The sequence below is a fragment of the Eulemur rufifrons genome, chromosome 21, assembly GCF_041146395.1.
Source record: "Eulemur rufifrons isolate Redbay chromosome 21, OSU_ERuf_1, whole genome shotgun sequence".
Lineage (NCBI taxonomy): Eukaryota > Metazoa > Chordata > Mammalia > Primates > Lemuridae > Eulemur > Eulemur rufifrons.
The window spans coordinates 16,251,020-16,384,747 of NC_091003.1; the positions used below are offsets into that span (position 1 = coordinate 16,251,020).

The 133,728-nt window shown below is 46.5% G+C and overlaps 3 protein-coding genes across 4 annotated transcripts; 1 reads left to right on the plus strand and 2 right to left on the minus strand.

The window, feature by feature from the left end:
• The first annotated feature begins 6,528 nt into the window (after window positions 1-6,528).
• Window positions 6,529-17,963, plus strand: PIK3IP1 (phosphoinositide-3-kinase interacting protein 1). The gene is made up of 6 exons (XM_069496934.1): window positions 6,529-6,701; window positions 7,647-7,763; window positions 7,852-7,971; window positions 8,835-9,035; window positions 9,134-9,212; window positions 16,347-17,963. Exons 1-6 carry the CDS (start codon window positions 6,632-6,634, stop codon window positions 16,549-16,551), a joined length of 792 nt encoding a protein of 263 aa, XP_069353035.1. The 5' UTR covers window positions 6,529-6,631; the 3' UTR covers window positions 16,552-17,963.
• Window positions 17,964-19,205: 1,242 nt separating this feature from the next.
• Window positions 19,206-79,398, minus strand: LIMK2 (LIM domain kinase 2). Of its 2 annotated transcripts, XM_069497010.1 has the most exons (16): window positions 79,311-79,398; window positions 65,842-65,941; window positions 38,293-38,428; window positions 37,496-37,605; window positions 36,650-36,838; window positions 35,307-35,412; window positions 34,747-34,943; window positions 32,843-33,029; window positions 31,935-32,021; window positions 31,084-31,215; window positions 30,813-30,869; window positions 29,266-29,331; window positions 25,493-25,667; window positions 24,719-24,774; window positions 23,184-23,341; window positions 19,206-21,038 (listed from the first exon to the last, which is right to left on the minus strand). In XM_069497010.1, exons 1-16 carry the CDS (start codon window positions 79,324-79,326, stop codon window positions 20,894-20,896), a joined length of 1,917 nt encoding a protein of 638 aa, XP_069353111.1. In that variant the 5' UTR covers window positions 79,327-79,398; the 3' UTR covers window positions 19,206-20,893. The 2 variants fall into 2 exon arrangements, with proteins under 2 accessions (XP_069353111.1, XP_069353112.1); XM_069497011.1 differs by lacking the exons at window positions 65,842-65,941; window positions 79,311-79,398 and adding an exon at window positions 48,574-49,019.
• A 5,037-nt stretch (window positions 79,399-84,435) lies between these two features.
• RNF185 (ring finger protein 185) lies at window positions 84,436-118,620 on the minus strand. The gene is made up of 7 exons (XM_069497461.1): window positions 118,544-118,620; window positions 100,372-100,595; window positions 97,408-97,426; window positions 94,865-94,977; window positions 93,392-93,446; window positions 89,202-89,319; window positions 84,436-86,946 (listed from the first exon to the last, which is right to left on the minus strand). The coding sequence occupies exons 2-7, from the start codon at window positions 100,545-100,547 to the stop codon at window positions 86,849-86,851; spliced, it is 579 nt and encodes a 192-aa protein (XP_069353562.1). The 5' UTR covers window positions 100,548-100,595; window positions 118,544-118,620; the 3' UTR covers window positions 84,436-86,848.
• Between the last annotated feature and the right edge of the window lie 15,108 nt (window positions 118,621-133,728).

A 133,728-nucleotide genomic window follows, 5' to 3' on the forward strand; every position in this document is an offset into this window, starting at 1 on the left:
TTTCTACATGCATACCTGTCCTTATGTCAAGTTCAAAATCATTAAGACCAAACCCATTATATGTCCCTGTATCTGCTTCTCTTCTTAACCTCCCTGGCCTGGCTACTGAGCAATTAGAATGGAAGTGCAGCCACTCAGAATGCCACAGGCAGTAGGCCAAATCAGTGTATTGGGTCCAGTGTCTGCCCTGTCCGCAATCCCAGGCAGCTAAACTTGAAGGAGTTGTCTGTTCCTATAGTAACCCTTCATCATCTCCTCTTCCTTCCACAATCCACGTATTTTTAGTCCCTCCTGCCCCGCCTCCACCAAAATTCCTCCCGACAAGGACACCAATGGCCTTTTTGTTACTAAAACCAATGGATTCTTTTTAGCTTTGATTTCACTTGACCTTCCAGGCAGCATTTAACAATGCTGACCACTCCCTCATCCCTGGAGCACTCTCCTTAGCTTCTCTGACACTGAAATCTTCTGGTTGCAATCCAGCCACCTCTGGCTACACCTTCTCAGCATTCCCCAAACCTGCTTTTCCTGCTGTTTCTTATCTCAGTGAATGGCACCACCATCTACTAAGCTCCCAAACCAGAAACCAAATTCCTTAGTTCCTCCTATTGGCTCCTAACATCCCTTCAGTTATCTTATTCTTCTTCCTAGCTTGCCTCTCTCCAGCTTCATTGCCCACATTTTTAGAGCACTTAACTATGTGCCAGGCAGGTGTGTTCTATGTGATTTAATCCTCACAACAAGCCTATAAAGTAAATTCTATTATTATTTCTTATTTTTAGATTAGGAAACAGAGGCAAAGAGTGGTTAAATAACTTGCATAAGGTCATGCAGTTGCAAAGTGGCAAAGCAGGATTCAAACCCAGGTGGCCTGACTCAAATCTGGGTCTAGGTCACTATTCTCTCGCAAGAGGGCACTGCAACAGCCTCCTTGTTGGCCTTCTGGCCTTTTGTCATAGCTTCCTCTAATCCTCCACCCTGTGGCCAGAGTGCTCTTTGCTAAAACATCAGTCTGACTCTTGTCACTCTTCTGTGTAAAACTCTTTACTGGCTTCTTAGTGCCTTCAGGATAAAGTCTACCCTCCACATGGCATTCAGGAACCTCCATAACCTGGCTAGCAAGCCGTTATCTCTTTGGCTCAAGTTTTTGGTTCTTTATAAAATGTTCTTTGTAAGCTATGAAGTCTGGACTTGAGGCCTGGTTTCTTACCCCTACTTTGAGACCCATTTCCCACCCTGAGTTCACACATCCTCAATATGCTCATAAATTTTTTCGCTTCACTTTAACCACAACCCTGAGATACCAGCCACAATGATAGCTTACACTTCCAGGCTTTTGCACATTGTTTGATGTGCCAAGAACACTAACTCCTTCCCACCTTCAGATTTTACTTCCTCTGATAAGCCTTTTCTGACCTCCTAAGACTAAGCTATGTGCATCTTCTATGAGCTCTCACAGCACCCAGTACTACTTATATAATGCCCTATATTGTTTTTATTTTCCTATGTGTTAGCCTGATCTTTCTAACCACATTGTAAGTTTCTTGAAGATGGTAAATATACTCAGTACTTCTAAGTTAGGGGTTACTCACACAAATTCCTAATAATAACAGCTAACATTTATTCAGGGCTCAATGAATGTCCAAAATCCAATTATGTTGGTAATACTTTTCTCTCTCCCTCCATATGAGGAAACTGAGTCAGAGGGAGTTTAGTAGTGTGCCTAAGATAACATAGCTAGGAACCAAGAGAGGTGGGATTTGAATCCTGATATTGGAGCCTGTACTCTTTACCACTATAAAAGGCTAAGAAACTTAGAATTACAGATGGTAAGTAACTTACCTAAGATAACTGTGCAGTGCTGAGACTAGAACTCAGGTCTTTCCAAAGCCTACACTCATAAATTATTTGATATACTGTTTCCCCTACTTTAAAAGGCAGTGCTATACTCATACTGGGTGTTGATAAATTTTGAAAACTGAAAATCTGTTTTTTTTTTTACTGAAATTGGAGAATATCAGATCCCCTTCCAAGAGAGCCATAATTGTTGCTTATTGGGTTAATTTACCTTTTATAATATATCAACAGTCTAGTCTTACTAACCAATTAAGTTTATAGTCTTTAGTGTTCTCCCTGTGACACTGAAGACTGTTTTCATCAGTGGGAAAGCCATATTCTCTAAGGCTGGCCTCTAAATCAAAATATACTCCCATTCAGGAATTCATTCTTTCTTTTATTTCTCAAAACCAGCGATGTGCTGTTTCCAAGTTCTCTGTTTTGTGGTTCCTCAGTTTCCAATGCGGAATGCCTTATTTCTGAAAGTAACCTGTGATCAACAAAACTTCTTGGCTGTATTTTCGTTTACCCTTAAGAAATTTTTGTTCTCTTTTTCCTTACATGGTACTCTGATTTTCTCCTTTCAAACATTTATTAAAAACTTAACTATGTACCAAGCACACACAAAATGGATGTAACCTAACTCACTGAAGCCCAGACTTTCAAAGAAATGGCCTTGGGGTTTAGATAATTATTTCCTTAACAAGCTTCTTAAAACCATCCATCCTCTGCTCAGTTTGCAATTATACACCAAAATATCCTTCAGTGCAATCTCAGTGGCTACTTCTACAGCACGTCATATGAAAACTAGCTATAGCCAACTCATTAGGACTTACTCTAAGGATTTTAACCAACACCTTGGCCCTCTTTTGCTTACAAAAAAAGCTTCTTAAGCCTTTTAACAGCACTCTGACTTCCTTATTAGAGCTCCCCCACAAACATATCCTGTTATCAAATGAACTGCCCAACCTTCTTGGGAAACGCTCTGAAGGCTATTTCCTGATTTCATGCTTGGCTTTGTCTCTGGATTAGTACTCATTTAATATGAAACCGAGGGTCAACTATCCCTAGAATATTTAGTAAAATATGAGTATTATATTTCACAACGTCATCTTTGGGAATATAAACAATCCAAAATAAGTATTTGAGTAGTACTGTATCACATAATTATTGCAGTAATATTTTCAGAAGAAATCTGAAGTTTAGAGTAACTACGGGCCATAAAATATGGCCCTATCGAACCAATCAATACATGAAGCAAAGTTCAAATCTGGATCATCAGAAAAAGATGACAGGCACATCTCTGAACTAAATTGATTTCCTTGAGGAAGGAAGGTACTAGACATATTAGAATATGTTTTTGGAGGACTGAGAAGCAAATCCTTCATTCCCGAAAAAAAATCAAATCATGCTAATAAATGTCTTAGTTACAGGGGAGAAAAAAACAGAGATGACTAACCTGAAAAAAATCTCTTTCTGGTCTGTCTTATATCTTTTCTAGGCAGTCCTGTTCCTGATAAGGCACATGGCACAAAATATGGTTTTGCTCTATAGCAAGGTATGTAAGTTCGGGAATACAGCAGTCTTTAAATAGAAGAATTAGCTGATAATAGTCACAGGGAAGCCTTGAGCTTCTGAGAAAGAAATACTGGCATGCCTACGTGGGCACAGCATATAATCTGAAAATGGTACAAGTACTGGCCTGTTACAGCCTGTCTCTGTTGTAATCAGAAGGAAAAGTATTATAATCCAGCAGAAGTAGCCCTTCAGAGTCTAAGGAGGAGCGTTTTATGAGACGGCGATAACTGAACACTCACTGCATACAAAGGCAATAGATTAGGTGCTAAGGGATCAACCTCAACTCTTCACTACTCTGAAATTTAAAAACTGTACTCTTGGCCAGGTGTGGTGGCTCACGCCTGTAAACCTAACACTCTGGCAGGCCAAGGCAGGTGGATCGTTTGAGCTCAGGAGTTCAAGACCAGCCTGAGCAAGAGTGAGACCCTGTCTCTACTAAAAATAGAAAGAAATTATACGGACAGCTAAAAATATATAGAAAAAATTAGCCAGGCATGGTGGCACATGCCTGTAGTCCCAGCTACTCAGGAAGCTGAGGCAGGAGAATTGCTTGAGGCCAGGAGTTTGAGGTTGCTGTGAGTTAGGCTGACACCACGGCACTCTAGCCTGGGCAACAGAGTGAGACTCTGTCTCAAAAAAAATAAATAAATAAAATAAAATAAATGGGAGGCCGAGGCGGGTGGATCGCTCGAGGTCAGGAGTTCGAGACCAGCCTGAGCAAGAGTGAGACCCCGTCTCTACTAAAAATAGAAAGACATTATATGGACAACTAAAAATCTATATAGAAAAAATTAGCCGGGCATAGTGGCGCATGCCTGTAGTCCCAGCTACTCGGGAGGCTGAGGCAGTAGGATCGCTTAAGCCGAGGAGTCTGAGGTTGCTGTGAGCTAAGCTGACGCCACGGCACTCACTCTAGCCTGGGCAACAAAGTGAGACTCTGTCTCAACAACAACAACAACAAAAAAAAAAATAAAATAAAATAAAAACTGTACTCTCATTTCCTCAAGTCTATATATTATATGCAATGTAACAAAATGCACATATTATCTCTTGCAGCAGTGTTAAACACAGGACTCATGAGAAAAATTGCGCAAAGAACCCTTCTCCTTCAGCCTTTTGCTTATAGAAATATCCAACTGGTTCCCTGAAAATAGTATAAGCTTTCTTTAGCAAGTTGAATTATCACCCTGTTGCTCTTCCTTTACTCTGTTTCATTTTTTTTTTTAATAATACTTATGACTACCTGATATTTTACATATTTATCATCTGTCTCTCCCTACTGGAGAGGCTTCCATGAGAGCAGAGATTTCAAACATTTTGTTCACGGATGTATTCCTAGTATCTAGAACTATATCTAACATGTAGTAGGTTATCAAAAATATTTATAAAAATAAAATAAAAACATTCCTATTGTGTTAGAATTATAAAATTCTAAAAATGTGGCATATTTGTGTATGTGTGTATATGTCAGTAAATTTACAGACTCTGTGGTGTATGTAATTCCCAGTGTAGACCAAGTCAGCAGTCAGAGGATGAAAAGTTTGTATGGGGAGATAGGAGAATGATTGCAAAAACAAAGCAATATATCTTATTAAATGAACTGAAGGGATCAAACACTATTAGCAAACTGTTTTATTTTTTTTTTTTTTTTGAGACAGAGTTTCGCTCTGTTGCCCGGGCTAGAGTGAGTGCCGTGGCGTCAGTTTAGCTCACAGCAACCTCAAACTCCTGGGCTTAAGCGATCCTACTGCCTCAGCCTCCCGAGTAGCTGGGACTACAGGCATGCACCACCATGCCCGGCTAATTTTTTCTATATATATTTTTAGCTGTCCATATAATTTCTTTCTATTTTTAGTAGAGATGGGGTCTCGCTCTTGCTCAGGCTGGTCTCGAACTCCTGAGCTCAAATGATCCGCCCACCTCGGCCTCCCAGAGTGCTAGGATTACAGGCGTGAGCCACCGCGCCCGGCCAGCAAACTGTTTTAAAGGGTGAACTAAATGTACCTCTCTGTTCTTTCCATGTCTGTATCTGATTGCAGTGAATTCAAATTCACCTCAGATTAGTTGGATTTACTAGCTTTCTTCACTGATAAAGCTTTTAAAATTTGTTGAGTAAAGTTTTTTCTTTTTCCTCCCTAAATTACTGCCTGCAGGATTGAAAGAGTCTCCCATTTCTATTTTTGAGATTTGCCTGAGTCACAAGGTAGTCTTGGCGAATCACTGTGCTCTCTCTCTCAGTTTACTGAGGCTGCCTGGGAACTTGAATTGTCAGCCAAACAGGAAGAGGGCCCTTCTTCCTAACTCCAAAAGGCCTAAGTCATATGGATGTGGGGAGATTTAATGATGGAAATAAATCACAGCAAATGGATTTCCCACAGGGTGGGGGGAAAAAGCAAACATTTTACTTAACTTCCTCTATACAAATTCAGGGCTGGTAGAAAGGGCAGACTATTACAATATAACTGAGCAAATTTTCCAATGTTTGAATAAAAGTATTTTCAACTAAAGATACCCTTTCTGTATTCCTACTGTATATGAATGACACCCCAAACCTCAAATATAAGAAATGTAACTCATCTGACCCCGGCAAAGTTACAGTTTTGTTTTTGTTTTTTTTTAAATCGTCAGTGTTCACAAACATGTATAACTCCAAAGGCCCTTTTTCTTTTTCAAGGATGGGTATAAAGTGTCCCTTCCACCCAGATACTCTTATTTGTGCCCCCTATGTGGTCTTGAATTCCTCCTGGTTGTGCAGCTAGCTGCTTCTCCCTAAATTGTTCTGTGCCTTGGCACTTATAATTTCCCCCACCATGCCTCTTGACAGAATTATTCTTTCTCTACTCACATAAATGAAAACAGAAGAGATGAGAAGCCCTCGGGATGCAGCTGTGCAGGTGTCAAACTAAATCCGCTGCTAAGAACGACCTGAACCTCTCTGCTTCTCTTCCCTTGGCTGAGTTCCTCTCTTGGCTCAGGGCTAGTGATCTTGCATGGCATAGGAGGCTTAGGACCCAGGGGGCGCCTTTCAGCTGAAAAACACCTCTCGCTGCAGCAAGCTAGCTGGGAAGCTCCCAGTTCTAAAGAGAGGCTGTTTACCAGAAGAGCATAACAAGGGCAGGTCTGACTGCGAAGCTGGGGCTGGGAGGCAGAGCCGCCGCCAAGGGGACCCTGGTTGGACACTGGTTGTTCGATCGCCTGCAGGAGGAAGGCGGCGAGGATGCTGTTGGCCTGGGTACAAACACTGCTCTTCAGCAACATGCTTCTAGCAGAAGCCTATGGATCTGGAGGTGAGATTACGATCTTTCCTTTCTGCAGCAACTTAATGAAGCAGAATAGTGAAGCCCCCTATTTCCCAAACATGACCAGGATGACAGGAGACAAAGCTCTTAGCTGGTTTTTGGGTCCTTTGAAAGCCTTTTTCTCCCCTCCTTTCCTTGCCAGGGGCTTGCAGCTCCATCTTTGCCATTAAGAACAAAGGCAAGAAGCCACTTTCTCTTTCCCTTTTCTTGCTCATGAGTGGACAGAACTTGAGGGTTCATCTTCTCTACTTCCCAAATCTTGTTCTTTTCAAGACCTTGGCGCCCAGGCCCTCCTTCCCCGGCCTCCTGCTGTGGCTCTCCTGCTGAGGGTAGTGGGAGTTTAACTGCAGTCACATCCAGGGAGCGGTGAGGCAGGTTCCTCCTTTTGAGGCTCTCTTGAATCTTTTGCCTGACTGAATCAAGGCTTTTGTAGAATTCTCCTGGGAGTGTTGCCTGTTAAACTGACAGAAGGTAGCTGTATCTGCGGAGGAGGGAAAACCAGAGTTTATATAACATGGGCATTACAACACAGGGATAAACTTCAGGTCTGGCCACCCACTGACCCCAAACTTCCAACATCTCCACAAAAGGACCCTAAGCCAGGCCTCGGCCCCCCCAACTCTCCCTCCAGTGTGCCCACAAGTTCAACAGTAACAACACTCTGCACATCTACAGCGCTTTCCGGCTTTCAAGAAAAACAGCTAACGCTGGGCGCTGACTGAGGGCCAGGCACTGGCTAGAGGCTTTACGGGCACTTTCTTTTCCTTCTCTTTCGGGCCTCACAACATCGGGGGTAGATGGGTGGGGGTGTTTCCACGAGAGGACAGGGAAGCCCAACAGGGCCCAGGGTCCTCCAGCCTGGCAGGGGCACGGCGGCGGCCGGCTCGGCTGTCCTGCCCGCCACTCAGTGTCGGAGGCTCCTCTCCTTCACAGGCTGCTTCTGGGACAACGGCCACCTGTACCGGGCGGACCAGCCCTCGCCTGCGCCGGGCCTCCGCTGCCTCAACTGGCCGGACGCGCAGAGCGGCCTGGCGTCGGCCCCCGACTCGGGTGAGTGTCCGCCGGGAACAGCGGCGGGGCTGGCGGGCGGCGGCCGCGGTCCCGGCGCCGGCCCATGGCTCCCTCTCTCCCCTCTCAGGCGCCGGCAACCACAACTATTGCCGAAACCCTGACCGGGACCCGCGCGGGCCCTGGTGCTACGTCAGTAGCGAGGATGGCGTCCCTGAGAAGCGGCCTTGCGAGGACCTGCGCTGCCCAGGTACTCGCCCGGGACCCCGGGAACCCGGCGGCCGGGGGCTGACTGGGAGCGGCCGTTCCACCCGCTGCGCACGTGCGGCCGCGCGAAGCGGGCCGGCCCCGCCCCGCCCCCGCGCCGTCCGATTGGCCAGGGCTGTCTCCAGGCCGCGGGGCCCAAAGCCCATTGGCCGCCGCGGCCGCGCGGAGTGAGCTCATCCTCCGCGAGCGCTTGTAAACAACTGTGGTGGGCGAGGCGGGATCTCTCCGCCGCGCACCCTAGGCGTGGCTCTTGTTGAGCCCCTCCGCGTTTATTGACCCTCTTGGGGAGCGTCTGCACTGTGCTGGACACACTGCTCACAGCTACCCTGGGAAGAAGCTCTTTGGAGGATCTGAGCCTCAGAAAAGTTCAGCAGTTTACCAGAAGCAGTGGTAGGGTCCAGATTTGAGTCCAAGTTTCGTAGACTCCAGAGAGCAGGCTTGTTCTCGAGGTATCCAGACAGTTCTCCTGGCTTCAATGGGATAATCAGGGTAAAGCACTTCACACAGAGAGTGGCGCAAAGCGTGCACTCAGTAAATGTGAGCTGCTCAGAGCAGCCATGGATTGTCTCCTGGCGTGGAGGTGGGGGACCCCCAGGAGAAGATGGCAACCAGATAGCAAGGATTTGAAGAGGTGGGAGGCAGGAGAGATGCCCTTTCCTGCGGCCTTCCCCTCATATTTGCCTTGTCCCAGCGATGGTGCAGACCTCTCAGGCCGGATCTTGCCCCTCGGGTAGGGTTTGATTTCTAAGATGACTCGCCTCTGTCTCCCCTACTAGTGGGGCCAGGTCCAGCTGTGGAATTCACTCAGGACAGTCTTATGAGAGCTGTTTTCCACCTCACCTCTAGAGACCACTTCCCAGGCCCCGCCAGCCTCCACAGTAGAAACTGAGGAGGTACCCGAAGTGCCAGGTGAAGATGAGGTGCAGGTGTTCGCCCCAGCCAACGCCCTGCCCGCCCGGAGTGAGGCGGCAGCTGTGCAGCCAGTGATTGGGATCAGCCAGCGGGTACGGATGAATGCCAAGGAGAAAAAGGACCTGGGAACTCTGGGTATGATGGCTTCACCCCCGCCCTTGTTGGGATTCAAGAGACCGTTTGCTGATTGTCCGGGGTGTGGCTAATGGGACCTTGTGTCCTGTCCTTGGCAGGCTATGTGCTGGGCATTACCATGATGGTGATCATCATTGCCATCGGAGCTGGCATCATCTTGGGCTACACCTACAAGAGGTCAGTAGCTTCTCTTCTGGGCCCTCTTGAGAGAAGGGGAGGAAGGTACACAAAGTCAAATCAAACTTTGTGGCTTTCTTACCCCAAAGGAAGCAAGGTGTTGAAAGAAGGAAAATCAACTCACGTAGTGGAGACTTGGTTCTATTCTTTACCAGGTGACCTTGGACAAACCCTTTCCTTTGTTGCCTTTACTCCTCACCCAAAAACCGGTGAGGTAGGGGTTCTTGTTCCCCATTTTACAGATGAGGAAGCCTCTGTCAGTGGTGAAGTGACTTGCCCGAGATCACACTGCCTGGGAATGGCAGAATCTGGATTCAGACTCGGCTCTTGTGGTACCAGATTCATTGCTGTCTAATCCAACACCCCTGGCATGGAAGGGAGCGGCACTGCAGAAATCAGGCTGGACGTTCATTGTAGGGACTGGGAGACAGTTATTTCTGTGGATTATAACATTTTGCTATTAGAAAAGGTTCACAGCCACTGTTTTGGCAGTTGGGGCTTAAATTTCTTGAGCCGTGCGTGAGCAGTAGGATCTCCTCTGATAGGAAGAAAAAAGTGAGTTGGAGCACAGAAAGTCTGTTTGCCACTCCTCACCGTGTGTGAGAAATTCAAAGAGGCTACCTGTGAAACTCAAGAGACAGGACCTGGGGCTGGGACAGCGGGAGGAGGAATGCTTATTTTGAAATGTCCCATGAGATGCCATGTGGAGAAGATTCTCAAAGTCAGTGATGGGTGCATGATGATAAGCCAGAGTCCCATTCATTTTTACAGCACTGGCTGACTCTGGAAAATTACTTGCCATTCTTGGACAAAATCAGAGGATTCGACTTCTAGCCCTGAGTGTCTGTGATATTTCTCCTCTGCACTCTAAGAAGTCTTCCTGTAAGGGAAGTGACACAGTGGCCTACATTTTCCAGTAGTAAGGGCCATGTTTGAGCCCACAGCCCCAGCGGATCCACCAGCATTGTATAGTATAAACCTCGAGTGTCCTCAGAGGTATTTCAGTCAACCTCCTCATTACAGATGAAAAAGGGGAAGTGTTGCGTAATAATGGCAGTAGCGAATGTTTACTGTATGCCAGACACTGCTTCAAGTACTTTGCATGCTTTAACTCAATTCTCACAATCGCCCTTATGAGGTAAATGCTGCTATTATCTCCAGTTTACAGGTGAGGAAACTGAGGCAAGAGAGGATATGTTCCTTGCCTGAGGTTACACACCCAGCATTTGGTGGAGAGAAGTCCTAGCCCTGCCACTAACTAGCTATCTTTGTGACTTAGGGAAAGTTCCTTCTATTTCCTACTCCAGAGCATTGCTGTGGGGCTAAGGCATGTGACTGCTTAGCTCAGTGTGTGGCATACAGTAAGTGGTCAGTAATGAGAGCTGTTTTTCTCTTCTATAAAACGTGGGTATTGGACTAGTGCTCCCCAAGCTCCATTCCTTCTCTGATTTTCTGTGGTTCAGGAAGCAGAGCTCCAGGGAGGGAGAGTATTGACCTGAGAGGGCATCCTGACTCCCAGTCTGCGGTGGTTGCCCTCAGCGGGGTGGTTGACACAGCAGGTCTAGGAACACCTGCTTATTCATTGCAAAGAGATGATGAGGTAGTGGTCCTGGCCTTACAATTCATACTTAGACCCAAACCATATTGGCTAAGTTTAGCCCTTGAAATATTTCCTTTCCTCAGCCACCAGACAGCATTTGGCTCTCCTCCCATCCTGTGACAGTTTCCAGGCCTTCCAGGTGCTTGAACTGACTAAATGTTCTTAATTCTGAGCTCAGTTCTGGAGCCCAATGGAAGCCAAATCTTTTTCTTGTGCGTTTCTTCCTCTAGGCTGTCACGGGACTGCCCTGAGACCTAGAATTTACTTTCCTGTAAACTTAGGGCAAGGCACCAGTCACCAGACACCCCGTCACTAACCACCGGACCACCCCTTTCCTCGGCAAACTGCTCTGAGAACAGACTGTACAACAGGAAACCACATGTGAGCTAGAGACAAGTTCTTAGCTCACATTTCTCCCTAAAGTCAGAGAACTGTATCCAGGAAAGAGCTGTAGGTTGAGTGCAGGTTCAGGTGTCCTCTGAACCTTGAATATATCCCCACTCCACACCCACCCACCCACCCAAGATTATCATAAGTATTAAATGTAAACAGAAACAGTAGAATGCCAGTCAGGTAATAATCACAATAGCACAGTAGCATAATAGCAGCCAGCATTCATCTTGTGCTTTCTGGGTTTTTTTTTTTTTTTTTTCCTGGAGACAGAATCTTGCTCTGTCGCCTGAGCCAGGGTGCCATGGGGCAAGCCCAGCTCACAGCAACCTCAAACTCCTAGGCTCGAGTGATCCTCTTGTCTCAACCTCCCAAGTAGCTGGGACTACAGGTGCATGCCACCAGGCCCAGCTAATTTTTTCTATTTTTAGTAGAAACAGGGTCTCGCTCTTGCTCAGGGCTCAGACTGGTCTTGCACTCCTGAGCTCAGGAGATACTCCTGCCGTGGCCTCCCAGCGTGCTAGGAATACAGGTGTGAGCCACCACGCCCGGCCCTATTTTGTGCTTTTTTAATAAGTAAGGCCCTACTGGGTACTCTTTCTTGATAATTTTGCCTAATTCTCATTACCACACGAGGAGCATTTTACAGTGAGGAGCTGAGACCTAGAAGAGTTAAGTACTATGTCCAAGCTACACAGCTGGTAGGGTATGTCTAAGGATTATCAGTATCTCCAGTAAGTGCAGTGAGGCCCAGTAGCCTCACATAAATTTGCTTTGAATTGCAGAGGACAGTAGGAAAAATATAAACTTAAAAAAAATGGGTGGGTTTAAAGTCAAAAGAACCAAGATCAAGTTCTGGAATTGCCGCCAATTCTGGATGTGACACTGGACAAGTTATTTGCCTTCTCTGAGCCTCAGTTTCTTCATCTGTAAATAGTGCAGGGGCAGGAGGTTAGATATGATGATCTCCCAGCTCTAATATTCCTAAAAAGATAACATTGCCTGGTGGTAGCTACAGGCAGTACTGGGTTAAAATCCCAGCTCTGCTATTTGCTTGAACAAATGATGTAACTTCTCTGCATGTGCTTTCCCATCTCTGAAACAGAGATCTTAAACTACATAGGTAGGCTGGGCATGGTGGCTCACGCCTGTGATCCTAGCACTTTGGGAGGTCGAGGCAGGAGGATTGCCTGAGCTCAGGCGTTCAAGACCAGCCTGAGCAAGAATGAGACCCCATCTCTACAAAAAATAGAAAAAGTTAGCCGGGTGTGGTGGCGCATGCCTATAGTCCCAGCTACTCGGGAGGCTGAGGCAGGAGGATCGCTTGAGCCCAGGAGTTTGAGGTTGCTGTGAGCTATGATGATGCCACCACACTCTAGCCCCCACAACAGAGCAAGACTCTGTCTCAAAAAAAAAAAAAAAAAAAATCATGTATGTTGTTGTGAGGATGAAATCAGACAACATAGTGTGTAATTTGGGCATACAGGTGGTGTTTATAAACTGTAGCTGCCTTGGGGAACTTTTCCTGAGCAGCATGTGGCACAGTACTACTTCAGACTGGGAAAATGGCAGTGGCTCAGTAATAGTTGAAGAAACCTGTGTTGCCCGAAGGAGGTCTGTGGTGCTTCCATCACCCCGAGAGAGGAAGTTAGAGGCAGTTGGCAGCTCCAGCCACACCTGCTTTCTGGTCAGCCCAGCTCCTGACCCTATTCCTGCCCTGGAGCAGTCAGGGTAATTACTTTAAGCCTTGAACTCTGCCCGAGGCCAATGGCCAAAGGGAGGGAGCTTTCTCCTGGCTGGGAAGGGTGGGCATGCACCAGGCTTCCTCTCACAGGAGGAAGGGCAGCAAGAGGGGGCAGGTGGGGGCTCAGCCTGGCTGGGTCTTTGTCCTCGTAGTCCAGGCTAAGAGGTTCAAATGGCCTGTCTGTGACTGAGCAGCTCCCTGTCCCTGCTCCAAGCGTAGCTGTCTGCACTAGCTCTGGAAGGGGCTCTTACTTTCTGATAAAAAGGGGAGGGAAAAACTTTAAGTCAACACCACCCCACCCCCTTAGGAGAGGAGCTGAGTCAGTGAATAAGCCTTTTGTTCTTTCTTGGCTGCCAGACAACAGCCCAGCTAACCCTCCTTCGCCTCCCCCACCCCAAAGCCTGAGAGGGAGCTGAGCTTCCTGATGGTCAGTGCAGCAGGCCTGGTGGCCTCTTTCAGGTCTCTGGAGGGAGCTGGGCGCAGCCACTGCATCTCCAGGCCTCCCAGGCACCATTAGCAGCAGGCACGTGGGACGGGGTGTGCTTCCAGGCTTCTAAATGGATGAGACTAATCCGGACTAGTCCCAGCATCTGCTTCCTTTACCCTTGGCTGCTCTTCCAGCCCTGCTCTGCCCCATTAATGCACATTGATTTTTTTCCCCTGAAGACTTGTGTATGATGCAACCTGACCATTAGCAGCAACTCAGCCGGCCACAGGCAGATGCCTGGTAAAGAAGGTAGCTGAGGAAGGCAGGCTCTGGAGTCAGACTTCAAAGCCTTAGTTTCTTCATCTATAAAATGGGGATAACATTGTCTTGAAAGGTTGGAAATTCAAAGATGGTGCGTAACATCCAGTAAGTGCACAGGTAGCTCTTTTCATCCTGGATCATGGGAAGGCCATTTCCTGGTACCTTAGTAGGTACTTAGGAAGTGTGAATTCCAGGCTTTCTCTCTTCTTCCAGCTCCTTAGGTTTTGCAGTTCAGGCCTTGGAGAAAGATACTTGCATTCTCTATTTCTTTTGCAAATTGCCTCTTGGTCTTCCACTGGCTTGGGGGCTCCCTTAATTAAACCTAAACCTTCCAAATTTCTCCCTACATGGACAACCTTAAAGAATCTGGCTTTTAATTTTATTACAGAGGTAGGTGTTTGCTTTTACGTGATGGCAGCAGTAACTGATGAACATTGCCCAAGGGTAGCGAATCTCAGGACGTGAGTGGGGAGCACTTGGTCCAGATGACCTTCTCCCCATGAATAGCATCCTTCCATTTCCCCTCTGAGTGCTCTGGGGGTTTTTCTGCTGTGGGAGTTGGTGGTGTCCAGTATAGAAGCTAATGAGGATGGAGCAGGAGCCTCAGGCTTGCATCTAAACAAACTCGGTCACCCAGGGTGACTCAGGAGGATGAGTTCATAAATTTGCCTCTTGTGACCTTGTAGTGAGAAATAGGAAATCAGAACATATGTCATGTGAGGGATTTTATAGAATGTCAAGGGCCTTGGAGATTATCAAGCCCAACTCCTCACGATAAAATTAAGGGCAAGAGAGGAGGGGATTACTGAGGTCACATAAACAAGGCCTGCCTTGGCTGGTGAGCCAGCAGAGTTTCCTTAGGAAACCAAATTAAGATAATGTTGCTTGATGAGTGAAGTCATATTCAGGGCAAATCATAATAACCTCTTATGACTTTATAGCAGTTTCACTGTTTTCACAGTGCTTTCACATGCATTATGTTGAGGCAGATATTATCCCCATTTCACAGATGAGGAAGTCAAAGCGCAGAGAGGCTGTTTTGCCAGCTGTCACACAGCTAAGGCTGAGCTGGTACGAACACAAGTGAAGGGAACTGGATGATTTAAAGACAGTTCTAAGGCATCAGTGCAAACTCTTCCTCCTCTAACAACCCCCCAACCCCTATATTTGCCCAGTATTCTTCACCAGGCCCTGGAAGCTTCTGTCATTACACTGAACATCATGATAGATGTGTAATCCATCTTATCTTAGCCCTGTGCCTGAGGAGATCTGAAGTAGGTCCCTGTGTTGTTTCACCAAGTCATCTACCAGCTGCTCGTTTCAATGCTCCTTCTGGGAAGATTTCCTCTGACAGCTGAGCCCACGGCCAGTTGCTGGCTTTGGAGGATGCTAACCTGGGTCCTGGGTACCGGTTCCGGTGTGCAGTGTGCTGGTCACCAGTGTGCAAGCCCTCTGGTCAGCATTGGGGTGGCCCAGTTCGCTGGGAAGGACACTGTCTATATGTGCGCACAGAACACTTGGGTTTGAGTCCCTGACTCACCACTTTTTGTCAGAACTCTGAGGATTAGCCAGAGTCAAACAGACTTGGGTTTGAGCCCACTGCATCCTTGGAGAACTCCTTAACTTCGCTGGGCCATTTCTTCGTCTATAAAATGAGCAGGACCTAGGCTGGCTGCAGTGGCTCACACTTGCAATCCCAGCACTTTGGGAAGCTGAAGTGGGAGGATCGCTTGGGGCCAGGAATTTGAGACCAGCCTGGACAACAGAGCAAGACCCTGTCTCTAAAAAAAATTTAGGCAGGCATGGTGGTGCATGTCTGTAGTTCCAGCTACTCAGGAGGCTTAGACAGGAGGATCACTTGAGCCTAGGAGTCTGAGGTTGCAGTGAGCGACAATGATGCCACTGCATTCTGGCCAGGGCAACAGAGGGAGACCTTGTTTCAAAATAAAATAAAAGAGTAAGACCTAATTCCTAGGGCTGTGCTGAGAATGACGTGATGTCCTTCTCATGGAGTGAGCGCTCCACGTGAATAAAACAGAGTTACACCATGGCCTGATTGGGTCCCTGGGCACCATGAAAATTCAAAGGGCTGTGAAAACTAAGAGGTCTGATGATCATTGTCTCATTGTTTCCCATTGACCTGCCTCAAAGTCCTTTTTGCCCCCTGCATGGGTTAGGGCTGGTCCATTTTCAGCCTGGGGTCACACATTCTAGGACTTCAGGATAAGAAGGCTGTCTCAGAACAGGATGGTCAGGTCCGTTTTCTGGACTTCATGGGTCGGGACCAAAGCTTGGATAGTTCTCTGAGTCTCCTGGAGCCCTGGGCTAGAAGAACAAAACTGTAACTTGCTTAAAGATTCTCTGTCCCCTGCTTATTTCCATTGAGCCCCACTGCACGTGTGAGGTCCATATTGCTGTTGCCCCCATTTCGCAGATGGGGAAGCAGAGACCAGAGCTACAGGGGCTCCTGTAGAGTTTAAGGCGGCCTGGTAGAATGGATATCTAGTATCTTGCACCTGAGTTCGAGTCCTAGCTCACTGATGTGCTGTGGCCATGGTGAGCCGCTGCTCCTGTCTGGGCCTCAGGGACTCTATTTAATGAGCAAAGCCATGCAGTAGGCATAGCCTGAATGTTTCCGTTTTTTCCTGCCAGGGGGAAGGATTTGAAAGAGCAGCATGAGCAGAAAGTATGTGAGAGGGAGATGCAGCGGATCACCCTGCCCTTGTCTGCCTTCTCCAACCCCAGCTGTGAGATCGTGGATGAGAAGACTGTCGTGGTCCATGCCAGCCAGACTCCAGTCGACCCTCAGGAGGGCAGCATCCCCCTTATGGACCAGGCTGGCACTCCCGGGGCCTGAGCCCTGCCACTGGGCAGGAGCCCATGCAGACACTGGTGCAGGACAGCCCACCCTCCTACAGCTGGGAGGATCTACACTTTGTGTTGTGGTTAAAACCCTACCCCCACTTTTTTTTTTTTCTTGGTGAATCCTAATAACTGAGAGAAGCAGGTGGCGCTGTGGGCTAAGGGCAAGGCTGGGTAGGCTCCTAACGATGCTCTTCCATCCCCTGGAGCAGGATTTTGCCGGTGGATGGAGACAGCAGCAGCTCCCCCTGTGGTGCTGCTGGCAAGGGCTTCCAAACGTTGCCCGTTTCCTTGGAACTGAACCAGGGCCAGACCGGGAGCTCCCCAGGCTCCTCTGCGCTGTGCTATCTAAGATGGCCTCAGTCTCCGTGGTGGGCTTGAGTGGCGTACACTGTTATTCATAGTTAAGGTCAAGTAGGTCAAGTGGCAGCATTGAAAAAATACATTTAGTTTTAAAAAGTATTTGGGATGGAACTCCCTGCTGACCTCTGAGAACCAGAAATGAGTTTGTACAGAAGTCAGAACTTTGGGCTGAGAATGAGATCTAGGCTGTGGGCCGCTGGGTGTGCTCCAGCTTGCTGGCAGTGATGTGCCTTGATAACCGTGGGCCAGGCCTGGGCCCAGGGACTCTTTCTGTTTCGTAAGGCAGGGAAGGATTGCACTGAACATTCCAGTTAGGAAGAGGATAGAGAAGGATCCGCTCTGGCTTTAGGTCCCGGGGCAGAGGTGGACCGGTCAGACAGCAGCCAGCTGACCCATGGGAATTATGCTGTGGGGTCCTGTGAGCTGCTTCTGGGAGGGCAACCTGGAAACTAAGCGCAGAGGCAAGGTAATAAAAGCACCTCAGGGCTTGCCCCTGCAGTGGGCCCGGGGTGGCAGGCGGTCCTGTGGCCTCCAGGCCAGCACCCTCCTGTAAGAATGAGGCTAGGGTTATAACCTTAACTTGCAAAACAATAACCACAGAACCATTGGAAAGGACCTTAGGGTTCTTTAAGCCTTTTGGACATAGGCCCACAGAGGGAAAAGTGACTTGCCCGAGGTCACAGAGCAAGCTACTGGCATGGCCAAAAGGAGAGCCCGGCTTCCTGACTGAGCGCAACATTTCTGCACTGCACTGTGCTGGAGGCTCAGTAGGGCCTCCAAGCCCTGATGCCACACTCAGGCCTTGGCCGCACTCCCGAGCCACAGAGCTTCCTTCCCAGGGCCCTTTCGCTGCCTGATGTGGAGAGGGGGGTTAGTGGAGCCCATTCCCTTCAGCAGGCTGTTCCCTGGAGTCATTTGCTGTGGGGGCCTACACCTCAGGCAGTCCCTTGGTGATGCTAGAGAAGAGAACATTACTGGTTTCTACTTTTCTATAAAAGCATTTCTCTGTATACGTGTTTTATATACCTCATCCTGACACCTGCATATAAAGTGTGGGAAATTGCTCTGTATTTGACTTATTAAAAAAAAAAAACCCATGTTGCTAGGTTTTTGTGGGGTGACACTCCCACATAAGTTGGGAAGCTTGGGGTTACCTTGTCAACCTGTGTGGCAAGCTCTGGCCTTTTCTTCATTCGCCCTGGCCCTGTAACCGGAAGGTGGCAACAGCCGAATGGTTGGCAGTCTCGGCCTCCGCATTCTGATTGTCATCACCAGGAGTCTTTCAGGTTGAAGCTGCAGGAAGGACGGGTGTGCAGGTGTCCCTGGAGGGCCACTGGTCACTGCAAATCCTTTCCCCTTCTGTATTCTTTCTGAGATGGGGGCAGTTAAAATGAAAATCTAGACAGCCCGTTAGGGGCTGGAGACGAGGTGGAGCGGGCAGTGGGGCTGCAGCAGCCCAAGAGGGGATGACTGTGCAGACAGGGTCGGGTGGTTGGGCTGCCTGCAACGGCCCTGGGCTGAAGAAGGTCCCCGTGAGGTGACTCCTAGGGCTCCAGAAGGAAAGATACCAATGGGAGTGTTTTCTGGACTTTCAGCAGGGGGTTTCAGCAGTTCTCAGCCCCCAGGAATACTCAGGGCAGGTGACCTCCGCCCATGCCGACACTGCTCTACAGTTCTGCCAGCAATGCACACCCCGGATCATCAGTTTCTCCAGGGACCAGATGCTGCCCTTAAGAAATCACCTTTGGGTTTATGGATTTACATTGTGCCCAAGACCCCACCGACCAGATAGTATCATCCTGCCCAATGGTCACTCTTCCACAACATCCCCCATGCAGAAGCAAGAAAAGGGTCTTCTTTCAAGCACTTATAGAGAAACAAGGGCAAGGGTGACTTGCATTCATTCGTCATTACAAAAGTGGCACCCAGCCCTGAGGAGGGACAGCCAGGACCCCCAGGCTGTAGAAGCGTTTGTACATTAGAGGGTGGGAGCGTAGAGCTCCTAAGGAACCACTCACCTGGCAGGGGAAGCCAGGCAGAGCAGCTTTGTGGGGCACCAAGATGAGGTCATAGTCAAACCTCTCCAAGGAAGGGGCTGCCTCAGCTGGGACGTACATGCTCTGTGGAGCAGGGTGGTATCTGCTTAAGGAGAGGGGATTAGACTTGGGAGCATGAAAATGCTCTGCTGTGGGGAGTCGTGTGGCCTGGGCCTGAAGGTGGCCAACAGACCCTCCACAATTATCTTCCTGAGCCAGGCCCCAAATCACGTGTTCACTTTCAGTATCACCAATTATGTTAACTGCTTAATTTATTTAGTCTGCTCAATGGCCCAGTTCAGGCCCACCACTCCCACACTTGCTGAGGACAGCCAAGGTACAACCAGCCACACGATGCTGAACTGTGCTGCTGCTGGGAGTCCAGGGCTTACCCCTACAGCAAGCTTGCAAACGTCACACGGAAGTACAGTCTATACAGCAAGTAAACGCTGGCCAGAGATGACATCTGATCCCACAACTCATCAGATCTATGTACAATATTTCACATCTCACCCAATAGATATAACAAGATAATATCAACAGCAACCACTCTGATGGATCACTCCCCCCCACCACCCCAATACAACCACCACACATTGCGTTAATACCCCAAACCCATTCCCAATTTGTTAAATATGGTGCAAGCTCACAGACACTTAGGAGGAGGCAAATCTAGTTGTGCTGAAGAATCCCTGGTGCTCCCAGAGCCAAGGTGGAGGTGCCCCCAGGGCTTTCCAGTGCCCAAGGCTGTGGCTCAGGAGGCTGCGGCCAGGAGCTAGTGAGCTGGGCAGCCAACAAGGGAGGTAGAAGCTAGATGGCCCTGCTCAGGGAGCTGTCTCTCTCAGCATCTCAAGCTCTGGGCCTCTGCCACCTCCTCTTCCCAGCCCAAGTTGCTGCCTGGAACAGGTATGTTGAAGGGTGAGCAGTGGCTGCCCCAAGGCCAAGGCCAAGAGATTGCTGAGACTCCCACTCCTCTGGCCTCAGACCCTAGGTCTGTGACAAGCCACACTGTCCTCCAGAACCCATCTAGCTTTAGGCAAATGTCTTAGGAGCCCACCAGGGTATGAGTAACAGCAGCTGGGATATGGGGTTTCTAGAGGGCAGGGCCTCTTTCTTTCCAGCCCCCAGCCTCTTCCTGTGCTTGTGGGTGACTGCTTGTTGCAGAAAGAAAGGATGTCACCCAGAAGTTCTCAGCCAGTCTCCAGTAGTAAGTTTGAGAACATGAGGCGGAAGCTCCCCTCACACTGATGTGGTCCCTGGGCTGGCTAGAGCAGCCACACCCTGGCAGGTGAAGAGAAGCCAGCCCTTTTCCTGACTCCTGGCCAGTTCCACCAATATAGACTAAGGGACTCTTCAAAACCTACTCCCTCCACCTCTCCTCCAGGGAGGGCAGGATCTGGAGTGGACGGGGGAGCATCACTCTCATTTCACACCCTTGAGTGCCACCTGGTCACCAGTTTTTCTCTCGTCCACACTCCCACTTGACGTCCTTGTGCACCCAGCTGGACTAGAGACTTCAGAGCTCACAGGCAAGGTCACCCTGGGATCCTGCCCAGCAGGTCCAGGTCATGCTGATTAGTGTAAGAAAAAGCCTCCCAGAATCCCACTGCCAGGGAGTTCCCAGGTGGATCCAAGTAACAGATTCTTCCTGGCCCTAAGGGCAGGCTTTTTTTTTTTTTTTTTTTTTTTTTAAATCTTCACAGCTTTCAGGCGAGTGTTAGATTTACAGACGGTAACCAGGCCCCCAAAACTGTGGAGATATATTTCCCTGGTGCTGCGCCCGCTCGCCTCCTGGAGAGGTAGAAGGGATGGCTTGTTCTCCTTCTAAACAAGCCGTCAATCCACAGGAAGCCCGATGACCCTGCTCACAGCAGGGATGGGGCGCAGAGGGGGCAATGTTGGCTGCAGAACGCCCCCCTGCAGGGGGCTGGGCCAGGGCTAGGGGGGCGAGTCCCGGATGAGGCCGTACTGCACGCTCACAGTGTGGTCCAGCTCCTCCAGCTCTGCAGGCAGCGGGATGCCCAGCTCCCCCAGGTACAGGGAGAGTGCCTCAAAGGAGTCCTCCAGTTTTGAGAATGCCGGTCTAGAAAGAAAGGGTGAATCAGAGGCAGGTGGAATATGAGCAGGGCCACGGGGTAGCATGGAAGGAATCCAGCTTCAGCCACTTCCTCGTTGTATGACCTCAGGCAAACCCCTTAACCTAGTTGTGCCTTTGTGAGAAACAGGCATAATATGTTACTGCTACCTCAGAGTTGCTATAAAGATTAAAGACAACACTGGGCCGGGCGCGGTGGCTCACGCCTGTAATCCTAGCACTCTGGGAGGCCGAGGCGGGTGGATTGCTCAAGGTCAGGAGTTCGAGACCAGCCTGAGCGAGACCCCGTCTCTACTAAAAATAGAAAGACATTATATGGACAACTAAAAATCTATATAGAAAAAATTAGCCGGGCATAGTGGCGCATGCCTGTAGTCCCAGCTACTCGGGAGGCTGAGGCAGTAGGATCGCTTAAGCCGAGGAGTCTGAGGTTGCTGTGAGCTAAGCTGACGCCACGGCACTCACTCTAGCCTGGGCAACAAAGTGAGACTCTGTCTCAACAAAAAAAAAAAAAAAAAAAAAAGACAACACTGTGAGAAGGATGGCCGGGCTGGAAGTGGTAGCTTAAAAAAAAAAACAAGTCCAGAGAAAAGAGGCCCCTCCCTTGTCTTGGGCAAAATGCAATTATCAAAGGTAGGATTGGACTAAGTGCCTTTTTAAAGATCCTTTCCAATCCTCAGACTTGCAGTCTCCACACCAGTGCATCTCCCTAGGAAAGGGCATTTCCTAGACTCAGCAGTTCTTCCCGAAGAGAATGAGAACACCATGGAAATGGCTTGGCTATCCTGGAATCCTAGGATAGCCCAGGCTTACTCCTCTCCTCTTCCTTCATGTTTATGCTTAAATGTCATGTCACCTTAGTAAGGCCTGCTCTGACCATCATACTTAAAATTGCAACTTGTACTCTAAACAATCCTCTTTAATAGGCTTGACTCTTGTTTTTCCATAGCATTTGTCCCCTTGTAATATTCAATGTAGTTTATTGTATCTATTGTGTATCATCTCTCCTTCTACAACGTAGGCTCCATAAGAGCAAGCACTTTTGTTCACTGCTGTACCTCAAGCACTTAGAACAGTACCTAGGCACACAATAGGCACTCAATACTGTATGTTCTTTTTTTTTGAATGAATTAAAGAGAGATTGAGAATGATTGAGAAGGGATATTAGCAAATGAATATTGTGTGGCTTCCTAGTTTTTCCTCGAGCTCTTACATTGGTTATTGAAGGATTACGGTCCTGTGGCCTATATAGATTCTCCCACTAGAAAATTTCAACTCTAAAGTGGACCTTTGGAAATCATTTTAAAATAAAGATTATGTGCCAACTTGTTATCCTGGGAAGGTAGAGCTGGGGTGAGGAAAATATTGAGGGGCATATTGGTTAGAGGAGATTACAGAAGACTTATACTTCCTATGCTATATATTTTGGTAATGTTTGAACTTGGTTTTTAAAAGAAACGTGACTTTTGACAGCAGAAAGAAACACAAAGATTCTAATTTTTTAATGTGCAAACTTGAAAAGACCTAGGGTAACTTTGGTAATAATGAAAGTTAGCACTTGAGAAAAATAAAGGTAATTTTTTAAAAAACTTCTTTAAAGGAGAAATAAGCTAAATGTATAAAGTTGCTCACCATACTTAATACCTATTGTAAAGAGGAACTGGAAAAACCTGAACATCTACAGTATGTATATTATAATAAGTTCAGACAGTCTCCTGATAGAATTTCATGCTGTCAACCATGATAAACAGGAAGAATGGGTAGTAACACGGGAAATCAGGGTAAAACACAAAACTTTTATCTACTATGAAAAAAACATGTAAGCGTGGACATGGACGGGAATATGGAAAGATGAAGACATTTATTGGGTTAGAATGGTTTGGGTGAATTTTCTTCTTTTAGACTGATTTTTAATGGCTGTGTCTCTGTGTCCTGTCCAGCTCACTTGCTACTATGCCTTCGTCTCCCTCCCCTCCAACCAGGCATGTCAGAGTTGTTAGGTGGCTTCAAGAGTGGACAGCCACATTCTTAAACTTACGGCTTCTGCCACCCCTGTGCTTGGGAAGGGCTCCACCTTGGCCGAAGGCTGGAGCAAGCCATCCTGAGAGCTGGAGAAAGGGGCGGGATACCAACCTGCTCTCAGGCTCCAGTTTGCAGCAGATGGTGGCCAGGGGGAAGAAGGCCGGGGGGCAGTCTGTGGGGACAAACTTCTCCCAGAAAAGCTTCACGTTGAGGCCAAAGTCCAGTGTTCGGGGCAGGCAATCAGGATCTGCGTACACCTGCCCAATGATCTGCAGGGTGAGAAGACAGGTGTTCAGGAAGGACATGGAGGCCACAGACACATGGCAGGGGAAAGGGATGCTGGTGTATGAACAGGAAGGATGGCCAGAGGAAGGAGAGGTGAAAACCTAGGTTAGAGAGCTGTCCCTCACCCACAACTCTCTAAATCTTGGTAACCCAGACCTGTCTCTCAGATGACAGTCTGATTATTGAGCAGGGTTTAGAAGGGGCCTAAGTGCAGCAGCTCCAAACTGGCATCTGGAGGCTGGCAGCTTCCACTCAGCCCACCCTGCCCTGCCTGCCTGTGGCCCCTTGGAGCTGTGTCCTCTGCCAGAGTTAAGGCACTGTAAGGCAAGGTGCTGGGTCTGATTCATGTCTGAAATCCTTTGGCACTGGCCTAGTGCTTTGTATACAATAGGTGTTCAATTGATATCTATTTAAGAAAACAATTTTTTTTTTTTTTTTTTTGAGACAGAGTCTCACTCTGTTGCCCAGGCTAGAGTGAGTGCCGTGGCGTCAGCCTAGCTCACAGCAACCTCAAACTCCTGGGCTCAAGCGATCCTCCTGTCTCAGCCTCCCGAGTAGCTGGGACTACAGGCATGCGCCACCATGCCCGGCTAATTTTTTCTATATATATTTTTAGCTGTCCATATAATGTCTTTCTATTTTTAGTAGAGATGGGGTCTCACTCTTGCTCAGGCTGGTCTCGAACTCCTGAGCTCAAACGATCCGCCCACCTCGGCCTCCCAGAGTGCTAGGATTACAGGCGTGAGCCACCGCGCCCGGCTAAGAAAACAATTTTTAAAAAACCTTCCTTCATTATTCTAACCATTCCTTTATCTCTCCTCTCCTCTTTTACGTTGTAAAAACTACAGAATGTTTTGAATACATGTGTGTTTGAGTCTTCAAGATATATACTGAGCTATGCTGCTGTCCAACCACTAAGCTCCTAAAGGCAGGAATCTTTCCAAGACTCACTCTGTACCATGCGATGCCTAGCACAGGGCTGGCACTTTCTGGAATGGCTACTTCTACTTCTTGGTCTTAGGGTGGAGACACCACCGGGGCCTGGGGAAGAGGGGACCTGGGAAGGGTTACATTTGGCCTAAGAGCTAGACAGACAGCCACAGGAACATCATCTTGCCTTTCCTCCTGGGATTCTAAGTCTCACCTGCCCCTCACTGACTGTGGGACCAAGAGCAAGCCACTGCCCCTTTCTGAGCCTCACCTAAAAAAGTCTGCTCAGTCTTTCTCATGCAACCAGTGAGATGCAAACGTGGCAAAGATGTGAAGATGCGTTATGAACTATGAACCCTGCACCTGTGTTGATTTTATGGCAAGCTGTTCATCCCCAGGAGCAGAGGCCCCCGTTCTGCGAGAGAGCTCACCTCACAGAGGACGATCCCAAAAGAGAAGACATCCACCGTCTCATCGTAGCTCTTTCCTTGGGGAACACAGGAGAGTAGGCTGTTAGATTTACATCCCTCACCTGCTCTGCACTGGGTCTGCGGAAGAGCCAAGCCATAGCCAAGAACCAGGGCTAGAATCAGTTCTCTGGAGATGTCCCGAAGGCTGCCCAGGACAGGTGCCACCTGAAAATCATCTTCGTTCTGCCCTGGGTGGCCTGCCTTGGAGAGAGAACCCAACCCTGCCCAGGATGAAGCTCATGGTATGAACGAAGAGAACCGGACCAGGGTTCATCTAGGCTCTGCCGTTAGCCAGATGTGTGCTCCTAGGCAAACCACTGAACTTCTCTGGGCCTTAGATTATCAGACCATTTCTGAGGCCTCAGAATGCAGCATGTTTCAAGAATCCCAGCCAGCGTTTCTGGCTGGTTTGAGCATTACCCACCAGGGGGCACCACACTTCAGCTCTCAGCAAGGAGAGAGAAGGCTAAAGTTAAACAGCCTGAGCGCTCAGCTACTCTTGGGGCACAAAAGCCGCAGTGAGATCTCGCCCTATGTCCAGGATGGGACCCTGATCAGTTCCAAGCCCTGAGCTCAGACGGGAAGGAGTTTATAAAAATTCACCCAGTCCTCAGCTCTGGGTCTCTGGCCCTTCCCTTAGTCTTCACAGGCCTCCCCTGGAGCGCTCAGGGCTCTGCAGTAAGATGTAGCCTGTCCCCTCCCCGGGGGTGTCCCCTCCAGGGCTTCAGGACTCACCGTTCAGCATCTCAGGGGCCATCCAGTAGGGGTTCCCCACCACTGTGTAGCGCTTCTTGCGGTCGTTCTTGCGCAAGGTACGTTTCTTCGTGGTGGCCTTCTCCAGTGGGGGCCTTTTCCTCTCTTCCACTATGAGCCGCGACAGCCCAAAGTCTGCCACCACCACAGTCTTGTCCTGGTGGGACAAGGGCCGGGTCAGGACCTGGTGGGGATGTTCTCAAACCTGGCCCTGGGGTGCAGGCATAGGCAAGAGAAGCCGTTGAGAAGGGAAGAAAAGATGCACAGTGCAAAGGAGAGTCACGGCGGAAAGCTCTACCCGGTAGACGTGCCTGGCGTTTGTGTTTCTAACAGTCCGGTATCCGCACACGACAGATTCCCCAGCCCACGAGGCGGCCATGGCAGAGCCACTGGAGCCCTGGAGGGGTGAGGTTCCAGGACCCAGAGAGTGGAACTCAGAGGTGGGACGGGGGATTTCTTTTGTTTTGTTTTTTCCCTGTCCTGCCTTTCTCCTAAAAAGATATGAGGCAGTGGCTAGAAGCAGGATAAGACAGAAAAAGACAAGGTGGAGGCAGCCAGTGGGGAACTTGGAGGAGACAAGCTCTTCAAATAGCTATGAGGCAGTCATGTGGGAAAGGGATTAAGTTTGCCTGGTGTTGGTCTAGAGCAGCGGTCCCTAACCTTTTTGGCACCAGGAACCAGTTTCATGGAAGGCAATTTTTCCACGGACCGGGGGCGGGGGGATGGCTTCAGGATGATTCAAGCACATTACATTGATTGTGTACTTTATTTCTATTATTGTTACATTGTAATACATAACAAAATAATTTATACAACTCACCATAATGCAGATTCAGTGGGAGCCCTGAGCTTGTTTTCCTGCAACTAGACGGTCCCATCTGGGTGTGACGGGAGACAGTGACACCTGAAGTGTCTTGCTTATGTCTGGTCTACTCCATAATCTCGTTTTGGTTGCTGTCACTACAGAAAACCCTGCTTCGCAAAGATAGGACGTTGGAAATGGAAGCAGGCTTTTCAGTGCTTTTGTGGCAATCTCAGGATATTCCACCTTGACTTTAATCCAGAACATATGGAGATTTGAGGTTGTCTCAAACATACTTTTAAGGCCACTGTCATTTTTTATCTCAAGCAGTTGATCCTCTTCTGGCACAAAGGTGATTCACCTGGCTTATTCATAAATGGGTCACAGATCCATTCCTTCCCAGTTACACTCAAATTCTTTTGAAAGCTGACGTAAGTGGTCAGGTACCAGCTGGGAGACAGGAGGCCCTGGCTCAGTCTCTTGCAAAATCTCTACTAATGTTTGAAACATGTCAAAAATCCAAAAGTTCACTTGTCACCCCCATGATTCCAGTTTGGCTTTGAATGCAGCCACTTTGTCGACTTGAACACAGTTGTTCTCCCCTGAAGTGACGGATTGAGTTTGTTGAGCAGGTTGAATATGCCACACAAGTAAGCACGTTTTGTGACCCATTCTGTGTCACTGAAATGTGCTGCCAGTGGTGACTGTTTGTCTCAAAGGAATCTCTGGAGCAGCTCTCGTAACTCAAAAACTCTGGGCAGTGATCTGCCTTTAGACAGCCATCTCACTCCTGTGTATAAGAGAAGACGTGTGTGCTCTGCGTCCGTCTCCTCACAGAGCTGCACAATCAGACATGAGTTAAGGGGATGTACTTTAACGTGGGTGATAATTTTAATCACATCCTACATAACATGTTTAGCTCAGGTGACATTTTTCGGCTAGCCAGCATTTCTCTATGGATGACACAGTGCGTAGACTCACATTCAGAAGCAACCTCCTTGACCCAAGTAGTGAAACAGAAAGCTGTCCAGTCATGGCAGCCGCTCTGTCCGTGCATATAGTGACACAAAATGACCAATTCAGTTTTCCTGACATGTGATCAAAGACTTGAATAGTTCTGCAGGTGTGGTGTTGGTTGGCAACAAAAGTGCACAAAACATATCCTCCTGAAAATATATTGCACAAAAACAAGCATTATTGCCTTGTAGTCAACATCAGTACACTTGTCAACCTGGATTGAGTACCATGGTGACTCATTAATCCTAACAATTGTGCCTTAATATCCTCTGCTATTTCATCAATTTGTCTCGTTGTGGTGCTAGCTAAAAGAGGAACACGTGCCACCTTTTGAACCATAGCCTCTCCTAAAAGTTCATGGCAAATGTCCTTAGCAGCAGGCAGGATCAACTCTTCACCAGTAGTAAAGGGCTTCTTAGCTTTAGCCATGCGGTTAGGCACTAAGAATGCTGCTCTCAGTGCAGACACATTTGATGAAGTGGTGCCTTCAATAAGTGTTTCTGTTCTTCTTGTTCATGTTTTTTTCTTTTGAAAAACTCCAAAGGCTTATCTTTTAATGCAGGGTGCTTGGTCTCCCTGTGGCAAAGCAGTTTTGAAAGTTTCATAGCTTTGTTGGATAGCTGGTCGCCACATCTTATACAAAGCGGGCTTGGAGAATGTGAATCACCTGTTGCAATGAACCCATAATTTAACTAGGACTCTTGGTATTTTCTTTTAAATGCAGCTTTCATTTTGTTGGCAGTCTCAGAGTCTTCTGCTGTCTCATCATTGGGTCTTTCCCCCTTTTCAAAGCAGCTCTCCAGCCACGTTTTTTTTTTTTTTACTCATTTTTGCTAGGGTTAGCTTGTGGGCTTACCAAAACTGTGACTGAGACAAGTGTGCAGTGCAGGAAAGATGGACAGAAGTGGTAAATAAAATAAAGGCCAGGTCACACGTGGACTAAAATAAGTGTCGGATTCTGACTTAAAGCCTGCCATCAGATATAGCTGTACAATTGGATTAAATCAACTCACTTGCCACTGTAAAGCTTGCCACCAGATGCAGCTTGTCACTTGCCACTCACTGATAGGGTTTAGATGAGTCTGCAAGAATTGACTGTGGTCTCTGTGCCGTCAAACCTCTCTGCTAATGATAATCTGTATTTGCAGCCGCTCCCCAGTGCTCGCATCACCGCCTCAGATCATCAGACATGAGATTCTCATAAGGAGCAAGCAACCTAGATCCCTCATGTGCACAGTCTGCACTATGAGAATCTAACGCCTCTGCTGATCTGACAGGAGGCAGAGCTCAGGCGGTGATGTGAATGATGGGAGCAGCTGTAAATACAGATGAAGCTCACTGCCGCTCACCTGCTGCTGTGTGGCCCAGTTCCTAACAGGCCACGGACTGGTACCAGTCCTTAGCCTGGGGGTTGGGGACCGCAGGTCTAGAGGGCAAGGCCAGGGCCAGCTGGTGGATACCCAGGAAGCCAGACTGCAAGTCAGCAGGGAAACAACATTGTAACGACCACAGCTGAGGGGCAGTGGGAGGAATGCCTCAAACTGGTTCCTGTAGGTTTATTAGCTCTGAGACCTAAGGCTGAGGCTTCAAATGCCACCACTGTATAGTGGGGTCAGCAATGGGCTGCTTTATATGACTATTACGGGGCAAAACCAGGTAAAGCAACAGGGCTCTATACACAGTTAAGGAACTTCTGAAGTCCCTTATAAACAAATGTTTTCAAAGGCTGCTACTGAGAGGAGGTGGAATTGTGTCTGCGTGTGTCTGGGAGCTGCCAGAAGACAGAGGAGGGCATCGGAGGTAGCAGGAAGGGCAAGATAGGAATCTCTAGGTGACACCTCAGTCCTGAAGCCAGAAGGGACAGTCAGCCTCCTTTGTGACAAGAAGGCCAGAAGGGCTGGCACTGGGGAGGCCAGGCCAGAGCAGTGGGACGTACCAACTTGATGAGGCAGTTGTGCGAGTTCAGATCCCGGTGGATGATGCACATGGAGTGTAAATAGGCCTGGAACAGAAGCACGAGCTGAGGCTAACGGGCCAGTAAATCAAGCGGACCCTGACTGTGGAAGTGGGGGCCACAGAACCTGCTCTTCTCCCAGGCCATGCCCACCAGCTTCAGAACCCAACCTGGACAACGGGACCTGGGCCCTCCCGCAGCCACTCCCTTTCCCAACGCCAACAGAAAGCCAAAGGCTGCCGGGGCTTCCCCTCCCTCCCTGCTGCCACCTCCTCCCTATCTTTTTGTTCAAACAATGATTTCAAAGGTTGCTACTAAGAGGAGGTGGAATTGTGTCTGGGTGCACCTCCCCTCCCTCCCCCAGTCTCAGCTTAGGCCACCTTGGATCCTTCCTGCCTGTGATAGGGAGGAAGTGACTTCCTCCTGGTCCAGCCAGCTCTGTTTTCCTGACATTTGCCTCCCAAACTCCATCCTCCTCACTGTCAGAACTCTAACCTCTCCCTCTTCCTACCCACATGTTTCTAAACAGGTTTCTGTTTGCCAGTCCCCTTCTCCAGGCCTCCACCGCTGGCTCTTGTCACTCTTGGGAGCTACTTCCTTTCTCCTTCCCTTCCCTTGCAAATGTGAAAGAAGCCACTCCCTGCAATACTGCTTCCATCACTTAGGCTCCTGGAGCTGCCCACACACCCAGGGAGCTCTGCCTGAATCGCTATAGCTCATGACCTGCCCGTCTGCAGATCCCCTCCCCAAAGGCTGCCCATGCCTCTCTCGTGCTACCTGCTCGGAGACTCCTGAGTGCCTGGGTTTTCCTTCCAGCTTCCTCAGTGTTGGCCCTTCTCAAAGCCATCTCCTTTTTACATGCAGAACCCCACCAAACACGTGGATGCCTCTTCTGTCCCACAGCTCCAGCTGCCCCCTTATCTGCAAAACTAGGTGACTGGCAGCCTCCCCCCTAGCTCCAGCCTCAAGGAGCCAGTTTCCTGCCTAGAAGATGCTGGGAGGTTCTGCTAACACACCGGTCCCAGCAGGCACCAATGCTAGCCTTTCCAAATCCTATCTCCCAACCATCACTGCAACCCCCAAAATGTCTGGTATGTTACACCACCATTCTTCAAGGCACCTCAAGCCACCCCAACACCTCCTTCCCCAACTCCTGTTCCCTTCATTGCCGACCAGTCTCTCCACTCTGCCTCTCCCCTGCCTCCCACTCTCCTGTTCCCACAGCCCCTACCTTAATTCTGAAACATGAAATGTTGTTAGCCCCCTGCCCAGATCACCCTGCCCTGAGACTCCCCACTCCACACCAACCTACTGACCACACCAGACTCATTTTTGAAAAAGCACAGGCCTGGTCACAAAACAGTCAGTTGGAGGCAATTTCATTGGCACAGAGAGAAACTCAGTGAATAGCTGAGTGATCCGGCCCACACAAGATGCTGAGGATGGGGTCTCTGCCTTCCAGCACAGCCCACAACCCTTGCAGCTCTCCCCACTCTCACCCTACTGGTAGGGTTGTTGGCAGGACTCACCATTCCAGAGGCGATGCCTTTAGCAAATGTGACCTTCTGCTGCCAGGGGAACGGGTCCTGCAGGATGGGGGAATGCCTGTCAGAGGCTGCTGGGCCCTGTCCCACTTGTGGTCCACAACCCATGGGTCAGCCTGGCCTTCCAGTCAAGCCTGTCTGTGCCCAGTTCCACCCAGAAAGGTCCTTTGGGGGCCAGGCAGGGCCCCTCTGGCCTTCAGGGTTCCAGGGTGTCTCACTGACAACCCACTTGGCGACTCTGGGGTGGTGTGCTTACCACACTGCGTAGGAAGTCCTTCAGTGTGCCTCCCTCAATGTACTCTGTCAGCAGGTTCAGCTTCTTGTCCTTGTACAGCACACCAATGAACTTGAGCACATTGGGATGGTCCAGGCTGCGCATCACTTTCACCTGGGGGTGGGGGCAGCCAAGGAGGGTGGGTGGTTAACTTCCCCCTGTGTCTTCCTCACCACTTCCCTCCAGGGAGTCAGCTTGACAAGTATTACTTGCATCTCCTACCTCCTATCCGATGTGACAGGGCAAGGCATTAAAATCAGGATGAGGGAAGAACACCACCATATGGATGGGGGGGGCTCCGAGGCCTCACCCTCGGGGTCCTGCCTTTCTAGGAATGCGCTGTGGAAACGGGGGCGGGAGGGCCCCAGAGATCCGGAGGGGCAGCACCTGGACCATAGGTGTAGCCAACTGAAGTTGCTCCAGAGAGTAATTTGGGAGGGGTGGGGAAAAGTGGGTAAATGCTCAGGGGTGTCAGTGCTCTGGGAGCCCCAATACTAGGCTCCCTTAGCAGGGTGTTCAGGTGGTTATAACACAGAGTTGTACTAAATCGGTCTATTTTCATGTCCACCATCCCCATAATCTGAGAGCTCCTATGAACCACATCTTGTTTGTTATTGTAGCCCTTGTACCCAGTTTGTGCTGTCTTTAATAAGTGCTCATTGAACAAATAATTATGCTGTAATTTATTAGAGGGGGTGGGGATGTTCCTCTAGCATTCTCTGCTTAGTCTTTGAGACAATGATTCCAAACTAAGTTTTCTCTTGAAACCATCATTTGTAAGGTCTTCCTTTTTGCAACAGTGTCACCAAACTCCCCTCCCTCCACCTTCTTACCTCTGTCAGGAAAGTCTTCTGAGTCTCCTCATCACATCGAATTAACTCCTTCATGACCATCACCTTGCCTGTGGCTTTGTGTGTCACCTACAGGAAGGGTGACCATTAATGGTGCTGAGACCAGAGGCAGTTCTAGAGAACTGTTTGTGAGAATCTATGCAACTGGCCATCCTATCCCTTGGAGGACACACTGAGGCAGATCAGACCGACAGAGTTTGTGTGAGGAAGACGCAGCATGAGCGAAAGGGTACTCAGAGGGAGACACACCTTCTTCCCTGGACAGCTGGGCATGCGCAGAGGAGAGGTGAGAATCCAGAAGAGGGAAGTGGGGAAGGAGGCGGGAGGGGACACTGCCAAGCCAAGCAGGGGCTCTGGTCATGTGGCACAGGAGTGAGTCCCTTGGGTGAACAGAAGTCTGGGGGCAGGAGGGTCAGTGCCACAGACATGCACCAGGGAGCTGGGTGGGTCGGGGGTGAGCTCTCCAGCCCCACTGCCCCGCAAGCGGAGACACACGGCTTACCTGACCCCCCCTCCCAGCTCTCAGCAGAGGAGGAGGAGGAGAGAAAGAGAGAGAGGTTAGTCCCCAGTAGGTTCACCAGGGAGGCAGGAGCCATTCCCCCGTGTGCTCCTTGCCCCATGTCCAGCACTAAGGCCTGTGGGCGCCTAACAAACACTCACTGACTGGGGACAGGAAGGCCATGGTACAGCTCACCCCAACCTGGGTCTCCAGGTCCACAAGTTCACGGTCACAGTAATGCTGCCCTAGTGGGCTAAGTGGGGGGGGGCACCCCTCACACCATCACCTGCAGCCAGGAAGGAGGCCTGGTATCCTGCAGGGTGTGGGGTGAGGCCATGTGACAACTCCCAGAAAGAAGGTAAGAGAGAGGAGGGGGTGCTGCCTTGCTCACCTTGATGGCCTGCCCAAAGAAGCCCTTCCCAAGGACCTCTCCGTGGATCAGGTCACAGGGCCGGAAGATCTGCTGTGAGTAGCTGCTGGAACAACGGAGGGATTCCGAGCGGCTGATGTCACGGCTGAGCAGCAGGGGCTCCTTTGGGGAGCTGGGGCCAGGGGACTTGGAGATGCTGTTACTGCGCCTGAGGATGAGGAAAGATGGGGGTAGGAACACGTAGTCCTCAGAGACCGGCCGTGAAACCCTGGAGGCAGGAACCTCAGGGGCACCCATCCATTCCAATGCCTGCAGTTCAGATGCTATTACCGGGGCACAGAGGCTCTTACACATCAAACAGATGTGCTATTTTTGGGCTGCAGGCATCAGAGAATTATTTAAGCATAGTGGGAACATTCAAAGTGGGGACTCTGAGTACTTTCTACCTGGAATAATTAACTAGATTCTACCAGCTTATAATGGTCAGTATGACAGCACTGTAGATGGTAATCCACCATCTCCCACATCTGCACAATTTAAGGCACTAACTGGGTTAGAATGATAGCATACTGCCATCAAAAAAAACGAGCAGACGGGATTTTGGATTATATATTGCACATCTTTGTACCTGTCCATATTTCCTAAATTTTAAGATAATAAGCATTATCTGATTTTTATAGCAATAAAGCCACTACATTTATGTTTTCAAATGCAGCCAGTAATGGTAATAGTTGATGACTATTACTTTGGTTTCTTGAAGAACGGACAAGAAGGTCGAAGTCCATAGCACTGCGGTGATCTGCAACCGCACACTCCGTGGCATGCATGCTCCTGTTTTACACGGACTACCCAGAGAGGGCTGGGGGGCTCTCAAGCCTGTCCTGCCCCACAGGCTTGCTTGCCATTGCCCTTTTGCTCTGGCCTAGCTGACTGTGCCCACCAGAGCACAAAAGGTTGGCCTCTTCTGCATGATGGCCCTACAGATCTCTCAGCAGCTCTCTGGCCACCCCACATCTTCCCTGTTCCAGCCCATGCATTTCCAGCCCTTCTCTGCCCTCCAGCGCCCTGCCTCCACGAACTCAATCATGCTGACCAAGGCCAGGAGGCTGCCAGGAGCCATGGGAACAATGCGTGGGGAGGGCCCTGACTGATTCAGTCTGTTTGGTCAGGAGGGTGGACAGGGAACCTGCTTCCTAGCAATCCTAACAACACCTCCCATTTACTGAATGCTGACCCTATGCCAGCACCGTACAACTCGTGTCCTTTTCCATATTCAATCCTTACATAATTGGTGAGACAGCCACCTTTATCTTACAACTCTGCAGATGCAGAAACAGAGGCTCGAAGGGATGACGTGATCTGTGAAGGGAGGGGGTGCAGCCGGAAGCCCTGGTGTGGGTATTTCTGCCTGCGAGCATGCTCCCGACTCCTGTAACTCTCCCTACTTGAGACTTGCACTCGAGGTGACTGCTCCCTCCCCATGGACCTGGCAGAGTCTAAGGTCTGGGGTTGTTGGTCCCTTAGGTTGAAAACAACTTTCGTTCATCTCTTGCTTCATCGTTTTCAAAGTCCTTACACATACTTATTCAATCCTATCTGTGCCCCGACTCCAGGGCCTGAGTCCCACGCTTCCTCCACAGGCCAAACTGCCCTTCAAGGTCCACCGTCACCATCTCCTGTCCAGCTCAGGAACTCAGTGGACAAAGCCTGACCCTCTGGTTTCTAAGGAAACCAGGCAGACAGCTGGGTGTGCACAGGCTCTGGCTACGAACTGTGATCCCCGACAGGGGCGGCTGGGTCAGCATAATCCGCATAGCCTGTCCCTGGCCAGGTCCCTTCCTAACTCTGCTGGTCCCTGAAAGCCAACTCGGCCTCATCTGAGGGACAGACATGAGACAAAACAGAGCTGGTGTGGGAGGAAGCACCTCAGGGAGCGTCTCCTCAGCGTCCCCTCCAGATTCTCCTTGGTGTCCAGGGTGCTGAGGGTGTCGGAGTGTCCAGCATTCTGCATGTGGGGAGACAGCCGGGCATCCAGCCGCAGCTGGTCCAGGCGCTGAGAGACGGGGTCATGTTCAATCAACAGCTGAAGTGTCTGGCTCGTCTGGTTAATGGCATCTTCCACCTGTGGCCAAGAGTAGTATAAGCCTCCCACAGGCTGCCCCATCCCAGGCCACCCATGGCCAACTCAGATGATCCAAGCACAGTGTGGCCAGTGCTCAACTTGGCTAATGGTGGCCTCCAGCTGCCAGTGACCTCACAGTGCCCTCTGCCTGGCATTCTGTCAGCTCTCCCATCTGTCAGGCCATCCCTGCTGCCCTGGGAACCCGCTAGGCTGACTGACACAGGAGGTCACCAGTGGTCACAGGCTCAATGCCAAGACGAAGAGATGGGCTGGGGGTGGGAAAAAGTAAAAGCCATAACCTGATCTCCCAGAGGGCCTGTTCCATGTCCCATCCCCACAAGACAGACCGGACACACACTCTACCTCCTCCACTCGGAGTGTACGGACGGGAGTCCCATTGATCTCTAGGATGCGGTCCCCAGGGTGGATGGCATTGCGGTTGTTGGGGCTGATGTGCAATCTGTTGACCCTGGACCAGACAAGAATTGAGGCAGGGTGAAGGCAGCCTAAAAACCTACTTGACCAATTTTGCTTGTGTGGGGAAAGCTCACTAGGCCCCAGGCCCCCTACGCAGAAAGGCAACACCCTTCCCAGGATGCCCCAGGGCATTACCACTCACCCAGTGGCCTAAGCCAGAAACTTGGACATCATCTTCCCCACCTGGAGTTCCCTCATCCCTTCCCCACCTCTGAGAATCCTGCCTTCTCTCCATCACCGTAGTTACCAACATCTCTCATGGAGATTACTGCAACAGCTTTCTAACTGGTCTGTATACCACTAGGCTTTCCCCTCTCCCATCCCACCTCCACACCAGTCACCCTTCTGAAGTGCTAACCTGGTCACGTCTCCTTGCTGCTTAAGGCCCTCAATGGATCTGCTGGACCTTTGTAATCCCATCCATGCTTAATAGCCCCTTCTCTGGCTACTCCTAACCACTTGATCTACACCAGACACAACTACAGGGCCCACCTCTGGAGACATGCTTCTTTCCCTGCCCTAAACACAATTCCCTCTTCTCTTCATCTAATGAGGCTGTGGAGTAGACCTCACCTCCTCCTGACTTCCCCAACCCTAGCACCTCTCACCTACAGTACAAGCACAGGCCAACTGTCCAGCACATAGTAGAAGCACAATCAATATTAACAGGGTAAGCAGCTAAGAGTATGTCATTCCTGGTATTAGAGGGACACAGACTCTTCCCCCAACTAGTCTCTCGCCTGAACCTAGGATGGGGTCCCAACCTCTTTTTAGCCATGAACCCCATTTTCTCCTCCTTCTTCCATTCATTCACTCAACCAACAAAACAATAATCAATGAAATCCTACTATCTGCCAGGCACTGTTCCAGGCCATGGGTATGCAATATTGAGTAAGACAAAGCAAGTTTCTTCTGGAATTTACATTCTAATGAGGACAGATGATAAACAAACTAATATGCATAGTCAAGCCAGATAATTTCAAAAAGAAACATGATCTGAAACCTGACGCTTGAAAGGTGAGTGATTCTGGCCCTAAGTATCTGGTAGGAAGCAGCTAAGCAGAGGGAACAGTAAGTGCCAAGGCCAAGGTATGGTTACAGCATAGGAAAAAAAATACGAGATGAGGATGAAGGGAGCTCTGTATAAGACTTTGGAGTTCTGAGCCCTTTGAGGCCCATCTGTGGACTCTGCTCAAGAAGCCCTGCTGCAAGGTTCTTAAAATACTCACTCTTTTACTTGCACGGTGGTGGCATAGTTGGAGCAGGCACTCTCCACAGACACGGAGAAGCCCCGCCTGCCTTCAGTGGTGGCCGGCATGGAGATGAGTGTGACAGAGTAGGGCAGCTGGTCCTGAACAGACTCCGTGGATAGCCTCTCAAACATGGGTGCCAGTACCACCTCATTGTGGCACTTCCCACTGGGGAGAGGGCACAAAGGGGGCTAAGATTCCGGAATCCCACCAGGAAGTCCCCCCAGCAACCACTGCACCATGTGGCTTCAAGCAATAGTAACCACAGTCTTACTACCACCTTCTCTGTCATGACTCTAGCTGGCTGCTCAGAATGAGGAGCTTGGGCTCTCAGGGCGGGCTGGGACTGGGGTGGTGAGCTAGATCTGCAGCAAGTGGTGTACTGGGGAGAACGCTGGCCTGGGTTCTCTTCACTCGGCCTTTGACTCACAGCGAGAATCTTGCCCTTGCTCCCTTCCACTCCTTGGGTCCCAGGCTGACTTCATTTGTCAACCAAGGCAGTTAAATAGGGTAAGCTAGGTGAGCCCTAAGGGGTCTTTGACTTTAACGATCTGGGATCCTCCTCGGAGAACACCTTCCCTGCCATTTACTCCCTCTGAGAGGGCTGCAGAACAGGGTGAGGTCATTCTCATGGTAGCTAAGAACAGAGGGCAGAGACATGTAAATCATTTTCTTATGGCTTAGAGAGCTCGTTAAAACATTGCTGTCATAGGAATCCAGTGCTCTGACCACCCCAGTTGTCTTCCTGCCCAACTCACCCTGCCACCTGTCCCTCTCTCCTGGCCACTCTCATGGGAGAGGACAGACAGAGGACCAACATCTTACCAGTAGAGGGTAGCGTGCTGTACCAGGGCATAAGCATCCCCATCCTCGATGATCACCTTGCAGCTCATACAGGCAAAGCATTCTGGGTGGTACTTGAACTCCCCAGCCACCTGTGTGCAGGTGAGGAGAAGGGTGCACAGAGGGAGGAAGTGAGTTATCACTGTTGCCGGAGTGAGGACAGGGGCGAGTGAGTGGCCACCAATCAAGGATCTGAAGATCCCAGCCAAAAGCCACCCTTTCACTTCCTGCCCTAGAGCTTCCAAAGAAGTGCCAGATTGTACCTCCTACATTTCTGAGATTGTAAAAAACCGTTTTGGTCTCAGTCATGAGAGTGAGTCTCCAGAAACAATCATCCCCATTAAAAAGGCTCCTAGTTCCTCCAACACAGGGTTGGCAAGTCTGTGACTATGCTTAAAGCCCTTTGTCTAGAGCAGGTATGGAAGGCAGAACGTCTCTCTGCCGGCTTGTTCCAGAGTCACCCTTTCTGACTCCCTGAACACAACCTAGGCGTATCCTCCTCTCAATCTCTAACAACTCTCCCGTAAGGTCCTTATCCCACTGCACTGTGTCTCCTCCCTGCCTACCCACCCATTCCCAACTGTGAAGTCCTTGAGGGAAGAATCTTATCTGTCACTTAATAGGTACTTAACAGACACTTGATGGGTTGAATGAATGAATGAATAAAGGGAGATGCCCTGGCTGATGGAAAGACCAAAAGATGAATGGCCACAGAGACCATAAGTGCTGCCAACAGACTCCGATGACCAAGAGGGGCAGATATGAAGGGACTCACTCACCATAACGGGCCCTGTCATCAGCAGGGAGCAACCGTGGCAGAACTCCCCAAACTTCCCCCAGTAGTCCTTGTGGCAGTAGAGCTTCCCCTCCTTCTCGTAGTACCAGTTGGTGAGGGAATCCTGGCATTCTGAACACCTAAAAGGCAAGAGAAGAACAGAAACTCTCCTGATCACTGGAACCAGGCCACATAGGTTGTCTCTAGCTCCCAGGTCTAACAACAAAATAGATAGTCTCTTTGATCCAAAGCCAGGATGGGGGAAAGTTACAGCTCAGTGCCATCTCCCCAAGGGAAGCTAGTTCGGTGAACAAGGCCCCAGAAACCAGCTCTGTGTTGCCTGCCTCAGTGGGTAGATGAATGTTTCTTAACTTCTTTGGGTCTTGGAGGCCTCTGAGAATCTGATAAGATCCAAGAAGCTTCCCCCAGAAATATGCACATATAAGGAAAATGTGAGCCGAGGCGCAGTGGCTCACACCTGTAATCCTAGCACTCTGGGAAGATGAGGCAGGTGGATTGCTTGAGCTCAGGAGTTCGAGACCAGCCCGAGCAAGAGTGAGAACCTGTCTCTACTAAAAATAGAAAAGAATTAGCCGGACAACTAAAAATAGAAACAAAAAATTAGCCAGGTGTGGTGGCTCGCGCCTGTAGTCCCAGCTACTCGGGAGGCTGAGGCAGGAGGATCGCTTGAGCCCAGGAGTTTGAGGTTGCTGTGAACTAGGCTGACGCCATAGCACTTACCCCAGGCAACAGAGTGAGACACTGTCTCAAAAAAAAAAGAAAAAAAGGAAAATGTGTATATAATTTAGGTGTGGGGGGTTATGTGTCAAGGATTCCCTGAAACCTATTTATGGCCCCAGTTAAGAACGTCTGGTTTAGACAGATATTTCAACTAACCAAAGAAGCTCAATTATCTCCAGTCATCAAAACCTAACCATCACCAAAAGCATTACTAACATTCTGGCCCAAAAAAATGTTAAGCTCCAGCCTGAGCAACATAACAAGACCTCATCTCTACAAAAAATTAGGGAAAAAAAAAAAAAAAAAACATTGGCTGGGTGCAGTGGTGCACAACTGTAGTCCCAGCTACTCAGGAGGCTGAGGCAGAAGGATCACTTCAGCCCAGGAGTGTGGGTGGGGTTGCAGTGAGCAACGATAATGCCAATGCACTCTAGCCTGGGCAACGGAATGAGACCCTGACTCAAATAACTACCTAACTAACTAAATAAACAAAGCTACGCATAAAGAAAGTAATTGGGCAAATCCAGAATATGGGTCACTCTATAAGATAAATGCTCTCTGGACTCTTCCAAAAAGTCAATGTCATTGGGGGAAACAAAGGCACAGAGATTAAAAACAGCCTGGAGATGCAGCCATCAAATGCAATGCCTCAACCTTGGATCCAATTTTGGATTGAAATAACAACCAGCTATGAGTGACATTTTTGGGGAAGAACTGAGGAAATTTGAATTTGATCTATTTGTTAGATCATATTGTGAAATTACTATCAATTTTCTTAGATGTGATAATGATACTTGGGTTATATAGGAGAATTCTTAGGAGAAACATATGAAAATATTTAAGGGTGAAAGTCAAGATGCCTGCAACTTACTTTGAAACAGTTTAGTAAAAATAAATACATAAATAAAATTATATAGACACAGAGAGAGAGACAAGAGAAAGTTGCATAAAGTTAACAAATGATGAACTTAGGTGAAGGGTATGTGGGTGTTCTTTGAACTACTTTTTCAACTTTTCTATATATTTGAAAGTTTTCAGAATAGAATATTGAGGGAGAAACCCAAAACTCCATTAGCACTGTGCAAGATGTAAATGTCAGGTCCACAGCTCCCTTGTCCCCCCCGTCACCTGGCTGTGACGCTTCGCCTCTCAGTCAGGTCAGGTATATTCTCAGGCCCTACCTGCACAGACAACCTCCTCCTCCCTCTGAGCCTCCCAGCACACACAGCTAAGAGCTCCCTGGCCTGCTGAGCCCACGCCATCTCTTTCCTTCTAGTCAACAGACTTCCTATTCTCGTTTTCAAGGACTTGCACAACCCACGTGGGCCACAGCCTTGCTTGTGAGAGGCTCTCTTGATTTGAATCCCGACTCTGCATATACTAGTTATGTCATCTTGGGCGAGATACTTCACTTCTCTGACCCAGTTTCCTCATCTATAAAATGAATTGGTGTGAAAATTAAATGCAATAATGTGCATTAAGCGTATAGATAGCTTACATAAAAGACCAAGTACAGTAGGAACTCAATAAATGTTAACTGCTATTAGAGATGATAATGATAATGTAACGAATGGCAGCTCACGTTATTGGCCACGTAGTACCACCAGCTGTGTAGCTTTGGACAACTTCTCTTAGTAGCTTTCCCTCATTGACAAAATGTAACTAATAGGCTGGGCGCAGTGGCTCACGCCTGTAATCCTAGCACTCTGGGAGGCCGAGGCGGGTGGATCGCTCAAGGTCAGGAGTTCGAGACCAGCCTGAGCAAGAGCGAGACCCCGTCTCTATTAAAAATAGAAAGAAATTATATGGACAACTAAAATATATATAGAAAAAATTAGCCGGGCATGTTGGCGCGTGCCTATAGTCCCAGCTACTCCGGAGGCTGAGGCAGTAGGATCGCTTGAGCCCAGGAGTTTGAGGTTGCTGTGAGCTAGGCTGACGCCACGGCACTCACTCTAGCCTGGGCAACAAAGTGAGACTCTGTCTCAAAAAAAAAAAAAAAAAAAAGTAACTAATAGCATCCTACTATTAATACAAAGAGCCAATGTGAGGACTAAATAAGGTAATGCATGGGAAAGCCTTTTGCAAGGCAAGTGCATTATTATAACAACTTGCTAGGCACTGCAGATATAACAGACAGATATACAAGGCACCCTACTCCACCTTCCAGGCTTATAAAGAGTTGGAGAAGAGAAAGTCTAAACAAAATTTCACAATGCAAGATGAGAGGACACAAAGAGTTCTATTAGTTCTGAGCACTGCGGGAGGGAGAGAAGGGATAGGAATGAGCTGAGTTGAGGCTGCTGTGGATAGCAGCTGAGTTGAGAAACAGGCCCCTGAGGATCTCTTTATCTTTTTGGAGTGCCCAGTTCCCCCTAGGTGCTCAATAAACACTGATGGCTATTTCCAACCTGTTGCTTTTCCTACTTCTCCTATGGAAGCTGAACTTCAGGGTCTTGAGAGCTGGGTATGGCGGGAAGAGTATGGATGTCAATTGTCCAGAACTGAACAGTGAGGAGGGAGGCGGAGGGGAAGACCCTGTTCTGGGCTCAAACTTCTTTCAATGTACGATGCTTATTGGATGAGCTCTGAATTGGGAGAGAGATCTGGGTTCAAGTTCTTAGGTGCTACATACCCTTGGACAAGCCCCTTTCCCCTCTGGTTCAGTTTCCCCACCTTGAAATAAGAGGACAGACTATAGCCCAGGTGCCCTCAACTCTGGGCATATTTACATTTTTCCCTAGATGTTCTGAGGTTCAAATCCCAGCACCACCATTTACCACCTAAGTGATCTTGGGCCAGCCTCTTCGCTTCTCATTTGTGAAATGGCAACATGAGCACCTACTTTCAGGGTAGCAGTGAGGATTAAACATGGTTCTGGTTGACTATGAGGTGCCTAGCAGAGGGCCAGCAGTGGAAGCGGGGGCTTCTTTCTTGCCTCCTGTCTTGTAACTTAAAAGCTCCTGAGTAACCATCTTTCTCCCTCACTAGACTGAGCTCCCTGAGGATAGAAACAAGTATCCCATTTACTCTTGGTAGACTCAGCACCTAGCAAAGGGTCTGGCAGAGCAGGCTCTTAGCAAATATTTGCAAACTGAAAATGGTAGGAGTGGCAAGAACCAGTAGCTCAGGTAGGAGCACAAGGGTTCCATGGCTCACGGTCACCAGGTCCTTTCTGTCTCCTGTCTGCAGTGGAGAAAAGCTGGTGCAGACATATTTGCACCCAACTGCAGGCCTGGGCGCTGTTACGCCCTTGCAATGGTATGTGCGCCGCAGGGCCTGGGAGCACCAGAACACACCCTCCCTTCCATTGCCGATATCCTGCTTTTGTTTGCTGCAAGTAGCCCTGGCCATGCCCAGGAGAGGGAGCAGAGAGAGACAAGTACAGGCAAGCAGGAGACAGCCACACCAGCCTGCTGGGAAGAACACCTGGCTGAGAGGGACATCACCAATAAACACATCTGTGTTAAGGAATGTGTTGAAGGGCACAGCCAGCCACATGGCCAAAGTCACTGCCAGAGGTGCCTCTGAAGAACAGGAAGGCGAGTAGCTGATAGGAGGGCTGGCTATGGTTTCCTAAACTCTGTTTTGCCACAGAACACAACTGGGTTCTTAGGGTAGTGGAGAAGTTACCATGGTAGATTTTAGAGTTCTAACTTAGCTATTAACAGCTATTGTTACTTGAATGCCAACCATATTCCAGACCCCATACGAGGCACCTTACTTATATTATCTCTAATCCTGACCACAACCCTACAAGGTAGTAGGATTACCTCTGCTTTATAGACTAGAAGACTGAAAAGCAGAGTTTAAGTCAAGGCATTCTGCAAAGATGCCCAATATGTAAGTGACGGAGCTGGCATGCGAACCTATGTATGGTTAGCTACGAAGCCGCCTCCGCTGTACCACACCAGGGGAGCGACTACATCACCAGAGTGATACAGCACATCCCAAGGGCTGAGCCTCGGGATTATCACCTGTAAAAACAAGGAGGCTGGAGCCTTGACAGCTCAAGACCCTTTAAGTGTTAACGTTTCGTGATGCTTCTCCTTAAGCCCAAGTTCTGAATGTTAAATGGCACATTTAATTCTCCTCCTTCATTTATCCCATAGTCTTCTCTTCCCTAGCAGTCTCTGTCCTTTCAAGAGGGAATCCAAAACGTACTCTGGAAATGTAAGGTGCTATTCAACAATGTCCCACCTCAGACTCTCAGAAGCCACGGTCACCACCTGCTCCTCCCAAAGCCCAGGTTATTGTTTTTGTTTTTGTTTTGTTTTGTTTTCCAGTTTTCAGTTTTTGAAAGCTTCAAGTTAAAGTCAAAATCTGCCCTGATTGTAGGCCCAAAGGCACCCAGCTGGGAAGTGGTGATGCTAGGTTTGAACCCAGGGCTGAGGTACCAGTCATCAGACTCTGCCGAGGAGCCAGAGAGAACGGAGATGAAATCTGCAAGTCAGGGGAGATCAACTAGAAGCCCAGGTACACTGAGGCTGCACGTGAGGGCAACCTCCAAAACTCATCTTCCAAAACATTACAGAGGGCCTGGGTGGATACAAAGTGGAAGGAACCTCAGTGGTCAGTTCAGTGGGTCAGCTCAGATCCAAACAGAGGCCTTTTGAGTCAGCAGAGAACAAAAGGGTTAAAAAAAAAAAGAAAAAAGAAAATCAGTAGAGATTTTCACAAATAACTGTGTCCAGACAGGGGTCCATATTCCTTCTCTGCTATTTATCATCTGTGTCACCTAAGGCCAGTTACTTCATGACTCTGAGCCTCAGTTTCCTCATTTGTACATTGGTGATGATAAAATCTCATGAGCAAATGAAATTGTGTACAAATGCCTTGCACGATGTCTGGCTCACAGCAGGCACCCAATAAATGTTCATTTCTTTCCATCTCCACTCTGAGAACACCAAGGGCAAATGTAGACAGATCTCTTCCCCTCCCCATGCCCAGGCAACACAGACCTGCTTATCGGCCCAGATCCAAATAGATTTCTTTAAGTAGAGAAGGTCCTAAAACAAATTACGTATCTAATCACTTAGAAACCAATTGATTCTTATCAACTTCTACCAATTAGGAAATAGTTACTGTATATCTAGGATGTGTAAGAACAAGCAGGCAAGGTGCTGTGCTGGGGAGAAGCCAAGTGAGATAAGATACAGGCCCGGCCCTCACTCACATCACAAATTCTTTTTTTTTTTTTTGAGACACAGTCTAGCTCTGTTGCCCGGGCTAGAGTGCCGTGGCATCAGCCTAGCTCACAGCAACCTCAAACTCCTGGGCTCAAGCGATCCTCCTGCCTCAGCCTCCCGTGTAGCTGGGACTACAGGCATGCACCACCATGCCCGGCTAATTTTTCTCTATATATTTTTAGTTGTCCAGCTAATTTCTTTCTACTTTTAGTAGAGACAGGGTCTCGCTCTTGCTCAGGCTGGTCTCGAACTCCTGAGTTCAAACAATCTGCCCGCCTCGGCCTCCCAGGGTGCTAGGATTACAGGCGTGAGCTACCACGCCCGGCCCACATCACAAATTCTTCAGACCAAATGTCTCCACCTTATGGGGTAAGGGAACCAAGCAATCATTATTACAGTGGAGTTATACATGTTAAAGAACAAGCCCTCCCAAATCCTGGTAAAGGCCTAGCTGGATGCTCATCCTTTTTTTTTTTTTTTTTTTTTTTGTTGAGACAGAGTCTCACTTTGTTGCCCAGGCTAGAGTGAGTGCCGTGGCGTTAGTTTAGCTCACAGCAACCTCAGACTCCTCGGCTTAAGCGATCCTACTGCCTCAGCCTCCCGAGTAGCTGGGACTACAGGCATGCGCCACTATGCCCGGCTAATTTTTTCTATATAGATTTTTAGTTGTCCATATAATGTCTTTCTATTTTTAGTAGAGACGGGGTCTCGCTCAGGCTGGTCTCGAACTCCTGACCTTGAGTGATCCACCCGCCTCGGCCTCCCAGAGTGCTAGGATTACAGGCGTGAGCCACCGCGCCCGGCCGTGGATGCTCATCCTTAACCTCCCTGAGTGAGCAGCCAGTTGCAGAGAAGATTCTTCCAACCCCTTGCCTCTGAACTCTGAATGGGCCAGGAGAAAGGGAAGCTCCCTCCACCGTAGCCTGGGGGCAGCCTGAGAGCAATGGGGAAGCCAGCTATCCCCCAGGGCTCAGAAGGGCAGATATGACAGGGGCCTAGAGACTTTAGTCTATCAGAGCCCAGTCTTTTTTTTTTTTTTTTTTTTTTTTTTGAGTCAGAGTCTCGCTCTGTTGCCCAGGCTAGAGTGAGTGCCGTGGCATCAGCCTAGCTCACAGCAACCTCAAACTCCTGGGCTTAAGCGATCCTACTGCCTCAGCCTCCCGAGTAGGTGGGACTACAGGCATGCGCCACCATGCCCGGCTAATTTTTTCTATATATGTTTTTAGTTGTCCATATAATTTCTTTCTATTTTTAGTAGAGACGGGGTCTCGCTCTTGCTCAGGCTGGTCTCGAACTCCTGACCTCCAGCGATCCACCCGCCTCGGCCTCCCAGAGTGCTAGGATTACAGGCGTGAGCCACCACGCCCGGCCCAGAGCCCAGTCTTTTGCCACCAGAGATCCCTTTATTACTTCTTCTTGCAGACCCTGTAAAATTGAAATGGTCTGCCCATTAAGCTGCAATTATTATGAAATATGTTGTTATTCTGTTTTAAAAAATTAACCAAACACTTATCGAGCCTCTGATCAGCAAGAATTAAGTGTTAGTGGAGCGTGTTGATTCAGTTCCAACCAAAAGCCTGTAGTTTCAAGTAATTTGTGAGTTGTATTGCAGTTAAAGATAGGGGCTCCATTATTTGGAAAATAATGGAAAAGAGCTTGTGTGTCTCTGAGGAGTTGGGAACCATTCACCGGATTCAAGTCCTTCATTTTTCAGATGAAGAGAAAAAGAGTCTTAAGAGGACCTAAGGCAGCTGTTTAAGGTAACTGTTAAGCTGGGCAGGGATAAGGATAATTTTTCCCTTTAAACACAGACTGCTTTACAATACAAAGATGCTCTTGTTTCCTGCAAGAGATAATACGTAAACCCAAGTTGGACATTAGGCAAAATTCTATAAAAAGAAAAATCCTTTAAAGATGTCAGACAAAAGTCACTCTCTAATTTATCTCTTTTGTAAATCTCAATTTGAGGTGTTTTCCTACCTGGAAGCACACCTGTAATTACATCTCACCCCTCATGCTGGTGGCGTGGGCAGGGAAGACAGCGCACTCTCTGCTGAGTATGGCCTGTCAGGCGGGGTGTAGGGCACAGAAATTATATTCTTCTTTCCCTGCTCCCTCTTCCCTCCCTCACACAGTCACGCCTGATCATGTCCCCGCCTGATCATGTCCCCGTGGAATCTGGTTGCATCACTTTCCTTGCAACCACAGCCCCAGAACGCCTGTCGACTTTGTACTCCCCCAGAGGCCTGGGGTCAAGGACTTGATCTGTTCCACAGAATCTGGCCAGGGCCCTGTTCAGGAGCCCAGGAAGCCCAGCTCCCGTGTTCTGCTGAGGAAACTGAGGCCCAGGGAGGGGACAGGCACCCGGTCGAGAGGAGACCTTGAGGACATCCTATAATATAAGAGGGAGCTAATGGCAGAGGTAGCTTTCTGACCAGGTAGTGATATGGTGACTGATTAGATGGATACCTGGGAGAGCAGAGGATCTGGGTGGTCCCTCCCCTGGGGCACAGAGCCCTGTGTGGCGGCAATTTCTTCAGAAGTGGCTTCAGGAATGTGGCCTCTTACTTGGGGGAGGGGAGAGGGTCTATAGAAAGTCAGTCAGTCAGCACCCCCTGACTCCAGCTGGGCAAACAGAGCTTGGGGGGTGGGAGCAAGGCTGTCAGGTTCCCCAGAAAGGCTGGGGCAAAAGACAAAGGACAGCCAGACCTGGGTGGCACTGGTGGCCTTACCCTCAAAGATGCAGGTTGAGAGTTCATTATCTGCTCTAGCTCCAGCTCCTGAGAAGCTGTGTCCTGCCCCTCAAAGATTAAAAGAGGCGAAGCGTTCCTGGCTCCTAAAGGAATAAGCCTTCCCCCAACCTGCCTTTCCAGGATTAAGAGGAATTAATGAGGACCTGAACTAGTGGCTACTTTAACCCTTGGCATCTTGATTCCACATGGTAAAACCTTCCTCCTAAACTCAAGACCAATTCCCACTGACTCTTCAGAAAAGAACCTTGGCCATACCCTCAACATATCAGGCAAATGATTCCTTTTGCTGCTCTCTGCTGGGAGAGGAAAGCAAACCTGACAATGCCCCTGGGGGAGCTGCAGCCCCTCGAAGGATGAAAGAAACTCGGGAAGACAGGAAAAGCTGTCCAGGGAAACCCCACATATTAACTTTGTTGAAACTGGTTGTCTCATCTGTAAAATGGGGACACATAATCTCTTTAGGCTGTTGAGAGATTAAAGGATAAAGTGCCTCACAGGATGCCTGGTAGAGTCAGCACTGCCTGGTAGAGTGGGCATTGAGGACCAGCTCCCTGCCCCCTCCCCCCAGCCCAGATGCTTCCCACCACTCTACCAGGGTCCAGTAATTCAGTGAAACCACATGGTTCTGTGCTTTTCTGCCCATGGCCTGGCCACCTGACTAGTATCCCAGCAGCAAGATCTGGGCATGGAGTTAGGTTGGGGAAGCCAGAAGGGAAAAGCCGACCAGGACCACTGGTGAGGGGGAGGCAGTCCTTGGAACAACAGGCTGCTCCCAAAGAAAGAAAACAAGCTCCACCCCAGCCAGGAATGGCTTCATTCACAAGGGACCCAGAGGGCCAGAAACCCCCTGGGGAGTTTCTATCAGAGGTGGGGTGGGGCAGTGAGCAAAGAAAGGCAGGTCAGAGGTAGAAAGTTTCCACACCTACTTCTGAGAAGCCCCACACAGAGGGCCCTGGAGGTACTCAGGAGATGTGGGGGCCGGCCTAGCAGCTCAGGTATACTCCAAAGCCAGTTGCTCAACTTTCAGAAGCACCTGCCTAAGCCTTTCCTGCAACAACTATACTCACCTGGGAGCTCAAAAGCCCTTCAAGTCCAGAGGCAAATGTGCCTGCCATTAAGAGAACAAACATTTATAGGGCACCTACTGTGTACCAGGCTATCCACACCCAGGCCTTGCCAGCTTCCATAGTTTGGCAAAACCTGCCCATCCTGCTTGTTGGGACAAATTCCTGGGCAGGCAGCATGGCCCGCAGGTAAGACATGTGAGCGCCAGAAGAACAGCACCCTATTTGTGCTTCTCCCCAGAAGCAGTAACACCAAGAGCAGGGCAGGTCAGTGGCATCTTTCAGAGGCTCTTCCTGGTGTGTCTGGGAAGGAAGGGGAGCTGGGGCTCCCCAAGAACTTCCTTTGGGTATATCCCTCACCTCACCATTTCTAGGACACAGCGGGGGTGCCTTACCAGGCTGGTTCTGCTTGAGTATAACTCTACTGGCTTCTGCCTGGCAGAACCGATGGTTAAGGGGTAAGTGAAGGCCTCCACCCTCCCCTCAGGACCTGGGGCCAGGGGAGGAGATGGAGAGAGGGACTCGCAGACTAACTCACCGGAAGGGGTCTCTGGACGTGAAGTAAGCCGGGACTGACAAGTAACTCCCCATCTTCTTCCCACACCAGACAAACAGGCTCAGCTGCAAACCCGTCTGGGAGTGCCTCAGGCTGGCTGCAGACGACCACCATGACAGGCCCGGGGCCCGGGGCTCCCGGCACCTCTGGCTGCGGGCAGGCTGCGCGGGCTCACCTCTCCCTCCGGAGCAGCTGGAGGACAGTGAGGACTCCAGGCCACTTGCCCCCCAGCAGATTCCCACAGGGGCTCATGGCTGGGACGGCTCCTCCCGAGTTCTCGGAAGATTAGGCGGCCCCTCTGGACTTCGGGAGAATGACCTCTCTGCGGAGGCTACACACATACAGGCATTCCTGGGCAGGGGCCGGTGACTAGCTAAGAAAGAAGCGCTGCTGTCAAGTTAGCCTTCTTCTTCAGTTCCACCCCTGAATGAGGGAGGGAGGGAGGAAGAGGAGGGGCTCCCGCGGAACCGAGGTGTGTGGTTGGAGCGGCTGTTAGGAAACAGACCTTGCAGGCAAGGGGTGGAGCCAGGCTGGAGCGAGGCTGCAGGCAGGCGCTGCAGACAATAACTGGGACTGGCTGAGCGTCCATCCCTGAGCTCAGGGAAGGGAAGGGCAGGGCAGGAGAGAGGGCAAGCACATCTGACCCTAACGTCCCCAGATGGAGGAGCCGCCTAAAGGACGGTAACTCTGCTTGGAGATGCAGAAAAAGCACATGATGCCAGCTCCAGGCAGAGCCACGCCCCTAGAAGGGGGGAATCTCTGGCAGGAGAATCAAGTCCAGGGGCAGGCTGGCATCTGCTCTGTCCTGGCGCTAGGGCCCCCATTCATCCACTGCCTCTGCCTGGCCTGGGGACAGCCCCAAGAGCTGGCCAATGGGGCTGCCACTTTCATTCCAGGGGAGGGCTGTGCTGAAGATGAGGAAACAAGGCCCAGAGTATTAACTGACCTCACTATTGGACTTGGGGCAGTGATACCAGCTTTCCCTCACCAGGCACACACCCTTCTCCACTGTAAAGAGTCGGAAGTCACCCTGCTACTTCTCATCGTGAACCATGGTGGGAAAGTTTGTGACAAAGGTGGTGGCTGGGTTATAAGGGAGCCTTTTCCCATTCCTTCAACTGGGCACAGGGGCAAAATGAATGTGATAAGAGAGAACCGGTTTGCATACTGTAATAAGCTACCATTTATTGAGCACTCAGTATGTTCCAGGCCCAGTTAGAAGTGTTTAGCACCTATTGTCTATCATATTTAAACTGCCAGGGTATGGGGTAAATGCTATCAACCCATTTAACAGATGAGGAAACCGGTTCTGAAGGGTTCTGTCACTGGCCTGAAGACAAACAACTGGTAAGCAGTGAGGCTGGGTTTCAAACCCACTATGCATGACTCGATAGCAGGGGTCAGGACACTTTGTCTGTAAAGGGCCAGAAAGCGAACGTCTTAGACTCTGTGGGCCACACAGACTGTCACAGCTACTCAGCTGTGCCATTATAGTACAAATGCAGCCATATATAAAATATAAACAAAGGGATGTGGCTATGTTTCGACAAAACCTTATTTATGAATATTGATATTTGAATTTCATGTAATTTTCATGTGTTACAAAATATTCTTTTGCTTTTTATACCCAACAATTAGAAAATGTAAAAAATCACAGGTGACAATAAAAACAGGCAGTGGACAATAGTTTGCTGCCCCTTGTTCTGGAGCCACAGAGCTCAACCACTCTGTTTACTGACTCTAACAGTGAAGAATGGCTCTTGGCATTTGTGCAGAACTCAGCCCTATCTATCTGCTGCCACACAGACACCCATATCTATCTACTGCCACACAGACACCACACGCTGGTCCCAGAGGCAGCCGGGGGGAGCAAGCACTGGACGGGCATTCATCTTGCACGAAGCACTGGTCACAGCACTACATGTATGAATGAATTTTAACCCACACCATTCCATAGTGCTGTGATTTCCCTCTCTTTACAGATGAAGGAACTGAGGTACAAAGAGGTTAAATACTAATAACTTGCTTGAGGTCACCCAGCTGTACAAGTGAGAAGCAAAGCCAGAATTCGAACCCAGACTAGACAGTACAGACTACGCTCTACCATGTTATACTGGAGCTCAGCCTGGGCCCAGAGCCAGAATGTCTGGGTTTCAATGTGACAATACACTGCACGTAAGCCTTTGGCACAGAGTCTGGAACACATTAAGGGTTGATAAATGTTAACTGTTAATATCATTAAGACTATTGTTACAAGTACTATGGGCTAGCTATGTGGCCTTCAGCAAGTCGTTGCCACTGTCTGGGCCTTGCTTAGGTCTTTAAATAGCTTCCAGCTTCAACATTTTTCAGCCCTATGAGGTTGGAGAGGGCTCCCTGTTCCCATGGGTCCAAGGGTGAGTTTAAACTTCTTGAGCCAGCCCTGAGGGGATCAGGATCCTGGCCTGGGGGCCACACAAGAGCCAAAGAGGAGGTGGGGTGGAAGCAGAATGACACACAGGATACTGAAAGGGCTGCCCAGCTGGAGAGCTGGGAGTTCTCTTTCTCCCAGATACAGAGCCAACTATTTTTCGCCAAAAATCTATTATGTTCCCTGTAATTCCATCAGGCAAGAAGGGGGCCCTAAATTAAGTCTGGAACTAGCAAATTATCTTCTAATTGCACCCTCTGATTTCCATCTGATGAACACAGTATGGATGGAAGAAAATGCAAGCCACAAAGAGACTGGGGCCAGGGAGCCCATGAGCATAACTCCTCTTGACATTTCACACAGCTCTGCTGTTCCAGCGGCGGCGGGTGAGTTGGTGTCTAGGAATGCGAGCAGGAGGCTGCAGGCGGTCTCCTCTCCCCCCACTCCTTTTTACAAAGCACTTGGTGGGCGGATGGGGAACCAGTGAGAGGACTTCTCAATGCCACAACTGCCTCCCTCTGGAAGATGGGAAGCCATCTCCCAGTGTCTCGAGCTGAAGCGGAAGCCCCTCCCAGGTGGAATCCATTTGACCCCCATAAATCCAGACTTCAGGAAGAACCTTTGAAGGATTGATCACCAGATGTGATAAGCTGCTGGCTGCTCAGACCCAAGTGTGTGGTTCCTCAGGGCCAACTTCAAAGGGCCCAAACCGCCCAGAATATATCCACACTGGAGGATATTTCCCCCTCCTGCCCTTGGACACTGGTCCTGGATGGAAAGCTGCTCTGTTCTGCTACATCCCCCCGGGCAGCTGGCAGAAGATTCAGCAGTTACGGCTGCCAGAGGCGACTGCAGGGATCCCTGGACTGGCAGTTACGGTCGGGATAAAATGGCAGAAGAGGTGTTAATCTCCTGCACATTTCACAAGTTGGAAACCTGGCAGGGAGCCGAACAAACTGACTCCTCAGAACCAGCTGAGACACGGGGCTTCAGGCATCTGCAACAGGATAGGGAACAATGGCCTTCCACACCGGCCGCCCCAAGTGAATGCTCTGGCAAGGAGTGGTGGATGAATGAATCACCCCAACCTCTCCTCGGAAGAAGGCTCTGGTGAAATAATCCAAAACCCGAGGAACTGTGTTCGTGTGAGGCCCTCTATGGGCCGGGAGGACTCTAACCAGGGAACGGAGCTCCGGGGGACAGAGCCTCTGCATCCTGAAAGGTAAGCATTGCCACCCCCGTTTACTGACCAGCTTTCCTGCCTCTGCTCCTTCCCTCTTCCAAATCACTGCAGCAGCAGTCCTCCACCTAAAACAGGGGTCCCAGCGATTCCACTGCTAGAAATCTTTTATTTTTTATTTTTTTATTTCTTTAACTACTTCCAGTGGACTTGATAGAAATCTTGCCTAGAGAAATATTCCTACAAATGTGCAGGTATGTGGTCAAACAGTACAGTATTGTTTAATGCTAAAAGATTAGGAACATCCCATGTGTCCACCAATGGGGGTGGGCTGAATACGACGCCACATCCATACCATAGAATATTATACAGCTGTTAACAATATTGAGGTAGATTCTTGGTATTGAAACAGAAGTTGTCCTGGGTAAGATGTTAAGTGAAAATTCCAAGCTCCAGTCAGCATACAGTATGTTTAAAAATTCCATGCCTGTAACCCTTAGAGACCATCTGGAAGATTCCATCACACGGTTATCAGTTTCTCCTTTAGAGACAAGCAGCAGGGATGAAACAGCATTCATTTTCTACCATTTGGATATTATTTACATTTGTTCTTACCTTGAAGTAATGAAATGGACAACAAAAAGTCCCATGATTTGGAGCAAATTTCTCCTTACACTTTTTCCCTAGTGCTCTTGCCCAACAGCAAAGCCTGCCAGGTGCACTGCGCTCAGAACCCCAGGGCTGTCATTTCAGCTTCCCCACCAGGGCTGCTGCTCTGGTCACCTCCTGCCCCACTCCATTTCCTGACCCGGCTACCTAAAGCTCGCCCTGGGAGCTCCCCAAACCTCTGCTCTCTCAGATCCTTCTGCTGGCAGCTGTCTTCTCCTTTTTCCAGGCCCAACTCCAACACAGCACTTATTCTCCTCTGGAAAAGGAAGGTTCCCTCGACATGTCTCCAGGCACATCACACATAAGCAGAGCTCTGTGCCCGTATCTGTCTCCCACCAGATCAAACTACGCGAGGGCAGGCACTGGGTACTCCTAGCGCCCAGCATAGGCCTGGCTCTCACCAGGTGTCCACAGATGCCTAAGAAATAAACATATGATTCAGGACTCCCATTAAGTGCAACTGCAGCACTAGAATAGTGAGGATAACTAATGTTTATAAAGCACTTTCAGTTTACAAAGAGTTTTATACTCATCATCTAGTCCTTGCAACAACCTCTCGAGGAATACCTACAGCACAGGCAAGGCAAGGGAAACCCAGAGATGTTAGGTAATTTATCCAAGTGTTACACTGCTAGGAAGGAAAGGACTGAGGTTAAAAGCAAGGTTTGCTGGCTTAAAATCCCATGGCCTGCTGGGCACGGTGGTGCACACCTATAATCCCAGATACTTGGGAGGCTGAGGCAGGAGGACTGCTTGAACCCAGGAGTTTGAGACCAGCCTGGGCAACATAGCGAGACCCTGCCTAAAAGAAAAAAAAAAACAAACAAACATGCCCTTTCCTCAACATGAGCTCTATCTAGCAAGGTGTTCAGGAATCCGTCTTCTATAATATTAACGTGGCCCCAAACTGCTGGGTACGTTAAGTTCTTATATCTGATTTTTCTAGATTTCCTGCCCATACTCTTTTTTTTTTTTTTTTGAGACAGAGTCTCGTTCTGTTGCCTGGGCTAGAGTGAGTGCCGTGGCGTCAGCCTAGCTCACAGCAACCTCAAACTCCTGGGCTTAAGCGATCCTCCTGCCTCAGCCTCCCGAGTAGCTGCGACTACAGGCATGTGCCACCATGCCCGGCTAATGTTCATATATATATATATATATATATATATATATAAAATTATTTTAGTTGGCCAGATAATTTCTTTCTATTTTTAGTAGAGACGGGGGTCTCGCTCTTGCTCAGGCTGGTCTCGAACTCCTGACCCCGAGTGATCCACCCATCTCGGCCTCCCAGAGTGCTAGGATTACAGGCATGAGCCACTGCGCCCGGCCTCCTGCCCATACTCTTACTGCCAGGATATCATGAAAGAGCTTATCAAATGCCTTGCAGAAATCCAAGAGAGATACTCGTGACTAGTAACCCAGTGAAAACATGAAGTCAAGTCTAACTAGTCACTACTGATTCGCTAATGCTGAGTCCTAGTGATCAGTTCTTTTTCTAAGTGCTTATTGTCCACCCAGTCTATCATCTGCCCAGAATTTTGTGAAGGAGTCAAAGTGTCTCCAGAGTTATTAACAGTGGTTCCATTACTGTGCCAACATATTTTTTCTTTTTTTCGGTACATTAGGAAATAATTTCACTGGTCTGAAAATCTGAACACATTTCATATGATTGGGTACCTTCATATATCTTGTGCTTCTCATTCTCCATTCCTAGTTTCAAGCTCATGAGCTGTAAAACAAGGGATCGGACTAAATCTCTAAGGTTCTATCCAGATGCCAAAGTCTATTCTTTTCTCTTTCCTTGATACTTAAGATGGATCACAAGTATTGTCTTTTGCCTGATATTTGTTAATATGACATCACATTCCAGAAGTAATAGATATTTAGCTGTCACTCTAGAAAACACTCACTGAGTTCCATGAGCCAAGCACTGAGGTGGGCTTGCTCACATAGGCTCTCATTTAATGCTCATAACCATGTGAAGTTGAGGATGTCAACTCCTCTTTACATATGAGGGAACTAAGGTTCACAAAAAAGGACGTTGTTCAAGGTCACAGGTCTAGGAATTGGCAGAGTTGGAATTTAACCTAAGTCTTTGGTCTCCGGGTCCAACGTATTAAAGCTGCCTCGAATAACAATTTTATACTTGCTTATATATTTACAGTGGTATTTACTTATATATTTACAGTGGTATTTCTGAATGTGTGACCGAAAGAATAGCAGCAGTGGATACCCCTGGTTAGCTTGTTGAAAATGAAGATTCCTGGGCCCCACCCAGGCATACAGAATCAGAATCACCAGGAATCTGCATTTTAAATCAGCTCCAGTGTTTCTGATGCACAGTGAAGATTGAAAACCACTGCTTTACTTTTTCCTAAGTGCTCTTCCACTTGGTTTCATTTTACTCTCACACGAACCCTGAGAAGCAGGCAGGATAGGTCACTATTATTCCCTTGTCACAATGCACAGATAGGTTGTTCATCTTTTCTTTTTTTTTGAGACAAGGTCTTGCTCTGTCGCCCAGGCTGCTGGAGTGCAGTGGCACAATCATAGGTCACCGCAACCTCAAACTCCTGGGCTCAAGCAATCCTCCTGCCTCAGCCTCTCAAGTAGCTGGGACTACAGGCATATGCCACACACCTAAATACATTTTAAATTTTTCATAGAGGCAGGGTCTTGCTATGTTGCCCAGGCTGGTCTCAAACTCCTGGCCTCAAGCAATCCTCCTGCCTCAGCCTCTCAAGTAGCTGGGACTACAGGCATACGCCACACACCTAAATACATTTTAAATTTTTCATAGAGGCAGGGTCTTGCTATGTTGCCCAGGCTGGTCTCAAACTCCTGGCCTCAAGCAATCCTCCCACCTAAGCCTCCCAAAGTACTGGGATTACAGGCATGAGCTGCCACACCTGGCCAGAGGCCTTGGCTTTGATGGTTTAAGACTTAGAGATGACATTTACAGACTGAAGTCTCAGTCCATCCCTCACCTCAGAAGAAAAGCTCTTGCCTGGGAGGATACTGTAGAGCAAAGAAACAGCAATGGTGCTTACTGGAAGGGCTTTATTCAAGTGTTCAAAGAGTCAGTCATTCGACAAGTATATCATTCGCCTAGCAAACACTCTGAGTGCCCACTACACTCTAGGTATTCTGCTAAGCTCTAGGATACAAAGATAAACTAGATATGGCTCCACACTTGGAGAATTTCATACTCTAAGAGTGATGCTACATGTGTAAACAAATAATGATAGGGATATAACTGAGTTATGAGGAGGATAACAAAGAGGGAGAAAAAGTCTCCTCTGATTAGTGGGGAGGGGTGTGGGTGGATTCGGGGAGCTCCTCCACAGAGGACGGGATGTGTCAGCTAACTCAGGCTGATCCCTAGACAGACAAGAGGCATTCTGGCCTGAAGGAACAACATGTGCAAATGTACTGATGCATAAGAAAGTGTGGTATGTTCACACAGCACTGAGCAGGTCCATGAGCTCCAGTGCAGGGCACATGTGGGCAGCGGTTAGAGAGGAGGCTGGCACAGTGAGAGAGAGCAGGGGCAGATCACTAAAGGCCAGGTCTGCTCGGCTAAAGAGTTGCCCATGGGCAATGAAGAGTTATCAGAGGTATTTAAGCAAGCAGAGGTTCCTAATAAATAGAATATAAAGCCTGAAACACCAAACAGAATGCTGGTCTTTAGTTGCCAGTTTGGCTCCTCAAGTGGGTATTTATGCCTCACATCTACTGAGGCTGGCTATGTATATATCCACATGAAGTCTGCTGGCCAGCTAGTGTTTACTAGCAGCAGACTATGCCTTTGTCCTGGAGCTGCGTCTCTACTAATGCAGTCATTTGAACAGCTGAGATTTGTCTGTATGGGCTGTAAGCACATAAGAAGGGGACTGCAACCCCTTGTAGGTTCCTGTTGTTTCGTGATACTAATATTAGAAAATTGAATGTCTAACATTCAGTGTTAAATGCTGTGTTCACATGGACATCCTTCTCCTGGCTGCACCAGGAAAAAAATGCTTTGGACACCTCAACACATCTCTAGGCAATGCCAGGATAGGAGCCCTTGCCTGGCAGAGAAGATCTGAAACCTTGCCCTGGTTAACAACGAACTTGCTTACCACTATACAATTCATCCATCTTACAAAAAACCACTTGTACCCCCTAAATCTATTGAAATAAGATAATAGTAAAATAAAATATAAAAAAAAATAAGAACTGTTCCATAATGGTAAATAATCGATTCAGAATTAAAATAGTAATTAGTCGATTTGATATCTAGATGGTCCTGAAGTTGTGGATAAGTTGCATATTTTATGGCACGGTTCCAACTTATTGGATCTTTAACAAAAAACAACAAATACGCTGTGTGATATTAGGCAAACCACTAAAGCTCGCTGGGCTTCAATTTCTTCCTCTGGAAAAGGAAGGAGTTAGGTGAGCAAAAAATTCCATACCCAGTAGGTCAATGCTGAAAGAAGTATTGAGGAAGGGGGTGTGGTCAGAGGAAGGTTGGCTGGCTGACCGCCCAGAGAACTCTCCAAGGCTGGTGTCCTCTTGGTGAATGACCCTAATCTGGGCCTGGTTTTCAGCCTTTGAGGTCCAGAAACAGGATTTCATAATGCCCAGAGGGGTGCAGACATTCTGTGATGGTTCTGTCCTAACCATTTGTCAACCCCGCTGTCCATTTATGAATTGATCATTGGAATCAGAATACCCATATTCCCTATGCAGGGACTGCTTCCAGACCCTTCCTGTTACCAAGAATCCCTGGCAGCTGAATTAGGCATCAGAAGATTATTCTGTGAGCATGGAATTAAAATAAAGGGAAATGAACAGCCACAGAGAGAAATTTCATCCTGGCAGAGGTAAGTCAGCCAAACTAGCCCTGCCCGTCACAAAGAATCCTCTTACTGTGACCAAATGGAGACTCAGTGTCTGTCTGGACACATTACTAGTTTTGCTTCACTGACTTTTTACTTTCTGTTTCACTACTGGCCACTTATTACTTATTATGGTTTTTAAACTAAATATTAATTGAAAAAAATCAGAACTTCTTTAGATATGTGGAATAATCACCAATTCACATGTAATTCAGCCATGGGAGACATTTGCTTCTCTAATAGCTATAACAACAACAAACGGCTTACACTCATGAGTGCTGTGGGAGGCCCCGTTCCCAGTGCCATGCATGACTTCACTCACAGTAACACTGAGAGGGTAGGCAGCAAGGAGGTAGGTAGTGAGTCACTGTCCCCATTTTGTAGATGGGGAAATGAAGCACACAAAGGGTGCACAGCTAATAAATGGCATAACTAGGATTTGAACCCAAGCAATCTGGTTCTAGAATCTGTGCTCTTAACTACCACACAATACTGCTCTTGTTACATACAGACATAATTAGTTTAACTCGCAGGGGACAAACTAAATTTCCAAGTTCTTAGAGAACTGCCAACCTATTCACCCACCTCCTCAACATAAATCACCTATAAATTGAAAGATACTATGCAAGTATTCCATTTTCCCCACTCTATACTTAATGGGCATCTTTAGTTAATGTCATCCTTCAGTGGTAAAATTTTAAAAACAAATAAAAAAGAAATTTAAGATTGGAATTGAAATTTTTCAGATCTCAGGACAATTCATAATTAGTTTGGGCTAGAGCTAGCTGAACTCATTCTTCTTCACTCTCTGGAGGGACCCAGGTCTTGTTCCTGTTTGGAACCTATAAAGAATGCAGCTCAAGGCCTGCTGCTGGAGAGGACTCTTGGGTCAGCCTCTCTGGCTTCTCCTCACTAGGGGATGGTTCCTCTGAAGACAGAAGATAAAGCTTTAATTTCTCACGTTGACACGTGCAGGCAATTTTCCAAAATAACGCAATGTCCGGCACTGATTCCTCCTTGCCATTTACAGTAACTGCAGCCACAGTGGCTGCTAAGGGAAGGATGTGGGGAAGAGGAAGGGCAGGGAAAGGCCTCACTTACATCATACCTCCTGGCCACCTCTGGCAGATTCATTCAGTAAATCTCTCTATGCTAAGGATATGCTCAGTGGTGACACAACGAGGGGCAAAAAGTCCCATGGCCGTGACCAAGTTATGCTTACTATTAGGTCTTAAGATATCACTAAGGAGATGATCAATGTGGGCCAAGTGTAGTAACTTGTACCTGTAATCCCAGAACTTTGGGAGGCCAAAGTCAGAGGATCACTTGGGGCCAGGAGTTCAAGACCAGCCTGGGCAACATAGTGAGACCCCGTCTCTATGAAAAATTTTTTTAAAAGGAGATGATCACATGAACAAATGTGAGATTAAAATGACAAAAAAAAAAAAAGCTTCAAAGGAAAGGTCTATAAAAGCATAAGATGGGGGACCTGACCTATTCTTCAGGGTGAGGAATTACTACTGTACTTCCCTGAGCCATCCAGGTAAAGATGTGAATGATGAGCAGGAGTTAGTTAGGCAAAAGGAGGGTGAGGGGGCATTCCAGTCAGAGGGAGCAGCATGAACAAAGCCCTTGTCAAAGTGAGCAGGAGGTTGTGGAGACAGGCCAGATTGGGGGGCAGGGGTGTGTCTATTGTAGGCCACGTTAAAGATTTTGGTCTTTATCCAAGAACACTGGAAAGTTATGGAAATGTATAAGAAAGGAGAGACAACAGAGTGTGACGTTGTCCAGCTTTTTGTTTGTTTGTTTGTTTTAAATCACTCCTTCCAACTGCTCTGTAGAGAATGGATTGGGGGGTACAGAGTGTTTGGAAGATTGTGGGGAGACACAGGTGAGAGATGAGGGTAGCTTGGAATAGGGTGGTGGTATGACAAATGGAAAGAAGTGAACCCATTCAAAACATAATCTAGAGAGAAAACTGAGAGGCTTGGGTATTGAGGATGAGAGAGAAGAGGTATCAAGGACTCCCAGGTTTCTGGTTTAAGTAGTGGATGGATGGTGGTGCCTCTCAATGAGATGGGTTACAATGAAGAGAACCCAGTTTTGTGGGGGAGGTTGAAAGTTCAGCTGAGTCTGAGATACCTGGAAGACATTCAAGTGGACATGTCAGGTTGATAGGAGAATATACGGGTCTAGAGCTCAGTGGGAAGGTTTAGGGGCCATCAGTGCGTGGAGGACAATGGAAGCCACAGGTGCGCATAAGACCGCCTAGGAAGAAAACAGCGCACCTGGAGGAATGGCACAAACTCAGAGCTGGACAGAGGAGGATAAGCAAACTGGAATTGCCAGAGAGAGGGGCGGAAACCAGGAGAGTGTGGAATGTCACGGAGGCCAAGGAAATAGAACATTTCAAGAGTGACAGACACTAATAATAAATGCTAACATCTATTAAGTCCTAACCATGGCCAGGCACTGTGCTAAGGACTTTGAACATATGACAGAATTTAATTTGCATTACAATCTTTTGAGGTGAGAACAATTTCGCCCTTTCATAGATGAGGAAACTGTGGCAAAGAGAGGTCAAGCAGCTGACTCAAGGCCAGGTGGCTGGGGAGTGAAGCCGGGAGGTAAGCCCAAGCAACCTGACTCCAAACTCTGATTCATTTTTCTCTACTGCTACCTCTACTGCACTTGGGGAGGTCAAATAAGATGAAGACTGAAGAGTGGCCAGTGGACGGACTGACAAGACTGTCCTCTGGAACATTTCTAAGGGAATGTTGTTTCAGGTGAGAGACAGAATGGAAGCCAGACTGGAGCCTGCTGTTAGGAACACTCCATGTTATCGCCTGTTTCTAGCTGTCTCGGGGAGCCAGTTAAGAGACCAGGCCAGTATATCAACTCTGTATCCCCAAGAGCGCCCAAGTCAATGTCTTTAATATGGCAGATGATGCTCCAAATTATACGTGGATAGTTAACAGAAGATGCATAATGCTGCCACGTGCTGCTGCTAACTCTTCACAATACACCATTCTAACGTTTTCACAGTCCTTTCTTATCCGTCACCTCCTTGGTCCTCACAACTACTCCATGAGATGGCTTACTTTTACATTTGACAGAGAAGAAGCTGAGGTGCGTGGGGGCTAAGGAACTTGCTGTGGTTACACAGCTAGCCTGGCTCTGCTAAGACTCAAATCAGGTTTTTGTCTCCAAGTCTACTGTTCTTTCTGGGGAATCCCAGTGGAAAAACAAGCATCTTGGGAGCCAGGGAGACCAGAGTTCAAATGTCAGCTGTGTGATGTTGGACAAGTTACTCCACCTTTCTGGGCCTTCCTGTTTTAGTATAAAACAGGGGTTGCAGGGTTGTTTTAAGGATCGAATCACATAATCTAAGTGAAGCGCTTAGTACAATGCTTAATAAATATCAGTCGTTCATCCCTGGCCCCACCCCTCCCCATCTCTCCACCTCTGTCCTGGATAGCAGCTGTGGGGCTTCTGTGGGGTCTTAGTTCTCTCTTCCCAAAGAAAAGAGCGGGATTAAGGCACATTGAAGGTCACGTGTTGCTGCTACATTGTATGAGTCCTACTGTGTGTTCAGGCTGGAGTCTCCCGTGGGGCAGAGGGCCTAGGTGTCTGTCCTTCCTTCCTCTGTCAGGCAGGCTCCAGGCCCCGCCCACCAGCCAGGCTTAATGACCTGCTGGCTGGCTGTTTCCTTAGAGATAAACAGGACAAACAAGGAAACACCTTTCGGAGAAGGCCACAGCCAGAATCAAAGGCCTGGGCCAATAAATGTGGCAGCAACATCAGCAGCACAACAGCAGATGGCAGGGTTGCTCCACTGACGCCCACATCAGGAGTCTGAGACCCAAGAGAGAGTTAACAGCACTTTTGTTGACACTTTACAGAGTTCATGAAGCGTTTGAACCAATACCTTTCAACGTTTTCTCACACCACAAGTGTGGGGCAGGCAGGGTAAGGGTTTTTAACCTTCATATTATAGAAGAGGAAACTGAGCCTCAGTGAGGTTAAATGACATGCTTCTATGTGGGAAGGCCAAGAGACTCTTACAGGAGAGGAGTCAGAATGCCTGGCTTCAAATCTCAGCTACGCTACTTACTAGCTCTGTGACTTTAGGCAAACAACCTCCATTTCCTTATTTTTAAAGTAGATAAGACCAGTTCTACATTTACTGGGTTATTGTAAGGATTAAACAGGATAAGGCATGTGAAATGCTTAGGACAGTGTCTGGCATGGAGCACTCAATAAATGGTACCTATTACTGAGGTTGTGATTCTACCACACTTGTTTAGATAGGAGTGAAAGTGAGAAAATGAATACAGCTTTCAGCATGACAGAAAGTACCTTGTTGTCACCCAGCATATTACAACATAGTCTCTGGTTGCTACGTGTGTCATTTCTTCACTCGCCTTCCTGGAGTCACAAATTTAGCGGAAACGGTCTGTTGCCTGATGAAATGACCAGTCTTCTATCTGCACTGGCTCTTTTCCAGAGCATAGTCATTGGTAATCACTTCTCAAAAGCGAAAGCTCAAATAGTCTAGGTTTGTGATCCTGGGAAAGGAGGCCCCGAGAGTTCCCAGGAGCCTTGAGAGTGGTGGATTTTCCCTGTGATAATGCTGTTAGGCCAAGCCACAGAGACCCAGGTCAGGCCCATAAAGAGTGACAGGTGCAGCTTTTACCTCCTTCTAGGCCAAATACCTCTGACAAGGGTGAAGGGACAATCGTCAGAAAAGTTGTCAAGGTTCTTTGGCTTGCCAAGAGGCCAGGTCACCATTCATAGCTCCACAATTTAACTTACCAAGCTACAAACAACATGTACCCTGGCCGCTCTCCTGGCCTCTCCCAAGGAGAGGGAGCCAGTTCCAGAGAGCTTCAGAGAGAATATCCCCAGATCTAGAATCAATGGCACTGCTCAAGGGAAAGCCAGAGGTACACAGAGTTTAAAAAGGCCTGTTGAGAAGGCTGGGGAGAAGCAGCAGCAGGGCTGGTCAGCCATGCGTCCAGGAGATCAGAAGGATCCTGGCCAGGTGCCTAACGACACCAGTACACTTACAGACTGGGCTATTTCCAGAAGTTTGTCAGCTGGCCTCCACTGCACAACCCCAGGTTCCACTTTTAAGTGGCTTCCTATTGTCCTGTGCACCTGAGAATCTGTCAGAAGGCTGTGAGAGGCAGGATTACGGATATGACTACAGACAGGGGGATGGGGTAGTGTAAGGAGGAGGCGAGGGGAGGGGAGGAGTTTGGACCGGACCCCAGCAATGTCTCCATTCAATATCCAGCCCCACCCTGTGACTAGGAAAACAAAGGTGTCAGGGGAAGGGGAGAAGAAAAGTCATTTCCTTTATTGTAACTGTAGCCCTGCTGGGTAAGAGCAAGGGTGGAAGGGGGCCATGAAGAATGACTTTCTCTGAGTAGCACAGAGGGAGAGTCCTGCTTCTAGCAGGCCTACACCCATGCACTCTAAATTCATCAGAGAATCACTGGCAAGCTGGAGTGGAAGAGATCTCAAACGACCACGCAGGCTGATGCCCCATGCTCCTCATAACCCAAGTTATCTCTAGGGTCAGACAAATAGTCTTCCCAGCCTCGAAGATCTTCTTCCAATTTGGGCAAAAATCAAATTGATCCAAAAGATGGCTGCTCTCTCCAGGGCAAATGACCAGGCTCCACCTGAGGGTGGCATGGCATCCAGTTTAAATTTACCCTGGGAAAGAGCTGGATTAGAGAGTCTCTGTCCTTGAGGTGAAGCTGCAACCAGGAGGCTGAACCCAGATGCTCCCCATGACCAATGAACGTGTAATAAAGGAATAAATGTACAATTGCAGGTGTATGTAGACACACACTCACAAAATAATATGAAGTGACAGCTATTGATTATTAAGGGTTTTCTATGTGTCAAGTGCTATGCTAGTCACTTTATATAGGTTATCACGTTTAATCCTCCCTAACAACCATGTGGGATGAGTAGTATCCTTATCTTCATTTTACAGATGAGGTGAATGAAGCTCAGAGAAGTCAGTTAATAAATTGCAAAGCCAGGATTTAAAACCACAGTCTTATTCTATGGCTTGTACTCTTATCCACCAGGCTAATGTGCCTTACTTCTTCCTTATATATATGTATTTGTGTATGTTCTTTCTGTCTCTCTCTCTCTCTTTCTCTCTCTCTCACACACACAGAGCTAACCAGTTAGCATCTGACCAGCTCTACAAATGACCCAAGGCCTCAATTTTAAGGCCACCTCTTGGCATTCATGGTCTAAGTGATCTTGAACAAGTCCTTTTGGTTTCAGGCCTCTCATCTGTGATGTGAAGGGGTTATACCATGCAGTAGTTGGTCCCTACTAGTTCTGAAGTTCTTTAGCTCTAAGAGAATCCAGAAATTCCTAAGATTAGCTTGCTATACTGTGTCTCGCTTATTTTGGATAGAAAATATTCATACAAATAGAAAAACAGCAAGAACAAATATGACCATATGGGTTAGATGCCAAGGCAAGACCCAGTCTGTGAACTCACTGGGTTCTGATGCTACTTGTTAGTCTCAGCTGTAACATGAAAGGGCTACAAGGTCCCTTAGAGCTCTGATACTCACTGCTTCTGTCATACTAAATGGAACAGAAAAGGCAAATGGAACTCCCTTTCTGGGAGTAAAGGGAGGAGGAACCAAAGCGTAAGATCCACAGAGAGGATTTGAGAGCTCTGAGTTACAGCTGAAAGGGCAGGAAAATGTTGGTTCCTCTCCAACTCTTCTAGAGGCCAGATATCTCTGCGCCAACCCCCCACATAGTTCCCAGGGGAAGGCAAGTGTTTAAAGGTCAATTAAATCACTTGATATCAGCACAGGGGATGCTTTACAACAAGAGCTGTGTGTGGGAGCTGGAATTTACAGCACATGGTGCCTGTCTACAGTCGGTCTTATTCTCAAGACATGAGCACAGCCTGACCACTTCAGACCTTCGGGGCCAGACATGTCCACCCAGCCTCCCTCCAGAGCGGACAGTTCCTCATTCCACCCATGTGGAATGACTAGGGGCCAGGCACTGGTTTATGTCCTGGAGAATACAAGGACAAGCTCCTCCCACCCCTGAGGATTCCGATCTGATGGGGGAAGGAACCACCATTCAGTGGGTGCCTACCATGTACTGGGTGCTTAGCATCTATCATTTCATTCAATCTCCACAAATCTATGAGAGATAGCTTATTTAACATCCCTGTTTTCCAAAGGAGGAAACTGAGCCTCAGGCAGCAGAAACAAAGAGGAACAAATCTGACTTTAAAGTCTGTATAATTTTCAAGAAACTGAGTTGCCTCCAAAAATAATCTAAGAGCTATAATAAAGTTAATATCAAAAAGAAGGAAGCGTGGCCGGGCGCAGTGGCTCACGCCTGTGATCCTAGCACTTTGGAAGGCCCAAGGCAGGAGGATTGCTCGAGGTCAGGAGTTTGAGACCAGCCTGAGCAAGAGCGAGACCCCGTCTCTACTAAAAAAAGTAGAAAGAAATGATCTGGACAGCTAAAAATATATGTAGAAAAAAAATTAGCGGGGCATGGTGGCCCATGCCTGTGGTCCCAGCTACTCGGGAGGCTGAGGCAGAAGGATCACTTGAGCCCAGGAGTTTGAGGTTGCTGTGAGCTAGGCTGACGCCACCGCACTCTAGCCCGGGCAACAGAGCGAGACTCTGTCTCAAAAAAAAAAAAAAAAGAAGGAAGTTAGGGAGGCATCCCACACTGAAGAAGAGCCAGCTCTGCCAACCACACTGAAAACGATCCTTGAGGCAACTGCATAACCAGAAGTGCAGCCATGAGAAAGTCTCTCTTTCTAGGCCTCAGTGTCCTCACCCATAAAATGATTGTTCTGGGAGAAACCCTGGAAAGGGCTCCAACCGTCCCCCTACCCTGCCTCCAGCATTTGTGGCTCTTCCAATTTAACCTGGCTTCAGGAGGGCCACACTTGAGGTTTGGTCATGAGCTCTTCTTTAGCAAGCTCCTATTCCCACCGTTACACTGAGATTGAAATTTTTTTCTCTATTTTCCAGAAAATGAAATAGTGCCTGGAAGTACAATGGTAAAGACAGGAGGACAGACTCACTTACCGGAAGCAGGAGCTGTGCCAGGCTTCGTTGACAGTCCTGTACAACCTCTGACTTGGAGCAACGTGGTCCCCACAACCCCGACACCTCCAAGCATCTTCACCTGCACACAAAACCGAGAGGTTCAGAGACCCAAAGCAGCAAAGAGGCAAAGGAACAGGATTCCTACCATGCAGAATGAGATCGAGTTAACAGAATCTCATATTGAAAGGGTTAGGCCAATGCTCTGCTACTTGCAGTTCCCCCTCCACAAGATCTCTGGTAAGCACTTGTACAACCTCTGCTCATTTCTCCAAGTACAGGGAACTCATGGCCCCAGAAGGAGCCTCATTTCATTTTTTAAAATGGTTCTGATTTTTTTTTCTGAGACAGAGTCTTACTCTGTTGCCCAGGCTAGAGTACCGTGGCATCAGCCTAGCTCACAGCAACCTCAAACTTCTGGGCTCAAGCAATCCTCCTGTCTCAGCCTCCCAAGTAGCTGGGACTACAGGTGTGAGCCACCATGCCCGGCTAATCTTTTGTTTCTATTTTTAGTAGAGACGGGGTCTCACTCTTGCTCAGGCTGGTCTCAAACTCCTGAGCTCACGCGATCCTCCCACCTTGGCCTCCCAGAGTGCTAGGATTACAGGCGTGAGCCACCGTGCCCAGATGTTCCTTTTTCTACTGAAACAAAACCTGCCTTTTCCTAGAACTTTCAGCTGTTGCTTATACCTCTGAGTAGAAGAAATGAACAGGTCTTCCTCTTTTCAATGTCAGCCCTTCCTAAGACTGTTCACAGCCAGCACCCAGAAACTTCTCTGGGTTAAACATGTTATTGCCTTTTCTTATTCCTTACAAGCCCTGTTTCTTTCAAATTTTCCACTACCTTATCAAGGAGCTCATTCATTCAACCAATATCCTTGGTCCTCTTGATACAAAGTTCTACATTGTACCCCCACAATATGCTAAAATAAGAATAAAAAAAAAAAAAAGCTCTACATTGGAGGCTGTTGGATAACATCATCTCTGCTCCTTAAGGAGGAAATTCAGCAGTGGCTCAAGCCTTGTAATCCCAGTGACTTGGGAGGCTGAGGTGGGAGAATCGCTTGAACCCAAGATTTGAGGTTACAGTGAGCTATGATCAGGCCACTGCACTCTACTCTGGGTGATAGAACAAGACCCTATCTATAAGAAAAATTAAAAATAAATCAACAGGAAAATAAACACTCTCCAATATTTCATATTGTGATTTGTCACTTAGACGTTATTTCAGAGGTAGAAGCAAAGGACTACTTTAGTTCAGAGAAACAAAAGTTAATGGGTATAAAAGGGAAAGAACAAACATTTAATGAATGCCTCCAATATGCCAAGAACTGTGCCAGGTGCCTTCACAGACCCACTATCATTTAATTCTCAAAACAATCCTGTAAGACAGGCATTATTAGACCCATTTAACGGATGAGAAAACGGAAACTCGGGGCTGGGAGCAGGGGTGACTGGCCACGTGGCAGATCTAGCACTCAAACTCAGGTCTGCCTCATTTTAAAGTCTCTGCTCTGTCCACTCCACCACGTGAGCACCTGTTCACGCCAATGAGGGAGCCAGGAAAGTCTTTGTAGAGGAAGCTGACACTAGAGCTGAGCCTTGAAAGATGGGGAAGATGTACCAAAGGCTGAGAACGGATGGGGAAGGGTTGTGCAGGCTGAGAGATCAGCATGGACGGAAGCACAGAGTCAGTATATGTTCCTCCACAAGGGAGGTGCCCTGAATAAAACACAATACTCCTGGTATGGCTCAGATGCCAAATTCTTGAACTAGAGAGGGCAGCTGAGATCAAGCTGTGGTACCTGACTCAGCCCTAGAAAGCAGGACAAGGTTGTTACAAGACTCCCTTGTGTGCCCTGTGTATGCAGCTTTGTTCTCTCTGGGTAACTCCAGACTGCCATGGGCACAGTGACTGTCACCGAACCCTGTTTCGCAGGCACAGGGGCCATGAATAGACAAAGCATGACTCCCGGCACTTCAAGATTGCTCAGCACCATTCTGGGGCAGCCAGTGTACACAGCTGTCCTTCTGGTACCCCAGGGGAGAATTAAGCTAGCAGAAGGCTTTAAAACACCACCTCAACCCATCCACTCGCCTCCCCTAGTTCCTCAGTGACAAGACAGAAATACGCCCATCGCCCATTGCCCCTGGATCTAAATTCTCAGACACTCAAGAGGAGCCTTTTTTTTTTGGCAGGGGGAGTGGCAGGGGGCAGAGAGCGCACCATCATTCTCATTTAACAGATGAGAGAATTAAAACTCAGGGCTGGGCAGAGGGGTGCCTGGCCAAGTGGCAGAGCAGGCTCTCAAACTCAGGTCTGCCTCATTCCAAACTCCAAAGTAGAAAGTCAGAGACTCATTCAAACCAGGCCCAGGTCAGGTTACAGACACTGGGCCAGACAATGAATTACTGACAGGGTTTTTAATAAACACAGACATCCAAACGGATCTTCCAAGTTCTGGAGTACCTGCTTGAAAGATTTTCAAAACTCTTACATGGGAGGGCTTTCAGGGTCAGTTTATGAACTGCCAGGCCCCATTCCCAGCAAATCTCATTATTTTAGAGCCGCACCTTGTTTTTTGCTTTTACTTTTTAACCCCAAAGGAACAGTCTCTAACCTGACCACCCACTTACTCAACAATTCAGCATCTTGGCTCTGAATGACTTCTGGCTGTTTCCAAAATGCAAAGAGGATCAGGACTTTCTACTATGAAGATATTTGAGACAACCTGTTATTGCCACACCCTCCAGAGCCTGTGTGGCTTTCTCCAGTCTTGAGAAACTCACAGCCATTCAATCATCACTTATTTTAGCACCTGCTCCGTGTTACGCATGAAGGACCCAAAATCAAGACCCTCTACTCCTTCCTCTCATATCTTCCTGGCCCAACCTTCCAAATGTCTCTCTAGTCCTTCCCCGTCCTCTACCCCAGCCCTAGTTCAGGTCTTTGGCTTCTCTTCCCCGTCTACTGCACAATCCGAGCTGGCTCACCCAGACGCCAAGCGCTCTCTGCTCCAGGTCGGACTACCCAATGTCTACACAACAAAGGCTGGACTATTCAGCATGGCACTCCTGTTCTGCATTCCATCCTGCCTAACCTCCTGGAAGATGTGCACTTTCAGTTATCTGTGTGTGCTCCCTCTTTTGCATCGGCTCCTTCTCATTATCATTTAAACAAGTGCAAGTCATTCCCATCAAAAAAACCTCTGGACCCCATTTTCTCCTCTAGCTACCACCCTTGCTTCTCCCCTTCAGAGTCACACGTATGAAGAAGTTGCCTAGGCCAGGTGCAGTGGCTCACGCCCATAATCCTAGCACTCTGGGAGGCCATGGCGGGAGGATTGCTTGAGGTCAGGAGTTCGAGACCAGCCTGAGTAAGAACAAGACCCCGTCTCTACATAAAATAGAAAAATTAGCTGGACATGGGGGTATGCACTGGTAGTCCCAGCCACTTGGGAGGCTAAGGTAGGAGGGTCGCTTGAGCCCAGGAGTTTGAGGTTGCAGTGAGCTATGATGATGCCACTGCACTCCAGCCAGGGCAACAGAGCGAGACTCTGTCTCAAAAAAAAAAAAAAAAAAAAAAAGGGTGCCTACACATCACTGCTCTCATTTCCTCACTTCCCACTTACTGCATAACACACTGCAATCTGGCTTCCACCCCCACCATTTCTCTGAAACTGTCTCACTAAGGTCAACAGTGATCGTTTATTGCTAAATTCAATGGACACACTTCAGTCTTTCAGCAAGTATTTATTGCATGCCAACTATGTATCTAACACTGTGTTGGGGAGAGAGCAGTAAGCAAGAGAGAGATTATAGAGCAAATATTAAACAATAATATAATTATTCATAATTGGGGCAAGTGGTATGAAGGAGATATCAACTAGGAAAACAGGGCAGGGCAAAGGCGTATTCCTTGAGGAAGTAATTTCCACGCTGAGTTCTAAAGGATGAATATATGGGCGCGGTGGCTCATGCCTAATCCTAGCATTCTGGGAGGCCCGGGGGCAACATTCCTTAAGGTCAGGAGTTCAAGATCAGCATGAGCAAGAACAAGACCCCATCTCTATATAAAATAGAAAAATTAGCTGGGCATGGTAGCATGTACCTGTAGCCCCACCTACTTGGGAGCCTGAGGCAGGAGGATCACTTGAGCCCAGAAGTTTGAGCTATGATGATGCCACTGCACTCAAATTAACCAGGCAGGCCAGGTGTGGTGCTCACGCCTGTAATCCTAGCACTTTGGGAGGTTGAGGTGGAAGGACTGCTTGAGGCCAGGAGATTGAGACCAGTCTGAGCAAGAGTGAGACCCCGACTCTAGAAAAAATAGAGAAATTAGCCAGGCATGGTAGAGCATGCCTACAGTCCCAGCTACTCAGGAGGCTGAGGCAGGGGGATGGCTTGAGGCCAGGAGTTTGAGGTTGCAGTGGGCCATGATGATGCCACTGCACTCTAGCCCAGGTGACAGAGCAAGACCATCTAAAAAAATAAATTAAATCAATTTAGGCAAAAAAGGGGGAGGGAAGGATAACACTGGAGATGGGAGTTGAGGGTGGGACATGTGCAAAAGTCCTGAAGTAGGAACAAAACTTGCACATCTTTAAAGTTGGCTATTGTTACCTTCAAAGGACAAGGGGAACCAAGTCTGCAAGTCTGGCCCCTGGCCTGCTACAGTCCTTCAGTAAACATTTATTGAAAGAGTAAATGGCCCTCACAACATGGCCCCAAAGAACATTTATCTCTCATCATTCCTTACAAAGGGATGCTCTACTAACATCTTTTTTTTTTTTTTTTTTTTGAGATAGTGTCTCCCTCAATCCCCCAGGCTAGAGTACAGTGGTGTGATCATAGCTCACTACAGCCCCAAACTCCTGGGTACAAGTGATCCCCCCACTTCAGGCTCCCTAGGAGCAAGAAGTACAGGTGCTCACCACCACACCTGGCTAACTTTTTAAATTTTCTGTAGAGATGGGGTTTTGCTATGTTGCCCAGGCTGGTTTTAAACTCCTGGCGTCAAGTGATCCTCCTGCCTTGGCCTCCCAAAGAGCTGGGATTACAGGCGTGAGCCACTGCTCCTGGCCTCTCATTACAATTTGATCTGTTTTCTATTCCTGCCATACACATTCATGTTCTTGTAGACTAACATTCACACCTCAAGCTACTTCTTTAAGTATAAGATACTTTCCCCATCTTTTCCCTTAATCAAACTTCTATCCTCTCTTGATGGTCATCTAAAGGCAGGTAGTATTTATTTGATTGTGTTTATACTTGTTTTATATCACTTGTTCTTTAATTAAAGTTCACTTTGCATATTTCTGTCTCCTTCAGTCCCTCTCTCTCCACTCTCCTCTCCCCACCCCATGCCAGCTCTAGAGGGCAAGAATGTATCTTTTTTTTTTTTTTTTTTAGAGATGGGGTCTTGCTTTGTTGCCCAGGCTGGAGTGCAGTGGCTATTCACAGGCACGATCCCACTACTGATCAGCACGGGAGTTTTGACCTGCTCCGTTTCTGAGCTGGGCCGGTTCACCCCTCTTAGGCAACCTGGTGGTCCCCTGCTCCTGGGTGGTCGGCACACTGATGCCTAACTTAGTGCGGACACCCAATCGGCATAGTGCACTACAGCCCAGAACTCCTGCACTCAAGTGATGCTCCCGCCTCAGCCTCCCAAGTAGCTAGGACTACAGGCATACACCACTGTGTCCAGCAAGAATTGCATCTTAGTCATCTCCATGCTGCCAGGGCCTAGCACAGGGCCTGATGCAGAACAGACACTCCTTTGTGTGGCGAATCCAACTGGATCCAACTGCCAGCAATAAAGGTAATTTCCAAAGATAAGCTCCAAAGGTCAGCAGGGATGATTCCACGGGAATGAGTGTTCTGGCTCCCAGACTAGCTATGGGTAAAGTCTTATGTAGATAAACTTGGCCTTAGTTTATCTGTTATGCATTCACGCTGCTTTTCTGTTAGAAAATACTTGAGCAAGGATATTCTCTTTAGCTCCCTTAACAATCTTGAAAGTCAATGATCCTGATTCTCTCACAACCTCTCTTCTAGGAAATATAAGAGAAATATAGGCCGGGCGCGGTGGCTCATGCCTGTAATCCTAGCACTCACTCTAGGAGGCCGAGACAGGAAGATCGCACAAGGTCAGGAGTTCGAGACCAGCCTGACAAGAGCAAGACCCCCTCTCTCTACTAAAAAATAGAAAGAAATTAGCTGGATAACTAAAAATATATATAGAAAAAATTAGCCAGGCATGGTGGCACATGCCTGTAGTCCCAGCTACTCGGGAGGCTGAGGCAGGAGGATCATTTGAGCCCGGGAGTTTGAGGTTGCTGTGAGCCAGGCTGATGCCACGGCACTCTAGCCCAGGCAACAGAGTGAGACTGTCTCAAAAAAAAAAAATAAATAAATAAATAAAAAAAGAGAAATATAATACTGGAGTGCAAAGTCTTAGGGATTTCTACAAAGCCCGGTGGAAGACCAATCCAGAGTCCAGTCTGCCTGGGAAGTTCTTCCCCTAGGAAAGTATCTCACTGTACCAGGCTGTTCGCCTTCTCCCTCTACAGTGTTTACCTCTCACATTTGCAGACTTGTCAACAGTGGCTACTGATTGTTAAGAGTCCAGAAAGGGAGCTTAATTAAGTAAATGTTCACAGCAGCCTCAAACAATAAGGGGCCCCTATTAGGTATTTAATAAACAGAAAACTGTGCCTTCCGTTATTATTGGAATTTGTTGCTTTTAAGAAGTAGTAAATGTACAATGCAAACAAGGTGAGAACTGCCAACAAATGGCTTGTTACAAAGGTTCTCACCTTCAGGATCTTTTGAATCGTGTTATAAAATATATTCGTTTCATATATGCTTCTCTCCCAACTTAATAACGTTGCGACAACTATGATGCAATCCTCAATCTGTGAATCCACTGGGCAGGCATTAGGATAACAGGATGATAAGGCTGGAAGAGTCTTTAAAGTCATCTAATCTAATCTAACCATTTCATTTTTCCAAAAGAAAAACGGGCTTGGAGAAGGAGAATAGAGTTGCCTAACCATCACAAAGCTGGTGAACGCTAGTCCAGCAGGGACTCAAACACATGCTCTGAGGCTCCCAGGCCAGTTGCATTTTTATTACTACCCTATGCAGCTTCAGACAAGTTGAGACTTGCTCAAGACCACAGTTACACAGTAGAAGGGCTTGATCCGGTACCCCAGCTCAGAGCCAGTGCATTTCCTACAACACTCACCTTAGACTTGGTCTAAGAAGTGAGTTTCTGCAAACTAGTCCTTTTCGGGCCTCAAAGTGGTGAGAAATACCTAAGCACTTGAGAGGAGTTCGAGACCCTAACGCCATGTACAGATCCTATCCTTTCATTTGAAAAAAATCTTTGAAGCTTCTCATGTTCCACCAGACAATGAGAATCAGGAACAAAACCCAGCCAATTCAGTGCAGTATAAAACAACAAGTATGGTAACCACGGGGCCCCCTGGGAATTGGCAGGTCAGGTATATAAATCCCACTTGTTCCGGGACAAAGCAGGAAGCAGGGCAGGGCAGCAACTGGTGGGGAACAGCCAAGAGAAAAATATCACATTTTAAGGAAATAACTACCAACAAGACTAACAGTAATGATGAACCTTTCTCTAGATACTCTCTCCTGTATCCCAAAGGGTTTTCTTCTTCACTAATTTACCAAATATTACCAAAGGGAGTGTGAGTGTCTCAGGAAAAAAAGATTAGATGGTTTTTAAAGGAGCTTCTGAACTTCCCTAAACCTTAGATTCTTCATTCATAGAAGGAGAGATCAAATGATTTATTCCAGCTCTGAAAGTCTGTGACACCAAGCCCGGGCCTCTCATTTTTCACGTTGAGGCCCAGACACAGGTATCTCAGAAAGTCTCGTTCTTGCTGCCGTTCTATTCTTCCCTTCTTTAGTTTATTAGGGAAAATGTGTGAAGGTTAAGCAAAAGAACTGCAGTTAAGACTTTGATTTGAAAGCTGGCTCTGTTACTGTTTGCCTCTGTGTCCTTGGGCAAATTATTTAACCTCTCTGGGCTTGTCTCCTAATCTTTAAAAAGAGGTTAATACCACTTACCATACAGGATTACCAAGTGGATTAAAAGAAATAATGTAATAGATGTGAAAATACCTCCCGCAGTGACTGGCACTTAATTGGACCAGTTTGTGAGTTACTTCTCTTCCTTCTTACATGTATATCTAGGACGTTGGCCAGCGAAAAGGCTGAGTTGAATACACTAACCTCTAAAATCTGAAGGGAATGTTCTCAAACCAAATTCAGCAAACTTTTTCTAGGTGCCTGTGTGCAAGGCACAGATGAGGCCAGGAACTACTGGGTCCCCTGGTAAGTACTCATTCGGTGTGGGGGACAAGGACATGTACAGAAATAACATGTCAGAGAGGGACAAACCAGGTGCTGGGGGCAGGGCAGGCTCAGTACAGTAATAAGATACATTGTAGACAGACAAATGAGACAGATGGTTCCTGTGGCTTTCAGGCCACCCAGGCTCTCACTTCCAACCAGTTTACTTAGCTGTGAATGAGTAGGCATTTTTTTATCTAGGAGAAAGCCTGCAAAGAATCTCTTTATCAGAGAACTGGTTAGCCAATGCATATATTCTCATATCGTAGTTCCCTACTCATTGTCAATGGGGGCGGGGGGCATCTTTGAGTTCTTCCTATGTGCCAGGCAGTGTCCCAGGCACTATGCAAGTACAAACTAATTAAATACAAAGATCTCATGAGACAAGGACTAGTATTAAAGGACTATTATTGTTCTTATTTTACTGACGAGGAAATTGAACTACTTACCTAATAAGTGTTAGAGCTAGAATTAAACCACAGGTCTGCTAGTCTCCAAAGCCTTTCTTTACATTTTAGGCTTTCTTTCCTAGACAAATTATAGGCAGAAAGACTTGACAAAATAGAATCCCATGGTGAATGCTCAAGGAATTTTTCTTTTTTCTTTTTTTTTTAAGAGACAAGAGTCTCGCTCTGTTGCCCAAGCCAGAGTACAGTAGTGCAATCACAGCACACTGTAGCCTCGAACTCTGGGGCTCAAGCGATTAAAGGAATCCATGTTCTAGCTACTATTTGATGTAAGTTAATAGGTAAAAGGCCTAATTCTTGCTACTGTATAAAGAAAGATCAAGGATGAGAAAAAAAGATACACTTGTAAGAGACTGCTACAGTTTTAAGTGCTCTCACTGAAATGTCAAAGTGATGCATGCAGGTGTGCCCCACCACTCCCTAGTATGCCCCGAAGCCTAGGCCTCTCAAATTCACACTGACCAGAAGCCAGCCCTAGGTTAGGAATCTGCTCAGCCTCCAGAAGATGCAGAAAACCCATCGCGAATGTGCAAAAAGCCTAATATAGCCTCTTGAACATGATGGGTTTTTATTCAGCTTTGAAACCTTCTGGTCCTCTTGGACCCTACTCTGCTCCCTCCATCCCATATCCAGGGCCATCCAACTCAGCCTAGTCTCACTATGTTGCCTAGGCTGGTCTCAAACTCCTGACCTCAAGTGATCCTCTTGCCTTGGCCTCCCAAAGTGCTGGGATTACAGGTGTGAGCCACTGTGCTTGGTTACCTCCCACCTTTTTTAAAGCTATTTAAGATTTCTCAAAACTTATCTCCTCCTAGAAGTATTCCCTGGCTGGACGTGGTGGCTCATACCTATAATCCTAGCACTCTGGGAGGCTGAGTCGGGAGGATCGCTTGAGGTCAGGAGTTCAAGACCAGCCTGAGCAAAAGCAAGACCTCGTCTCTAATAAAAATAGAAAAAATCAGCTGGGCATGGTGGAGCACGCCTGTAGTCCCAACTACTCAGGAGGCTGAGGTAGGAGGATCACTTGAGCTCAGGAGTTGGAGGTTGCAATGAGCTATGATGACACCATGAGACAGAACAAGATTCTGTCTCAAAAAAAAAAAAAAGTATTCCCTGACCAAAACTGACAGCCATTCTGGATACCCTGATATTCTCTGACCATGCCAAGCACACTCCCTGACTACCCACTGCTCCTACTACTACACCATCCTACTTTATTTCCCTTCAAAGCATTTATTTCTGGTTATGATATTTATATACTTACTATCTCTCCCCACCAGCACATATACTCCAAGAGGTAAGGGATTGGGTCTATCTTGTTTCATGGCTGAAAGTGCTTGGCACATGGATGACACATAGTAGGAACTCAATATATATTTGTGGAATGAATGCATGAACAGAATTCTCCCCCATCTTTAAAATTTTATAATGTTATCACTTATAGGCTTTATTAGAGCTTATCTTGATTTGTCTGTTTTTTTTTTTTTTTTTTTCTTAGAGATGGTCTCGCTCTATTGCCTAGGCTGAAGTACAGTGGTGCAGGACTATAGCCGCATAACACCATGCCCAGCTAACTTTTAAATTTTTTTTTTTTTTTTTTTTTTGAGACAGCGTCTCACTCTGTTGCCCGGGCTAGAGTGAGTGCCGTGGCATCGGCCTCGCTCACAGCAACCTCAAACTCCTGGGCTTAAGCGATCCTCCTGCCTCAGCCTCCTGAGTAGCTGGGACTACAGGCATGCGCCACCATGCCCGGCTAATTTTTTCTGTACATATTTTTAGTTGTCCATATAATTTCTTTCTATTTTTAGTAGAGATGGGGTCTCGCTCTTGCTCAGGCTGGTCTTGAACTCCTGACCTCGAGCGATCCACCCGCCTCGGCCTCCCAGAGTGCTAGGATTACAGGCGTGAGCCACCGCGCCCGGCCTTAAATTTTTTTTTTTATAGAGACGGGGGTCTCACTATGTTGCCCAGGCTGGTCTCAGACTCCTGGCCTCAGGCAATTCTCCTGCCTCTGCCTCCCAAAGTGCTGGAATTACAGGTGTGAGCCACTGAGCTTGGCTCTGTTTTTTCTTAATCACCCTGGACAGTGAATTTCTCAAAGGCACAAACCACATATCATTCATTTCCATAAATACTTATTATGGGCTTACTATGTACCAGACCCTGTATGTCTCAAATAGCCTAGAATATTGTAAAGAGCACTAGAGGAGGAATCCTACATTGGTCCTGGTTCTACCACTAGTTGAGTGACCCTGGACAACTCCATTTTCTTTGCTTAGCCTCAGTTTCTTTATATGTAAAATGAGAAGACTGTACACTATCTCAAGTCTCTCCTGGCTCTAGCACCTGTTAAAATTTGTAAGAGGTAAAACTTGGCCCAGCCCAGTGCTGTAAACATCATAGACACTCAGTAAATATTTGATTTCTTTGTTATTGATTCTCCTGTTACACAAGAGGAACCTTAGGTGTCTTGGAACACAGTTTGGACAGAATAACAAGTAAAAACTGAAGTCCTGCTTCCTTCTCTGACTCCACAGGCAACCTTGTTCTGCTGTTTATGATACAGAGAGGATGAAGCACTAAACTTTTAAGCTGGAAAATGTGAACTTGACCACCACAACTTATTTGGCTATGGAACCTTAACTCATTTCTGGGTGGTAGTCTCCTCACCCATAAAAAAGCCATACTGACCTCCTGGCTCCTTAAAAGTACCACATGCCTTCCTAGGGCAGGGCCTTTTATTTTCCCCTTATCCTAGAGTCCAAAGGCATTTTTTTATATGTATTTTTTTATCTTTATTTTTTTCTTTTTTCCTTGACTGATTGATTGATTGAGATAGGGTCTCACTATGCTGCCCAGGCTGGTCTTGATTTCCTGGCCTCAAGCAATCCTCCCAAATTCGCTGGGATGACAAGTGTGAGCCACCACACTGGCCCTCAGGGCCTTTTTATGTTGTTCCCTCTCTCTGCATGGAATATTCTTTGCCCTTTCTTTGGCAGACTTTTACTTATTCTCAGAGGTCAGCATGAACGTGCTTTTTTAGGGTGCACTCTTACAGCACCTATCTCAACTATTTGTCTCAACCCTTACAGCATATATCTCAATTACTTACAATCCATCTCTAAGACTGTAACCACCACAAAGGCAAAGACTATGTCTGTTTTGTTTACTACTATACTGCTCAGCATTTGACTAAGTGCATGGCATAGAAGTACGCAACAAATATTCTTTGAATGAATGGAAGACTGCATAAACTAATGTATCTAGAGGCTTTATACCTCTAGATAGCTTTTTGGTTCACTGAGAAAATCTGATAAAAACTATTGCACTCTGAAACCTTGTACAAGTTTCTAAGAATCAAGGTTCACACGGCTGTTAGAAATCATTTTAGTTAGAGAACTCTGGAAGCTAAAAAAAAAAGTTGTTTAAAAGGAAGGGACAGAAGGCATTTCCATCCTTAGTTTTCTTTCTCTAGAAACCTATTATAACCAATGAGGAGAAAATCCCATGCTCCCATGATGAGGAAGTGACCCATTGGTGGCCTGGTCCTTCTATTCAGGATAGAGGAAGTGACTATCCACAGACCGAGAGCCAGGAAGCGGGGGCAGATATCCAGCCTTGCCCACCCCCATTCCCTCCTGCTATCTCTAGAAAGCTCTGGACACTGACCCTGGTGGACGCAGAGGCCAGGCCACCCACAAAGGTGGCTGGAAAACATAGGAGACCGAAAGTTCCTGATGCTGGGGGAACAGGCGGAGAGGGCAGGAAGCTGCAGGGTGACAGGGAGGGGACTGCAGGCATGGCTAACTCAACTCTGAAGCCACCCTTCACCCTTAGCAAGCTCTTCCTTCCAGGAGGGGTTTGGCCACATCCTTCTAGACTCAGCTTCCACGGGAGGACTCAGAAACCCACGGGGCCTACTTTCCCCACCTGTAGCACAGATCTTTGAGCCCCAGGAAGAAGGGTCCAATCTCTCCTTAACCCTAGTCCTGTCCTAAACCCCAAGGGAGTCCATATTCCCGTATTTCCTGCACAGAGCTCCAAGACCCAGGCGATCTCAGGCACCAAGATACCCGCGAGAAACCTTAGGACTGGTGGGTAAGTCATATCCTCCTCCGTTTTCCACAGAAAACCCAGAACCCAGGCTACCTCTCCACCTATCTCCTAACTGCCCTGAACCCTAGAGGATCCTGTACTTCCCATATTCCACGGAGCCCTCACCCTCAGGGAACCACAAGCCCCTCAACTGCCTTTAAAAGGGTTTTAATTTAGGAGCCTGCAGCCACCAGATCCCCCCCAAAAAACTAGACTCCTAGTAGAGCCAGAATTCCTTCCTCCCGGAGAGCTCAACTCGCGGGAAGCCGCCCAACCTGCCCGCCCCTCAGAGCCCTGCGGCTCCCGGATGCCTCGCCCTCCCAGTTCTCAGAGCCCCAACCCCGGGGCGCTGTGCCCATGCCCCCGCCAGGTCCTCCTTCCGAAGAGCCCGGACCCACGAGGATCCAATCAGCAAGAAATCCCCGAGAGGCCACCGGTTCCCCTCAGGCTCCACGGGCCCAGGCTTCGGAGATAACGGCGGGACCCGGCGGCGAAGCCCTTCCTTACCCGCCAGCGCGGACATGGCCCCGGGAGCGCGAAAATGGGGAGCAGGAGGCGGGTGCCGCGACAGCTCCCCTCAGCTCCCGCCACCGCCTCGGGCTGGGGAGGACTTCAGCCCCAGGCGCGAGCGGGATGCACAGCCTACGGCGCCCGGGGAGGATCAAACCACACCTGGCACCCGGGCCCGCCTGCCGACGCTCTGCCCCGCCGATGCCAGGCTCCGCCCCCGGGGCTCGGCCCCGCCCCCCGGCTCCAGCTCCGCGGCGGCCCTGGCGCCCCCTAGCGCGAGGGGCGCTCTCTCTGGATGCTGGAGCTGATGAGGGTGATTCTGCGCAGGCCGGAAGTCTCAACACTGCGCACTCTTAGAACTCAGCAAGACCAGTCCTCATTTTACTCATGGGGAAAGCTGAGGACCGGAGAGGACAAGATCGACTACCTCGAAATGGCTCAGCTTATTAGGAGCAGAGCTGGGATGGGAACCCAGGCCTCCTGACTCCCAGTCGAAAGCTCTTTCCAGTAGTGTTTGGAATCAGGAATATGAATGTGGAGAAGCTAGGGCTACCGCACAAATAGTTGGGGAATTGAGGATGGATTTTTCTTAGAAGCTTCCAGCACCGAGAAACCATTTCTCTGTACTCAGTATGACTAAGCTGACAGTAGATAACCTTTAGTTCAAACACGTTACTGAGATGGCGCAACCAGCATCCCAGGGGCAGATCCTTGTCTAGGCCAAGTAGGTACGTAAATAAAGGCACCCCGGCTGGAGCTAGTATTCCCCATTGGAAGAGGAGCAGCCCCTTGCTGGAACACTGGCCTGCTTGCTATTCCTGGTCTTCCAATTTTTCAAAACAAACCCCAAATCCAGGTATTTAGGTGAAATTTCCCACTTCTTCAAGTGTTGGTAACATTCAAAAAAATTTTTAAATGCCATGAAGGCCAATTGAAACACATCTGTGAACTAGATTTGCCTGGCAGGCGGCCAGTTTAGAATCTTTTATGAGAAGGAGAGATCACCAAATGAGGATTTAGGACAGCAGGCTGGGTTGTGGCAGTTGCTAGATCGCTGAGTGGCTTTGAGAACCACTTCCCCTCACTGGGTTTGAAAGGAGACTGGGGTCCTCTGTGTGATGAAGGGTCGCCATGTAAGCTAGTCCCAGATGACCCTCCCATCTGATTCTCTCATGCTGAGTCTTTGGCAACTGTCATTTCCCTAGATCATATTTAGATCTTGGGGGAAAAAAGTCCAAATGACCAGGAAGAGGCAGGGATGGGGCCTAGGGAAATGGATCCTGTCCTCCCCCAACCAAGGACAAAGTTCAATCCAGCTGCCTCTGGTCCCAAGAGTTGGGGTAAGCAAAGGCGAGCACAATTCTCTTTCTTCCTGCCCTGACCATCTAATTCAAACCAGATGCCGGTCAGATTTTTCTCCTCTGGATGTGGCAGGTGGCCCCTGATGTCCTGAGTGTGCACAAAGTGCTGGGGAGGAGGGCTGTGCCTGACTTCTGTTAATTCCTGGGAATGCTTTTCAGTAGTCAGGTTTAAAGTTTCTGAGGAAATCATTGATTATAGTAAATACAAGATTGTGTATTGAATTAAAGTAACAAGAATCCAGGGAACTCTCATGACAAGCCACCTCATGGCTAGCAAAAAGGAGACGGGATTTTATTCATTCTGCATATAGAAAGGGGTTACACTGTATTTGCCCAGGCACCAAGACACTGGCAGCCTTGGAACCAAGACCTCCTGGTGTCTTCCCTCTCCCTCTGCCCCACAGCAAGGCACCCAGATCAATCTCTTCTCCCTCCTCACTCTCTCTCACATTCCACTTTCCTACCTCCAGCCTTATGATCTTCACCAGTAGGGAGTGGGGGGATAGCCAGCTCCCCCAAGTTCCTCCCAGGGAAGTTCAGGTGACTCTGAGAAATGCACGTTGAAATGTGAAAGGAATAGCTATCTGTAGAAATGCTATAATCAAGAGATATCTTTCTTTTCTTTTTTTTTTTTTTTTTTTTTGTAGAGACAGGGTCTCACTCTTGCTCAGGCTGGTCTTGAACTCCTGAGCTCAAGCGATCCTCCTGCCTTGGCCTCCCTGCTACAACTAGCCTCCCTGCTAGGATTATAGGCGTGAGCCACTGCCCCTGGCCAAGAGATATCTTTCTAATATGGACCCAAAGAACACTCCAAAATCACTTGTGAACTCAAAGGGGACTTCTGGAGGGTAGAAAAGGCCTCGGCAGGGAGATGACCTACTGGGTTTCTAATACCCCAACTTGCCTGTCCACTGTTGTTTAGCTGACCATGGCTTGCTCAGTCTCTGAGGCCAGATCCGCTGGCTGCCTCACAATTAACTCTCTGAGCCTAGGACCCTGAAAATCTGGACCTGGAAAACCACCCTAAGGTTCTGTCATCCTGAGGGTACTGGTCTATTGCTACCCAGACCTTCCCAGTGTCACTTCCACTTGCTTCAAACTGAGCTAGTCACTGGCCTCTAGTCTCTCCCCTCCTTGAATCATCCCACCTAAGACAGACTGATTAATCTTCTAAAAGTATGTTTCTGATCCTATCAACTCTCTGTTCAAAAACCTTCAAAAGCTCCCCATTGCCTACAAAATAAAGGCCAAACCAGGCCCTCATGAGCTGACTACATCTCACCCTGCAGCCTTGACTCCCTACTCCCTCCTACTCCATGACTTGCTTTTTCCTGAGCACATTCTGCCCTTGCACCCCCTGCCATTCCTACAACCACCAACTCCCCATGTTCTCTGTAATTTTGTACCTCACTCTGCCTAGAAGTGGTCTTCTCAACTCTAAAAACATTGTTATTTTCAATTATATCATTTTGCAACCCCTATGAATTAATCAAAATCTGTACTATCCAATATAATAGCCACTATTTCAGTTGCTATTTCAGTTAAGACAAAAAGGAACTAAAAATTCAGTTCCTCAGTTCAGTAGCCACATTTCATGTGCTCGATAGCCACATATGGCAAGTGGCTACTGTGTTGGACAGTGCAGATATAGAACATCTCCATCACTGCAGAAAGTTCTGTTGGGTAGTGCTGTTCTAGACAATGATCCATAATGGCTTTTAACATCACAAAGAGGGACTACAAGACATTATGTTCTTCCTGGTAAGATGCAACAAGTATATATTAGCACCTACAATTGCACTCCCCAACCCCTGGGGACACAGACCAGTAGTGGTCCATGGCCTGTTAGGAACTGGGCCACACAGCAGAAGGTGAGTGGTGGGTGAGTGAGTGAATCATCTGTATTTACAGCCGCTCCCCATCGATAGCATCACCACATAAGCTCTGCCTCCTGTCAGATCAGCAGGGGCATTAGGTTCTCATAGGAGCTCGAACCCTATTGTAAACTGTGCATGCGAGGGATCTAGGTTGCATGCTCTTTATGAGAATCTAATGCCTGATGATCTGAGGTGGAGCTAAGGCAGTGATGCTAGCGCTGGGGAGCGGTTTCAAATACAGATTGTCATTAGCACAGTGGTTTCACTGCACGGTAAATGTAATGCACTTGCATCATCCCCAAACCATTCCCCCACCCCCGGTCCATGGAAAAATTGTCCTGAAACCAGTCCCTGGTGCCAAAAAGGTTGGGGACTGCTGACCAACAACATAGTCTTACCAAAAAAAAAAAAAAAAAAAATTAAACTTGAATCTGGTCAAGCCTCTAGATCTAACAATCAATTTATATGAATTACATGGATAAGAGGAGTTTGTTAAATAACACTACAGTGATGCAAATAGCTAAACTGAGGCTGTCGGAAACTCTGTCGGACAAATAACTTGTTTCTTAACAGATAAACTGCAAAGTGAAAGAGACTTAAGAAACAATAGCAACACATGGATCCGATATGGATCTCAATTCAAACAAGCTATACCGAGAAGTTGAGGCTGAGTGTGGTGGCTCACCCCTGTATTCCCAGCACTTTGGGAGGCCAAAGTGGGAGGAGCACTTGAGGCCTGGGCAACACAGTGAGACCTCAGCTCTACAAAAAATAATACAGTTAGCCAGGTATGGTATCGTGTGCCTGTCGTCCCAGCTACTCAGGAGGCTGAAGCAGGAGGATCGCTTGAGCCCAGGAGTTTCAGGCTGCGGTGAGCTATGATCCCACCACTGTACTCCAGCCTGGGCAACAGAGTAAGATCCTCTCTCACCAAAAAAAAAAAAAAAAAAAAAAAAAACTAGGGAAATTTGAACGATTGGATATATGATGACATTAAGAAATTATTTTTTAAGGTATGTAAATGGTATTTCGTTTGTTTTAAAAATCTTTATCTCTGAGATGCATATTGTTAATACTTAATAGATAACATATGACTGGTATTTGCTTCAGAATAGTACAGGCAGGGAACAAGCAGAGCAGTGTGAGGTGGGTGACACAACAGGACTGGACCTCAGTTGACAGCTATTGGGGTTGGGCGATCGATACATGGAGGCTCAGTTGTCCTACTACTCTGTTTTGTTTTCTACTGAAAACAAAAACCCTGTTCATTTCTTATTGGACTTATGAGTTCCTGAAGTTCCCTAACCATTGCATTCCCCAATCTATCTTGGCACTACTCAACTTGATAACTGTTAGGTCAAAGTCTAGGAGGAAGAAAAGAGCTGTTTTCAGAGGAATGACCTATAGCTCTGGTATGTTGGGGAGCCTAAGGCTGGGCCAGATTTGCAACTTCACCATCTTTCACCTCATACCACACCCTGTTACTGAGGAACCTCAGTGAGGGACACACCCTCAGCTCCAGGGAAAAGACTTTGCTAGGGCCCACCTGCCCAATCACTGACCATAAGGAGATGCTGACATTGTGTAACCTGTGATCATCCTAAAAGCTCTGATGGGCCACAAGCTAAGCTCCACTGTGGCAGCTTTTCACTGGCAAGTTTAGGAATTCCATGCACCTATCAGGACTGGGGCTGCCTGTCGGACAGGTTACACCTTGGGCAGGGCTCAAGCCTACACTTCTCATCTCTAATTACTGATGGCTGCTTGAAGACTTTCATCCTCACTGTGACATTACCAAGGACACACAGTTGCTTCCCAGAGGCCAGACCAGTGTGACCTCTCCCCACCCGTTCACTGTCCATGACAGAGACAAGAAGTCTAAGCTCATGGTAATGTAAAACCATTTGTTTAATTCTAAATCAAATCACTTTCACAACAGTGAAAATTAGTGACTGGTTAAGGTGTGCCATTGTACATATTGTCATTTTCTGACTGTGGTCAGGACCTGGTTCTAGTCCACAAGGTGGCAGAAGGAGGGTGGGGTCAAGAACACAGAAAACACACAAAAAAGGAAGGAAAGCTGCCTTGGCAGAGGGGTGAGTGCTGAGCCTGCACAGGGGTAGGGATGGGGGATGCCTGTCCGGGCCAAGCCAGCAGTCCCAAGCCAGCTCTTCTGCCCCAGCAACTGGCAGAGGGTGAGTGGGGACCTAAAAGGGCATGTGGCCAACCTGGCTTTGCTAACAGGTTCCCAGGATGCCTTTGTTGGTGAAGCTCTCCTGGGCTCACTCCATTTTGTTACAAAGTCCAAATGATTCAGTCTTCTTACCCACAACTCTTCTTTAATCTTTCTTCTGGAAACCGTTTCTGCTTGGCCCATCTGACTGAAGTCCTCTCTTTTAATAGCTGGGGCTATTGCACTGAGGCAATCCCATGAATTTTCTCTAGAGCAGAGAAACTTGAGGAGCCTCTCAGACTCTGGGGATTTCCAGAAGGTGATAAAAGAGCACTCTTGTGTGGGTGCCCAGGAATGTTTAATATCCATCAGGCACACTGTACAGCCAGTGGCTTATTCCTACCAAGTGGATTCGGCAAATGAATCTCCTACTCAATACTTTACATTTTGTCTGTTTAAACACTGAACTCTGGTATTGATAGGTGCAAAGGTGAAGGGGTGGGGCTGTAGAGAGGGGAGAGCTTCCTTCATCTTCCTTAACGTCTTTGTTGCTACAAACTATGCAGAGCCATATCTGGACAAAAGCACTAGGTGGGGCTTCCTACCATTTGTTGGATTGCTGGGGGTTAGCCAGGAGCAGTGTGGACTGACAGAGAGAACGGCCCCCAGAGGAAGTCATCTCCTCCCACCTTCGTGGTCTCCAGGAAGAGGCTGGATTTCTAGGATGAGGACTGACAGGCAGAGCAAGAACCATTCCACCAGGTGAACTGTCCTACCTGCCTGGCATCACACTCCTTTGATAAGATTCAGAGGAAGAAGGCTGGGAAATTGAAAAACAAATCAAGGGCTTGGGAAGAATAACTTCCCCTGGATTCCACAGGAAGGAAGATCGTATCACATCACTGTGCTGGGGCTCCCCAGGCCCTGCTGCCTGGCTTTACAAATCATCAGGGGTTGCCTGCTTGGGAGTCACATGCTTTCCTGGTTTTAGCACATGTAAAAGGAGTTTTCAGGGGAATCCATCCCACCTTAGCAAAATCAAGGGTACAAGCGGGTCTTCCCTCCCCCTGCCTCTTCACAAAGGACAATTTGACTTCTGAGGATGGTGGTCTTCCATATGCAGCTGGGCTGACCTGACAAAGCCCCCATTTTCCTCTGGGCCAGTTCTGGGAGAGGATGCACTTGAGCTTCTGCAGCCTAGGCGACAGGGCTGCTTATTCGGTTGTTCCTGCATCAGAGCTCCAAATCCCACCAAAGCCCTGACTCCAGGTCTTTCCCAATGCGTAGCACTCAGTCCTGGCTTCAGCAGTAGTCTAGGCTGTTTGCTCTCTGGTAGAGAGAGACCGACGCACATAGTAGTAGGGAGAAAGCTGATGGGAAATCTGTGAGTGAAGCCACATGTCTCACCAGGGATAATCTATGCCAGGAAACCAGGAGGTCGTTCAAGCTGCTCTCTGGGGCCAAAGACACTGAGCATGGCTCAGTGCCAATAAGGGATCTTTGGTTCTCTTGTGAATTCATGAAGTGACTCCAGCTTTAGCTGCTGCAATTATGATCTTTATGGGGCAGCAATTTCTTGCATCTCTGCTGAGGAAGAGGAGGGGGAGTGGAAGGGAAGGAAAGAAAACAGAGCAGCACTGGGATGTGGAGGGGGAACCTCACTGTATGAGGAATCTCCACTGGCTTTGGAGGCCACTTACCAAGGAGTATTTAAAGAGATGAAAGAAAGTTTCCAAATACCATTTGGTTCATCCTTTTGTTTTTGTAATATTAAACTCAGGTGAAATCGTACTCTGACAGTTTCTCTCTTTCCACCTCTTCCCTGTGCAGAGTCAGGACCTGTTGAGCTGGCTGAAACAAGATTTCATGGTGTCATCCATGAGAGGGGACTCAATGCCAAGGCCTGAGGTTACAGTAGGGTGTTTACAGCAGTGGCGACACTCGGGGGTCCTTGCCAACTGGTCTTGAGTTCCAAAGCTCTGATGGAGAAGCAAGACTCCTTGATGTGTTACTGAACCCACTGATTCCAAGGGTCAGGATTATCCAGGAAGCCAAACACCAGGAGTAGGGGTGGCATGTCACCAGTCTAGAGGCCCTGCCATGGATGCAGGCAGAAGCCCAGCATTAGGCAATAAGGAGCCAGAACATGATCACCAGGGCCACAAACAGGAAGAGGCGTGACAGGAACTGTTCGTCCACATACTGGGGTGTCCCGGGGACAGCTGGAGAGACAGGAGGGAGAAGAGAGGCTGTCAGAATGCTATAGCTATACAGAGTACCCATTCAGGCCAGAATTTGAGAGCCTTAGTCCTTTTTTTTTTTTTGAGACAGAGTCTCACTCTATTGCCTGGGCTAGAGTGCCGTGGCATCAGCCTAGCTCACAGCAACCTCAAACTCTGGGGCTCAAGCGATCCTTCTGCCTCACCCTCCCGAGTAGCTGGGACTACAGGCATTTGCCATCATACCTGGCTAATTTTTTCCTATATATTTTTAGTTGTCCAGATAATTTCTTTGTTTTTTTTTTTTTTTTTTAGTAGGGATGGGGTCTCGCTCTTGCTCAGGCTGGTCTTGAACTCCCGAGCTCAAACAATCCTCCCACTTCGGCCTCCCAGAGTGCTAGGATCACAGGCGTGCACCACCGCGCCCAGCCGAGAGCCTTAGTCTTTATCTCTTTACTATGACAACAGAATCCTGCACACTAAAAAAGATTGCCAAACCCCGAATAATATCAGGCAAAACAAAAAAAGTATGTAGAACAATAACAATGAGGACAGGGTCTCCAATTTATCATAAAAGGGTTTTGCCTGCATGTGCAAAAAAATCAGTTAACTACAGGAAACTCCTGAAGGAAATAGCAAAAGAAAAGCTACTGCTTGTTAAGCATCTTCTATGTGTTAGTGTTTTATACACATTATTACTTGGTAGATACTATTATTATCATTTTGCGTAAGAAGCAGTTGAAGCACAAGTAGGAGGTGACCTGCCCAAGATCTCAAGGCTTGTGAGTTACTGGCAGAGCTCTGCAGTCATTTTCTCCAGCCTCTCCACAGACTCCCTACCCAGGGCCCTACAGGGGGTGCCTTCCTGTTCCAGGAGAGCACTAGGACCCAGACACAGAGAATGACTTGTCCCCCCAAAGGTATCGCAAAGTAGAGACAGAAATAGGGTGAATCTAGGTGTCTACTTCTCTCTGCTTTGAGAAAAGCTATCATTTAGAGCTCCCTGTCCTGACTTTGGGGGAAGGAGTGTAAGAAAATCTACATCCAGGATGGGCAAACTGTACCAAACATGACAAGGGAAAACTGATTGTGGGTGCGGGATGAAGTGATCCAGAGCCTGGCCTGGCTGTAGAACTCTGTTTAACTGGGGAATCCAGGGTGAGCCTTGGACCAGGTTAGAAGGAAGCAAGCTAACAGGCAGGGACCTGTCCTTCCTTCAGGGCAGAGCACAACCTGCCCTTTGGGGTCTTATTCCTCTGAGAAAACAACATGTGAACAGAGGAGAAACTTTTGACGTAGACAGGGTAAGAAAGGGCATTCCTAAGATCTCCTGTTGAGAGTCTCAGCTGGGTGCTCTAATGGATTCAGGCAGGCAGGCAGGCAGTCAATAAAGACTATCGATCACCTGCTATGTGCCAAGGAGCAGGGTGGGGAAGGGAACAATTGGGATGACCCGGGAGTGGGTTACCATCTCTAGGGCATAAGCCTCTGACCAGAACCATGCACTGATCACTTCTGTACCCCCCGTGCCCAGTGCACACTAGGTTCCAATGAGCGCAAGCAGAGCTCAACTGATCACGGCTCTCCTGCAGGCTTCAAGGTAAGGATCCCGACTCAGGTGTCAGACTATGAAAGAGTACGGGGCACCCATCCTACTGCCCTGCTCTATACTGAAAGCAGCTGATACTCGTATGCAGCTGGAGGGAGAAACACAACAGCAGGTGGCAGACCTAGGCACGGTTCCCCTAAGGCTGAGGCTTGGGACCAGCCCCATGTGTGTCTTGAGGGAAGCTGGATAAAGATGCCAGAGAATGGAGATGCCCTGACTCCTTGTGGGTGGCCTCACCCCTCCCTGCCCCTACATGGTCAAAGTCTGGGGTACATGTGTAGAACCAACCTTTTCCTCAGCTGGGTATCATTTATAGTTTTTCATTTTATAGACATGGGGCATGTTTTGGCAAACATTATTAGCCATTTTCTGATCTGTAATATGGGGCTAATCACACCTCTCTTCCACAGGGTTGTGACGATCCCCTGAGTTTGGAATGGAAAGTGTTCTGCATGTGCCTAACACTTGGTAAGTGTTCAGTATTGCTTAGCATGATTACTAGTGATCTGAAAACAGTTTAAGGCATTTTGAAAAGGCTTACTATCCCGTAGTGACAATTATCTGTAACTTATATACTGCTGAATACAAGGAGCTTTCAAGCAGGATTACTAAGATATCTTCCTGATTTCTCAAGGAAATAAGGCCTTACCTGGAGGAGGCCGCCCATCGTTTATGTTAAATGCTGTGGCAAATATCCCAAAGGGAAATGCTCCAATTCCAAAAGACATCTGGAAGCCACCATCTCCAAATCCAAATCCTTGAAATCCCTGTGTGGAAGAAATGCAATTAAGAGGAGAACAAACAAGGAGGTTTCTCCTGTGCCTGTCAAACACAACATACCTCATGTGTCATCTTGGATGTGGTACCTGCCTCTCCTCCCTGCTCTCTGCCAAATGTTTCCAAGGGGGGACAGCTCTTCCTCCCACCTAGACTCTAAGGCAGAGGAACTCTGGCAGCCCTTCTGCCCTTCTAGCCTTAGCTCCCAGCTAAGGATCTGTAAATGGGCCAAAAAGGACTGGGTCTGACCCAACATGAAACACTCTGCTTACAAAAGTCAAGTCTCTCAGGGATCTAGGTTCTTTTCTGGAGTCCCCACATTAGCCAGTAACATTTTCTACGTGCATTATAGCAGCAACACTGGCAATCACCCCCATGCCCAATTACAAGGGAGCATCAAAACAAGCTTCATGTTATCTGTAGTAGCAAAAATGCTGGAACCCTAACTAGCCAACAGTAGAAGTCAAGACCAAAATCTTGGCCAGGCACAGTGACTCACGCCTGTAATCCTAGCACTCTGGGAGGCCAAGGCGAGAGGATTGCTTGAGGTCAGGAGTTCGAGACTGGCCTGAGCAAGAGTGAGACCCTGTCTCTATTAAAAATAGAAAAAAGGTAACTGGGTGTGGTGGTACGCACCTGTAGTCCCAGCTACTTGGGAGGCTGAGGCAGGAGGATCGCTTGAGCCCAGGTGTTTGAGGTTGCTCTGAGCTGGGCTGATGCCACGGCACTCTAGCCCGGGTGACAGAGCAAGACTCTCTCAAAAACAAATAAACAAACAAACAAAAAAAAACTCCTAGATACATGTTCTCAAAAGACCATTATGCAGTAACACAAAAACACTCTTGTGACCAAGTTATCAGACAAAATTGGTTGAATACCATGGTCATAAGTACGTGATAATTTTTATTTTAATTTTCTGTTTTCTTTCTTTCTTTCTTTTTTTTAAGACACAAGGTCTCACTCTATCACCCAGGCTGGAGCACAGTGACACAATTATAGTTCACTATAGCCTCGAGCTCCTGGGCTCAAGCAATCCTGCTGCCTCAGCCTCCTGAGTAGCTAGGACTACAGGTGCCCACTACCACGCCTGGCTAATTTTTAAAATTTTTTTTTTGTAGAGATGGAGTCTTACTATATCACCGAGGCTGATCTCAAACTCCTGGCCTCAAGTGATCCTCCCACCTCGACTTCCCAAAGTGCTGGGATTATAGGCATGAGCCACTGAACCTGGCTGACAATATTTAGGTATGTTAATAAGAAACAGACAAGAATTTTCCTTAAAAATTTAATGTTACACAGAATTTTAAAAATTTAAAATTTTCTGATTATAAAAGTAATATATGCTTCTTATATGAAAGTCACACATTATAGGAATAATTGACAAAGAAAGTCAGAGATCTCCTTTTCAGCCTCCTAGCTCTTAGTGGCTAAGAGACTTAGACTAAGACTTAGCCACTCCTTCCCACCCTCGATATAACCACTATCAGCGGTTTGGTGTAGTATCCTCAGGTTTTTTTCCTCTGTGCATGTTCTACACTGAATCATCTTTCATATGAAAAGATCCAGTAGGAACAACAATATTATGAATAAGTAATTTCCCTCTTTTAAGTGTGAACTCTGTGCCAAGCAGTAGGCCCTGGGACACACGAATTATGTTTAATTCTTACATCAGCATCATCTGCATTTTACAGATGACCAAACTCAGGCATGGAGATATGAAGTAACTTTATCAAGGAGTAGAGTTTAGATTTAAAACTAAGTCAGTTTGATCTGAAAACTCATGTTCTTAATTACTGTGCACATCATACAAATATTTTTTTCTCTTCCTCTGTATCCCTAGCGAGATCTTTAGAACAAATGACTTAAAAATAATAATAAAAAGAATATTGTGCTCTTCAGAAAGAGCTGAGTGGCCCTCATTTGTAAGTCTTTTGCAAGTCACAAAAGTAACCACTCTCTGTCCCATACTGAGCAGCCTGGCATCCAGCTCCAAATTTCTTGCTGGATGGCACTACCTATAAAGCCTAATAGCTGATTTAATAAGAGGGCAAACCTATGGGCAAGGAAAAGAATGGGTTTCCATCTCCTTAGTGCAGAAATGCCTCCTACTCAGACCCAACGTGGTTGAGTCTGAGGGCTCCTGGGACTGAGGCTGCCTTACCTGAGAAGGTGCAATTGTTTCATCAGGACCCACAGATTCATTCAGTGCAATCCTGAGGACTGACCTTCCTGCTTCCCTTCTAGCAACATCTAATGATCCCACAAGCCCTCACATTTGGTGGGTTTATGTTTCTGGGGCAGAGTATACCAAAAAATCACTATCAGCTGCAGGTGCTTATAAATGCTAGAAGTGTGCACTGCAGTCATCAAGGCCAGGCCTCTGGTTTCCTGGGTTAATTGCTAATACTCTGTGAGGAACCAGAGCCCGGGGAAGGTTAAATATCGTCTGGTGGCCAAGAGCAGGGAATTTAATACTAGCCAGATCTGACTTTCAGCCCTGTATATGTGGCCCTGAATAGGTGACTTCACCTTTCTGGGCCTCAGTTTCCTCTTCCGTCAAATGGGTTGATGTGAGGCTTAAATGACATCAGACATATAAAGTGCTAAACATATAGAACTTACTTACAGCTCTTTGCAAATAATAGCTATTGAACAAATGTTCACTGCTAATGTTATTCAATTTCTATCAAGATCCCAGACTCAATAATCCTACTCCTGGGAATCCTCAGGAGATGCCATAATTCAAATAAGAAAAAAAGAGTGCAAATATGGTCACTGTAGTATAATTTAAACAGCAAAATCTAGAAGCAACTAAAAAGTCCTTCAATTAAGCAAACCTAAATTATAATGCATCAAAACTCAATAAAGGGCCAGGAATGGTGGCTCACACCTATATTCCTAGCACTCTGGGAGGCCGAGGTGGGAGGATCGCTTGAGGTCAGGAGGTCAAGACCAGCCTGGGCAACACAGAGAGGCCAAGTCTCTACAAAAAATTTAACAATTAGCCAGGTGTAGTGGTGCATTCCTGTAGTCCTAGCTAATTGGGAGGCTGAGGCAGAAGGATTGCTGAAGCCCTGGAGTTTGAGATTGCAATGAGCTATGGTCACACCACTGCTCTCTAGTCTGGGTGAGAGAGCAAGATCTTACCTTAAAAAAAAATAAAAAAACCCACCTCAATGGAATAAATGACAGCCTTTAAAAATAATAAAGAGTATACTTCAGAGCATTATGGAAAATACTGCCAAGATTAAATTTTAAAGCAGCAAACCGAATGGTGATGGCTACATAAAAATACATATACACAGCATACAGATGAAGAGAACAAGGGGAAATAAGATTTTAGCAAGTAATTTTTTTTTAAAGTCTAACAGCTGATTTAAATGTGCAATTTTTTTTGAGCCAGTAATTTTACTTCTAAGAATTTATCCTAATAGAATAATGGTAAATCTGCTCACAAATTTATCTGTAAGTTTATCAGAGTATTTTTAAAATAGAAAAAAGAAAAGGAAGCAACTAAATGTCTAACAAAGGATTAGTTAAATAAATTATGTTAAGTCCATACAACTAAACACAAAACACCCAATAAGTAAAATATTGCCCGCATGTAAAATCTCAAAATATATTGTTGCAAGTCTCCCACTCTGAGAATGTAAACCCCATTAGGGCAGGGATCTTTGCTATAGTCACTGACAGGAGGCATTTAATGTTTGTAAAAACGATGAGATTTTAAAAGACAGTTATAAAACAGGAGCCACATATTGTGAAAAAAATAAAAAAGCATAAATACATCTATAAAATACACACATATAAACAGACCTATAAAATCTGTACATATATATAATACAGAAAAAAATAGAAAAATGATAAAGAAAGTAGACCAAAATGTTTCCAGTGGTTATCTCTGGATGGTGTGGTTATAAGTGACTCCCCCCGACCTTTTCCTTTCTGTAGTTTACAAATTTTACTTTATTTTTCTAATCAAGGAGAAAATTGTAGGGTCAAGGGGGAAACTTCTAAAGCCATGGGCTCATTTCTAGAAGCTTCTCCTAGAATGTTCCTTACCCCTCTGTTCTCCGGCTCTGGCCTCTGTCCCTGAGGGCGGGGAGGGGTCTTCTCTCTGAAACAGAAATGGCATAAAGTCAGTCTATTACAAAATGCTTTGAGCTGCTCCCTGTGAGAATTGGGAGCTCTTCACCAACAGTTTGGGGCCACGGCCCCCATTCCTGTCTAGGACAGGGCTTGTGCTGAATTAAACCAAATACTAACTACTCTTCATTCTACCTGCAATTGTTCTTCCCAACTACATAGAAAACTAGGGAGAAAATCAGCTTATTAGGATATATTCATCAGACTGCACTACACCCTCTCACAGAGATCCTGACCCAGACTGGTTAGGAATGACCAGATGCCATCCCTGGGCCTGGAAGATATTGGTGCCATGGGTGTCAGAAATCCCAAATTCAAACTGAAACAGAGGGTGGCTTGTCAGAGAGAGGGCTGAGATTTGTGGTCTCTCTGATCTGTCCCTATTAACTTCAGCTTTTCTCCCACTACTCTTAGGTAAGTACCCAGTGCTATTCTTTTCACCTCTGGCTCTCAGCCCCTCCAATCACTCATCCCACGAAAGCTTGACTGAGGGCTTGTTACACATCAGGCACTAGGCAGGATGCTACCAATACTTAAATTCTACTCTTGAGGTATTTACAGTTTCAAGGGGAATACTGTTCAATAACAAGACAGCGTGGGAAGGGCCTTCTTTAATAGAGTGCAGTGGGGACACGGTGACAGCAACTAATATGGTGAAGACCACTTCAAATAGGAAGTGACTTTAGGGTTGCTCATAAAAGATGGGTAGAAGTTAGAAAAGGCAGCAAGGGTAGGGGTGGTTTGAGCAGGACTGGGGAGCCAGAAGAGGCAGAGGAGAGAGCAAATGCAAAGGCTGATGAATGTGAAAGGGACAAGTCCCTTTAAGAGAAGTCTAATATGTCCAGTATATAGGGTATGCCAGAGTGGGTGGGAGAAGGTAAGAGATGCTTCTGGAGAACTTGGGGGGTGCCAGACCATGAAGGGCTCTTAGTATTTGTGTTTGTAGAATGCTGAACCCACCCACATCCCCACTTCTAGAAGACCCAAACTCCATCAAGCTACCCAGACTCCCTGCTCTCTTTCCCCCTAAACTTTACACATCACCACTGTAGCAACCCCACTCCCTGGAGACTCTCCTGCCGTGCATCCTCCTTCCTAGGCTGCAACACGTGCTCTTTCACAGCACTCTGACCCTACAATTGGGTCCCTAGACCCAGCACATTGCCTGCCTAAGGGCAGATGACACCCAGTGGGGTATCTGTATTACAGCACAGCAAGTGGCAACTTGGCTCCCTGCCATCCCTCCCAGCAGAGTCCCATCTGGATCAGATTGCCTCAGAACCGAGGGATCATCAAGCACTAAGCAGAGGGTGGGGTTGGGGATGCTGGATGGAAGTAAAGTTATGTCCAAAGGGAGAAGTAGGTGGGACAGACACCCCAAGTCCTCACCTGGGGTCCTGCTGCCCAGTGCTGCCCCTGCCATAGAGCGGGATGACCTTGTCTCGGCTGATGCCGGCTTTGCAAACTGGACACACCTGTCTGTTAGGTCTGGTCTCCAACCACTGCAAGCAGGAGAGAAAAATGCATGAATGGTCCAAGGCCCACCACAGAGTGATCAGTCAGAGTCTGCAAGAGAATACCACAGGCCAGAGTCCTCAAACTGGGGAAATACCAACATGAGCAGGGTTAGGAATCTGACCCTGTGACTCCTGCTCCTAGCACTCAATAAATATTTACCAGTGGTGAAATCAAAATTGCCTTTAAATACCATCATGATTAAACAGGCTTCTTCATGCTCTGTTTTTCTCTAGGTGCTCCTAGTAACACAGTAGGAAGAAACGACAAGCCTCAGGCTGTCGAGGGGTCTGACATACCTAGCCTCAGTTTAGGCTGCTGGTATGAGTACAGTGAACTTTAAATCTCAGCTTTCCCGGAAGGAGCAACTATGTTATCCTGTCAGTCATATTTTTCTTTCTGTGATCTTTCTCTTTTTTTTTTTTCTTTTTTGAAACAGGATCTCGCTCTGTCACACTGGCTACAGTGCAGTGGCATCATCATAGCTCACAGCAACCTCAAACTCCTGGGCTCAAGTGATCCTCCAGCCTCAACCTCCCAAGTTGCTGGTACTACAGGCGTGCATCATCACACCCAGCTAATTTTTTCTGTTTTTTTGTAGAGACAGAGTCTCGCTCAAACTTCCTAGACTCAAGCGATCCTCCCACCTCAGCCTCCCAAAGTGCTAGGATTACAGGAGTCTGGCCAATCTCTCATTTTTATACCATTTCTCCAACAACTGTGTATCACAGACATTAGCATTTGGAGAAAAGCTGATCATTTTCTGGTGATTTACTATGTGCCAAAGGATAGGTTTCACTGATTAAATTTGCTTAATGTTTTTTATGTACTTTCCTTGAGTCTTGCATTCAACTATTTCTTTCAACATAAAAAAAAAAAAAAAGGCTGGGCATGTTGGCTCACGCCTGTAATCCCTGCACTCTGGGAGGCTAAGGCGAGAGGATTGCTTGAGATCAAGAGTTCAAGACCAGCCTGAGTAAGAGCAAGACTCTGTCTCAAACAAAAAAATAAAAAGATACATTAAAAAAATCCTGTTTTGGGTTTCCCAGGCCCTTTCACTGGTTACATTTAAAAAATTTTTTTTGTAAGAGACAGGGTCTCACTCTGTTGCCCAGGCTGGAGTGCAGTGGGGCAATCATGGGTCACTGTAACCCCAAACTCATGGGCTCAAGCAATCCTCCCCACCTCAGCCTCCTGGGGAGCTAGGTTTATAGGCACATACCACCACGTCCAGCTAATTTTTAAAATTTTTTGTAGAAATAGGGTCTCACTATATTGCTCAGGATAGTCTTAAACTCCTGGCCTCAAGCAATTCTCCTGCCTTGGCCTCCCAAACCACTGGGATTATAGGCATGAGCCACTGTACCCAGCCTTGCATAACTTTCTTAAAAACAAAAGTGATAAAAACATGTTAGTGTCTTTAGTAAATAATTTTATATGTATATTTTTTCAACATTTAATTTAGAACATAAATAACATCTTTAGATACAAAACTACGAGGCTTATTATATACATGGAATCTAGGACTTCAGAGCTAAGGAGACAGCAACATTTAATGATTTTACATCCTACTTTCTTTATCTTACTGTCGATGGCTCCAAAATTTATATGTTACATGCTCTTCATAAACTCACAGCCAATACGTTCTACCAGGTCCTGCTGGGGACAGAATATGCAGCCCTGCCCCCTCCTTCTTCTTCCCATCCAGATTCTGTGGCTTTAGCAATCTGGAACTTCTGTCCTCCCCCCACATTCCTAGGCCACATCTATCATGGTGCTCTACTGCTGACAACCGTGGGGACATTCAGCTGGCAGTGATTATTCACAGCCAGTTGTAAATGCCAGTCCCAGCTCTGCCTTACCAAGCAGGTGTCTGGGTCTGTCTGGGTCTTGGTGAACACTAACTGGTATTCGTAATAAGCTAAAGCTGGGAAAACAAACCTCCACCCTCACCAAAAAGGTTTTCTCCTTCCTAACATTTTTAAGAGGTTTAAGGGTAAGGGGAACTGTTGATATGATAGGAAGTACTCTTTTTTTTTTTTTTTAAAGCACCTCCAGAAGAGGTGAAGGAGGTACTCTATAAAGAGGCAGAATCTCAAAAATAAAACAGACCTAACATACTGTCAAATCCAACCCAATTTATAAACGAGTAACTGAGACCCTGAGAGGTGGTGTTTGCCAAGGCCACAAAGGCATCGGTGGCAGAGTTAGGGCCATTCTGAGTATCACATAAACCCCTTACTTCATCATGTGGCTGTCAGTGGGCAGGTGTGTACTGCAAAGAGGGTTAGGGGTAAGCAGGCCAATGAGCCCACAAGCAGGGGAGATTGCAGCTTCTGACAGCAGTCTCCGGAGACTAGGGCTGCCTTGTGCAACCATAGCTGATGAAAGACAAAGTAAAATGAAATACATCTTACCTGATGTAAACACGGCCAACTGTCAGAGTCCCCAGGGCAACCAGTCATCAAGGAGCAGAAAGGGGGAAAGGAAGAAAAATGCTTTTATTAGCAAAACACTTGATGGGTGGGGTGGGAGCAGCAGAAGGGAGAAAACTGTGGAGCACTACAACCCCACTGAGGTTCTGTAGGGGATACTAGTATCAGAAATTAGCTAAGACTGTACTAAAATCACAGGAAAAATGAAGCAATGGAGACAAGACCCCAGTCTCTGCCCCTGGGATCCCACTACACATGAGGACCCACAGGGCCCAGACCACCCAGACCCAGCTTCTTTACCAGCCAATCTTTGAGAAGTTACAGCCGCTGAAAGAATTCAGTGAAAGCTAAGGACCCTCTGTGCAGTAAAATTCATGGGAACATTCTTATGCACGTGCACACACATACTATTTTATACTCGATTTCAGTGGGTTCATAGCCTCCTCAGGCTCACAGGGGATGTGTGGACTCCCAGGTAGTCCAGATGCAGTTTAACAAAATCTTCAGGTTGTCCTCCTTGAAAGCTCTCTGGAAGTAGCTTAAAAGTTCAGGTCCACTCCACATCTTTAAGTAATGGAAAGGATGGGGATGCTACTTGACAGAAAAGGCTACCTTCAGCTTGGAGAGCTACTGCTCAATGTCTCAATTTTCAAGAGGAAGCCAAGGCTCAGAAACATGAAATGACTTGTATCAGGACTAAAAAATACATCTCCTGACTTCAGGTCACTGCCTTTTCTGTCACCTAGCACTGCATATAAAAAATGACATTTACAGAGTTGAAGGAAAAGTTATTCAACTCCAGATTTTTTTCTCTCTCTCTCTCATTCATTCTTTCGACAAATATCTACAGCATACCTACTATGTGCCAGCAGAGTGGAAAATGCAGACATGATTTCTATCCCTTACATACTATGTATCTTCTCTAGCTAAGCAAACCTTGGACTCAGAGGATAGCTCCTTGCCCAATTTCTGAATCACAGTTAAGCTTCACAAATCAGATACACAATCTTCCTAGACAAAACATGCCTCACATCTGAATCCAGCATTAATCTTGTGATGCCATTCTAAACTGAGTGGAGAACACCTCAAATCATAGCAGATCTCCACTGGCAACTTCCCTCAAAGGCTGTAGGGGAGAAGTGATGATGACTGAATGACCCTTAGGAGAAAGGTCAGGGTTATAACAATGACAGTGATTCCTCCCATTTATTTAGTATCTACAGTCATGTGGCACTTAATGACAGAGATACACTCTAAGAAACGCGTCATTAGGCGATTTCATCATTATGAGAACATCATAGCGTACTTACGCAAACCTAGATGGTATAGCCTGCTACCCACCTAAACTATATGGTAGAGCCTATTGCTCCTAGGCTAAAACCCATACAGCATGTGACTGTACTGAATACTGTAGGCCACTGTTACACAATGGTAGGTATTTGTATATCTAATCATAGAAAAGGTAACACATTGCTCTACATTACGACACTACATGATGGGAATTTTTCAGGTCCATTATAATCTTATGGGACCACCATCATACATGCGGTCTGTCATTGAACAAAATGTCACTGCATGGCGAATGACTGTACTGTGTGCCAGGCCGTGGCTGAATAGCTTTTTATTTGTTAACGTCACTGGATGGTCACATTAACCTACGGGGGAGGGGTTTCCTCATTTTACAGATGAGGAAACTGAAGTACAGAGAAGCTAGCAGATTTCCCAGGGACACACCATCCAGACTGGAAATGTCTGTTTCATATTAGAGTCTATGTTCCTTCCAATGGTACCCTGCCTCTTAATTTTGTCACTCATTTCAAGACTGGTTTTATGATGATACCCTGAAGTATCTCCAATATCTAGGAGAGGGTTGATCACCACAGTTCCTACATAGTGCAATGAGCCTCAAGAACAAAAATCTCTGCTCCATTCTATTAATTCACCAATAAATTTATCTTTTACACTGTTGCCAACTTAAACTCCCTTAAATATTGTTAAAATGATGCTTTCTTCACACCATTTCCCTGCTCAAAAATATTCATTAGCTTTATGTCCTTTCAGTCAAATCTGGGTTTGATAATTTGGCCCAACTCTCCCACAACCATTCTTATTTCCTAACATGCCCAGTCCCTCATCTAGGGTGCTATGAGAGGTATACAGTAGCCTCAGGGTCTCAGATGAACCCCACAGGCACATGCCTGTCCCTAGAAATTCCCTGCCTTAGGGTGGCACACACTCTTCATCTTACCTGGCACTCTCAGTCCAGCCTTCAAGGTTCAGCTCAAAATCTCAAGAGAAAAAAAACTTAACTCCACGTTCACCCAGGTTCTCAGAGCCAGGAGGGGTTTTTGTAACCACTAAGGCTAGAATGGACACTGATCCTACCATTTCAATTTGATATATATACAAATATAAAATATAGTAAAAATTATATGGTCATAGCTAACACATAGTATTTATTGCATGCTATGTGCTTTCTCAGCCTTTTGCATATTTTGAGTTATTTAATACTTGCAAACAACCCTGTAGAATGAGGCAGTGTGTGTGTGTGTGTGTGTGTGTGTGTAAGCACTCTGCCAAGGTCATCCAGTAGGAAAGTGGCAGAGTCAAGATTCGGAGGGAGGAAGTCTGGCTCCACAGTCCTGCTCATAACCACTATGCTACATTGCCTCTAGGCTCAGCGCAGCAAGAGGCAGGTAGTAAATGGTAATAAGCATTATTAGTTTTGAGATGGGGAGAGGAGCCCACAGCACAGACAGGATTTGCCCAAAGTCACCCAGCTCATCAGCAGCTCAGCTGGGATAGGAACCCAGGTCTCCTGTCTCTTGGGCCTGAGTGTATCAGGACCCACAGTGGGTGGGAAGCCTTCTGCTCCAAAGCTGCCCAGGGCCACAGGCTCTCGAAACTTGGCAGTGTGTCCTCTGGGTCGGCCACAGGGATACTGACCAGAAGAGGTGGCCACACAGGCTGATGACGGCATCCTTGGCTGTGTCCAGGCAGATGTTGCACTCGAAGGTGCTGTCCTGCCCTCCACTCTCGCCAGAACCATTGCTGCTCCCGCTGGGACCCCCTGCACTGGAGTTCTCAGAAGATGCAGAGGCCGAGGGCCCCTTGCTCGCCATCCTTGGCTGTCAGCAAAGCTCTCAGCGAAGATTCTCCCCAGGGAAATCCTGAAAGACAGAGAGCCCTTGACTGCCCATTTCTGCAGGCCACTACTCAGCTTCCATCCCAACACCCCCATCTTCTCTCAGCTCCAGAGCTGATTAAGACTGAAGCCCTGAGCAGACTTCCCAAAGGGCTGCAGAGGATGACATTCATGGTGCACACTACCTAGAGGGCAATGACTCAGAAACTTCTCATGAACAAAACCCAGAACATATCACACAGATTTACAAACTGCACAAATACAGAGCAGCCTCCAGATTTGGTTTTCCACAAGAACTGGGACCCTATCTCACTTGTCTTTACATTCTCTCCCATGAAAGCTATCCAGATGGTAAAGATATGCTCAATTAAATTGAACATTCAGGACGTCCTCTAACTTTGGACAGACTCTATATTGGTGGGTTAATCTGCTCAAGCAGGAAGGTTGTGATTGGTATATGCAAGAACATAAACAGGTTCCTATAACTATGAAAGGTTAGCAAGCTAGGAAGGACCAGAAAGTTCATCTGGTCCAACAACTTCCACACTGCAATCTTTTCATTCCTCCTTCTGCCATGTTGGAATACTACCTAACTTATTTTGTCCAAATCTATCAACTTTTTGGTCTCAATACATTTACAGTGAAGGCTTATGTCACTGCTGTAAATAGAAAACCAGAATTATCTTAAATAGAAAGATAAATATAAATGTAATGAAGGAAAAAATTGTTTATCCTCATATCACCTGAAATAATCTGGCAAACTCATACTATGCTTTGGGCAATCTTGATCTGGTCCAAGCTCTTTTGGAAACTGCAGCCTGAGGTACCTAGGCTAGCGGACTAATGTGGAACTGAGACTGGGACTCACAACATCCTGTTTGTATTCAAACTACTGAAGCACCACAGAACAAGCTGACCACCAAATGCCAGTAGAGACGGACTACTGTTGACTACCATCTCCAAGTCAAAGAACTCAGCCAGGAGTTGAACGAGGAGGATGAGACCAACAGTAAGGGATACAGAGAAATCCTGGGTGCACATTGAGAATCTGTCAAGGAGCCTATCTGGCCACCCTCAGCAACTCAGAAATGCCAAGTAGGCAATGTTGGCTGATTACCATAGTCAGAAAAGTGGAGGCTCGGATGCTGGCCTCAGCCGAGCCTCCTGCTTGCTACATGGTTTTGGGGACGTCCCTTCTCCTCTTCCAGTCATAGTTTTCTCCTCTGTAAATGAGGCCTTAGACTACATGGTCTCCTACATGCCCCCTTCCAGCTCTTAGACTGTGCCACTCCACATCATCTCACCATCTCCAAAGCGGGGTGGCCCCTCCACAAGTCCAGGACTCACCACTGGAGCACCAAAAGTCCACCCGATTTCAGCTTCCAAAGTATGAGGAGATAAGGACCAAAAAGCTGCAGTCTTCTCAGACCAAGAAGCCCGTCTTCCCTTACACAGTGGACTCAGAGCTCCAGCCTCATGAGCATCCCTCACCTCAACAGCAGCTCTGTGCTTTGAACAGGGAGAGGATGCCAGCTCACTACTACTTTTTCACTCAGTTACATCATTTTACGTAATGTCCCAGAAGGACAGCTGGCTGCTGGCAGCACCAGTGCCTTGCTGGCCTCAGCTCCAAACCTTCTCCCTGATCCAGTGCTATCTCCTCTCTGCACACACCTGCTCTCTGTCTCTGGATAGAGCCCGCTTTTGAGGGCCGTATTGTGGCCTTTCCTCATCATTCCATCTCAAGTACCCTAAGTACCCCACCCGTGTGTTTCTTTGTTTTTTAAAAAAGCTTTTAAAACTAAGAACTATGTATACAGATGCAGAAAGACAACCATAAAGTCAGGTTCACCGGTCAATCTTAACAGCAGCCTCCTGATGTGACGCAACAGGAAGTATATGACACCACATCAATCAAGCTTCTAAAATGAATTACCCATTTACAATACAGAGGATAGATGTATGTATTAAACAACTCCAGGAGGATGTAATAAGCCACATTCAGAATGTGGGGACTGTCTACAGGACAAGTAACCCAAGTTCTCCAAAAAATAAATAGCATGGGAGGGGCTTGGAGTTAAACATTGATACAGGAGACGCATCAACTATGTATAGTGTGTGGATCTCACTGGAACCAGATTCAAATAAACCAACTGTAAAAAATATATCTGTGACATAACAAAAATTGGATTTAGCCTAAGTATTAGTGGATATTAAGGAATTATTGTTAATTTTCTTGTGTATAGTAATGGCATTGTGTAACTTTTTTTTAAAGAAAGTCTCATCTGCTGGAGATACATACTTATTAATGAAGGAATAAGATGTTTGGGATCTGCTTTTTTTTTTTTTTTTTCTCATACGGAGTCTCACTCTGCTGCCCCGGCTAGAGTACAGTGGCATCATTATAGCTCACTGCAACCTCAAATTCCTGGGCTCAAGGGATCCTCTTGCCTCAGCCTCCCGAGTTACAGGCGCACGCCATGATGCCTGGCTAATTTTTCTATTCTTTGTAGAGATGGGGTCTTACTCTTGCCCAGGCTCTCAAACTCTTGGTCTCAAGCAATCCTCCCGCCTCAGCCTCCCAAACTGCTATGATTACAGGTTTGAGCCACCACACCCAGCCTGGGATCTGCTTTAAAGTACTTCAGAGGGAAAAATTAAAGTGGAGAGAAAAGATGAAACAAGAATAAGGAAGTTGGTTATTGGAGCTAGACGATGAATGGGGGTTCACTGTACTTGTCTATTTTTGTGTGTTTTTGAAAATTTCCATAATAAAAGGTATTTTAAAAAAAAGGTCAGGGTACAGAAGATATGCATATGAGCTCATTTTGGTAAAAACAAAGTACAGAAATTGGTATATATATGTATCTGTGTATACACACACATACACACACACACAGAGGAAATGCCTAAAAGGCACACACTAAACTATCTACAGTTATTTCTGGGATTATAAGGGATAGGGAGCTTTGAATTTTTATATTCTTGTCCTATTTTAATATTTAATAACAAATATTACTTTTACATAACATCTTTAAAAAGGAAATCATAAAATCTAAGTATATTACATTTGTTACAATAATAAATATAAATATTAGAAAATGTCTTTAAAAATGTGGAAGAACATACCAACCTATTAATAGGGATTATCTTTGTATTGGTAGGAGCTTACAGGTTATGACTTACACTTTCTAAGTCCTCAAAGTTTACAAAACTGACATTTTTACATGTATTACTTTTGAATTGAAACCAGACAAAAGACTAACATTTTAAAAAAATTTCTCCAATGTCCCACTTTTCCCCAAATCCTAAACTCTGAGTTCAAGTCCTAGCTCCACCACAGATGGTCCATGCGGCCCTGGTAGATCCCTCGATGGCTTGACTCTTTCACCTGAAATATGAGGGTATCATACCTCCTACATGGCTACTGAGGTGGGCGTGTGAGATAACACAGGGACCTGCAGGGCCCACCAAGGTAGGAGGGTGCTGTTGCTGCAGGGGAGGTACACACACACACACATCACTTACCTGGTCCACTGCCATCCACACTCCCTGGACCTAACAAGGCTCTGTACGGCCCCTACTCCTACACTCAGGCATAAGGGGCAACCCGGGTCAAGGCAGATGATGGAGTGGGAAAGGTCAGGGGACATTAACAGGTCAGCTCAGAGTTTGCAAAGAGTGGCAGCCCTGGCACTGGGGCAGGCTTGCATGTCTCAAATCCAGGTAGACCTCATCATTCTCATTCTCTTTACTTTTTTAAAATAACTTCAGCTTTAAGGTTTTTTTTGTTTGCTTGTTTTTCTTTTTCATTCTAATTCTTAGTAGACTAAATACATGGTCCCTACCTGTGCTGTAGAGGCTCATCCTAGTAGGCACTCAAATATTTGCTGAGTGAATAGGTGTGGGCATGCATGACTGGTTTTGGTCAACTCCCAGTCCTGCTGCTCACAAACCTCTCTTTGCAACATATCCTGGGCCCCAGAGCCGCACACTGGTCCTAGTTCCTAGCCTCACCTCCTCCCTACCCCCAGGCACACAAACCTCACCACATCGGGGTTGCATGGCAGAGATGAGCAGCCTTCCCTGGAGACTGTCTACTGAGCACCTGCAGAACAAACGAATGTAGCCACAGCTTCATATGGGCCCAGCAGGACTGGGACAGTGGCCCAAAGAATAGAGGGCTCTCCCTGGCCAGCTCAGGATGGGACAAAGTAAAAAAGAGTCAGGCCCTGAGCATACCCATGTGCCGTCTGCTAAAATCTCTCCTGATCCCTGAAGGGCCTATGGACTTTGACCTGCCCACATAGCAACCTTGTTGTGGCTGGTTCTGTGTTCTTGTCCCTACCATGCCCATTCTTCAACCCTGACTGAACCCACTTTCCACTTTTCAAATCATATTCACACTTATCACTGCTTTTGCTCCTCATCTGAGGAGATGAGGCCTAATGTCCTCATCTGTAAAATAAGACTAGAGGTTAGAGGACTTGCCTAGGGCCAGGCTACCATACAATAACAAATTCATACTTCCTAACACAGCATCAGCACTCTTCCCCCTTGCCCCCGACCCCCTTTTTTGGGACAGGGTCTTGCTCTGTTGCCCAGGCTAGAATGCAGTGGTGTCATCATAGCTCGCTGCAGCCTCAAGCTCCTGGGCTCAGGCAACCTTCCTGCCTCAGCCTTCTGAGTAGCTTGGACTACAGGCACATGTCACCACACCCTGCTAATTTTTCTTTTTTTTTTTTTTGTAGAGACAAGGTCTTGCTCTTGCTCAAGCTGGTCTTGAACTCCTGGCCTCCAGTGATCCTCCTGCCTCAGACTCCCAAAGTGCTAGCATTATAGGTGTGAGCCACTGAGCCAGGCCTCTTTTCATTCTTGTATGTTACCCCATTTATGCAGCTTTAAAAAATTAAATACCTGGTCTTTGTTTTCCCTCAAATTCACTGTGCAATGTTGTAACTTTTATACTCTTTGAAGTGCGTGTAGAGCAAACTCATCACTCATCCATTCATCCAACAGTTTTCCAGGGTCAACTACATTTGAGGTCTGGTGTTACCAACTGTGGAGGAGTCATAAAGAAAAGCAAGACAAAGTTGAGGACCTGGAGTCTAGTACAGAAGTTAAGAAACGCCCATAGATAACTGAGAGAATCCTTAACAAGGGGCTCCAACAAACTCAGCTGTATTTTGCTTGTTTTTCCTAAACAAGTACCCTCATCCACCCCCTAGACAGATGTTGCCACACCCTTCAGTAATTTAAATAGATCTGAACCTGGATTGGGCCTAAGAATCTATATATTTGTAATGTGTCCCCACCACCACCACCCTAGATGATTCTCTGACAAACAGCTTTAGAAACCAAGCTCTAGAACAGGACAAAATTCTACTAAAAGCATAAAGCAATATCAGTACAAAAAATAGTGTGTGAGAGAGACAGTAACCTCAGGGCTTGCCCTTCAAAATGTACAATTCCATCTACAATCCACAGGGACTACGAGAGAGGTCAGATAAACTTGGGGAGTAGGGGACAAGTCTGCCCAGATCTCAGAACACCTAGCATTTGGTCCTTCTGGGACACAGCTGATCATTTAACAAGTTTACACCCAGTTTTGATAAACATTCCTAACTTTGAGACATCCAAGGTGACACATGGTGCTAGGACTAAAGCAGATTTGCAGTACTTAATGATTCCTTATGAACACAGAGCCTGGAAGCTGAAGTTGACTTACCCAACACCCTCACACCTATTACCTTTCCAGAACTGGCCTTTGATCTATTAATACTTGCCCTGGCCCACCTCACAGGAACTGAGCAAGTGAGAGAACACGAGTTGAATATTCCTGCAGGAACCACCAGGGAACTTGACCTGAGGAAATCTCTTCGTAGCATTCTTGTGTTCAGTTCTCAGGTTCTAGAGAACTGAAGGAATTCATAATCTGTCTTCTCTACACCTTTAAGAATTCCTGGACCAGGATGCACAGAGGCACCTAGAAATGTTGATCTTAGTTATGAAGATTACAAATTTGAGTGATATCAGCAGAGGTGCTGTTCCTGTGGGCACATGCTTATTCATACAGAAGCTTTCTGCCAGGAACCTCGGCATATCTGAGACTGTCTGCGCCACTCATTAGACTGCTGCTATGCCACATGCAGGCAGAGATGGGACCTACATTCCAAGAATGTCTACATCACACTCACAGAATGTTGGAGTGGGAAGAAATGTAAGTTGATTGGAACTTAGAACACAAAGAAATCATTCTAAAATTTTAGAGTCTAAATGGTGTCTAAGGCTAGCCCACAGAGACCTGGCCCTCAATTACAGGACCAAGGGCATGAATGGCCTTTCAGGATCAGAAGAACAGAGAAGGATGAGGGGACTGGCCTCTTTTCCTTGGGGCTACACTGGTCCTTTTCTCTGGAACTCTCTAATCTCTCTATTTACTCAACCAACTCCACCCCTACCTTCAAAGATTTATTAAAGATTCTATTATTTGCCAGGCATTGACAATACATAGATAAAAGGTCTCAGTCTAAAGGTTTGCAGACAAGTAAACCAACAGGCAACCCAGTGTACTGGGCACTGACAGAGGTGTGTATACAGTACTTGAGGGCAGGGGATGCTGGGGACAATGCAGACACAGCCCATGGGACAAGAGGACAATTCACTGTGCTGAGTTCAGTGCAGCTGGGGCCCAGGGCACGTATAGGGATGGTAACAAGGGCCAGGACTGAAGTAGGAAGAAACGATTCCTAGTGCCCTTTAGGCCTGGCCTGCCTAGCTTATACTCCCTATTGGGACACCTCAACCAGACCCACCAACTTTCCAAAGGGCTCCATGATTTTAACGTCTCTTTCTCTACTCATCCAGCTCCCACTCCCTGGCTAAGTAAACTGGTACATCCACATGACAGATTACACAGCCACTAAAAATAATGCTTCCATAGATTTTGCTTACATAGGAATCTTAATTACATGACATAATTTTAAGTAAAAAAAGCAGGATGCAAAATTATATACAAAATTGAAAATATTATATGATATCAACAGGTTAAAAAGAAAAAAAAAAGGCCAAAAATATTAACTGTAGTGGTCTCTGGACGATGATGGAATTATGGATAAATTTCTTAAGCATTTTTAAAAACTTACTTCTACTTCCTACTTTTTCCATAGTCAGCACTGTGTTTTGTTTTAATTTTTTGTAGAGACCAGGTCTCACTATGTTGCCCAGGCTAGTCTTAAACTCCTGTTCTCAAAGCAATCCTCAGGCTTCCAAAGTGTTAGGATTACAGGTGTGAACCACTGTGCCTGGCCAGTTTTTTTAAGAGATAGGATCTCACTCTGTTGCCCAGGCTAGAGTGAAGTGGTGTGATCACAGCTCACTGCAACTTCAAACTCCTGGGCTCAAGCAATCCTCCTGCCTTGGCCTCCCAGGCAGCTAGGACTACAGGCATGGACCACCACACTGAGCTAATTTAAAAAAAAAAACTTTTTTTAAAAAGACAGGATTTCACTATTGTTGCTCAGGCTGAGTACTCTGTTAATACTCAGAAAAAATACGGAAAAATGTTAAAGGTTCCATATCTTCAGTAGAGTTCAAAAAGGAAAACAATTTGATTAGGTGTGATTGATCCTAAGAGTAGTGACTATCTCAGAAATTTTAGCATTTTAAAATGTTATTGGTTTAGTTTTTAATAAGTACACATTTACATGGCTCAAATTCAAAAGGTATAAAAGGATATAGATTGCAATGTCTCTCTCCCATCTCTGGAACCCAGTCTCCCTGTTCCCCACCTTGGAGACCAATGATGCTAGGCTATATACCTTTAGGATAAATCCTAGAAGTAGAACTGCAGGGTCAAATTGTATCTATATTTGTAAATTTGATAGTGCCAAACACCCTCCAGAAATGATGTCCCAATTTACATTCCCATGAGAAATATATAAGACCGTTTGTTTCCCCACATCCTTGACAATGACATGGATGTTTTCAAAAGAGAATGTATGCCAAATCAAATGACAAATATGGTGTAATTTTGGCAGCCTGGGGAAGATACTTTAAATTCACTAATTCACTTACTAATTAGCTATTAAGATCCATTATGTTCCGCACACTATGCTAGGCCCTAGAGATACAGCAATTTCCAACTATAACACATATTTGAGTAGGGATTCTAGGGTCAGCTGTTCCTATTTTTTCATATTTTCTTCCACTATTTCTGAATCCAAAGGGTGTTTTGTTCATTTGTTGAGTTTTATGCATCAATGATTTTTCTTAAAGATTACCAGGTTTCATGGGAAAAAAAAAAGGGTGAAATGGGATCTGGACTACCACTGGCACAAACTTTTAAAGGTCATCCAAGAGACTGGTCTTTGTCATCCTTATATCATTACTTTAAATTGTTCCTTAACTTTTTATGGACTGTCGTTCTTAAAAACTAGCATGGCACAGAGGAATCTGATAGCTCTGAGTTCAAATCTCAGCTCTGCCACTTTTTCTGTGACTTCAGACAAGCTATTTTCTCTCTGAGCCTTTGTTTCACTGATCTGTGAAAACGGGGCTATTACCTGCTTCACAAGACAGTTCTAAGAATTAAAGAGACAAAAACAGTAAGGGGCTGGCACATAGTTAAGTGCTCAAGAAATGTTAACTCCCCTCCCTTGTAAGGGCTCTCTCTGAGTTCACTGAAAGTGTGTTCTTTCTTTACATTCCCCACAGAGCCATGCAATCAGCAGGCACTTGGTTAATTTGTTCAATGAATGAGTCACAACTTCTCTTTCTGAGTAAGCATCGTTCCTTGAAGGCAGAGTAGGTGAGACATCAGCACTGTGGATGTTTATGCCACGAGAGGAAATCTAGAATGGGACATACTCAGTTTGATCCAGACAAAATCAGATTTTCCCCAAAAGTGTTGAAATCAGGGGCACTTGATATTTCTTCACAGTTATATTTCTTATCACTATGAATAACATCAGCTAATACTTTGCTCAGCCCTTTACATGAATTATCTCTTTTAAACTTTACTGTCCACCTCAAGGTAAACACTACTATATCATCCTTAGCATCATTTAACAACCTCAGGATGTTAAATTAAGACTCAGAGTAGTCAGATCATTTGCCCATGGTCACAGAACCAGTCAGAGGCAAAGCTTCCCAACCCCAAGGCAAAGTGCTTAACCTCAGTGATCTGTGTCTCCTCAAGCCCAGACCCAGCTTCCAGGTGCCTTACTCAGCACAGGGCCAGGCACCTCATAAATGTGGGGACTGATGGAGCTGATGCCCAGGAGCACTTAGAAACAGCACAATTCAATATGAAATCAATCTAGCCAACTGAAGTTGTAGAAAATCAGTTTTACAAGACCAAAACATTTTTCAGTGATTATGTTTGTCAGAACTAGAAATGTTACAAAACTGTTTTAGAGTTAGTACTTTAAAAAAAAAAAATGTTGCCCAAAACTCTTAAGCAAATGAAAAAAAAAAAAACAAAATCAGGGATTTGCAACCAGAAGGTTCAAGTTTTCCCAGATTGGTACCCACCTCTATTAGAAATAACACTACTCACACAGAAGATTAATTATTCACTAAACTACTGCCCACTCTAGTGAGTTACCTCCTAGGGCCTGCCTGATAGGAAGTAGATGTTTGATAAATTTATGGGAATGAATGATGGGATTTGCCAATTTCAATTCAAACCAACATAGCTGAGGAAAATATTATGTTAAAGAAAAGCTCTTCAGGTTGGACAGCCTCTAGTTAAGGGTTGTGGATTTCTAGTATAACACACAGTGCAAGGGACAATCTGGAGCCAGAGGACTTAGTCTGAGGCTCAGCTCTGCCACTCACTAGCCCAGCGTCTTCACCAGCAAATGGGGATAATTGTTCCTGTCCTACCTTTGTTATGACAAAAGTTTACAAAATAAGGGTTTCACTTTTGTTTGCTTGCAATCAGAGAAACCTCATTAATTCTGATTCTATAAAAATCGCATTAATCCAGATTTCACCTGAAGTTGAGCTAAAGACCTCTAAAATATTCTGAAGGTAGAATATAAAAAAATGAATGAGGTTGACAAAATTTAACCAATTAAGAAGAAAACTAAGAGTTTAATAACACCCAGCATATACTTGACAAAACAACAATCTCACTTCTTTCAATAGGAGGTCCTGAGGAGGACCAATTGTGTTAAAAATAATAAAACCAAAATGACACCATTTTGAATAATATATAATATCAACTTTTACAAATCAGACTTGTGTCCTGAGCCACCTCCATTAATTATGTTTATTGACAGTACAGTTTGGTAAACATTTAGAGAATGCACACTACTACGCTTAATGATAAAAATAAATCACAGAAGGTTCTGGTTCCGCCCTCAAGTCAGAATTTAACCTTTAAAAAAAAAAAAGCTTCTCACACTGAGAGGTGCCTCAATGGATATGACAGTGTTAAGAAAAACAAGACACTTTCTTGGGCTTTGCCCAGGATCCACTTCCGTATTCAGAGAGCTGTCCATCTTTAAACCCTCCCACCATACCTACATCACAAGGCACTTCTGAGGAGCAATTGGGAGAGTGGATATTAAACAGTCAAGTGGTATAAAGACTATGTTGGGAATCAACCTGGTGACTGGTCCCAGGGTGGAATGGCCAGCTGGTCCCCTAGGCCATTTCCACAGAAGTAGGCACAACCTAGCTCAATGACCATAGAAGTGCTGCTTTTGATCTTTGCATGTCCCAGGCTAGCTGTGGGACAAGGATCTACCACTCAGGTGCTTTGTTCCCAATGGCCAATGAAATGCGGAGAGACCCATGTCATCTCTAGCAGATGTTAATAGCAGAGAAGAAGGGTAATGACAGCCAAGTAGCAGTTAGGGCCATCTCTGAGAATTTTAAACCAGAAGCCACTTGGTCCCTACTTTAAAAACTACATTTCTGGCAACGATTTCTTGGATTGACACCAAAGGCACAGATAACAGAAGAAAAAAAGACATATTGGATTTCATAAAAATTTTAAAATTCTATACATCAATGGACACTATCAACAGAGTAAAACAGCAACCAATGGGATGGGAGAAATTATTTGCAAATCATATTATATATCTGATAAAGGATTAAAATCCAAAATATATAGAGAACTTCTAAAACTCAACAACAAAAACAACCCAAAGGCTGGCAAAGGGCTTGAATAGACATTTCTTCAAAGAAAATATATCACTGGCCAAAAATGGTATTTACATGTGGTTGAATACCACATGTAAAGGTATTCAACATCATTATTCATTAGGGAAATGCAAATCAAAAGCACAATGAAATACCTCACACCCATTAGGATGGTTATAATCAAAAAAACAAAAAACATCAAGTTTTGGTGAGGATGTAGACAAATGGAATCCTTGTGTACCGTTGGTAGGAATGTAAAATGGTGCAGCTGCTGTGGAAATTAGCATGGAGGTTCCTCAAAAAATTAAAAACAGAATTACCATGTGATCCAACAATTCTCTACTTCTGGGTATGCACCTAGAGAATTGAAAGCAAGGTCTCAACGAGGTATCTGTACATGCATTTTTAGAGCAGCATTATTCACAATAGCTAAAACATGAAAGCGATACAAGTGTCTATCAACAGATGAATGGATAAGCAAAACGAGGCAAATACTTACAATGGAATATTAGTCAGCCTTACAAAGGAAGAGAATTCAAGTTGGGTGCAGTGGTGGTGTGTGCCTGTAGTCCCAGTTACTCAAGAGGCTGAGGTGGGAGGATCCCTTAAGCTCAGGAGTTTGAGACCAGCCTAGGCAATATAGTGAGATCCTATCTCAAAAAAAAAAAGGCCAGGAGTGGTGGCTCACACTTGTAATCCTAGCACTCTGGGAGGCTGAGGCGGGAGGATTGCTCGAGGTCAGGAGTTCGAGACCAGCCTGAGCAAGAGCGAGACCCCGTCTCTACTAAAAATAGAAAGAAATTAGCTGGACAACTAAAAAAATATATACAGAGACAAAAAATTAGCCGGGCATGGTGGTGCATGCTTGTAGTCCCAGCTGCTCAGGAGGCTGAGGCAGAAGGATTGCTTGAGCCCAGGAGTTTGAGGTGCTGTAAGCTAGGCTGATGCCATGGCACTCTAGCCTGGGCAACAGAGTGAGACTCTGTCTCCAAAAAAAGAAAAAAAAACAAAAAAAAACCCAACAACAACAACAAGAAGGAAATTCTGACATATGCTACAATGTGGATGAACCTTGAGGATACTACCCTAAGTGAAATAAGCCAGTCACAAAAAGACAAATATTGTATCATTCCACTTATATGAGATACTCAGAGTAGTCAAATCAGAGAGACAGAAAGCAGAATGGTGGGTGGCAGAAGCTGGGGGTAGACAGAACAGGGAATTGTTGTTTAGTGGGTGTAAAGTTTCGGTTTTGCAAAATGAAACAGTTCTGGAGATAATGGTGATGATGTTTCCACAAAAATATGAGTGTACTTAAAACCACTGACCTGTACACTTAAAAATGGTTAAGATGGCAAATTTTACGTGTATTTTACTACAATAAAAAAATTGGGAAAAACTCCCATAATCCCACAAAAGTTCACATATTGTGTGATTCCCTTTTTAGAAATATCTAGAGTAGGCAAATTCAGAGACAGAAAGTGGATTAGAGGTTAACCTGGAGCTGAGGGGAGGGGAGAACAAGGAGTTATTGCTTAATGGGTACAGAATTTCTGTTTGGAGTGATGAAAAAGTTCTGGAAATAGTGGTGATGGTTATACAATATTGTGAATGTACTTAATGCCACTGAATTGTACCCTTAAAAATGGTTAAAATGGTACATTTTATGTTATGCATATTTTACCACAATAAAAAAGTTTTTTTAAGAAAATCTGTGCTCCTTATAAAATATCAAAACTGTAGTTTACTAAGAACATGCTGAGTGCACGTTATACACATTACGTCTACACAATAAGACTTAAAACTAGCCTGAGCAGGAGTGAGACTCCATCTTTACAAAAAAATAGAAAAATTAGCTAGGTGTGCACACCTGTAGTCCCAGCTACTCCAGAAGCTGAGGCAGTAGGATCGCTTGAGCCCAGGAATTTGAGGCTGCAGTGAGCTATGAGGACACCACTGCACTCTAGCCTGGGCGATAGAGTGAGACCCTGTCTCAAAAGAAGTAAAGCTTACAGAAGAGTCTTGCAAACATGGAGACATTAACATTACAATGTTAATAGGAAAAAGCAAGATATGCAACTCTACATGGTGAATGATTCAACCATTAAAAATGTGCCCAGTGGTGGTGGGAAACAAGAAGGAAATATAACAACCCCAACAAAGGCTCTCTTTAGACATTGGAGCTAGGGATGATTAGGGTGAGGGAGAGGGAAGTTTTTCTGTATTTTCCAAAATGTCTAAAATGAGCATATATTACTTTCACAATTTAAATTACTAGGGTTTTTGTTTGTTTTAAAGTACCTGTCCAAGATAGTCTGGTTACAGCCAAATGCTGGGGAGTCAAGATAGGCCTGGGCGCTCTAGAAGTTCTATAGTCATGAGCAGCTAGCTGCCAAAGATTATCCCGAGCATTCCAAACCACCACTGACTCCTCTACTCCCTGCCTATAATCAAACACCAGAGTAGTTCCCAAACATAAGGATCCCCAAGTGGTCTTATCACATCTTGGATGATGCTGTAGTTTCTGGACACGAGTAGTACCCCTTTCACTTGACCACGGCCACCCCAACTCTGCATGATCAGAAGCCTCAAATGGACAACTTATTTTGTGCTTCAGCATGTCCAAACCCAACTACATTCAGATAAGGGAGTTACTGACATTGCCTGAGATTCTGCAGTTCAGCTCACTCTGAGTTACTTCAAGGGGCTTCAGGGGGTCTGCAAACTTTTTGAATATTTATATTCAAAATTGTACATTATGAAAAATAACACAATTACAAAATGGGCAAAGGATCTGAACAGACAATTATCCAAATAAGATACACAGGTGGCCAATAAGCACATGAAAGGATGTTCACTAGTCATTAGGGAAATGCAAATCAAAACTACAGCGAGATACCACTTCATAACCACTACGACAGATAAAATTTTTTAAAATGGGCGATGAGTGTTGTTGAGGATGTAGAGAAACTGGAATCCTCATAAATTGTTAGTGGGAATGTAAAATAGTGTGGCTGCTACGGAAAATATTTTAGCAGGTCCTCAAAAAGTTAAACATAGAGTTTTCATATGACCCAGCAATCCCACTCCTAGATATACATCCAAAAGTACTGAAAATATGTTCAAATAACTTGTACTTGCACATGAATGTTCATGTTTGGTAATTCATAATTACCAAAAAGTGGAAACAATCTAAACGTCAATCAACTAATAAACTGATGGATAAACAAAATGTGGTATATCCCTACAATGCAATGTTATTGAGCAATAAAAAGGAATGAAGCACTGATATATACTACAACATGGATGAACCTTGAAAACATTATGCTTAATAAAAGATGCCAGACACAAAAGGCCACATACTGTATGACTCCATTTATATTAAATGTCCAGAATAGGCAAATCCAGAGACAGAAAGGAGATTAGTGGTTGCCAGGAGATGGGAAGAGAGAATAGACAGTGACTGCTAACATGTACAGGGTTTCTTTTTGGGGTAATGAAATGTTCCAGAATTAGCAGTGATGAGTATACAACTGTGTGAATATACTAAAAATCACTGAACTGTACACTTTAAAACGGTGAATTTTATGTTATGTGAATTATATCTAAAAAAAAAAAAAAAAAAAAGAAAGAAAACTGAGAGCATTCTACAAAACAATTGGCCAGTCCTCTTCAAAAGTTTATAGTCATGAAAGACAAAAAAAGATTGAGGAACTGTCCCAGATTGGAAGAGACTAAGGAGACTTGACAACTAAATGTGATGTGGGATCCTGGATTGGTCTTGGGACAGAAAAAGGTTGTAAGTGGGACAAATGGCATAATTTGAATAAAGTCTCTAGATTAGTTAGTAGTATTATATCAATGTTAAATTTCTCGTTTAGATAATTTCAATATAGTTATGTACAGTGTTAATATTAGGGGAAGTTAGGTGAAGGGTGTACAGGAAGTTTGTGTATTATTTTTACAAGTTTCTTTCCAAGTCTAAAATTATTTTAAAATAAAAAGTTAATAAACAACATACATAATGCAAGTCCAGGGGTTGGCAAATTTTTTCTGTAAAGGGCCATATAGTAAATACTTTAGGTTTTGTGGACCATATGATCAACTCCATTGCTGTAGCATTAAAGCAGCCAAAGACACTATGTAAATAAATGGGTGTGGCTAACAAGGACACTGAAATTTGATTTTCCTATAATTGCCATGTCATGAAATACTGTTCTTCTTTTACTTTATTCCCCACCTTTACGAATGTAAAGGTCACAGGCCATGCAAAAACAAGCATGGACTATAATATGCAGACCCTTGCTCTAGGACAGAATTTGCCAATGTATGCTTCAATTAAATAAGACAAACAAACAAAAGGTTTCACATCAAATAAGTTTGGCAATGTCAGATTACACAAATGAAACAAGTTATTATCCTGGCTTGTAAAGCACATTTCTTTATTGCAAGGCCTCTCAGTGCCTTTAATGTGGTACTCTTAATATATACTGAGAAGCTCCAAGAAAAGATAACAGTATATAGCTTTCCCCAAACTTATTTTTACCATCAAACCCTTTTTTTCAGGCAGACCAGTGGCCAGAAAAACATACTTACGAAAATGCCAATTCATGTACTTCTTTAAAAGGAAATTTTCAGATTGAGAAGTTTTTAAAACTCCAACAAATTAAGATCATTTTATCCAACGCCTGAATAAGCATTTCACAACTTTTTTTTTTTAATCTTGGGAAACACAAACAAGTAGATAAACAGAGAGTCTGGGGTCCGGGCATGATGGCTCACGCCTGTAATCCTAGCACTTTGGGAGGCCAAGGGGCGGGAGGATCACTTGAGGTGAGGAGTTCGAAACCAGCCCGAAGAGCAAGATCCCATCTCTACAAAAAGAGGAAAAATTAGCTGGCATGGTGGTGCATGCCTATAGTCCCAGCTACTAGGAGGCTGAGACAGGAGGATTGCTTGAGCCCAGGAGTGTGAGGTTGTAGTGAGCTATGATGATACCATTGCACTCTATCCCAGTCAACATAGCGAGACCCTGTCTCCAAAACAACAAAAATCAACCCCAACCATTTTGCGGGGGAAGAGAATAAGTCAACAAAATTGAGTCATAATATGGAACCTCTGCTCCATAAGACAACACAAGCATTCTTAAGCATTCTAACAGGTGTTGAAAAGTGATTTAGAGTTTTATAAAGCACAAAACATGGAAATTTGATGTTTGATTAGAAAACTAAAGATATGCTAGATGCATCATCTGCAGATTATATGTAATTGAGGATGAATTGGCAAGACAAATCCAAAAGAGGACTGGTTTTATATGCTGGATGGAAAGCTAGGCTACAGTCTGCAAAATTCTCTTACATCTATACACACATGGCTGGAGAGAGGATTAAAGAGGGGTTTATGTTACAGGGAGAAAGCGGGCCTGAACAACCTCAAGGTGCCCTCCCAACTGAGACTCCTCAATTCTATGACCCAAGGAGTTCACTGGATTCTCCTGATCCAACACAAAAGTCTTCAGAGGCATTTCCAAGTTGTTCCAAGAAAAAAGCTACTAACCTGTGGGGTGGGGTCCTATTTACTTATTCATTCAACAAACATCTAAGGCACCTCTAGCAGATGTTGGGTCATTCCAAAGTCCTCCAAAAGAAGGATGGTGCACATGACAACCAGGAAAAGATTACATAAGGTCAGATGTGTTGGCCTCACTTACAGGAGATGTAGGCTGAGGGTATGGAAATGTCAAGAAAAGAGAGCAGAAAAATGAAAAGTCACATTTACTCTGAGAGCACAGTCCGCACCACATATATTCAGAGTAACTACTTAGAGACTTTCAAGTTGGAAAGGACTCCATCTAACCTGTACACCTCCCTCGACAGGCATTCCTTTGGAGGCAATCCATTGCAGCACTGGTCACCTCTAACGATTCTTCTATTAAGTAAAAATCTTGTCTTCCTATAGAAGCCACCTGTTAGTCCTAGTGCTGCCTTCTTCGGCCCCAAAGATGACGTGGAAGCCCTCTGCGCCATAACAATTTTTCAGTTTTTGAAAACAGCTGCTTTCCAGTGCTCTCTTTTCTGGGCTAAACCTTCCAGTTCTTTCAAAGTTCCTGAACTGGCTCCAGCTGCCTCAAAGTGAAGAATGGATATCTAGTACTCACAGCAGGAAGGCATTTAGGATCAATGGGCTTCAAACATCAGTATGTACAGGACCTCCAAGGCATAAATTCAAAACGCAGTTTCCCAGGTTCCTACCCACATTCTAACTCAGGTATGTCTGATTTGAGTCCCGCACTGTAAAACCGCCATTCTACGGGATTTCAAAGCAGATGGTGTGAGAACCACATTTTAAACAACACTACCCCGGTTTACAAACAAGGAAATTGAGGCCCAGCACGGGGAAAGGTTTTGGCCCAGAACGCACAAGTGGCTGTAGGTGACAAAGTCTCAAACCGCGGTCTCTTACTCTCGGCCCAAATCTGTTCACCACGCTCCCCGGCCTCTGCCTCTCCACTTAGGGCAAACACGTTGAACACACTTCCACAAGAGAGAGGCGGCCCCGTACTACGGACAGAAAGGGAATTAGGGTGAGCCCTTTCCTTTGTCAAGGCCTCAGTTCCCCCAGTCTGTAATCATGGGACGGAAGACCACAACGCCAGCCCGACCTCTCTTCTGAAGCGGAGGACCCCGGGACAAGGACAAGCTTGTCGTCTCTGGGTCCCCTCAAGCGTCGTAGCCCCTGAACCCTGGGAAAGGCAGAACTCGGTCTCCCGCCCCCGTCCCCCAACCTCGACCCCTGCCGCCACCGCAGCCCCTCACATACCTGCCTCCGCTCAGTTAACGCTGCCCGGGGCGCCCAGCCGATCGATCTGCGCACCTACTGGCCAGTCCTACAGTCAGGTCAATCTATTGGGCAAGACCTCCTACCCCTCCTACGCGGACTCCAGTCACCTGACGCAGAGCAGCTCCTCTCGGAGGGACTTCCGGCCTCAACCGGAAGAGGCTGGACCGCTGCACTGTTCCGGCCAAGGTCCGGAGCTCTAAGGTTCCGCCTGCGGACAGGAAGCGGAGAAACTTGGCGTCTATGTGTTGGCTTTTCAAAAAGCCTAGGGTCGGGGCTTCTGGAAGAAAAGGTTGACTCCGGCAAATACCGGATAAGCTTGGAACATAGCTGGTTGCACCAGAATGTAAGATTGATGGTATTAAGAGTGATGGGAATGTGTCAAAGGACACAGGAGCTAACTTGAAGGAGATCCCACTGGCCAAATTGGGGAAATTTCAGCATCGAAATACGAACATGAGAGTAATAGAGTATAACTAATTGAATACAGTAGTAATCCATGGGTCTTTACTGACATAAACACGTGAATAAATAAATGAGGAGAAGGGAAATTCTTCCTTTTAGTAGAATGACAACTAATAAACATGATGGAGTTAGAAAATCACTAATGACTGGTAAAACTATAGAAATAGGACGTTTATACAGTAAAAGTGTCTCCCATAAATTACTTGTGATTACAAAGGGAAAATAGTAATGTTACAGAGGTGTAACCTAGCTGAATAAGGGAATCAAAGTTAACATCACCAATACTGGGTCAAAATCATGTTATTCCTAATAAGGTGCATTGAGGGCCGGCAGGCAGGCTAACGCCTGGATCTCTTAAGCCCAGGGATTGAAGGCTGCAGTGAGCTATGATAGAGCCACTGCACTTCAGCCAGCCCAGGCGACAGAATGAGACTATGTCTCTAAAACAAACAAACAAAAAGATGCTTTGAGGAAACAACATATCTTCTGTGGTATTTCAGTCAAAAGTGCATGGTCCAAATCTCATGAGGAAGCATTAGATAACACCAAATGAGGAACACTCTACAAAATAACTCATTGTCATGAAAAATTGAGAAAAGCTGAGGAACCATTCCAGCTTAAAGAAGAGGAAAAGCTGGACCCAGTATCTCATGCCTGTGCGTAGTCCCTGCTACTTGGAAGGCTGAGGTGGGAGGATCACTTGAGGCCAGGAGTTGGAGAACAGCCTGGGCAACATAGCAAGACTCCCATCTCTAAAAAATTAAAAAAGGAAAAGAAAGAAAGACAAAAGAAGCATGACAACAAAATGTGATATGCAATTCTAAATTGGGCCCTAGACTGGAGTGGTGGTGGTGATAGAATAGCCATAGTGGATGATATTGGGTCAAGTAAATGAAATTTGAATATGAATTGTGGATAAGCTGTTAATATACATTGTATCAAATCATTAACCGATAGGTGGTAGAGCTGCAATTTGCACCCAGGCAGTCATTCTCTGGAGTTTTTGACAGCCATTTCCATTGTTCCATTCATTCAACAAACATTTATTAAGTGCCTACAATTATTCCAAGGATTGTTAGGGATTGGGCCTGGGTAGGAGGTGAACGTAGTAGATGAAATAAACTCAGACTAGGGTCTGCCAGCCACCTTCTCAGGTTCCTGTGAACAGGAAGTAACATGGGGGATGTTTCCAGTCACACAAACCTGGATTTGAGTCCATGCTCTGAGAAAGAGGAAAGCAGTCCCTGACATCCAGGAGCTGGCACTCACAGGTAGACCTTGGTGTTCTCCTGTTGAACATAAAAATTTCACAGAACAACATCAAACAAAGCCACCCTGTGACCATGATGGATCAAGACAATAACAATACCCCTCTGTAAACATGTCAGAACTCAGACAAAACATGAACATTGTCCAAACCACAAAAATGACCAAACATTTCCCTGTTCTGGCTCATATAGAGATTATTGCTTTAAGCCAGGTGTGGTGGCTCACACCTGTAATCCCAGCACTCTTGGAGGTGGAGGTGACAGGATTGCATGAGGCCAGGAGTTTGAGATCAGCCTGGGTGACATAGTGAGACCCTGTCTCTACCAAGAAAAAAAAAAAAACAAAAACACCAAAACCAAAAAACAGTATCTGGACATAGTGGCTTGTGTCTGTAGTCCTAGCTACTCAGGACGCTGAGGCAGGAGGATGGCTTGAGCCCAGGAGTTTGAGACTGCAGTGAGCTATGATCGCACCACTGCATTCCAGCCTGAGTGACAGAGTGAGACCCTGTCTCTTAAAAAAAAAAAAAAAAAAAGGAGAGATTACAGCTTTAGCCTCAGTCTACTCTCCCTTCTTTCTAGATAAGATTCATGAAGATATCCACTCACAAACTGCATCTAATCCAAAGCAAAGCCCCACTTCCTTAAACTCTTTCCCAAATCACCTAATGCAAGCCCAAATTCTACATGTCCTTTATAACACTGTTATTTTTTTCTATCATCTTATTTTTTTTAATTTTATTTCAGAGTATTGGGGGTACAAACGTTTTGGTTACATAAATTGCTTTTGTACAGTTTGAGTCAAATTTATAAGTGTGCCCATCATCCAGATAGTGTGCATTGTACCCGTTAGGTGTAAATTTACTCATCCTCTCCTCTCGCATCCCATCTTCTTGATTTCCGATGAGTTTTGTTTCCATATGTGTAACACTCTGTTATTGAGATGCCCTATTGCTACTCATTATTTGCATTCCCCCACACCCACCCCATAACAAGTGGTAAACCCAACTTGGTTAACCACAGCTATGTTCCAATGTATTCCTACCTCAGAAGGTTGTGAGAATACTTGCAACAGGCTCAGCACAGAGTGAGCTTTCAATATACCTTTAAAAAATTGCTACTTGAGCTACTACCTCCTTTAAAGAAGTCACAGAGTGTCATCATTATGAAAAGATATGGGGGGAAAAGTCTGAAAAGCTGTTGAAGCCATCAGCTCACTGATTATATATTCCACTTTGCTCTTTTTGCTGAGTTCATAAGGCAGATTTAAGGAGAGAGTTCAACTTTTCTTTTCCTTGGTCAGCAATGAGGTCATTCTTGTGGTCTTTTCTGGAAAGCAAGTTCCTGAAACTCTAGCATTAGGGAACCAGCACTGATTATTTCTTCATGTTCTTGTTATTAAAAAAACTTTCCTAAGAAATAACAGAATTGGAACTACCAAACTTGGAAGCACTTCAGCTTCAAAAATATATCAAGCAGCATCTTCTCTGCTTTAGCACACTAAGGCACTTAAAGTTCCTGCAAACTCTGTTGGTAATGTTGGCACTTATCCTGCTAGTACCCAGCATAGATTAAAAATTATTTGATGCCTACGACAAATTGTTCTGAATAAAAAATATTTTGGTGGGAAAGAATTTTAAAAATAGAAATGTTCTGATTTCTCCCTCTGCTTGCTCTGAGCATCCCAATATTATTATTATTTTAATAATAATAAAAGAGTAATAATCCTAGTAGTATTTATTTGGAGACAGGGTCTCACTCTGTTGTCCAGGCTGGAATGCAGTGGTGTGATCATAGCTCACTGTAGCCTTGAATCCCTGGGCTCAAGTTATCCTCCCATCTTAGCCTTCCAGGTAGCTGGGACTACAGGCTTATGCCACCAAGGCTGGCTGATTTTTTAAAAATTATTTTTTGATTGAGACAGGGTCTCACTATGTTGCCCAGGCTGGTCTTGAACTCCTGGCCTCAAATGATCCTCTCACCTTGGCCTCCCAAAGTGCTGGGATTATAGGTGTGAGCCATTGCACCCAGCCCCATATGTAATAAATGTTTATAATGTGCTACACGCTGCGCTAAGGGCTTCATGTAATTTAATCCTCATCCCAGCATTTGTGAGGAAAGTATTTTTATAGATGAGGAGCTAGAGGACCACAGAAGTTAAACAACGTGCCCAAGGCTACACAGCTGGTAGGAATCGGGCTCAAGATTGGAATCTGCCTGTAAAACCTGCTCCTGTTAAAATGCTGCTTCACTTCCCAGGCACAGAGAGTAAGGTCTGCGAAGGGATGGAGGGAGGGATGGAGCTGGAGAGGAAGGAATGGACTGGGGTGGTAGAGGTGGGAGGCATGTAGAGGCATTCAGACTCTCTCCAGAGGGCAGAAGAAAGGAATGGAGATTGGGAACACTACACAAATAGGAGGCCATTGTAGAGCCTCAGGGGAAGGAGGGGTCTGTGCCAAGGGGTTTTGGGGACCAGCAAAGTTGAAGAGCAGAAAAGGGTAAGTTATAGGGTGGGAGAAGGGTGTCATTAAGGACCTGAGGCCTCAGGTGTTTACCTGCCAGTGAGGAGAGACAAGGAGTCTGGGGACCTTCTGGCCTATTTGATCTTTTAGGACTCACAGGTCCCTGCCCTTCTCTGGGCCTCAATTTTATCATCTCTTCAATGCAGGGAGAGAGGATTTCAACATTCCAGGAACTACCCAGCCCTGGCAGGAGGGGAGGAGGTAGCGTCACTTTCTCCTCCAGACTCCTCACCTGGCATGGAGGAGAAGGTTCCCTGGGCCTGGCCTGTCCCCCATCCCCACCCCACATTAGTCTCTCCTCATGGGTACAGGAGGCTCAGAGACGAAGACCATGTGTGCAGGCAGCAGTAAGAGTAAGCTGACAAAGCGCTGCCTAATTCTCCTAAACTCCAACCCTTCCACAGAGGAGGTAGGCAGGTTAGGAGCATGGCCTGGTTAGTCACTAGATCTGGGGCCAATGAGCAAATCTTTGCTATGTGCCCTCAGACATGTCACCCAGCCCCTGAGCCAGGCTCTTCTCATGCTCTGCGTGTGGATCCTGGGGTCAGGCTGAAGCCCTCTGCACCCCTTCCATCAAGACCCCTGGCACAGGACAGCTCAGGGTCCATTTCTTCTGCCTCCCACTGGGGCCTGGCCCAGAGGTCTGCACGGTGGCCCTGCTGGTCAGGGGTGGGATGAACAAGCCTGAACTTTCAGGTTCGGGTCTGGCAGTACTGTTTGTTTTGAGACATGGTCACCAGGTGATATCAGGGTCACATTGTGGAACCTTCTGAGAGCTGGGTCAGGAGGACACTATTCCTGAAGGTTAGACTCTTCCCAGAGTTGGCGATATTCCCAGAAAGATGAGTCATGGACAAAAGTTCAGGAAACTAAGGAAAGGAAAAATTAGGAAAGGGAAGGAGAATATGAAAGGGCACTGGGAAATCATGGGGTCCAATCCCTGGGCAACGTGGGGAGGGAGGCAGGGCACTCACTGGACAGCAGAGCATATCTGCCCTGCACCTCTGGGAGGCAGGAAGGAAGAGGCAAATGTTTGCTCAGGGCCTACTGTGTGCCAGGAATCGTGGGGAGGTCCTTTTCTTATATTTTTCTCAGTGAATCCTCTTAACAGCTCACTGAGGAAAAAATTATTGGCCGTTTCACAGAGAAGGAAACTGAAGCTCAGAGAGGTGAGGAAATGTGGTTAAAGTCACACAGCAAAGAAGCAGAGCCAGGTTCAGTGCTTCCAAGTCACAGAGGATAGGCCAGAAGGAGGACTGCCAGATAAAATACAGGACTCCCAGTTAAATCTGCGTTTCAGATAAACAGCAAATTCAAAATGAACTCAGTGACTTTTATTGTTTGCTAAACCTGGTAATCTTAGCTAGAGAGAATGGCCACAGCATCGACAGCATGAAAGGGCAGAGCCTAGGACTGCAGGCTCCAGGAGAGAAGTGTGGGTGACATTGTGACACTCTCTCGGGCTTCAAGGAGGAAGAAAGCCTGGACATCAGCACCAGGTCACCAGGCTCTACACAAGCCGAGGTCTACACAGCTCCCAGATGAGTGACTGAAGACTTTTCCAGAGCTTCTCCATCCCTTTGTCTACCCATGTCAGGCCAGAAACCTGGGAATCACTTTTTTCCCCAAGGCTAGATAGAATTTGCATACCAAAAAGGGCACAGTCTTAGGTGTTCGGGTGTACACATTTTTACATAAATACACACCCATGTAACCACTACACAAATCAACATATAGAACTGTGTTGCTCAATACGTGATCTTTAGCCTCGTGTGCCTGAGTGCTTGAAATGTAGAATCTAAATTGAAATGCACAGTAAGTATAAAATACACACAGGATTTCAAAAACTTAGTATGAAAAAAGGATATAAAATGGCTAGTTAATAATTGTAAAATATTGATTACATGTTGACGTAATGTTTTAAACATTGGATTACATCAAATATACTATAAATATTAATTTCAGATCAGGTGCGGTGGCTCATGCCTGTAATCCCAGTACTTTGGGAGGCTGAGGCAGGAGAATCACTTGAGCCCAGGAGTTCCAGCCTGGGTGACAAAGTAAGACCCTGTTTCTTAAAAAAAAAAATTAATTTCACCTGTTTCTTTCATGTTTTAAACTATGGCTAGAAAATTTAAATTACATTTGTGGCTCACATTAGAGTTCTATTGTTCAGTGCTGGTATAGACGTAATCTGATTTATTCATCGGTGATATAGGAACTTGCAGAGGTGAAATCATGGACTGACAGTCACACCCACTGCCCAACCAGGGCAGAGTGAGATGGGAAATCAGGCCAGTTTGAACCCTGAGCCAATGGCTATCTGCAGTGCTCCCCTCAGCCTTCTGGCCTGACATTTGACCTCTTCCAGAGTCATATCCCCTCTTGAAACCTCATCCAATCCTCAGCGGAGACCGACAATATGTTCACCTATCCTGGTGTGGGGACATGGAGTAGTGACAGGGGCTTCCTGGAGGGGATGGCTAAGCAAACATCTTAAGGATGAGTAGGAACAAGTCAGGCAAAGGAGGGGGAAGAGTATTTTAGGGAAAGGGAACAGCATGTGCAAAGGCCCTGAGAGAGCCTGTTAATTGAGGATATGAACGTAGCTCTGTGTAGTTGGAACAGTGAATTGGGGAGTAGGGGAGGTCAGCTGGGCTCAGATCCTGCAGGGCCTGCCAGGCTTCAGCCTAAGGAGCAGAGGGTCGGGGGACGGATTTAGACAGTGGAGGACCTGGCTTTGTGTTTTAGAAAGATTGGGCCTCCTGCCATTTGGAGATTCTCTATTCTGAGAGAGATAACTGAGAGCCAGAGAAACAAAGGGCTTGTTCAAGTTGACACAGCAAGTCAGAGGGATAGAACCTGGACAAGGAGGACCAGGCAGGCACAGGGACCAGGAAGAGGCAAAGATCACCTTGTCCAGGAGTTTCTCACGGAGGTGCTGGCATTGAGTGTCCACTAAGTGGCAGCAGAGGCTACATCAAACTCCAGGGGCTCAGTGGGGCTTGGCCTACCTGGCTTTCCCACAGAACTTCCTGTTTCCATCACCCTGTTCTGGGCATGAAGAGGCTGCTCTCTGAGCACTCTTGTCCAGACGCCAGAGCAGCAAGGAGAGGTCTGGGTGTCAGGAGCCTCAGAGACTGGTCCTAGTTCCAACTCCCCTCTGCCATTAACCTTGGGCAAATTCACAGATAAAACTGTGCTTGAGAACTTGAATCCTTGGCTGTAGAAATGACTACATTATTACTGGTATTATTATTATTGTTTTTTGAGACAGACTCTCACTCTCTGGCCCTGGGTAGAATGCAGTGGTGTCATCATAGCTCACTGCAACCTCAAACTCCTGGGCTCAAGTGATCCTCCTGCCTCAGCCTCCTGAGTAGCTGGGACTACACGCACTACAACACCCAGCCAATTTTTCTATTTTCAATAGAGACGGGATCTCACTCTTGCTCAGGCTGGTTTCGAACCCCTGGCCTCAAACGATCCTCCCGCCTCGGCCTTCCCAAGTGCTAGGATTACAGGTGTGAGTCACCGCACCTGGCCATCAGCATTATTATTTAGTCTACCAGGAGCCAAATCCTGTAGTCAGACCTGCTGCTGAGCCTCTCGATTCTCCCTACCCACCCTCCCTCTTTGCTTTGTTGAGTTAGACCCCCAGGGCCTTTCAAGGGCCCCAAGGCCCAGGGCAATGTGGGGAAAGAGGGTATGTGAACTATGTGTCCCTGAGTTAGAGCCAACACTAACAGCCCAGGTTTAAATCTCAGCGAAGGAACCCTGTGTAGAATGAAAACGTGGATAAGTAGGAGAGCTTTGGGCAAGTCTGATCTCCCTGTGCCTCCATTGTGAAATGGGGTGAGGGGTCCCTGCGCTGCAGGTCCTCATTTTACCCTCACTGGGTAGGGTTGCCAGATGTAGCAAATAAAAACACAAGACACTGGCTGGGTGTAGTGGCTCACGCCTGTAATCCTAGCACTCTAGAAGGCGGAGGCAGGTGGATCGTTTGAGCTTGGGAGTTCGAGACCAGCCTGAGCAAGAGCAAGACCTTGTCTCTACTAAAAATAGAAAGAAATTATCTGGCCAACTAAAAATACATAGAAAAAATTAGCTGGGCACGGTGGTGCATGCCTGTAGTCCCAGCTACTCAGGAGGCTGAGGCAGAAGGATTGCTTGAGCCCAGGAGTTTGAGGTTGCTGTGAGCTAGGAGGACGCCACGGCACTCTAGCCTGGGCAACAGAGAGAGTGAGACTCTGTTTAAAAAAAAAAAAAAAACAGCCTGAGCAAGAGCGAGACCCCATCTCTACTAAAAATAGAAAGAAATTATATGGACAGCTAAAAATATATATAGAAAAAATTAGCCGGGCATGGTGGCGCATGCCTGTAGTCCCAGCTACTCGGGAGGCTGAGACAGGAGGATCGCTTGAGCTCAGGAGTTTGAGGTTGCTGTGAGCTAGGCTGACGCCACGGCACTCACTCTAGCCTGGGCAACAGAGTGAGACTCTGTCTCAAAAAAAAAAAAAAAAAAAAAAAAAAACACAGGACACCCAGTTAAATTAGGATTTCAAACAACCAAAAAATAATTGCAATGTTTGGGACATACACTTACATTAAAATTATTCATTGTTTTTTAAAATTCAAATTTAACTGGACATCTCTATTTTATCTGGCAGCCCTACTGCTGGGGCATTGTGAGATTGTAAATGGCAAGTGCTTCTGAACAAGAAGGGTTTGAAACTTGCACTCGGCATCATTCTGTCCCATACCCCAAGGCCCTTTGTGGCCCTGTTGCTCAGCTTGATAGAACCCTCAGGGCCCCTTCTGCTCCTTGTTCCTACTGGATTTCCCTCTAGTTCCTGGTGTACTATGAGGCTTTCCCCTCAGTGAGCTCCTTTCCCTTCCTCTGATCCTCACCACACCTCTGAGAAGTAACAAACGTACATGTGAGCATCCCAATTGGTAGACTACATAATGGAGATTCAGCCAAAGTAAGTGACTTGCCCAAGGCTGCCTGGTGAGGGGCAGTGGAACCTGGATTCAATCCAGGCGATGAATAAGGATCTCCTGGGCCCCTTAGGACCCCACTAGCAGGCTGGAGTCATCTGGAGAAATGTTAAGAATCCATCTTCTACAGCGTGGGGAACTGAGCATCAAACCAGTCACATTGCCATCTTGCCTGGCTCCTGTCCTCAAGTCCCCTCCTTAAATGAAGATCCCATTTGTCAAAGGCTACTGTGTGTCAGTCACTGAAACACTTTACTTACACTCATATTACTTTTCATGGTATATGTGCTATTATTATCTCTGCTTTACCAAGGAGGCCTAAAGAGTCAAAAGGACTTGCCCAGGATCACACAGAAAGTAAGGGGAAAGCTAGGACTCAAATTTGTGCCTGTCCTGGGCTTATTCCATTCTACCATTCTGCTTTCCCTACTCCCTCAGTATTGGCTACACCTGGAGTTTCTAGGTAGAAAATTAATCTACAAACAATGAGAGTTTTGTTTCTTCCTTTCCAAACTCAACAATTTGTATTTCTCTTTCTTGTGTTAGTGCATTGGCTGGGACTTTCTGTAGCATTAATAGTAGGCACCCATGACATGTTCCTGATTTTTTTTTTTTTTTTTTTTTTTTGAGACAGAGTCTCCCTTTGTTGCCAGGGCTAAAGTGCCATGGCATCAGCCTACCTCACAGCAACCTCAAACTCCTGGACTCAAGCAATCCTTCTGCCTCAGCCTCCCGAGTAGCTGAGACTACAGGCATGTGCTACCATGCCTAGTTAATTTTTTCTATTTATTTTTAGTTGTCCAGCTAATTTCCTTCTATTTTTTAGTAGAGACGGGAATCTCACTCTTGCTCAGGCTGGTCTCGAACTCCTGAGCTCAAACGATCTACCCACCTCCATCTCCCAGAGTGCTAGGATTAAAGGCATGAGCCACTGCGCCTGGCCCATGTTCCTGATTTTGATGGAATGTTTCTATGTTAGTTATCTATTCCTGTGTAAAAAAAAAAAAAAATCCCCAAATTTGGTGTCTCAAACTAACAAACATTATCTCACACAACTTCTGAAGGTTAGGAATTAAGGAATAGCTTAGCTCAGTGGTTCTGGCTCAGGGTTCATGAGGTTACAGTAATGATGTCAGCCATATTTCTCCAAAGAAGACATTACCGAGCAAGCAATGGGCTTGCTGTCTGACATGCAGAGAAGCCAAAACTATGGCACTAGCTTTTGAGGGGGAAAAGGCTTTATTGTGAGTTGACTAGCAAGGAGATAGTAGGCAATGCTCAAATCTGTCACCCCAAGCTGGAATCTGGGGCATGTTTTGTAGACAGAAGGTAATTAGGATCACTGATGGGATCATGCCATGAGCTGATGCTGAGGCTCGCTTTTTATTAATAATTCAGTCCCTGTTTCTCAACTGAAGCACTTTGGTTCTGCCTATGGTTGACATTTGAGTTCCAGGTGGCTCTAGGGTCACAAATTGGGCACACTTGCTTCATCTGGGCATACTCAGTTTACATGCCCTGCAACCTGAGGGGCTCGTGGTAACTGAAAAACACCTCACCATTTTATTAGACAAAGTTGAACCAGGTTGGGCTGATTCTATGATTATAAAGATACAAGTTGAGTATCCCTGATCCAAAAATCCAAAATCCAAAATGTTTTGAGTAACAACATGATGCTCAAAGGAAATGCTCACTGGAACATTTCGGATTTTGGATTTTCAGATTAAGGATGCCCAACCGGTAAATATAGTGCAAACATCACCAAATCTGAAAAAATCCAAAATCTGAAACACTTCTGGTCCCAAGCACTTCAGATAAGGGATACTCAACCTGTATACAAAAAGCTGATAAGCATGTGAAAAGATGCTTAACATCATTAGCTATCAGGGAATGCAAGTAAAAACCACAATGAGATAACACTTCAAAAATAGAATGACTGTAAAGACAGACAGTAATAACTAATGTTGGCAAGGATGTGGAGATATCCGAACTTTCATACACTCCTGGGAATAATGTAAAATGGTGCAGCCACTTTCCAAATTTGTCTGGCAATTCCTCACAATGCTAAACACAGAGTTAGCACATGACCCAGCAATTTCACTCCTAAGTATATGTATACACCCAAGAGAAATAAAATCATATGTACAAAATTGTACATGAATGTGCATAGAAGCAGCATTATTCATAATAGCCAAAAAGTGGAAACAACCCAAATGTCCATTAGCTGATGAATGGATAAACAAAATGTGGTATATTTACACAATGGAATAGTATCCAGTCATAAAAAGGAATGAAGTGCAAATACAACACAGATGAACCTTGCAAACATTATGCTAAGTGAAGTAAGCCAATCACAACAGACTGCATATTGTATGATTCTATGTATATGAAATGTATTGAATAGGCAACTCTGTAGAGACCTAAACATTAGTGTTACTAGCGGCAGGATGGGGGTAAGGGGAGAAGGGCCATATGACAGTTACTGGGTACAGGATTTCTTTTGGGGATGATGAAAATGTCCTGGAATTAGATAGTGATGATGGGTGTACACCTATGGACATACTAAAAACCATTGAATTGTATACTTTAAATGGGTGAATTGCATGGTATGTAAATTACATCTCAAAAAAGCTGTTACAGGCTGCGTGCGGTGGCTCACACCTGTAATCCTAGCACTCTGGGAGGCCAAGGCGGGAGGATCACTTGAGCTCAAGAGTTCGAGACCAGCCTGAGCAAGATCGAGACCCTGTCTCTATTAAAAATAGAAAAAGTTAGCCAGGCATAGTGGTGTGTAATTATAGTCCCAGCACCTCGGGAGGCTGAGGCAGGAGGATGCTTGACCCAGGAGTTTGAGGTTGCTGTGAGCTAGGCTGACGCCACGGCACTCTAGCTTGGGCAACAGGGTGAGACTCTGCCTAAAAAAAAAAAAAAAAAAAAAAGTCAGGTGGGGCTATACTCATCTGAAGGCTTGGCTGCCGTTTAAGGGTCTGCTTCCAAGTGTCTGGGCTCACTCACAAGGATGTTGACAGGAAGCCTTCTTCAGTCCTTCCCTCACTACATGGGCGTCTTCCTAGGGCTGCTTGAGTCCTTGTAACATAGGAGCCAGCTTCCCCAGAGAAAGTGATGAGAGAGAGAGATACCAACGAGAAGGACACAGTACCTTTTATGACTTAGTCTCAGAAGTTACACCATTTCCACCACATTTCATTTGTAGATGCAAGTTACCAAGCACAGCTCATACTCAAGGTAGAGCCATTAGGCTCCACAATTTGAAGTGAGGGATGTCAAAGAATTTGGGCATATCTTTTCAAACCACCACACCTTCTCATGTTGCTCAGTGAGGTGGAATGGTTTTTGTATTAACAGTCTCTCTGACTCTCCCTCTCCCTCTCTTCTATTCTAGGTTAACAAGCTATTTGAATTGAATCTAATGGGGTTTCTTCCCATCCACTGAGATGTTTAGTTTTAGACACAAGTTGGGTCTCTTATTTATTCCCTCAGACCTAGGGCTGGGCTTAGTTGATGGCAGATGTGTAGGACCTGAACTCCTACCTGGAAATCCTACAGACATGGTTCTGTACCCACAGATTCCCACTCCATAGCCCTGGAATCTTCTGGTCTGCAGTGGGGGCTGCCTCGGCCAAAAGGATGGGTAAGTTCCCAGGTGTGGCAGCAGGTAGCTGATGGCCTCCAGCTGTAGCACCTTCAGGATCTGCCGCAGCAGTGGAGTGTAGGCCACTATCTTCCTGGGAAGCCCCCGGCCAGTGACTGGGCCCAGCTGGGGCACCAGGGCCTGGCCATTTCTGCCCAACTAGGGCTCTGCTAAGGGCAATCTTTGTGTTTTTCTTTTTTAATTTTTTATTGTTATGGGTACATTATAGTTATATATCTTTATAGGGTACATGTGATGTTTTGATACAGGCATACAATGTGAATTAATCAAATCAGGGCAATTGGGGTATCCAACACCTCAGGCATTTAACAAACATTTCTTTGTGTTAGGAACATTCCAATTTCACTCTTTTAGTTATTTTAAAGTATACCCTAACTTATTGTTGGTTATAGTCACTTTGCTGTGCTATCAAATATTATTCATTCTGTCTAACTATCTAACTGTGTTTTTGTACCCATCAACCGTCCCCACTTTATCCCCCTGTCCCCACTACCCCTCCCAGCCTCTGGTAACTGTCATTCTACTCTCTGTCTCCATGAGATCAATTTCTTTTAATCTTTAGGTCCCGCATATAAGTGAGAAAATGCAAGATTTGTCTTTCTGTGCTTGGCTTATTTCACTTAACACAATGTTTTCCACTTCCATCCGTGGTATTGCAAATGGCAGGGCTTTGTTCTTTTTTGTGACTATGTAATATTCCACTGTGTATACGCACCACAATTTTTTTATCCATTCATCCACTGATGGACACTTAGGTTGATTCCATATCTTGCCTGTTGTGAATAGTGCTGCAATAAACATGGGGGTGCAGATATCTTTTGATGTACTGAAGTCCCATCCTTTGGATAGGTACCCAGCAGTGGGATCGCTGGGTCATATGCTAGTTCTATTTTTAGTTTTTTGAAGAACTCCCATGCTGTTCTCCATAGGGGTTGCACGCATTTACATTCCCACCAACAGTGTACAAGGGCTCCCCTTTCTCCCCATCCTCCCCAGCATTCATTATTGCCTGTCTTTTGGATAAAAGCCACTTTAACTGGGGTGAGATGATATCTCATTGGAGTTTTGATTTGCATTTCTCTGATGACTAACAATGGTGAGCATTTTTTCATACACCTGTTAGCGATTTGCATGTCTTCCTTTGAGAAATGTCTCCTCAGACCCTTTCTATGGGCAATCTTTGAATCAGAGCTCCCCGCTAGCAGCCCAGACTTTCTCAGAGCAGCTCTGCAACGTGTGGCTCTCTCCCCAACCCCTCCTTCCTCTTCCTCTCCCCCCATAGATGTCAGACCCAAAATATGGTCTGAAGTCTTTCCCTGCCCAGTCCTGCTTCCTATCTCTCTCTCTCTCTCTCTTTTTTTTTTTTTTTTTGAGACAGAGTCATGCTCTGTCACCCTGGCTAGAGTGTAGTGGCCTCATCATTCCTTACTGTAACCCCAAACTCCTGGGCTCAAGGGATCCTCCCACCTCGGCTTCCCAGAGTGCTAGGATTACAGGCAGGAGCCACCCGGCTCAGCCCCTCCCCCTTTATCTTTCACAGGCATTTCCTCCAATAAATCTCTTGTACTTCTAACTCCGTCTTAGCAGCAGCCTCCTGGAGGACCTAACCGACCCCTCTCTGGCTGCCAGACCCCGGTCCCTCCCAGAGGATGGGTTCCCCCTTCTTCCCCATCTTGAGCGCTCTGTTCCCCATCCTGCCCCTCTCTCTGAGCATGCTCTGTAGGAGGTCTCAACCTGTGCCTGGCACATAGACTCAGTAACAATTTTGTTTTTTTGTTTTTGTTTTTGTTTTTAACCTCAATCCTGTTCCTTCTATAGACAATTTGTTTTTGTATGAACACAGAATGCTCTGGAGCTAGGCAGTGCCCGCTCCATTCTCCAGGCACAGAGGGATGCAGAGAGCCTTTCGGGTAAGGCTGGGAGTGCTGGCTCCAAGGGGCAGATGGAAGGTTCCCTTCAGGCCAATGGGGAGGAAGGCCCTGGGAGCTGAGAGTCTCCCAGGCCCTGGGGGAGGCCTCCCACACGCCACGGAAGTCAGACCTGGCTTCTCTCTTCATCTGCCGGGTGACTCCCAGCCAGTCAGTCCCCTTCTTGGGCCTCACTCCATCCACCTCCATCCACGATGGGGTGAGAAGCCCCACCCTGCCTGTCTCCCCAGGGAGGGGCAGGGGTTGAGAGCCTCAGATGAGGTCATGGCTGGGAAAACAGCAGTGGGAAAGGGCGGGGCATATCAGCTGC

Bases quoted from the DNA above. Each gene is read 5' to 3' on its own strand.
- PIK3IP1 (XM_069496934.1), top strand. From the start codon at position 6,632: ATGCTGTTGGCCTGGGTACAAACACTGCTCTTCAGCAACATGCTTCTA. The intron at 7,764-7,851 runs GTGAGTGTCCGC...CTCCCCTCTCAG, and splicing joins GGCGTCGGCCCCCGACTCGG to GCGCCGGCAACCACAACTAT. The intron at 9,213-16,346 runs GTCAGTAGCTTC...TTTTCCTGCCAG, and splicing joins TTGGGCTACACCTACAAGAG to GGGGAAGGATTTGAAAGAGC.
- RNF185 (XM_069497461.1), bottom strand. From the start codon at position 100,547: ATGGCGAGCAAGGGGCCCTCGGCCTCTGCATCTTCTGAGAACTCCAGT. The intron at 93,447-94,864 runs GTGAGGACTTGG...TTTCTGTTTCAG, and splicing joins ACTGGGCAGCAGGACCCCAG to AGAGAAGACCCCTCCCCGCC. The intron at 89,320-93,391 runs GTAAGGAACATT...TCTTCCACACAG, and splicing joins CAGAGCCGGAGAACAGAGGG to GGATTTCAAGGATTTGGATT.
- LIMK2 (XM_069497010.1), bottom strand. The intron at 34,944-35,306 runs GTAGAGTGTGTG...TCTTGGCCACAG, and splicing joins GTACACTCCGAGTGGAGGAG to GTGGAAGATGCCATTAACCA. The intron at 29,332-30,812 runs GTGAGTCCTGCC...CTTCTGTTCCAG, and splicing joins AAGGCATCGCCTCTGGAATG to GCCTATTTACACTCCATGTG.